This window comes from Ranitomeya imitator, chromosome 2 (assembly GCF_032444005.1).
Source record: "Ranitomeya imitator isolate aRanImi1 chromosome 2, aRanImi1.pri, whole genome shotgun sequence".
Classification (NCBI taxonomy): Eukaryota; Metazoa; Chordata; class Amphibia; order Anura; family Dendrobatidae; genus Ranitomeya; species Ranitomeya imitator.
In genome coordinates this window covers 510,221,597-510,347,565 of record NC_091283.1, presented here as the reverse complement: position 1 = coordinate 510,347,565, position 125,969 = coordinate 510,221,597, and the positions used below count along the sequence as shown (strand labels likewise).

Below are 125,969 nucleotides of genomic sequence, written 5' to 3'. Positions count from 1 at the left end.
TCAGTAAAATACGGCAGATAGGAGCTGGGGCATAGAGAATCATTGTACCGTATGCAATCCGTATTTTCTGCACCGCTCATACGTCCGCTAGTGTGATGCCGGCCTAAGGCAAAAATTTTCGATAAAGATCTACTTAGGGATTCACTGTTTATTTGAAATGTAAAGTTATTATATAGGAATGTATGAATTAACATTGTTGAAAACAGAATTACATTTTTAAGCTCTGTTTTTCTTGCTGGAAAAAGTTCATATTAATGACAAACTTATTTTCAAAGTTTCATCAAGATCTTCTTCGGGATTCAGTGTTTATTTCAAATGTAAAGTTACTATATAGAAATGTATGGGTTTGCCTTGTTGAAAACGCAATTAAAGTTTAACCTCCGCTAATTTATTTTTAAATAGAGTGAAGTGGAAAGGAAAAATAGATTCAAAAAATTCAACTTTAGAAAAAAAAACTACTATAGGCATAGGTATGGCAGATTATGGCGCATAAAGACTGAATCCCTAAAAAGATCCTAATGAAACTTGGAAGATAACGTTGTTGTACTAATATGAACATATTCCAATAAAAAAAACGGAGCTCAAAACCGTTTTTCCGTTTCCAACCGTGATAACACACTAGGCATAGGTATGGAAGAATATGGCGCATAAAGACTGAATCCCTAAAAAGATCCTAATGAAACTTGGAAGATAACGTTGTTGTACTAATATGAACTTATCCCAATAAAAAAACGGAGCTCAAAACCGTTTTTCCGTTTCCAACCGTGATAACACACTAGGCATAGGTATGGAAGAATATGGTGCATAAAGACTGAATCTCTAAAAGGATCCTAATGAAACTTGGAAGATAACATTGTTGTACTAATATGAACATATTCCAATAAAAAAAACGGAGCTCAAAACCTTTATTCCGTTTCCAAAAAATGTAACCCCTACATTCATGTATTGCAACTTTATGTAAATAAATTTGTTACTCTGCTTCAAATGGAGTGAAGTGGAAAGGAAAACTAAATTAAGAAAATGATACTGTAAAAAAAAATCTAAAATAGGCAGAGGTATAGATGAATACGACTAAAATATCTACCATAGGTATAGGTTAATTTGGCACATAGGGTTTTAGTATGCACCCTATCAGCTGCCGTTCCCTGTCCTCTGCTGCCTGGTGTGTGGCTGAATCTCTAGGATCGCTAGAGAGTCTGAAGTGCTGGGGTCTGATGTCCTCTTATCTGGAGCTGCAGAGAGGTAACAGAGGGGGATGGGGGAGAATCTCTGTGCTGCTCCGACCTCACTGCAGCTCCTCACAGGACATCAGACCCTGCATCTATCACTATACTGTGCTGAGCCAAGTATCTAATCCTCTCCTGTGTGATAGTGTCTGCTGAGCCGTGTATCTAATCCTCTCCTGTGTGATACTGTCTGGTGAGCCGTGTATCTAATCCTCTCCTGTGTGATAGTGTCTGCTGAGCCGTGTATCTAATCCTGTCCTGTGTGATACTGTCTGGTGAGCCGTGTATCTAATCCTCTCCTGTGTGATACTGTCTGCTGAGCCGTGTATCTAATCCTCTCCTGTGTGATAGTGTCTGCTGAGCCGTGTATCTAATCCTATCCTGTGCTGACCTGTGTATCTAATCCTCCTGTGGAATACTGACTGCTGAGCCGTGTATCTAATCCTCTCCTGTGTGATACTGTCTGGTGAGCCGTGTATCTAATCCTCTCCTGTGTGATAGTGTCTGCTGAGCCGTGTATCTAATCCTCTCCTGTGTGATACTGTCTGCTGAGCCGTGTATCTAATCCTATCCTGTGCTGACCTGTGTATCTAATCCTCCTGTGGAATACTGACTGCTGAGCCGTGTATCTAATCCTATCCTGTGCTGACCTGTGTATCTAATCCTCCTGTGGAATACTGACTGCTGAGCCGTGTATCTAATCCTCTCCTGTGTGATACTGTCTGCTGAGCTGTGTATCTAATCCTCTCCTGTGTGATACTGACTGCTGAGCCGTGTATCTAATACTCTCCTGTGTGATACTGTCTGGTGAACCGTGTATCTAATCCTATCCTGTGCTGACCTGTGTATCTAATCCTCCTGTGGAATACTGACTGCTGAGCCGTGTATCTAATCCTCTCCTGTGTGATACTGTCTGGTGAACCGTGTATCTAATCCTATCCTGTGCTGACCTGTGTATCTAAGGCTATGTGCACACGTCCGGATTTTTAGCGTTTTTTTTGCGGAATTTCGCCATAAAAACGCTATAAATCCGCTAAAAAAACACATACCGCAAAAAATCCGGACATGCTCTATCTTTTTGCGGATTTTTTGCAGATTTCCTATCAAAAAGGACATTCCGGAAAATAAAAAAATAAAAAACGCAAAAAAACGCGCAAATTCCGCGAGAAATCCGCGCGAAAAAAGCACGTGGATTTCTGGCAGAATTCTCAGGATTATGTCAGGAAAAAATCCTGACGTGTGCACATAGCCTAATCCTGTGAAATACTGACTGCTGAGCCGTGTATCTAATCCTCTCCTGTGTGATACTGTCTGCTGAGCCGTGCATCTAATCCTATACTGTGTGATATTATGCTGAGCCGTGTATCTAATCCTCTCCTATGCACTCCTCTCCCCCCTGCATATCTTTCCCCATTGCACACACAACTCAATGCGTGCGATAACAGGAGCTGCGGGCGTCATGCTGTATTATGGCATTATGTGAGATCTATATGACGGTATTATGTGATCTGTATGGTGGTATTATGGTTGATCAGTATTGTGAGAATTATATGGTGGTATTGTGTGTGATCTATATGGCGGTATTATGTGAGAACACTGGCAGCATTGTGTGAGATCTATATGGCGGTATGTGAGAACACTATGGCAGTATTGTGTGATCTATATGGCGGTATTACATGAGAACACTATGGCAGTATTATGTGTGATCTATATGGCGGTATTATGTGAGAACACTATGGCAGTATTATGTGTGATCTATATGGTGGTATGTGAGAACACTGGCGGTATTATGTGTGATCTATATGGTGGTATGTGAGAACACTGGCGGTATTATGTGTGATCTATATGGCGGTATTATGTGAGAACACTATGGCAGTATTATGTGTGATCTATATGGCGGTATGTGAGAACACTGGCGGTATTATGTGTGATCTATATGGTGGTATGTGAGAACACTGGCGGTATTATGTGTGATCTATATGGCGGTATTATGTGAGAACACTATGGCAGTATTATCTTCAGAAAGCGGACCCATTCTATGGTGGTTCTGGCTGAGCACCTGCACGCGGGTCTGGGGTAATAGAGGGGGCAGCATGACCTCCAGTTAGGTGCAGTCAGGGCTGGTGAGGCAGCTGAAGAGAGGCGTCTCATTTTTATCGTTACTATATGGCTACATTTCCTTCCCAGCGTCACCCCGACTGCGCCTGTCGCCTCGCTTTCACATATTGCCAGGACAGGATGGGGAAGACAGGATCTGAGGAGGGGAATGGGGTCTGCATGCAAAGTCTGGATCAGAACAGGCCATCAATCCGCAGAAATGTTTCCAGGATTTCTGTGGAGCAAACAAGCAGACGGTCCATCCATGTGTATAAAAGACAGCGCTCTATGTACAATCCCTGGCTGCTCCGCACACCGAACAGGGGGCCCCCATAGACCAGCACACTGCTCTCCTGAAATACTCTGTGCTGCTGTCACCCTGCTCCCTCCACCACATATCTCCCAGAATCCTTGCTGCCTGCCATCCTCGGTGACCGTAGACTTGTCAGTATAAGGGCTGCTTTCACACTAGCATCGGTACGGGCCCGTCGCAGTGCGTCGTACCGACGCATGCTGTGAAAGAAATGCCCGACGTGGGCAGCGGAAGCAGTCTTACGACGCTTCCGCTGCCCCATTGTAAGGTCTGGGGAGGATGGGGCGGAGTTTCTGCCGTGCATGTGCGGTTGAAAATGGCGGACTCGACGGACAAACGTTACATGTAACTTTTTTTGTGGCGGCGGTCCACCAAAACATGACGCAACCGTCGCACAGCAGTTACGACGTGTGGCAATACGTCGCAATGCGTCGGTAATGTTAGTCTATGGGGAAAAAACGCATCCTGCAGACAACTTTGCAGGATGCGTTTTTTCTCCTGAATGACTCATTGCAACGTACAGCCAACAACGCTAGTGTGAAAGTAGCCTTAGGCTGCCTTCACACTATCAGTATTTGGTCAGTATTTTACCTCAGTATTTGTAAGCCAAAACCAGGAGTGAGTGATAAATGCAGAAGTGGTGACATGTTTCTATTATACTTTTCCTCTAATTGTTCCTCTCCTGGTTTTGACTTACAAATACTGAGGTAAAATACTGACCAAATACTGATAGTGTGACGGCAGCCATACTCTGCAGTCACCAACAAAATGGCTGCTCACTGGGTTCCTGAATATCATCCTCTCTAATCCCTTAGCAAACACCCAGAAGGGGAGGAGAGGAGACATCACACATGTCAGCAGACTCCGCCCATAATTACTGCAGTGCTGTAATGTGAGCTAGTTGTACACTAGGTTTTTCTGAAATTTCAGCAGCTGCTCCCCCTAGTGTTGAAAAGTGGAAATTCCAAAACTTTTCAAATTATTTTTCATATTTTACTAAATTATAAACAAATGATAATATTTTTTAAGAAAATGTAATCATTAATTCTTTACATTTTTACAATTTCTGAAAAAAAAAAAAATTTTGATGGCACCTTCCCTTTAAGTATCATAATGCCAAGTATGCTTAGCTCGCTGCTTTTCCCCTATGTAGGTTCATCAGGAGACATACTTATATCGTAATTAGGTATAAAAATACAAAAACTTATCTGAGGAGGAGTGCTGCCACACTTCAACCACATGAGGCCTAGCATTGTCATGCATTAGAAGGAACCCAGGACCCACTGCACCTGCATATTGTCTCACAATGGGTTTGAGGATCTCATCCCAGTACCTAATGGCAGTAAGGGTACCTCTGGCTAGCACATGGAAGGCTATGCGGCCCTGCAATGAAATGCCTTTCCACACCATTACAGACCCACTGCCAAACCGGTCATGCTGGAGAATGGTGCACGCAGCAGGACTTTCTCGAAGGCATCTCCAGACTTCTATCACATGTTCTCAGTATGAACCTGCTCTCATCCGTGAAGAGCACAGGGTGCCAATGTTAAATCTGCCAATCTTGGTGTTTCTGGCAAATGCCAATCGCCCTGCTCAGTGTTGGGCTGTAAGCACAGCATCTACTTGTGGACGTCGGGACCTTATGCCACCCTCTTGGAGTCTGTTTCTGACAGTTTGAGCAGACACATGGATGTTAGTGGCCTGCTGAAGATCATTTTGTAAGGCTCCGGCACTGCTCCACCTGTTACTCCTTGCACTAAGAAGTAGGTAGCACTCCTGCTACCGAGTTGTTGCCCTCCTTTGGCCCTCTCCACGTTTCCTGGTGTACTGGCCTGTCTCCTGGTATCTGCTCCATGCTCTGTGTAGCGCTGGCGTCTCTGCCTTATGCCCCTCTTCTCCAGCAAAGAAGCTGATTTACTCATCGATGCCCCTCTCCTTTTGCGAGCTTGAAAAAGAGGGGGCGTAAAGGGTGAGGTTCTGTAGTACATGTAGTGCGGTGAGTAGGTTGGCGTCTCTGTCTTCTGCCCCTCTTCCCTGGCAGAGACGCCAACCTACTCACAGCCGACTTGCTCACCACCGCAGCCTCTCTCCCATACTTCTTGCTTTGGCCGCTGATGCCCGGGGTGCGCACACAGCGCACAGATCCCCGAACACTGTGCTTAGGACGTGTTCGCGTTCCTGTCCTCTTAATAGAACAGCGTGCGCCATCCTAAAATGTCCCCATCCAATGGCTGGAACACACTCATTATGTAGCATAGTAAGTTTGTTCCTAAATGCTCTTGTCAGTTCTTTGGTCCCATGCTCATATTCTTGTATACCTGCCTATCAGCCCGGGGAGAACTTTGATGCCTCTCTCCTCCTGGAGAGATTTCTTGCTTACTTGAAAAAGAGGGAGCGTAAATGGTGGGGTACTGTGGTGTGGTGAGCAAGTCAGCGCCTCTGCCAAAGAAGAAGGGCAGAAGGCAGAAACGTTGACTTACCGCCGCGGCCTCTCTCCGGTACCTCCTGCTTTAGCTGGGAATGCCTGGGGTGTGCACACAGCTCACAGATCCCCAGGCACTGTGATTAGTGTCCATGCACATTTCTGTCCTATTAAAAGGACTGCATGCGCGGTCCTAAAGTGTCCCCAGCCAATGGCTGGGAGACACTCTTTATTTAAGGCAGCTCCACTTGAAGGGAGGTGCATCTGTAACTTAGTAAGTTTGTTCCTTAACACTCTTGTCAGTTCTCAGCTCCCAGTGCTTGTATTCTTATATACCTGCATGTCCAACTGCCTGTCTTTCTACCTGCCTGATGGGCAGCCAGCCTATCTGTACATCAGCCGATCCAGTCCACACCTGCCAGTTCTCATCTCTACATCAGCTGGACCAGTCTGTACCTGCCAGTGTGCATTTGTACATCAGCCAGTCCAGTCTGTATCTGCAGTTCCAGTCTTCCTACAGTGTCTACCTGCATCAACTTTTCGTTCTTCTTGGCCGTCCTTGCTCCCTGTCCCTAGGAGGTCAACTGCAATCTACCTAAGGTGAGTCTTGGTGTAGCCCCTGGTTCCACCTACTTTGTCTCTCCTCAGATCATGGTCGCGCTGCCGCTGTGTATCTGAGTTTGGATTTGATGAGGCACCTAGTTACGCTCCTCCGGGCTTTTTTGGTCCTTGACACAGTGCTTCCACCACCCAGCCCATTACACTCTGGACACTGTGCTGATAGACACAGCTACCCTTAATGCAACAGGTTGCATTGATGTCGCACCCTGGCTGAGCTGCACTTCCTGAGCAACTTCTGTGGCTTTTAGACACCGCCTCATGCTACTATACAGTACCTCTAGGGGTGAGAGCAATGACAAAACGCAAAAGTTTTCACATCCCTTTTGACGGTTGCTTTTGTTAGAGAAATGGTCTATGGTTACCCCTCCTGAACCACTCCTTTATGGAGGTTGTCTTGCTAATTGCCTATCATTTCTACTTGTCTGTTTTGTTTGGGGTTACATTGTGTTTGTTTAAGTGTTCCCTTTTAGTATTTTGACCAGTGTATATAACAAAAAATAATCAGGACTAGCAATAGAAATTGTTTAATTACAATAAAACATGGCCATGCTCTATCTGAAAATCTGACCAGCAGGTAAATTTGAAGTGTTAATGCATGCCATAGGACAAGACTGCAGTGTTTTCCCAGGTACAAAGAACAATAACATTCAGAAACATTGAAACAGGAAAAAATATATAATATAACCTTAAATGGGACCTGTCACTAAGGTCAGAGGTTTGCAGTTTTTACTCTTATTTTATTCCCGCTGCTTTCTTTCTTTTTTTTATTTAATGTGCCTTACAATTTCAGAGATTTGGGCCTTTTTATTTGGTGCTAATTTTTATAGCCATTCCCAAGTGGATTGTGGTCACAGGGTAATAATGCTTAGTAGCCTGAAGACATCCCCCTCATTCCTCGAGAATCCTGTGAGCCACACCCACTTGGTAAGGGCCATAAAATGTAGCACTTACAAAAAAAGTGCCATATCTCTGGAACTGTATGGTGGATGTGAAAAAATAAAAAAGCGGACTTAGGGGAGCGGCATAAATAAAATTAGATGAAAAATTGCCCACTTATGACCCAGTGTGAGGTCCTCTTTAAATACCGACTTTCTAAACTCTTTATGAAAAATAACGTGTGCTTAGTTTGCAGCGGAGAAGGTAGCAAGACTGGTAGCAAGGGGTGGTGAATGTAGATTGCTGGAGATAATAACTTATAATTAAGCTAACTAAAAACTGCAGTCCAGGACATGTACCCTGAGATTTATGTATGTGCCTACACGTCAGCTTTCCTGTGATGTCTAATGTGCTAGCAGCTAAGCATTGTAAGTATGATATTTAACAAAAAAGCATGTAGGGAAGGTACACTAATAATGATTGATGAGCAGTGGGGTTTCTGAAAAGGTAATTATAAGCAAAGAAGGGTATATTAATCTTCTGTTTTCAGTAGATTAAACGCTGCACTAGTTTAATGTATCATATCGGCAGAGATAAAAAAATTGTGAACAGAAAAGATTTACACCATTGGGACAGAAGGGATCAACATCTCTTGGCCCATCCAGCATGCCTGTATTATAAGAGGATAAGACAGTCTGGATGCCCATTAGCCCTCTGTTTGCTTTCAAGGCATGATTTTAGAGAAAGTAAAGACACATGATTGTCAGAGGGGGTGTTTGGACAACCTTGGACCTCATAGCAGCTCGAAGGGCAGACTGTGATAAGTAGATATGTGTAGGCCATTGGTTGGATGAGATGTTCTTCATGCGTTCATGAATGCAATATTGCAATATTTGTATTTATAATTTTTAGTATTTTACAGGACAGCTGTGTGATCCGGTCTGTTTACAGCAATACAAAATAATTATGTTTAGGAAGATTGTCTTGTCAGAAACTTAAAGTGAACCTTGACATAAGATTAATTCTGCCCAAAGCATGGGTTGTATAATTCGGAATCTGGCTGTGTTATTGTGTTATATTTTCTTGCTGCACGTTTCAGAGAAAAAATACTTTGGAATAACAACTTGGGACCATACGGCTCAGATGACTAGTCCAAGAGACTGGTCTCCAGCAGCGTCTTTCTGCTATATTCACACATAGGGAGAGTCCTTTCAGTTTAGGAAAGTGGTACAGAGAAAAGCCCACAGTGACTTACCTCAGACGAGTCATCTGAAAAGCATATTCCCAAGTTGGCTTTTTAAAGACTCAACACTTCCAAGTATAGCACACACATCAGCAATAATGTAGCCAGTGACTCGACTCATAAATGTATTGATCTTTTTGGTTGCAATTTATCCTTGCTCTGTAGCAGAATAGCAGATATAAGGTAATTAATTGTCCTAAGTCGGCGTTTGATCTGATTTTGTTAGGCAAATCTATAAAGATGAACTAACAACCATGTGCTCTCTCTGTATACAATGTTGTATTTCCTAGCACATTACTTGGCCTTCCAGTCAGAGTACGGATATAACAACTATACTGGGAACTTTCTGAGAATCAAGTAAATTGTACAGAGTTTTGCAGTCCAGAGGCAGGTATCAGACTGTGTGTACATTTTTCCAGATGAGATGCATTTCTTCCCAGTTGTCAGATAACCAGGAATAATATTCTAATATTCTGGTGATGGCAAACGGTGCAACTTTTCAGTTCACATCGCTTGTAAATAATGCATTATAATTTCTTCTTTTACTGGAAACTGAGATGTCTTGCTGTGCAGGGATAATGTAAAATATTCTGAAGTTAATAATACAGGTCAATAGTGATTTCTTCTTCATCTATAGTCTTTCAGGGTGTAGTTAGCAATCATTTCTGTGGGGATGTAATGAGCATGTTGGGAGGTTCCAGCCCTTCCATCTCCCTTACATAAAAGGATTCAAGGGCTCTTATTGTTCTGTTTCCATGAAGCCATCTTTATCAAGTCCTGGTGTTGGGTCCACCACAGTGTACACGCCAGGGCTTCCATGATTGTTGAACTTCGTAACTGCCCAGTGGTGAGGATGATACTGCAAACCGTAAAAAACTCATTTTAATGATGCGATATAGAGAAAACCTGTTTTAGAATAAATACACACTAATTTGACATTTTTATACTTTTTAGGTTTGATCCTATTGACATCAGCAGGATGCAAGACAAAAACAAGGACTCTAATATTAAGGAAGATGTTACTGTAGCTGGGAATTAGTGTCCTGTGCAGCTTAGAGGTTGTATGCTCAGGCCATGTATACATGTGTTTATATACAGGTAAAAAGTAATGAATTTTTGAAAGTCTTTTATCAAATGTATAACATTTTATGTGATCAAAGCTTATTTTTGCTTGTTTTACAAGTTCATTTTACAAACCATTATGGATTTATTTCCCAGCACTCCAGCATAAGATGCTTTAACTAAATTATGAATGTATTCCCTCTAGAAAGTTAACCCAATGTTAATTAATACTATTAAAGCACCACAGCAGCATTTGTTTTTATTTTACCGCTAGAGTGGTGCGACTTAACTAAGTTCCCTGACCCCAGTCTCATACTTACCAGGCGCTAATTGAGCTCTTCCGGGTGACGCTTCGGTCTTGCTTTGTCATCTTCCGACCACAACTTCTGACTAACCCGGAAGTCAGGGGTGACAGTCACAAGTTCTCACTGTAAGTCCATGAGAGCCTCGTTCTGGCTCTCGTAGACATTCATTGAGTTGTGACTTCTGGGTTGTGCAGCAAACACTGGAGCAATCCAGCAGGTTATAACCTGCAGAAGATCGACCAGAGTGGCATGGAGAACAGATGAAGAAAGTGGCCGGTAAGTATGAGACTAGGTAGGGGCTTAATTTAGATTAGTAGTAACACTCCAGCAGGAAAATAAACTAATAAAATAATGTCACACAGCCTTTAGGGCCCCCCCAGGATGTATTTCCAGTGACTTTACACAGTATGGTAATTTTAAACTACACCGCCGGTGTCATCCAAACAGGTGACTGCGGATGAAAAGGGGAAGGATTATAAAGACAGATGGTATCCAAGCAGCGGTCATGTGAGCGCAACTTCTATTCTTATCATATGACCTTATGATGCTTGCCCAAGTGACGCAATATGACGTGGCGGTCATGTGAGCTTAGCACATGATGCTTCAGAAAGGCGATTTCCTGGCACTCTTGAACACTATCATGTGACACTGTCACAACATGTTATGATGCGCCACTTCTGGGTCACGGGGATAGGAGTGGACGCTATATATAATTCCTCCCCGTTTTATCCACAGTCACCTGATTCGATGACATGGGCGGTGTACTTTAAAATTACTGGATGACGCCGGTGGTGTAATTTTAAATTTCCTTGCGGCGTAAAGTATACAACCTGGGGTGCCCCAAATACCGTGTGAGTGCGATCTATGTAGGTATGCAATCATGTACACAAGGTACTCTTTAGTTGATGGACAATGTAGACTTTGCTAATAAATATTCTCATGAGGACTTTATTATTATTTTTCGGAACTCTTGCCATTCTGGTTTGATCAACACTCCATTTCCTTTTGGATACAGCATATGTATGTGTGTATATATTAGTGTACATTATTTGATGATTAGATGGCTGTCATGACAATCAGAATGGACCCTGAGATGAAGGAAGAGGTGGAGCCCAATTCCCCAGATATATAAAAAGGCCTCAATCTTCCACTTTATAGCTGCATTTTTAACTTTTTCTGGCTCGACAAAGGCCTTTTTGGCCGAAACATTGCCCTGTCTACCTCAATTTTCTATTTCTGCTATGTGTTTTTAAAGATGTCATAAAAGGGTTTATGTGTGTGCTTTTAAACATAATTTTTTTCTGGTGCCTTGCATTTACTATTCTGTTAGGTCGCTGCTAATAACTATTGCCATACTGAAAGTTACCAAACTGCATCTGTTTCTCAGTTACTCCTGTTTTAAACCATTGCTTTGCTTGAAGACACTTCACGACATGATACCAGTTTTCTATACATTTACTGTTCCCATGTTTGTCCGCACGCCTGGCTCTGCTTCATCAATGCTACCTGCTCCACTTTATTGTCTGTCATCCTGCATATCCTGCTGTCCTGGTCCTCACTAATTAATTTGTTGTCCATCAAGCCCTGCTCAACTGCACCATTGCCCATTGCGTCTGGCCCGGGCTCCTTAATCAGACCTGCGGCTTAATGAATTCACCTCATCTATTGAGCCCACGCTGTACACCAGGGGTAGATGACCTAATCTGCGGCCCCCGGGTAGATTCCTGGTGACCACAGTGCTTGGGCTGACAGTCACATTTTGACGACTGCTGTCCCTTTAAACCCTCACTTGCACTGCGCACACTGAAGCACATGTATTGAAGGATTACATCTTCATGCTGGAGCAGTGTGATGTCTATGCCCCCCCAGCCCTCTCCAGTGATGTCTAGCCCCCCCAGCCCTCCCAGTGATGTCTATGCCCCCCCAGCCCTCTCCAGTGATGTCTATGCCCCCCAGCCCTCCCAGTGATGTCTATATGTTTATTACCCCAGTGTCTCCTGTGATATATATACTGCAGTCCCAGCGTCTCCTATTTGATGTATATACAGCAGTCCCAGCATCCTATGTGATTCATATACAGCCTTCCCAGCATCTCTTATGTGATGTATATACAGCAGTCCCAGCATTTCCTAGGTGATGTATTTGCTTTACAAAACTTATTATCACAAAGAGTTGACTGCGCTCCAGACCGATGCAAACCCGGAAAAGCAGTTTTGAGGAGCAACTTGCTCAATATCACATCAACACCAAAGAGAAGCAGCATCAGTCATCACATTAGGGCAAATTAATTAATGGTTTGAACAAATATAGTAAGGTCATTTTCAAGTTGGTAATATTGTGCGGCCCCTGATAGATGGTAGAAATCCTCACCTTTATGCAACAGTGTCTCCCTTGTTTTCCTTTATGATGGTTTATATAGATGACAGTCATGATTATGACAGTGATAAGCAACACAGCCAGTATTATACCCACGATTGTGCCAGAATGCACATGGGATGCACTTTTCTTTGGAACCTCCTCAAGTGGTTCTGAAAGAGTAAAATATATACATTTAGTTAAAAGGAATCTGTTAGCAGGTTTTTGCTACCTCATCTAAGAGCAGCCTGATGTAGACAAAAATAAGCTAAATGATACATTGTTGGATTCAGATTACTGCGTGCATTCGTTCTGAAACAATCAGAGTTTTTAGATTTTGCTTGAAACAGAGCTGAGGAAGCTAACCCTGGTGTATAAAGTTCATAGACAGTGAGCTGCCTATCACAGGAGGGGGGATGTGTGGGATCAGGTCTCACATGACCAGCTAGTTACAGCAATTATAAGCTACTAATGCTAAAACAATCATTGTAAGCAAGAAAAACCTCAAGCTTGATAGGAGAGACATAGCTGAAATCTGTGTTTTAACCCCTACGTTATGCTGTCTTCAGATTACGGTACATAGCGAAACCAGCTCACAGATTCCCTTTAAAAGAGTTTAACACTACTGTTATGTTGACCTATCTTTCGGGTAGGTCATCAATACTGTAGATCAACTCCTATTCAAGAGAGCAGGAATTGATGTACAGTATGTGGCAGCAGGCACTAAACAGTGTATGGGGTGTTGTTTTCTGCTCCATCCACAGTTTACACCTGGATCCTGCTGAAGCTAGTGACAGCTGATGGGTGTAAGTGTCCGTCACCACTGACTTTACATGGATGCCTAACCTATTTAAGTCATCAATATAGTGGACGTCTCCTTTAGTGTTATGCATTTAATAATAACAGATGAACCATCCACATGTCCATTTACTTACCATCTCCCTCATGCTCCTTTTTTGTGTCATCTACATGAAAACAAAATAGCATATTAAAGAATAGGGTAAAAATGTTCTGGTCTTGTTTTTGATTATTAAAATTTCAAAATAAAACTTATTTTATGACATACTATTACATCATATGTCAGGTATCAATCATCAAATAAGGACTGTGACACACTGTCAAGGATATAACCCCTAACAAGAAATGTGGGCGAACGGGTAATGTGACAGGAAAATAGAAAATAAAAGAATAGAATTGGCACTGTGCCACTGGAAGAAACATCTAAAATGTTTTGCATTGTTTTGCTTAATTTTGCTACAACTATACTTATGTTTATGATGTTATTTGAATGAGAAAAAGGAAAATTTTTCAAAAATAAACAGTTTAAAAAAAAAAAAAGACTAGAATTGGACATTTAGTTGACACTGCCCTTTTTAAGAAATGTACAAGTTAAAACAAATGAATAAGTAACATGTAAGGTATGGTGTCAGATAGGAATATCTATCCTTCTTCGCTGGCCACCGTAGGCAGGGCTCTGGGCTGTGCTGCACTGTTTCTGTAACTCCAGTAGAAGTTAAAGGGAACCTATCAGTTGATTCATGCTGCCCAAACCATAGGCAGCATGAATTAGGTCCTGACTGTCCGATTTGCAGCCAGGTATGTTTTCTTCTGACACTCGCTGGTGTTACAGGGAACACATAGTTTAATGATCCAGCCAGGGGTCATAACAAGAGACTAGTCTGCCACTGCCACCAGCCGGATTCTCCTTGCACTTCTCCAGTTGAATGACAGCTCTTTCTCGATGTCCACTCATGGGATAAACCTGTCATTCAACTACAGCGGTATGAGCAAAAACTGACTGAGAAAAAAGCACAACTGGCTGCAATCGGGCAGCTAGGCTCTAATTCATGCTCCTCATGATTTGGGCAGCATGAAGTGAATGACCGGTTCCCTTTAATCAAATCTAATTGCAACGTTCCTCAACTCTGTTTATACACTCAGTGATGATCCCATAAATGTAATAAAATCAATACTTTTTCTTATGCCTTGTAACATGTAATAATTGTGCAGTATTCACCTCATAAACCAGCTCGAATAGATACTAATTAATTTGTTACCTTCTGTAGTGAGGTCTATGGAGGCTGTCGGTGTGGATAAGTTCATTGTAAGGGAGGTGGTTTGGATTGTGGTGTCAGCTGGCGTGTAAAAATCCATATAATCCTCACATGACGTACGTGGTACCTTCAGGGTATGGTAATAGGGAGAAAAAATACTCAATTAGGTTTGTATAATAGATTATTTCAATTACTCTGATACTAAATAATACGGACCTCTTTCTCACATCCATATGTCATCCAGTCCTGTCGATAACGGTCAATGCCACTGGAACATCTACGTGTCATTATACAGAAAATAATCAGCATTAAATACTGTAACTGTATATATGCCTATAGTGCCTGTGCTGTTATGTCTCCACTTTCAAATTTTTGCTGTTGTTTGACAGCAGTTTCCCTTGATGCCCCCATACATACATGTGCGCTCAAGTATGTATGCTTTATAGGAGAAGGGGATTAAGGATTTGCCCAACACCTCTGGCAGCTGCTTAACTCCTTCAAAAACATTGAAATCCAGAAGCCTGATCATTATTTCCCTTACATCTATTGTTGGGGAAGATTTGGGACACCCTCATATATATATATATTAGATGAGTGGCCTAAATTGGCAGCATCTAACGTGTATGGGTATCTTAAAAGGGTTCTCAAAGAATGTAATAACATGACCCCGTCATGTAATTAAAATGGCAGACAATTCTAGTCACTTCTCAGGACAGTAGGATACAGCAAATAGTTATAACCTATTTATTCTACTGGAATTTAGCGTATTGGAGTAAAAAAATACTTTTAATAGATAGGTTTTAAAATACAATACATAGCGTAAAGCGCAAGGTGCAAGGACAAACAGACAAATATAGTGGTACACATGAAAAATTCACATTGGCCTGTTAGGAGACCCGGAGGACCCTCGGTCCTCTCTGATAGCAAGACAACGTTGCTGGTATCCTAGGACAGCAAATACCCTTGACGTTGCTGTGCCAGTACGCACTAATTGTATTCAACAAAAGTGAGTGAGGATGTTGCATAGTTGCAATCTGTGCTAGTCAACCTAACTTGCAATATTACAGATCTTATGTATGTACTGATGTGGATCCAACACATGGTTTTGCTAGTTAGGTTGACTAGCACAGATTACAGCTATGCAACATCCTCACTCACTTTTGTTGAATACAATTAGTTTGTACTGGCACAGCAATGTCAAGGGTATTGCTGTGCTAGGATACAACCAACTGTTGTCTCGTTATCTGAGAGAGGACTGAGGGTCCTCCGGGTCTCCTAAAAGGCTAATGTGTATTTTTCGTGTGTAGCACTACAGTTGTGGCCAAAAGTATTGACACCCCTGCAATTCTGTCAGATAATACTCAGTTTCTTCCTGAAAATTATTGCAATCACAAATTCTTTGGTATTATGATCTTCATTTAATTTGTATTAAATGAAAAAACAGAAAGAGAATGAAGCAAAAAGCAAAACATTGATCATTTCAAACAAAACTCCAAAAATGGGCCAGACAAAAGTATTGGCACCCTCTGCCTAAGGGTAAGTTCACACAGGACTTTTTTGCTGTGTTTTTTATGCTAATTTAGGTGCGTTTTTTGTGCGTATTTGGGGCGTTTTTTTTGTGCGTTTTTTTCCAGGCTAATGTCCTTGGATTTTCAGCAGCAAAAACACAGCAAATAATGATACCTGCGTTTTTGCTTCGTTTTTGCTGCGTTGTTTTCAACACCCATTCAAGTCAATGGGTGAATAAACGCAGCAAAAACTCTGAAAGAAGTGACATGCTCTATGTCAAAAAAACGCAGCAAAGCACAAAATACTGATCAAACAAAAAAACAATGTGTGTACATGAGATTTCTGAAATCTCATAGGCTTTGCTGGTACTGTAAAAAGCAGCTGAAAATTAGCATAAAAAAGCGCAGCAAAAATACGCAGCAAAAAAGTCCTGTGTGAACTTACCCTAATACTTGGTTGCACAACCTTTAGCCAAAATAACTACGACCAACCGCTTCCGGTAACCATCAATGAGTTTCTTAGCATGCTCTGCTGCAATTTTAGACCATTCTTCTTTGGCAAACTGCCCCAGGTCCCTGATATTTGAAGGGTGCCTTCTCCAAACTGCCATTTTTAGATCTCTCCACAGGTGTTCTATGGGATTCAGGTCTGGACTCCTTGCTGGCCACCTTAGAAGTCTCCAGTGCTTTCTCTAAACTATTTTCAAGTGTGTTTTGGGTCATTGTCCTGCTGGAAGACCCATGACCTCTGAGGGAGACCCAGCTTTCTCACACTGGGCCCTACATTATGCTGCAAAATTTGTTGGTAGTCCAGCCTGGCTTTTTTATGTCTCGGGGTAAGAAATTGGGTCTTCCTGGGTCTCCTACCATACAGATCCTTTTCATTCAGACGCCGACGTATAGTACGGGTTGACACTGTTGTACCCTCGGACTGCAGAACAGCTTGAACTTGTTTGGATGTTAGTCGAGGTTCTTAATCCAACATCCGCACAATCTTGCGTTGAAATCTCTTGTCAATTTTTCTTTTCCGTCCACATCTAGGGAGGTTAGCCACTAAGTATTATCTGACAGAATTGCAGGGGTGTCAATACTTTTGGCCACAACTGTATATTTGTCTGTGTGTCCTTGCACCTTGCACTTTAGCTTTAAAAATAAAATACATAGCTTTAAAAATAGAATACATAACCTATCTATTAAAACTTCTCAGGGCAGGCTGCGGGCTGAAGGAACACAACTTCTGAGACATGCGTCTCACCTGATAGAGGAGCTACATAGGAAGTCGAGAAGGGCTGTGACGGACAAGAAAAAAAATCTCTTTACCTGACTCAGCATGGCGGACTGAGGCTAGGGAAAAAAGTCCTTTGTGCTCAGTCTGCCGGGGAAGAGACTTTTTTCTGTTCCAAAAGCTCTGACTCTTCAGACTGCAGCCTTTCGTGACACATCACTGGACTGGTTGTCATTTGAATTATGTGACGAGGCCAGAGTATTACATTCTTGGAGAACTCTTTAAACAAATGTAATAATGAGTCTATTTTATTAAACATAAAAGGATTGTCTACCACTTTAAAATATTTTCAAAATGAGCAAAATGTGTGGAGAAAAAAAAAAAAAAAATGATATTCATTTATTACAAGGGCAGCACTCCTCCACACTAGCTCCTGTGCTTTAGTCTTAAGCATTCACATCTGGTGGGGGTGTCGTGTGACCACTGCTACCTCTTGGAAACTGATGATTGACTGCAGCGTTCACATTGCCTACTAGTGAAAGAAGCCCGCTTAGACACAATGTGAAGGCTGCAGCTCTTATGCAGTTATTACTGACTCTGACTGGACAGATGTCGATACCAGGAGAAAATATAATCGTGCCTGACAATTCCTTTAACCTAAACTCTTTTCTGATCCTAGCACTGTTGGTAGCATATAATTACCGTATATAGGTTTACCTTTGTAGCACATGACACCAGCTGCAGTTGAGGCTAGAAGCAGAGGTCAGACACTGGTCACAGGTTGTGTGCTGCAGGCATGCTGTATTCAAGGAGAGCATAGTTGTTTACTGTCATAAAACTACACTATTAGTCCTAAATCACCTGTTTGTTTCCTGCATGGTCATTAATTTTTATAGAAACAATACCATGTACTTCATGTTTTGTGTTTTGCATTGAAATTTTATGATAAAGGCAGGAAATTTACAGAAACGGAGGGAAATGCCAACAACATACATTATAATACATACCAGCAGTATCTAATAGTTTTGAAATTCTATTGTAATTCTCTCCTACAGCCATGTAAGGAAATTTCCTGAGCGGCTTAAACCCCAAGTATGAGAATGATTTCAAGATGATGTATGAGTCTGTTCACTATACGTTTGATCTGGTGTTGTATGACGCTGAGCACTGCCCTCACACCTAATGTAACCTACTAAACCTGATATATGAGGCAAAAGAATCAGTGATGACTGGGAAAAGCCTATACTAATTGCTCTGTATATTTAATCTCCTGCTGAAGATTATTTCAACCATAAAAGCAACAACTTTGGCCCCGATTTATTTAGACTGGTGTTTTGCACTCCAGCTTTGAAGAGTGTGCTAGTATAGGATGCATCAAAATCATTAAGGGTATGTGCAGACAATCAGTAAACGCTGTGGGTTGGTGCTCGTGCAGTGTCCAACCCGCACTGGCCAGAAGTTACAGCATAGTGGATGGGATTTCAAGAAATAGGCGCCTGTGGTTCACCCGCAGAGGCGGATATGCGGCGTGTCTCTCCACCAAATTTCTCCAATAGAATGTAATTGTTCGTGGTGAATCCGTTTGATTCAGTGAATAGATGTGGATTCACCTGCGTGCAATAGATGGCAGCGCTTTCGACACGGGGAACATGCGCTGCGTCTAAAGCGCTGCATCCAAAGCGCTGCATCCAAAGCGCTGCTACTTTCGTATCATTTGCACATACCTTAAGAGGTGTACTACACCTACTGAATTCGGCACATCTTTCAGATGCTGTGCGCGACTGTGCGTAAAGTAATCTTGTCAGGGACTGCAGTACATTTCTCTTGTAATATCCACATTTCAGGCATAAATTATGATGAATTAGTTGACCATGTTTGTCCCTGCCTCTTCCTGGCTAAGTTGTGCTCACTATTCAAAAAGTGGAGATTGACCAGCAATGAGGTAAAAATGGCAAAAGTCTACGATTTGCAGAAACATTTTGTAATGCTGGTGATATTTTCACCGATTCACGGCTGTACTGCTGGGTGGTCATTCGGATTTTCATAAATTAAATACAGTTTAATGAAGAACTGAATGAAGAGGATGGCTAGAATGGGATTCATTCTGTGCTGGCATTTTGTTGTGTCTTTGATTACTTGGTAGAGGAGTGAATTCCACAACTGTTTGACTCTTAATCCTATCGAGGTCCACCTGTACCCGATGATACTCGTAGATAGATCGCCTCCGGGATTCTGCATGGTAGGAGAAAAACATAAATGTCTTTCAGAAGTGATTTTCAAAAAGTCATTAAGGGGAATGTGTTACCAGGTTTTTGCTATGTAATTTGAGAGCAGCCTAATGTAGTGGCTGAGGCTCTGATTCCAAGAATGTGTCCTTTTCTGGTCTGCTTGCTGTCAGTTTGATACCATCACTGTTTTCTCTGCTGCAGATCTAGCAGTGCTCAAATGCTGAGCTGCGTGCAACCCTACTCACACCACTGATTGAAAGTTTTCTGTGTACTCTGTACATTGATAGATAGCTGCTAATTAGTGATGGATTTAGGGTTATCCAGAGCAGTTGACTACGAGGGACAAGACAATTAGTCCTGTAGTAATAATCTGCAGATAAAATACTGCTTTTATTGAAACAGTTTAGTAAATTATCACTGGAATCGGGGTCTCAGGCGCTATATTATGCTGCTCTCAGATTACACAGCAAAAACCTTTTGACAAATTACCTTAATTATGTTTACTAAAATTACTATTCCCTTGATGCTATGGTCTAACTTGAAACCTTATTTATTTAATGACTATTTTTACATTTACCAGCATAGGTATAGGGGTATGTTTCCACGTTCAGGAAACGCTGCGTGTTTGACGCTGCATAGAGACGCAGCATCAAACAAGCAGTGTCCACATGTTACAGCATAGTGGAGGTGATTTCATGAAATCCTGTCTCCACTATGCGTGGTAACACACATCCGGCGGCCCTGCGATTCCGGACATGCGGCGCGTCTTTTTAGTTCGCAGCATGTCCGTTTACCTTGCGGCGACGCTGCGCCACCGCAAGGTATAACACAGGGCCCTATGTGTGGGGTGCGATGATTCCTGATGTGCAATGAACACATCCGGCATCATCGCGTCTCCAGAAGGGGGCGGAGCGAGTTCCCCGCTCCGTCAAAACCACCGGCTATCCTGAACGTGAACACGTACCCTAGGGATGTTGTTTTTTGGGGGACCAGGATGCTGGGGGAGCTAGGCTGCTGTATGGACGCAATACTTCCATTTAATTCTTCCTATGTTGAATTTCAATTGAAATAAACACCAAATCTTAAATCTCTAGGCGAAGTCAAAATTAAACAAATACAACCATAAGAAGGAAATTACTTTTATTTATCTAAAAGCATACAGGCACATAGCCCACAGAACATATATTTACAGACTGCACCAGGGTGTATTTTGTCGTGACCAGGATCACCGGAATATTTCTAGGAGGTAGGTATGTAGACCTAGTAGATCCCTACCTCTCCCTAAGGATATCTCCCTTCCTTACAGTGGAGGTTGGCACCCTAATTTGTACTCCATGGCACCCCCACTCATCGTCAGTATCCCTAATCATCTTATTCACAAATAGAAAGTGGGACACAAATATATATAATATATAGCAAGAGTGCACCAAGGTCCCTAAGTAGGTCTTTTAGATATCCTTGTGAAGACTGACTGGTCTTCCCTGGTTACAGGGAGTCTCCAAAATATAGTCATATATTATACATGTATGGAGTTGTCTAAGAAGTGCTTAGTTTTGTGTGGTAGACGATCTAAAAGGGTCTCCAGTAATGGAGTACCAGATGGTTACTAATGTGTGTTTCCCATTACATGGGGTACTAAGCCTAGAATGCACATAAGTACGAGGGGCGTTCATTAAAGATTATCCCTGACCCACTTCTATTTATTACAGGACGCTGAAACTGCACAAGTGTAATGATAAAAGTCTCTATAGGTTATGTGCCAATTTGCAACTCAGAACTGATAAGTCTTGATTTTACAGGTGTTGAAGTGGTGTGAGGTTTGATAATCGATCCTGTGGAATACATTGCAGTCATCAAATTCCTTTACTTGAAAGGCCACATGCCAAAGGAGACGTTCGATGAGATGAAAGAGGTTTATGATGATGATTCCCCATCATATAATGTAGTCAAAAACTGTCATCATCAATTCAAATGTGGTTAGACTTCAGTGCAAACAGCTCCAATTCCAGGGAGATCCCACTCTGCTATTGATGATCACACATCCAGCAAGTGGAGGTTGCCATTTTGGAAAATCACTGCGTAACCATTCGCCACTTAGCCCAAAATATCAAGATTAGTGTGGGGATCCGTGGAAAAAATCATCCAAGACCATCTTCACATGCATAAGGTATCTGCTCGCTGGGTTTCCCTGCTGCTCACACCTTTCCTGAAGCAGGAACGAGTCGAATGCTCTCAGGCTCTGTTGACGATGTGCCATGGAAACCAGGAGAACTTTTTCAACAGACTGATCACACAGGATGAAAGCTGGGTCCATCACTATGATCCTGCAACTAAAGTCTAGTCGATGCAATGGAAGTATCATGACTCACCACCTCCAAAGAAGCACGTGCCCAATCCTCGGTATGCAAGGTCATGCTCACAGTATTTTGGGACCAGCATGGAGTAGTATTAATGGATTTCTGAGCAAAGAGTACCATGATCACTGGGGCATATTATGCTTCACTGCTGCGGATATTGCGGGAGGCCATAGAAACCAAGAGACATGGCATACTCCACAAAGATTTCTGCCTTCTGTAAGACAATGCACCAGTTCACAACTGACATGTTGCCCAAATAGAAGCATGCTCCTGTGGCTTTGAAATTCTACCACATCCCCCTTATTCACCTGACCTCGCACCATCAGACTTCCACCTCTTTCCAATAATGAAGTTATTTTTGAAGGACAAGCATTTTCCAGATGATGAGACTCTGGTTTCCGAAGTCACAACGTGGCTTTTGGAACAACCTGTCGACTTCTACAAGAATGGTGTTTACAGTTGCTTAAAGAGATGAAAGATATGTGTGTCCCTAGATGGCACCTATGTAGAGAAGGACTAATTACTGTGCCAAGTTCCATTGCTCTCAGTCCACAGGAAGTGGGTCAGGGGAAATCTTTAATGAATGCCCTTCGTATTTATTCCCATATAATGTACCACCATTCAAAAAGCTCTCAAAGTCACAGCATAACACTGGAAAATAGAGCATCAGATGTCCCAAATACATATATGCCGCAAAGCACCATCCCTATGCAGCAGCACGGCATCAAAAAGAAGGAGCACAATATGATGCAAGTCAGCAATATAGTGGTCCTAATTTAGGAGTTTCACCATCCATTAAGATCTCAGATGTTACCAGCAAACCATATGGCCTCAAACATATCCACCAGACAGTCTGGTACCACAAGTAACACCATATTTAGTAGTGTCATATAGCTCCCCCATCCACAGTGGCAACAGGCTGAGGAGTAAATATTGCCAGGTATAATATCAAAACAAAATTCCAACAATCTAGTCAAATATAAAAAAAAAATCCCCATCATAGATAAGGGATATAAAGTAGAGACACTTATTGTTTCAGGAGTCCCTTGTACATAGTCCCGACGCGTTTCTCCCTTTAGTGTCAGGGTTCATAAGGGGATCTTAATCTATCTCCATGCAAACAGACAGTGCTGTGTATGGGTGCCAGACCCACTCATAAATACAAATGCCTCAGGTGCCCCAAATGAATTACCATTGATTATCCCCTGGTGATGGCGTCATCCTTTTATTCATATGTAGCTCTCATCCTGAAGCCCCACGACCGGAAGTGACAGTGGTGGAACGCAGGGAAGTGACATCAGTGGACCGCATTCCCACTGCGACCGGAAGTGATGTAATTAGAACACAGGGAAGTGGCATCGGAGGAATGCATGGCTGGCCACGGCCATGCCACTCCCCTTATGTCTACATAATTAGGATGCATAACAGGTAGCGGTGTCAAATGGTGGTAAGCAATACTGCAGTCAAAAACCGCTCATGAATATGTATGAAGTATGCCTATGTACCTAACCACCTTACTGTATCGTCCTATATTCATATAGGGAATATACATATATAGTACTTAGGGCACCTGGAGCCTCTGATAGACAGAGATGATGGAGGAGATATATGGATGGTGCAGAACTGTAGAGAGCTTTGTGGTTGAGAGTGATAAGTTTAAGACTCTGTAGCGGATGGGCAACCAGTGCAATGGCTGGCACAGGGTAAAGGCATCAGTATAACGGTTGAAAATGAATATGATCCTGGCTGTTGGAGAGCGGAGAGTTTAGTTAGAGGGAGACCGATTAGTAGAGAGTTGCAGTCATCCAGACGAGAATAAATAAGCGCAACAGTTAAGAGTTATTGCAGAGTCAAAGGTAAGAAAAGGTCTAATTTTATAGATGTTTTTGAGGTGTAGGTGACATGAGTAAGCAAGTGATGTGGGGAGTGAAGGAAAGAGCTGAGTCAAATATCACCCCAAACAGCGGGCATGTTGCTGGAAAGTAATGTAAAACTACACATGTAAATGGCAATGTTAGGTTTGGGAAGGGAAGTAGAGGGAGGAAATACAAGGAGTTCAGTTTTTGACCAATTCAGTTTGAGATAGTGGGAGGACATGATGTTAGAGACAGCAGAAAGACAATCACTGATATTTTGCATTAATGCAGGGTGATGTCAGGAGATGATGTGTATAATTGAGTGTGATCAGAATAGAGATGAGCCAGAGATGAGCCAGCGAAAGATAGTAAAGAAATGGTCAGAGATGCAGGAGGAAAACCAAGAGAGAGCTGTATCCTTGAGTCCAATAGGGTAACGTATTCTTTTGTGATTGCAGGAGGAAAAAGAATGCATGATATTAGGGGATTTGGAAAAATGTGGTCAGTTTTTTCTTCAAAATAAATGGCCAGAGGTCAGCGCTGAGGTTGATTTTTGGGGCCTGAACTCTTCAACTGAGGAGGGACTGAAAATTGTCAGAGTTATTTAGGATTGATGGATTGTGGTGAGTCTTTGGACAGTTACTCTTGCTATTGCTGCAGGTTATGATATGCAGGGCACTTATAGTCTTGTAATATTGTGATTGGCTACAAGTTGTTCTTAGATTTGTACATTTTCTAAACTTATTTGGGGTTTTTATTTCCAGAAATAGTGAATATTTAGTGCATCAACTTCATATCTATATTTTATCTCCATAGTATAATGTTAGCATTTTGCAACTAACCTGGAACTTCTAAGAAAGGGTCAAGAACCATAAAAGCATCAGAGAGCCCGGATTTCACAGGATGCTGCTCAGAACTGATGTTTTGTACTGGTAGGGGAATCTGCAGAACCGATATAATTGTACATCAGTGTTTAAACATAGCACATCTGTAATCTTTAGGATTACTAATAGAAAAGTAACACATTTTGTCAACCATTTATGTGCCCCATACACAGTTGTCAGCCAAGCCATCGTTTTGCTGACAGATGTCTCTCCTGTGTCCCCCATACACAGGAACACCCGACTTGGCTGAGTGTTTCCATGTTTTTTATGAGAGAGCCGCTGCCACACTTTTCTGCTGGGGCCTTATCACCAGGGAGAACAAAAGGATCGGCCTCTGAAATCCAACAGGCTGGGTATCAATGGACAGGTATGTTTTAAGCTAGAGTCCCATGATGAGTATTTAGTGCATTTTAGATGTTGCATATTTTCAGCACCATTTTTGCACCTATTAAGTAAATTGGCTTACTTGCGGTTTTTTGTTTTTTTTTCATTGCGCTTTTGAATGCGTTTTCTTATATATATGTTTTTATTGCATTTTTGGTGCTACCTTTTTATTTCTTGTTGGTATGTAATCTTTTAAATAAAGCTGTTTTTGATACTTCCTGGTAAGGCTACGTTCACACTAGCGTTCGGCTAGTGTGCGTCGCGCTAGCGTCGGGCGACGCAGCGGCGACGCACGCGTCATGCGCCCCTATGTTTAACATGGGGGACGCATGCGTTTTTGCTTGTTGCGTTTTCCGACACGTGCGTCTTTTTTGACGCTAGCGTCGGACCAAGAAAACGCAACAAGTTGCATTTTTCTTGCGTCCGATTTTCGTCAAAAAACGATGCACGCGTCGAAAAACGCAGCGTTTTTGCGTGCGTTTGCACGCGTTTTTCGGTGCGTTGTGCGTCGCGTCGCCGACGCAGCGGCGCACAACGCTAGTGTGAACGTAGCCTAATTGATTGCACAGAACTTTATTGATGCCGTTATGTACAGATCACATTTATTGTTGATGTGTATCTGATGCGGTAACTCATTAAAAATGCATTTGCATTTTTACTTGCGATTTTTCTGCAAATAATGAAAGTTTTTGGGAAAAATCTGTGCATAAAATTCAGCGTACCTACATGAGAAATTAAAATGTTGTGGGTTTGTATCACGCACCACAGGTCAGTTTACACCAAATAAAAAATAAGCACAGTGGGCATGAAATTTCTATAAATCCCATTTAACTTCCTGGAACTGTGTTTTTTTTTTTCGATGCAGAGAAAATACGCAGCTTCAAAAACTCATCATGGGCATACAGCATTGAAGAGGTTGTCCACTCCTTTAGCATTGATGACCTATCCTTAGGATGACTTATTCAAATCAATAGGAGGTGCAGTACCCTGCGGTGGCCACTATCAGAAGACGGCTAGCTCCGCTAGTGAGTAATTCCGGCCGGCAACACTAATAACAGTAGATCGTCAGGCTTCTGTGTGTTGGACCCCTAAGGATAGGTCATCAATGCTAAAGAAGTGAACAACCTCTTTAAGGTTTGCAACCTAAATTATGTTCTTTCAGGCCTAGGAACACATCCAGTAGTCCAGTCGGGTTGCCTTTCATTTTTTGTAAACAAAATTTAGACTTAACTTCTCTGGGTTTGTGAAGTCCTCAAACACCACATATCAAATTCTTGACAGATTATTCGGTAAGAATCAGCATTGAGTTTTAAAATACATAACAAAAAGTTCAGAGCCAGAATAATGATTTCATAGAAGTATATTAGTCTGCTTTGGCCAGCTTCACAGGGGTCCTTTGGCTAAGAAAACTCATATTCAGTTGAGGTTAAAAAGAAAAAAAAAAAGCTGCATATAGAAGAGTGGCTACATAGTGTCTGGGGCTTAAATTTGTACATTGCACAGACACCTGATTGATTTGTAAGGACATTGTGTAATTCAAAGTCTCTCAATGTAATATATATGGATCTGCACAAGGCAGGCTAATGTCACTATTCATCAAATTGGCAAACTATGGCAGAATTTAATGACCTTTGCAGTCTATAGAAATTCATTGAGTTTCATGGATTTGCAACTTTAATTAGATTTTCATGCAATTATCACATGACAAGTTTATAACTAAGAAAGGCATGGAGAGAATGAAGTCTCGTGTCACTGGTGCTCAATTACAATTAGATCATGCAAAAGTAAAAATTGAAGCCGCATTGTGACATATGTCTGTGTGTAGCCACAGCCTGACACTGTGACTCTGGCGTGGTACACTGATATGGAAGTCATTTATTTCAGTTCTCCCAAGAAGATATGGTGTAATAAAATATTTATTATACGTCAGAAGATGGTGACTAATTCTCTTGAACTTCAGGTTTGTACATTACTGATATTTATGGAATATGGGGACTTGCAATTTATGGGATTATGATTAAAAAGCATTGTAGTTTTCCAGCTGTCAGCATGTAAAGGGAGGAAATGTAGATGCCTGCAGTGTATAGTTCACCATTGATGAATGTTATTTTATGCTTAGTAATAAAAGGCAATATGTTCTCTGAAAATGGCACAGACACTTGTTGCTGTCTACATTAAAATTCTTATTTCTCTTCTAAATACTTCTGTATGTCAGAGAGATAATTCTTCCATGGGAACTGAATGACACACATTTGGAGCCTCTTTATTCGAGTACAACTTCTCCTGGTACGAGGGGGCAGGGGCGAAGCATGGCGCCAGTGAGTGAGGGCCAAATGAGTAATGCTCAATACGCTCAGCACAACCCCTCATATTTCATGGCACCAGGAGGGGGCAAAGGAATGCACAGCATTATGACAATTCACTATATCATGACTGCAAATATTTATTGTGCGATTCGTGAACACTTTTGATCTGATCTTAGCATTGCAGACGAGACACATTTACATTTTCCAAATTTTTCTAACAGAAATATATATATATTTTTTACCCAAATACAAATATATTAGTGCAGTAGAATAAAAATAATGATAAGAATAGCAGGAAAGTACCTCTTTGTACCCAAACACAATCCGTCCATCATTATACAAGGCAGCTAGAAAAGTGAAGTTTCCTGCACTTTCTCTCTCATGGAGGCGCACTTTGTTCCACTGAACTACAACACATGTTCCTGTCAAAAAGAAAATTCACAGAAAATCAAATTTTTCTTATATATCATGCCCGGATAATTGTCCCATTCACATTTATGTGTATTCTAGAACAGTGAAATTTCTTGTAAATGACCAGACAATGAGAGAAATTGTCTCCTAGAAAGTCGGGGATCTTAACCCTTTCTCTCCAGAACCTGTTTTCGCCTTCGTGACCAAGCCAATTTTTCTCAATTCTAACCAATGTCACTTTATGACATAATAACTCTGGAAAGCTTCAACATATCCCTGTGATTCTGAGTTTGTTTTTTCGTTACATATTGTACTTCATGCTAGTGGTAAAATCTGTTCGATGTACCTTGCGTTTATTTCTGAAAATATCAGAAAATGGCAAAAATTTTGCGAATTTCAAACTTTTAATATTTATGCCCTTAGACCAGCGTTATGTCACACAAAATAGTTCATAAATAACATTTCCCACATGTCTACTTTACGTCAGCACAATTTTTGAAACATATTATTTTTTTGTTACGAAGTTATGAGGTTTAAAAATTGATCAGCAGTTTCTCATTATTCCATAAAATTTACAAAACCATTTTTTTTCGGGATCACATCACATTTGAAGTGACTTTGAGGGGCCTATATGACAGAAAATACCCAAAAGCGAGACCATTCTAAAAACTGCACCTCTCCAGGTGCTCAAAAAACACATTTAAAAAGTTTATTAACCCTTCAGGTGCTTCACATTTAACTTTTTCCCACAAAAATGTTATTTTAGCCCCAAGTTTTTTATTTTCACAAAGGCAGCAAGAAAAATGGACCATAAAATTAGTTGTGCAATTTCTCTGGAGTACGCCGATACCACATATGTCGAGGAAAACTACTGTTTGGGCGCCGTTTAATTTTTGGAATGCAAAATTGCCTGGAATAGATAGCAGTCGCCATGTCATGTTTGGAGAGCCCCTGAGGTGCCTAAACACTGGAAACTCTCCACAAATGACCCCCATCTTGGAAAATAGACCCCTGCAAGGAATTTATCTAGATGCGTGAAGAGCACCTTGAACCATCAGGGACTTCACAGAGTTTTATATTGTTGAGCCATGAAAATAAAAAAATCACTTTTTCCCACAAAAATGTTGTTTTAACCCCAATTTTTTTATTTTCACAAGGGTAGCAGGAAAAATTGCACAACAAATTTTAGCATCCATTTTCTCTTGAGTACACCAATAAGCCATATTTGTTGGTAAACAACTGCTTAGGCACACGGCAGGGCTCAGAGTGGAATGAGTACTATTTTGGCTTGAATAGGATGCCATGCCACATTTGAAGAGCCCCTTCCAAAACCGCAGAAACCCCCCACAAGTGATCCTATTTTGTAAACTACACCTCAAGGAATTCATCTAGGGGAGTAGTGAATATTTTTAGCCCTCAGGAGATTCACAAACTTGTATAACATTGGGCTGAGTAACTTAAATATTACTATTTTTCCACTAAAATATTGCTTTGACTCCAAGTTTGCAATTTTTTAAAAGGGGTAATAGGAGAAAATGAACAATACAATTTGATACCCCTTATGTGGTCGAAAACTACTTTTGAGGCACAGTGCAAAACTCAGAAGGAAAGGCGCGCCATATTACAGTGCAGATTTTGCTGCATTGGTTTGAGAGTGCCATAGCACATTGGCAGAGCCCCTGAGATGCCAGAACAGGAAAAACCGCTCATTAAATTCATCTTGGGGAGCAATGATCTTATTGACACCACAGGTATGTATCAGAATTTTATAACATTGGGCAGCTAAGAAAAAATAATTACATTTTTACCACAAAAAAATTGTTTTAGTCCCAGATTTTACATTTTCACATGGGTAAATGGGTAAAAATGGTGCCAGAATGTGTCACACAATTTCTGCTGAATGTAGCAATAACCCATATATGGATGTATAATACTGCTTACTCACGCAGCGAAACTTTGGAGGGACAAAGCGGTATTTGACTCTTGGAGAACAAATTATTGTAAATTAGTTTGCGGTCTCCATATTCAGAGCCCCTAAGTGCAAGAAGAGCAGAATCCCCCATCAAGTGAGCCATTCTGGAAATATTACCCCTCTGGGAGTTTACATACAGGTGTATTGATGATTTTGACTCCATGAGTGTTTTCCAGAAACAAGCAGCAGTGGATGTTACGGAGTGAAAATTGGATACTGCTATTGTAGTGACCAGTACATTGTGGTGACCAGTACGTTGCAGTGACCAATACATTGCAGTCCCCAGTACGTTGCAGTGACGAATACAGTACAGACCAAATGTTTGGACACACCTTCTCATTTAAAGATATTTCTGTATTTTCATGACTATGAAAGTTGTAAATTCACACTGAAGGCATCAAAACTATGAAGTAACGCATGTGGAATTATATACTTAATTATACTTAACAAAAAAGTGTGAAACAACTGAAAATATGTCTTATATTCTAGGTTCTTCAAAGTAGCCACCTTTTGCTTTGATGACTGCTTTGCACACTCTTGGCATTCTCTTGAATGAGGTACTACCCTTCAAGAGGTAGTCACCGGAAATGGTTTTCAATTTACAGGTGTGCCCTGTCAGGTTTAATAAGTGGGATTTCTTGCCTTATAAATGGTAGGCTTGAGCGAAACGGATCGGACAAATTCAAAAGTCGCCGACATTTGGCAAAGTCGGGTTTCATGAAACCCGACCCGATCCTAGTGTGGGATCCGCCATGCGGGCGGCGATCTTTACGCCAAAGTCGCGTTTCGTATGACGCATTTGGCACCATTTTTTCAGCCAATGAAGGAGCGTGGGCAGAGTGATGACATAGGTCTTAGGGGCGTGGACGCCTATCGCCATCTTGTTGCTTGTGCGCTGTAGCGATTTGCAATGTGTAACACCAGCTTTTCTGTTCAGAGAGAGAGAGAGAGAGAAAAAAAAAAGAGAAAAAAAGCTAGATTTCCCATTGACTTTGCATTGGGTTTCGTGTTTCGGTTGATCCCCGACTTTTCGCCATAATCGGCCGATTTCACTCGACTCGACTTTTGAGATAGTCGGGTTTCGCGAAACCCGACTCGACCCTAAAAAAGTAATAGTCGCTCAACTCTAATAAATGGGGTTGGGACCATCAGTTGTGTTGTGCAGAAGTCTGGTGGATACACAGCTGATAGTCCTACTGAATAGACTGTTAGAATTTGTATTATGGCAAGAATAAAGCAGCTAAGTAAAGAAAAAGGAGTGGCCATCATTACTTTAAGAAATGAAGGTCAGTCAGTCTGAAAAATTGGGAAAACTTTGAAAGTGTCCCCAAGTGCAGTGGCAAAAACCATCAAGTGCTACAAAGAAACTGGCTCACATGAGGACCACCCCAGGAAAGGAAGACCAAGAGTCACCTCTGCTTCTGAGGATAAGTTTATCCGAGTCACCAGCCTCAGAAATCGTAGGTTAACAGCAGTTCAGATTAGAGACCAAGTCAATGCCACACAAAGTTCTAACAGCAGACACATCTCTACAACAACTGTTAAGAGGAGACTTTGTGCAGCAGGCCTTCATGGTAAAATAGCTGCTAGGAAACCACTGCTAAGGACAGGCAACAAGGAGAGGAGACTTGTTTGGGCTAAAGAACACAAGGAATGGACATTAGACCAGTGGAAATCTGTGCTTTGGTCTGATGAGTCACATTTGAGATCTTTGGTTCCAACCACCATGTCTTTGTGCGACACAGAAAAGCTGAACGGATGGACTCTACATGCCTGGTTCCCACCATGAAGCATAGAGGAGGAGGTGTGATGGTGTGGGGGTGCTTTGCTGATGACACTGTCGGGGATTTTTTTTTTAAATCGAAGACATACTGAACCAGCATGGCAACCACAGCCTCTTGCAGCAGCATGCTATTCCATCCGGTTTGCTTTTAGTTACATAGTTACATAGTTACATAGTTACATAGTTATTAAGGTTGAAGGAAGACTATATGTCCATCTAGTTCAACCCATAGCCTAACCTAACATGTTGATCCAGAGGAAGGCAAAAAAACCCCATGTGCAAAGAGTAAGCTCCACATTGGGGAAAAAAATTCCTTCCCGACTCCACATACGGCAATCAGACTAGTTCCCTGGATCAACGCCCTATCAAGGAATCTAGTGTATATACCCTGTAACATTATACTTTTCCAGAAAGGTATCCAGTCCCCTCTTAAATTTAAGTAATGAATCACTCATTACAACATCATACGGCAGAGAGTTCCATAGTCTCACTGCTCTTACAGTAAAGAATCCGCGTCTGTTATTATGCTTAAACCTTTTTTCCTCCAACCGCAGAGGATGCCCCCTTGTCCCTGTTTCAGGTCTATGATTAAAAAGATCATCAGAAAGGTCTTTGTACTGTCCCCTCATATATTTATACATTAAAATAAGATCACCCCTTAGTCTTCGTTTTTCCAAACTAAATAGCCCCAAGTGTAATAACCTATCTTGGTATTGCAGACCCCCCAGTCCTCTAATAACCTTGGTCGCTCTTCTCTGCACCCGCTCCAGTTCAGCTATGTCTTTCTTAAACACCGGAGACCAGAACTGTGCACAGTATTCTAAGTGTGGTCGAACTAGTGACTTGTATAGAGGTAAAATTATGTTCTCCTCATGAGCATCTATGCCTCTTTTAATGCATCCCATTATTTTATTTGCCTTTGTAGCAGCTGCCTGACACTGGCCACTGAATTTAAGTTTGTCATCCACCCATACACCCAGGTCTTTTTCATTGACGGTTTTGCCCAGAGTTTTAGAATTAAGCACATAATTATACATCTTATTACTTCTACCCAAGTGCATGACCTTACATTTATCCCCATTAAAGCTCATTTGCCATTTATCAGCCCAAGCTTCTAGTTTACATAAATCATCCTGTAATATAAAATTGTCCTCCTCTGTATTGATTACCCTGCAGAGTTTAGTGTCATCTGCAAATATTGAAATTCTACTCTGAATGCCCCCTACAAGGTCATTAATAAATATGTTAAAAAGAAGAGGGCCCAATACTGACCCCTGTGGTACCCCACTGCTAACCGCTACCCAGTCCGAGTGTGCTCCATTAATAACCACCCTTTGTTTCCTATCCCTGAGCCAGCTCTCAACCCACTTGCACATATTTTCCCCTATCCCCATTATTCTCATTTTATGTATCAACCTTTTGTGTGGCACCGTATCAAAAGCTTTTGAAAAGTCCATATACACTACATCCACTGGGTTCCCTTGGTCCAATCTGGAACTTACCTCTTCATAGAAACTGATCAAATTAGTCTGACATGAACGGTCCCTAGTAAACCCGTGCTGATACTGGGTCATGAGGTTATTCCTCTTCAGATACTCCAGTATAGCATCCCTTAGAATGCCCTCCAGTATTTTACCCACAGTAGAGGTTAAGCTTACTGGCCTATAATTTCCGAGTTCAGTTTTTGTCCCCTTTTTGAATATTGGCACCACATTTGCTATACGCCAGTCCTGTGGCACAGACCCTGTTATTATGGAGTCTTTAAAGATTAAAAATAATGGTCTATCAATGACTGTACTTAATTCCTGCAGTACTCGAGGGTGTATCCCATCCGGGCCCGGAGATTTGTCAATTTTAGTGATTTTTAGACGCCGCCGCACTTCCTGCTGGGTTAAGCAGGTGACATTTAATTGTGAATTTTTATCACTAGACATTTTGTCTGCCATGGGATTTTCTTGTGTAAATACTGATGAAAAAAAGTCATTTAGCATATTGGCTTTTTCCTCATCCTCATCCACCATCTCACCCAGACTATTTTTAAGGGGGCCAACACTATCATTTTTTAGTTTCTTACTATTTATGTAGTTAAAGAATATTTTAGGATTATTTTTACTCTCTCTGGCAATGAGTCTCTCTGTCTCAATCTTTGCTGCCTTGATTTGCTTTTTACAGAATTTATTTAATTTTCTGTATTTATTTAATGCCTCCTCACTACCTACTTCCTTTAATTCCCTAAATGCTTTCTTTTTGTCACTTATTGCGCCCCTTACAGCTCTATTTAGCCATATTGGTTTCCTCCTATTTCTAGTATGTTTATTCCCATACGGTATATACTGTGCACAGGTCCTATCCAGGATGCTAATAAACGTCTCCCATTTTCTTTGTGTATTTTTGTGTCTCAGGATATCGTCCCAGTTAATTGCACCAAGATCCTCTCTCATCCGTTGGAAATTTGCCCTCCTGAAGTTTAGTGTCCTTGTAACCCCTCTACTACACATCTTTTTAAAGGATACTTGAAAACTTATTATTTTGTGATCGCTATTTCCCAAGTGACCCCCAACCCTTATATTTGATATGCGGTCTGGCCTGTTGGTTAATGTTAGGTCTAGCAGTGCCCCCCTTCTTGTTGGGTCCTGAACCAGTTGTGAAAGGTAATTGTCTCTCATAATTGTCAAAAACTGATTACCTTTGCTGGAACTGCAGGTTTCTATTCCCCAATCTATTTCAGGGTAGTTGAAGTCCCCCATAATAATGACTTCTCCTTGAGTCGCAGCTTCATCTATTTGCTTTACGAGGATATTCTCCATTGCTTCCATTATTTTTGGAGATTTATAACAAACCCCTATCAGTAATTTATTATTTTTTCCCCCTCCCCTTATCTCCACCCACAGGGATTCTACATTTTCATTAAATTCACCTATATTATCGCGCAGGATGGGTTTTAAGGATGATTTTACATATAGACACACCCCTCCCCCTCGCTTATCTGTACGGTCATTTCTGAACAGGCTGTAGCCCTGCAAGTTAACAGCCCAGTCATGGCTCTCATCCAGCCACGTTTCAGATATCCCCACCATGTCATAATTATGCTCCAACAACATTAGTTGGACCATCATTTATTTTTCAACAGGACAATGACCTCAAACAGACCTCCAGCCTGTGTAAGGGCTATTTGACCAAGAAGGAGAGTGATGAGGTGCTACACCAGATGACCTGGCCTCCACAGTCACGAGATGGTTTTGGGTGAGCTGGACAGCACAGTGAAGGCAAAAGGGCCAACAAGTGCTAAGCATCTCTTGGAACTCCTTCAAGATTGTTGGAAGACCATTTCCAGTGACTACCTTTTGAAGCTCATCAAGAGAATGCCAAGAGTGTGCAAAGCACTCATCAAAGCAAAAGTGGCTAATTTGAAGAACCTAGAATATAAGACATATTTTCAGTTGTTTCACACTTTTTTGCTAAGTATATAATTCCACATGTGTTAATTCATAGTTTTGATGCCTTCAGTATGAATTTACAATTTTCATAGTCATGAAAATACAGAAAAATCTTTAAATGAGAAGGTGTGTCCAAACTTTTGGTCTGTACTGTATGTTGCAGTGACCAGTACATTGTAGTGACCAATATATTAGGCCCAGCTTATGCTTCTGGAGACACGCCCCCGTAATTTAGGCAGGCTGTCATCACTACAGAAATGCCAAACATGTGGTTTAGGCACACTGTGGGGCTCAGAAGGGAGAAGGGCGTTTGCATTTGGGAGCGCAGAATTCATTGGATTTGTTTTGGGGTTTGAGGAGCTACAATGCTTTTTCAGAGCCTATGTACTACCAGTAACGTGGAAGCCCCCTTTACTTCAGTTAACCGGTGACGGACCTGAGTAGGGTTTTTTTTGTGTGGATTGAGTTTAAGCTTTTATTGGGAACACTAGCTGAAGAGCCCGGCGTTGCCTGGGCATAGTAAATATCTGTGGTTAGTTATAGCACGTCACTTCTCTTATTTTCCCATTACGCCTCTCATTTTCCCAATCACATCTCTCATTTTCTCCCTCACACCTCTCATTTTCTCCCTCACTCCTCTCATTCCCGCCTAACACTTGTCATTTCGACCTCACATCTGTCATTTTCCGATCACTACACTATTTTCCCTCACTCCTCTCATTTTGCACTCACACCTTTTCATTTTCACCTCACACCTCTCATTTTCACCTCAGTATATACATGTTTGTCATCTCCCTTATATATAGTATACACCTGTATGTCATCTCCTGCATATAGTATATACCTGTATGTCATCTCCCCTGTATATAGTATATACCTGCTGTGTGTCATCTCCCCTGTATATAGTATATACCTGTATGTCATCTCCTCCTATATATAGTATATACCTGTATGTCATCTCCTCCTATATATAGTATATACCTGTATGTCATCTCCTCCTATATATAGTATATACCTGTATGTCATCTCCTTCTATATATAGTATATACCTGTATGTCATCTCCTCCTGTATATAGTATATACCTGTGTGTCATCTCCCCTGTATATAGTATATATCTGTGTGTCATCTCCTCCTGTATATAGTTTACACCTGTATGTCATCTTCTATATATAGCATATACCTGTATGTCATCTCCTCCTGTATATAGTATATACCTGTAGGTAATCTGCTCCTGTATATAGTATATACCTGTGTGTCATCTCCTCCTGTATATAGTATATACCTGTATGTCATCTCCTCCTGTATATAGTATGTACCTGTATGTCATCTCCTCCTTTATATAGTATATACCTGTGTGTCATCTCTCCTGTATATAGTATATATCTGTGTGTCATCTCCCCTGTATATAGTATATACCTGTGTGATCTCCTGTATTAGACCTCGTTAACACGTTATTTGCTCAGTATTTTTACCTCAGTATTTGTAAGATAAATTGGCAGCCTGATAAATCCCTAGCCAACAGGAAGCCCTCCCCCTGGCAGTATATATATTAGCTCACACATACACATAATAGACCGGTCATGTGACTGACAGCTGCCGTATTTCCTATATGGTACATTTGTTGCTCTTGTAGTTTGTCTGCTTATTAATCAGAATTTTATTTTTGAAGGCTAATACCAGACTTGTGTGTGTTTTAGGGCGAGTTTCGTTTGTCAAGTTGTGTGTGTTGAGTTGTGTGTGGCGACATGCATGTAGCGACTTTTGTGAGATGAGTTTTGTGTGGTAACATGCGTGTAGCAACTTTTTGTGTGTCGAGTTGCATGTGACAGGTTAGTGTAGCAAGTTGTGTGCAGCAAGTTTTGCGCATGGCGAGTTTTGCGCGTGGTGAGTTTTATGTCTGGTGCCTTTTGAGTATGTGCAAGTTTTGTGTGAGGCAACTTTTGCATGTGTTGCAAATTTTGTGCATATGGCAATTTTTCCGCATGAGCAAGTTTTGCGTGTGGCGAGTTTTCCATGAGGTGAGTTTTGCACTTGTGGCGAGTTTTGCGTGAGCCTATTTTTTGCATGTGGCGAGTTTTGCGCGTGGTGAGTTTTGAGCGGCGACTTTTGTGTTTCGACTTTTATGTGGCGAGGTTGGCGTATGTGTGGTGAAATGTGTGCTGAGGGTGGTATATATGTTCAAGCACGTGGTAGTGTGTGGCGCATTTTGTGTGTGTTCATATCCCCGTGTGTGGTAAGTATCCCATGTCGGGGTCCTACCTTAGCAACTGTACGGTATATACTCTTTGCCGCCATCGCTCTCACTCTTTAAGTCCCCCTTGTTCACATCTGGCAGCTGGCAATTTGCCTCCAACACTTTTCCTTTCACTTTTCCCCATTATGTAGATAGGGGAAAAATAGTTTGGTGAATTGGAAAGCGCGGAGTTAAAATTTCACCTCACAACATAGCCTATGACGCTCTCAGGGTCCAGACGTGTGACTGTGCAAAATTTTGTTTCTGTAGCTGCGACGCCTCCAACACTTTTCCTTTCACTTTTTTCCCCATTATGTAGATGGGGGCAAAATTGTTTGGTGAATTGGAAAGCGCGGGGTTAAAATTTCACCTCACAACGTAGCCTATGACGCTCTCAGGGTCCAGATGTGTGACTGTGCAAAATTTTGTTGCTGTAGCTGCGACGCTTCCAACACTTTTCCTTTCACTTTTTTCCCCATTATGTAGATAGGGGCAAAATTGTTTGGTGAATTGGAACGCGCGGGGTTAAAATTTCACCTCACAACGTAGCGTATGACGCTCTCAGGGTCCAGACGTGTGACTGTGCAAAATTTTGTTGCTGTAGCTGCGACGCCTCCAACACTTTTCCTTTCACTTTTTTCCCCATTATGTAGATAGGGGCAAAATTGTTTGGTGAATTGGAACGCGCGGGGTTAAAATTTCGCCTCACAATATAGCCTATGACGCTCTCGGGGTCCAGACGTGTGACTGTGCAAAATTTTGTGGCTGTAGCTGCGACGGTGCAGATGCCAATCCCGGACATACACACACACATACACACACACACACATTCAGCTTTATATAGTAGATTTTACATGACATTTGGGATCACATTTGTCCTGCACTCTACGCTGAGCACTTACTTTGGGGTTTCCATCTAAATCTCGGAGTGATGTGATTCAGATGAAACCCCAGAGGTATCCATCGTGTGGTATTTAGATTACTTTATTAAGGTCGGTGCGATTACAGCAATACCAGATTTATATCGGGTTTTAATGTTTGGCTACTGTCACACACTAAAAAAAACGCTTTTTTTTACAAAAACAAGTTTTTGCATTGCCATATTTAAGTAGCTTTAATTGTTCCATATTTCGGCCAACAGTCATGTGAGGGCTTGTATTTTGTGGGAGAAGTTGATGTTTTCTTTGTACCATTTTCGGGCACATGACATTTTTTGATCGCTTTCTGTTTAGATTTTTGGGAGTCAGAATTCAGCAATTGTTTTTTTTTCATTACTGTTCCGCATGTGGTAAAATTAATAAGGCAGCTTTATTTTTCGAATCAGTGCGATTACAGCGATACCACATTTATATTTTTTTATGTTTTGCCGCTTTTACACAATAAAAACTATTTTATAGAAAAAATCATTGTTTTTGCATCACTCTATTCTGAGAGCTATAACTTGTTTTTCCACTGATTGAGCTCTAATGGTGGTTTGTTTTTATGGGACAAGGTGACCGTTTTATCTGTACCATTTTGATTTCCATTTGACTTTTTGATTGCGTTTTATTACACTTTTTGTTCGACAGTTTGATGAAAAAGCAACATTTTTTGTTCCCTTTTTTTTTACGGTGGTCACTGAAGGGTTAACTATTGTTCCGGATGTTGCCATACCAAATATGTGGGGTTTTTTTTTATTTTTATTTTTTTTTTTTTATATAAATATAAGTATTGGTTTAGGCTATGTGCACACGTTCAGGATTTCTTGCAGAAATTTCCTGAGAAAAACCTGAAATTTTCTGCAAGAAATCTGCATGCGTTTTTTGTGCATTTTTTGTGCGTTTTTACTGCGTTTTTGGTGTAGTTTTTTTGCAGATTTTTCCAGACATTTCCCATTGCATTATATAGTGGGAAATCCACGAAAAATCCGCAAAATTAATGAACATGCTGCGTTTTTTACCCCGATGCGTATTTTTCATGGAAAAAACGCATCATGTGCACAAAAATTGCGGAATTCATTCTAAATGATGGGATGCATATTGTATGCTTTTTTGCGGTTTTATAGCGTTGTTATAGCGAAAAAATGTAAAAACGCGAAAAATCAGCAACGTGTGTACACAGCCTTAATATGTTTTCTTTTGTGTGTGTTTTTATAGTTTTAATTTTTTTTTTTGTACTTCAGTTTTTATTTTTCTGATCACTGGTATCATGCTTTGCAGTGCATGAGACCTGTCAGTTTTACACTGGCAGATTGCCTGTTAGGGCAGAGACAGACTGCCGCATTTCTCGCGCTAGAATCGCATCGTAAATGTCGTACTGGCTGTCGGCTCTCCTGACCTGAGCTTAATAATAATAATAAAATAATCTTTATTTTATATAGCGCTAACATATTCCGCAGCGCTTTACAGTATTCCACAATTTATCATCACTGTCCCCAATGGGGCTCACAATCTACATTCCCTATCAGTATGTCTTTGGAATGTCTTGACAGCTGCATAGTAATCCATCACACTGTCTTTCTCAGGTCAGGAGAGGTGCCAGGCCAGTCCGTGCCCTGCGATGCAATTCTTGCACGAGAAATACGGCAGTCTGACTCTGCCCTTAGGGTACCATCACACAGTGGCATTTTGATCGCTACGACGGCACGATCCGTGACGTTCCAGCGATATATCCGTGACGTTCCAGCGATCTCGCTGTGTCTGACACGCTCCTGCGATCAGGGACCCTGCTGAGAATTGTACGTCGTAGCAGATCGTTTGAAACTTTCTTTCGTCGTCTAATGTCCCGCTGTGGCGGCATGATCGCATCGTGTAACAAAGGTGTGCACGATATTATATACGATGTGCGCATAGTAACCAACGGCTTCTACATCGCACATACGTCATGAAATTATCGCTCCAGCGTCGTGCATTGTAAAGTGTGACAGCAGTCTACGACGCTGGAGCAATATTGTTACGATGCTGGAGCGTCACGGATCGTGCCGTCGTAGCTATCAAAATGCCACTGTGTGATGGTACCCTTAGGCTAAGCTGCTGGCTGAGTACAACAGGGCACCGTAGTTGGCAGCCCCATAGGTCATCTGACCTCCAGCTGCCATGACCATGACAACGCTCGACTCCCCCATGATGTGATCTAGAAGATAGCAAAGGGTTAACATCATTGGGATCTGATCCAATCAGGCCCTGATGATGTCACCTGTCAGAGCTACTGCTCTGCACTGAAATCACAGCACCTGCAGGACCCTGGGGTACTTGAGCGCTGCGAGACTGCTGTCCGTAGAGAAACGTTGGTGCTGCGCAAGACCCGGCAAGCACCACCGTTTATCTACAATGGACAATCGGGAAGCAGTTAAGAAAGATGTGCATAGGATATAAGGGAATTGCAAAGCGATCACAGAATAATTTGCTCTAGATCAGTAGTGGTCTATTGCAGAAGTCTGCAGCGTTTCTATAATATTGCACTTACCATTGTCTCTGTACCTGATTGTAGATTCCTTGGAGAAACTTGGGTTGAAATTTGCCATGAGAGGTGCTACATACTGTGTTGCCGTTAGCATGCTGTGAAGGATATCACCCATAAAGATAAAACCTGAAAGTAATCCAGATATTGTTTATAACTTACAATACCTGATGCGTATATAATTAAATTATAAAACAAACAGTATTTAATTACTTTTACCTCCAGTAGCTATTGTTATGTGCCTCAATGGATGCCCATAAAAAGGGAAATCAAAGGAAAGAAGAACTCTCTGTGGACAAGTGAATAGAAAAACAAACAGATAATATATAGACTTCAGCTTGAAAATGTGTAATTTACAAAAATATACATTTTATGCATCGTTGCCTTTAGCTTTTTAAGGATATGTTCACACACAGTTTTGCTGTGTTTTTTTTTTTTTTTTTTTTTTTAGGAAAAATATAAATATAATCGAAGGAAAAATGCAGTTGCAATCCCACATTAAAATGTGCCAAGCCAAGACCCCGGAGAACATGATTTGGGTCGGTTTTTACCATCCCCAGTCTTGTGATTGCCGTTATTCACCGAATAATGGTGATCGCAAAAAAAAAAGGGGGTCCGATTTCTCCCAACCCAACCCCGGTCCCTTCGCCTTCTCCAGACTCTCTAGCTCCGTTCCCCTGCCTTCCACGGCATCTTCCCAGAAGAAAATGGAGGGCGTATGCGCGGTGCGCCGCCGAGATCTGCCGACCAGCACCCGGCAACAATAGGAGATTTTTCCTATTAGTTCATTTTGATCACTGTAATTGACACTACCACAGTTATCAAAATAAAAAAAAATAGTAAATCAAACCACCCTTATCACCCCCTTAGTTAGGTAAAAATAATAAAATAAAAACATGTATTTTTTCCATTAGGGTTAGGCTTGGATTAGGGTTAGAGCTAGAGTTGGGCTAGGATTTGGGTTAGGGTTAGAGCTGGGGTTAGAATTAGCTATGGTTAGGGTTGTGTTGGGGTTAGGGTTACGGTTGTGTTGGGGTTATGGTTGTGGGGTTGGGGTTACGGTTGTGTTGAGGTTAAGGTGGTGTTGAGTTAGGATTGAGATTAAGGTAAGGGTTGGGATTAGGGTCAGGGCTGTGTTAGGTCTGGAGTTAGAATTGGGGGTTTCCAGTATTTAGGTACATCAGGGGGTCTCCAAACGCGATATGGCGGCCGCCATTGATTCCAGCCAATTTTACGGTGCTCCCTCCCTTCTGAGCACTGCCATGCACCCAAACAGTGGATTTCCTCTACATACGAGGCATCGGCGTACTCTGGAGAAATTGCACAACAAATTTTGTTGTTCATTTTCTCCTGGTACCCTTGTGAAAATAAAAAAGTTTGGGTGTAAAGTAAACTTTTTGTGAAAAAAATTAAAATGATCATTTTTTCTTACCACATTGCTTTAGTTCTTGTGAAGCACCTGAAGGGATAATAATAAACTTCTTGAATGTGGTTTTGAGCACCTTGAATGGTGCAGTTTTTAGAATGGTGTCACTTTTGGGTATTTTCTGTTATATTGACCCCCCAAACTCACTTCAAATGAAGTGAGAAATGGTTTTGTAAATTTTGTAGTAAAAAATGAGAACTCGCTGGTCAACTTTTAACCCTTATAACTTCCTAACAAAAGTTCTGAAGTTGTGCTGATGTAAAGTAGACATGTGGGAAATGTTATTTATTAACTATTTTATGTGAAATAACTGTCTAATTTAAGGGCACAACAATTAAGGGCACAACAATTAAAAGTTTGAAAATTGCAACATTTAAACATTTTTTTTGCCATATTTCCGTATTTTCAGAAATAAATGCAAGTGAAAGAAATTTTACCACTAACTTGAAGGACAGTATGTCACGAAAAAACATTCTCAGAATCAGTGGGAACCGTTGAAGTTTTCCAGAGCTATAACCTCATAAAGTTACAGTGGTCAGAATTGTAAAAATTGGCTTGGTCATTAAGGACAAAATTGGCTGTCACTAAGGGGTTAAAACACTTATATTCACCTCCCATGCCGGCGCCATTCCAGTGGTATCGGCACTTGTGTTCCCAGGGTACATATGCAGTTGTTATGTCATGTGTAACAAATCAGCACTGGCGTCACTGTCCTCGTCTTCGGACATTTAAGTAATCAAAGAGGGAATGAGAACTCCGGCTGGCTGCTCACTCCCTCTGGACTACTTATACGTCCAAAGGAGGAGACACTGAAGCCAGCGCTAATCAGATGCAAAGCTCACTTGACATAACCTCACGTGAGCCTCGGAAACAGGAGTGCCGACACCACTGAAATAGCGGTGACATGGCACTTGAGTAAAAGTTAGTGATGAATATACTCGTTACTTGCGGGTCCTCCGAGTAATTTTTAGTGCTCAGAGATTTAGTTTTCTGCGCCGCAGCTGAATGATTTACATCTGTTAGCCACATAAGTGCATGTGGGGGTTGCCTGGTTGCTAGGGAATCCCCACATGTAATCAAGCTGGCTAAGAGATGTAAATCATTCAGCTGAGATGAGGAAAACTAAATCTCCGAGCACTAAAAAATACTTGGAGGCCCCCGAGCATGCTCAGGAAATCTCGAGTAACGAGTACCGTATATTCGCTCATCATCACTAGTAAAAATGTTTTTATGTTAACGGGGGCAAACATTCAGATTGAGAAGGGGTTGTCTTAGTAGTGGACAAGAAACCTCACATATACAGTGATAAAAGGTTGTGTGCATGGAAACTATAAGGTGACACATTATTCCTGCTTCTTCGCACTACAAAGCCGTGGGCCTGTGTGTGCTTTGCAGGAAATTACTTTTTTCCCCAGAAGAAATATGGCTTAAAATGTGGACCTGTGGATATACAGTAAGGGTATGTGCACACGTCAGGTTTTCTTGCAGAAATTTCCTGAAGAAAACTGGAAATTTTCTGCAAGAAATCCGCTTTTTTTTTTGCGTTTTTTTCGCGTGTTTTTTTTAGCATTTTGCAAGCGAAATTAGCTTGCAGAAAGCTAAAGTTTTCCAAGCAATCTGTAGCATCGCTTGGAAAACTGACTGACAGGTTGGTCACACTTGTCAAACATAGTGTTTGACAAGTGTGACCAACTTTTTACTATAGATGCTGCCTATGCAGCATCAATAGTAAAAGATAGAATGTTTAAAAATAATAAAAAAAATGGTTATACTCACCTGCAGACAGCCGATCTCCTCAGCGGTGTCCGTTCCTATAGATGGTGTGTGTGCAGGACCTTCAATGACGTCGCGGTCACGTGAGCGGTCACATGAGCAGTCACGCGACCAATCACAAGACGGCGACGTTATCGCAGGTCCTTCACACACACCATCTATAAGAACGGAAGCGGCAGCATGCACCGCTGAGTGGCGGGAAGACTCCGGGGCCATCGAAGGTGAGTATATCACTGTTTTTTATTTTAATTCTTCTTTTTTTTTACCAATTATATGGTGCCCAGTCCGTGGAGGAGAGTCTCCTCTCCTCCACCCTGGGTACCAACCGCACATAATCTGCTTACTTCCCGCATGGTGTGCACAGCCCCATGCGGAAAGTAAGCAGATCAATGCATTCCTAGGTGTGCAGAATCCCCGCAATTCCACAAATTTAATGAACATGTTGCTTTTTTTTCCGCAATGCGATTTTTTTTTTCGCGGAAAAAAATGCAACATTTGCACAAGAAATGCGGAATACACTGAATACACTGTAAATAATAGGAGGCATATGTAAGCGTTTTTTTCGCGGTACTGAACATGTGCACATGGCCTAAGGCTGCCACGCACATTAGACTAGGGTCGGTTGACTAATGTGTATCGGAGCCTTCCTGCTCTCCTGCAACAGATGATGTCAGCTGAGAGAAGTGTTGGAAGGATGAAATGTAAATGTTCAGTGCTTTTGTTTTCAGGAGAGATAAGTCGCAGCCAGAGATTTCAGGCATTTTTTTTTTCACTTTTCTCCCAATTGAATACAAATAATTGTTTGGCCAACTTTCGTATATTTACTTATTGTGTCTTTTGGTGTGATATCTCAGCTCTCTACAACTTGGAGCTTGCGTGTAGCAGTAATATATCCTAGTACATCAACCTTTTCACTTTGATTTTGCATTTAAACGCCTGGAAACAAGCTGCCATGCAACACATAGAAAAATCTCAGACCCTCTGCACTACTGTGGCTAAATGTGTAAATAGGATTGTCGGCAAATTTTTCCGTGTACAGCAACAGTTTCTTTGAATTCTGGGTAGTATGAGCTCAAATGTACTGTTTGTCGAGGCTAAGACTCGGCACAGGGGAGGTCTCACCGAGGCTTGCCTGTGTGCACTGGATAGGATGGTAAGTACTATGGCTTTTTTGGTGTCCTCTTGCAGTAGATCCACCAACATGTTTTCACCTTGCAACTCCGAAGGTCCCAGCACTTTGGAGGAATAGTATCTGTGACTGTTCTCCTGCAAAGAAAAAAAACAAATATTTGACTAACATAAAAACAGATAAACAATTCCTTGGCTTCTGATTGCAGTGGTGACTGATGTCTTATTTCAGTTAAAAGGGTTCTTACAAAATAGTAAATTATCCGCTACATCTTATTGATAGCTGAGGTCTGGACCGCAGGGACCCAAAGGATTCTGAGAATAGGGCTCTGAAACCTGCAGAACCCTGTCTTGAATGGAGCGATGGTGCATATTCTCGACCTCCACTTCATTTATTGTCTATTTATTATCTATGGGACTCCTAAAAATAGTTTGCCTTTCTTTAGAAAATAGGTGTAATCATCAACTTATATTTTCATTAGAAATCAAATCAGTTGGCGATAAATATTTTACAACTAATGTTCTGTTTGCAGATAGTAAAAAAAAAAGAGATGGAGTGCTAAAATTAAATGTAGGATACTATAAAATCAAAATCGCATAGGTCAGGTTTGTCCAATAGCTCCACAGCAAGCATAAGAAAGCTGTCGATCCACAACATCAGTGCCAGACAAACTACCGTACATTCTTTTCTTTCCTCCAGTGCCAGGCAATGTATTACATACACCATGGAATCAGCAGTGCTTTGTTCTAAGTTAAAATGACGAAACCAGCTGGACACCAACTGTGACCTTTCCAATGTTATTTGATATGCCTTTATAACTTTATTTAATCCTGCTAGTATAATAAAGTACAAGCAGAATCCACTTAGAGCAATGCTGCATGGAATAAGATTAAACTAGGTTATTTGTGATATTTAGATTTTAGCAGGAGCTCAAGCAGAGGTAAATCTACTGTAGAAATATACAGCATGCCCTGGTTTAGAGATGAGGTGCTCAACTAGGGTTCCAACCCGTCTACAAGCAAGTAAGGGACATCCTAACGGTTAAGGTACCGTTACACTAAACTATTTACCAACGATCACGATCAGCGATACGACCTGGCCGTGACCGTTGGTAAGTCGTTGTGTGGTCGCTGGTACCTTTAATGTTTCGGTCCTAATTATTGGACCTTCATCAGAACAAATTGCCATGCGGTATCCTCGTATGTTCTGCCAAATTGCAACATGCGTCGCTGTGGAATGGCGCTATTCACTGCAATTTGAGTTAAATTGCTCAAGCAGAGATAAAACATCTGAAGATGCTGGGACTGTGAAGGAAGTTTGATCAGATCTCTTAATGCACTTATAGGTGCATTGTCAAGGAGATTCAGTGTCAGAGAATAGGACACTAAAGGTATCTTCACACATAACGAGATCGTTAACGATATCGTTGCAACGTCACGCTTTTTGTGACGTAGCAACGATCCCGCTAACGATCTCGTTATGTGTGACAGCGACCAACGATCAGGCCCCTGCTGGGAGATCGTTGGTCGCTGGGGAATGATCAGGACCTTTTTTTTCACCCGCTGTCATCGCTGGATCGGCGTGTGTGACGCCGATCCAGCGATGTGTTCACTTGTAACCAGGGTAAATATCAGGTTACTAAGCGCAGGGCCGCGCTTAGTAACCCGATATTTACCCTGGTTACCACTGTAAAAGGTAAAAAAAAAAAAAAACAGTAGATACTCACATTTCGATGTCTGTCACGTCCCCCGCCGTCAGCTTCCCTGCACTGACTGTCAGCGCCGGCCGTAAAGCAGAGCACAGCGGTGACGTCAGTGCGGGAAGCTGACGGCGGGGGACGTGACAGACATCGGAATGTGAGTATGTAGTGTTTTTTTTTTTTTTTTTACTTTTACAATGGTAACCAGGATAAATATCGGGTTACTAAGCGCGGCCCTGCACTTAGTAACCCGATGTTTACCCTTGTTACCCGGGGACTTCGGCATCGTTGAAGACCGTTTCATTGATGCCGAAGTCGTTCCCCGGATCGTTGGTCGCTGGAGAGAGCTGTCTGTGTGACAGCTCCCCAGCGACCACACAACGACTTACCAACGATCACAGCCAGGTCGTATCGCTGGTCGTGATCTTTGGTAAATCGTTTAGTGTAACGGTACCTTAAGATGGAAGATGGGAGTAATGTTAAGGTACCGTTATTTACACTAAACAACTTACCAACGATCACGACCAGTGATACGACCTGGCCGTGATCGTTGGTAAGTCGTTGTGTGGTCGCTGGGGAGCTGTCACACAGACAGCTCTCTCCAGCGACCAACGATCCGGGGAACGACTTCGGCATCGTTGAAACTGTCTTCAACGATGCCAAAGTCCCTGGGTAACCAGGGTAAACATCCGATGTCTGTTGCGTCACACACGCCGATCCAGCGATGACAGCGGGTGATCAGCGACCAAAAAAAGGTCCTGATCATTCCCCAACAACCAACGATCTCCCAGCAGGGGCCTGATCGTTGGTCGCTGTCACACATAACGAGATCGTTAGCGGGATCGTTGCTACGTCACCAAAAGCGTGACGTTGCAATGATATCGTTAACGAAATCGTTATGTGTGAAGGTACCTTTACACAAACTGCGGAGGTGACCTACCATTTCTGGAGTTGTGAGTGAGTTCCATGATTTTGTGTTCATGTATTGAGGTGTAAGGAGGTGGCGGAGAACCCTGTTGCTTCCCCTCTCTCCTATGAGCACTTCACTGTATTAGGCTATGTGCACACGTTGCAGATTGTATGCGTTTTTGCCGCGTTGTTTTCGTACATGTAGGAATGCATTGATCCGCTTACCTCCCGCATGGGGCTGTGCCCACCATGCGGGAAGTAAACGGATCATGTGCAGATGGTACCCATGGTGGAGGAGAGGACTCTCCTCCAGGCCCTGGGAACCATATACCTGTAAAAAAAAGAATTAAAATAAGAAATAGTTATATTCTCACCTTCCGGGGGCCCCCCCAGCCTTCCCGCTCCTCGTGATGCTCCCATTCCCAGTGATGTTTTGCGACAATAACCTGTGATGACGTAGCGGTCTCGCGTGATGCTATATCATCTGTGGTCATTGTCGCGAGGCATCACTGGGAATGGGAGCATCACGAGGAGCAGGAAGGCTACTGGGGCCGCCGGAAGGCGAGAATATCATGATTTTTTTTTTTATTATTATTTTTAACATTATATCTTTTTACTATTGATGTTGCATAGGCAGTATCAATAGTAAAAAGTTGGTCACACTTGTCAAACACTATGTTTGACAAGTGTGATCAACCTGTCAATCATTTTTCCAAGCAATGCTACAGATCGCTTGGAAAACGCTAGCATTCTGCAAGCTAATTACGCTTAAAAAACGCTAGTGTTTAGTGGGAATACGCATGCCAATTCTGCATGCGTTATACCTGCGGCAGGCAGTTGCAGAATTGCTGCAGAATTTTCCGCAGCAATTCTGCAACGTGTGCACATAGCCTTAATGTTATGTTACTGTATACTAGATATTATTGTGCTGTGTTTTCAATGATATGTGTATTGTTCTTGTATTCCCCCATGGTGTGTGCTGTTGTAGAGTAAAGGTACCGTCACATTTAGCGACACTCCAGCGATATAGACAACGATCTGACCTAAACTAGATCGCTGGAGCGTCGCTGTTAGGTCGCTGTAGAGATGTCAAACACAGCAACTCCAGAACGATGCAGGAGCGATCCAGTGACGTACTTATCGTTCTCGCTGGTTGTTAGCTCTGTGAAAAAACATTGCTAGCATCGTTGCTTTTGCTGTCAAACATGACAAATCACGCCGACCTGACGACCAAATAAAGTTCTGGACTTTCAGCTACGACCAGCGATGTCACAGCGGGATCAAGATTGCTGCTGCGTGTCAAACACAACGAGATCGCTATCCAGGACGTTGCAACGTCACGGATCGTTGTCGTTCTCGTTGTAAAGTTGCTCAGTGTGAAGGTACCTTTAGGGATATCAGGGGTTAACTTTGTGGGCTGAGCCAGCAGCCTCTAGGGAGTAGGAAGCTCCTGCTTCCTGCTCAGAGCCCAGGTAGCATGCCCTGAGGCAAGATGCCTGTCCCTATCTGGGACAGCAAGGACCCCGGCTGGGGAAAATCTAAGCTGGCAAAACCCCAGGAGGGGGTAGAGTCTGCTGCCCAGGACCACAAGCAGTGAAGCAGGCATCGGGACTGTGTGGTGCTCCGCCGAAGGGACTTTAAGCGTCCAGATTCTGGCATATGGAGAAATGAGGTGGGCACAGGACTGTGCGAGTACCCCGCCGAAGGGACTTCTAGCGTACAGATTCCGACGAGTGAAGTTTCACTATCTTTGCTTGTGAATGGTGACCGCTGCTGTGGCTGCCTGTTGTGGCAGTGAATAAAAGTAGGGAAAAAGCAGGAAATCTCTATTGCATTTTCTTCCAATCACTTCTTTCTACGCTGTTTGTCCTTCAAAAATGAAAGTTATCCCTGTTGGATTACTCCTGTCACCCTGGATTGTGATTGCCTGCACTGCAGTGACTGGGGAAAAGCGGTAATTCGTGAAGGGAGCTGTGTTCGTCCTTGTCTATTTTATGTACAAAGGGCTGGGGGTGCTTACTGACAGTATGGTCAGTGGACTTTGTCTGTGAACTGTGCCTTTAAGAAATTTGGCCATAACTACCGGTGCTGCCCATTGTGTTGAATTGTCTATGCAACCCTCTTCTCCCACTTTTGACACACTGATAGCAACACTGCAGAAGAAATGTTAGCACACGCTTCCAGTATCCGTTGTTTCAGATGCTGCACATCTCGAATCTTCACAGCATAGACAATTGCCTTCAGATGACCCCAGCATCTGAAACAATGGATACTGAAGCCTGTGCTAGCATTTCTTCTGTGGTGTTGCTATCAGTGTGTCAAGAGTGGGAGAAGATGGTTGCATTGACAATCTAAAACAATGGGCAGCACTTTGAACACATTTTATAAGTGATCATAAACTTGTAAATAACTCATGAAAGAATAAAGTTACATTAAAACCAAGCACACCATTGTTTTTATTGGGAAATTCTCAACAGGTTTGATGTGTTACTCTACCCTCTTCCCATTGAAAAAAATAAAGTTGCATCCAAAATGGCCAACATCAAAATGGCCGCCATGGTCACCACCCATCTTGAAAAGTTTTCCCCCTCCCATATACTAATGTGCCACAAACAGGAAGTTGATATCACCAACCATTCCCATTTTATTTAGGTGTATCCATATAAATGGCCCACCCTGTACTTCATGTTAGTGGTAAAATTTATTTTTTTTATGAAAAAAAGGAAATTTGGCAAAAATTTTGAAGATTTTGCAATCTTGAAACCTTTAAAATTTTTGCTCCCTTAAACCAGAGCGTTATGTCACACAAAATTGTTAATAAATAGCAAATTTCCCACATGTCAACTTTACATCAGCACAATTTTGGAAACATAATTTTTTTTGTTAGGGCTTTATATGGGTTAAAAGTTGACCATCGATTTCTCATTTTTACAAGAAAAATTACAAAACCATTTTTTTTAGAGACCACCTCACATTTGAAGTGACTTTGGGGGGTCAATATGACAGAAAACACCCAAAAGTGACGCCATTCTAAAAGCTGCACCCCTCAAGGTACTCAAAACCACATTTAAGAAGTTTATTAACCCTTCAGGTGCTTCACAAGAACTAAAGTAATGTGGAAGGAATAAATTAACATTTAACTATTTTCACAAGGATATCAGGAGAAAATGGACCACAAAATTTGTTGAGCAATTTCTCCTGAGTATGTCGATACCCCGAGCGTGGGGGAAAGCCACTGTTTGGGCACATGACAGGGCTCAGAAGGGAGGGAGCACCATTTGACTTTTTGAACGCAAAATTGGCTGGAATCGATGATGGACACCATGTCTCATTTGGAGACCCCTGATGGGTCTAAACAGTGGAAAACCCCCAATTCTAACTTCAACCCTAACACAGCCCTGACCCCAACCCTAACCCCAACATACCCCAAGCCACAACCTTAAACCCAACACAACCCTAACCACAACATCACAACCGTAACCCCAACCTAACCCTAGCCCCAACTCTAACCTAAGCTCTAATCACAAGCCCAACTCTAACACTAGTCCCAACCTTAGCCCTAACTGCAAAGAATGGAGAAAAATAAAAACAAATGTTATTATTTTTACCGAACTAGGAATATGTTATTATTTTTACCTAATTAGGAATATGTTATTATTTTTATCTAACTAAGGGGGTGACAAAGGGGTGTTTGGTTTACTATTTTTTTTTTATTTTGAGCACTGTGATAGGCTCTATCACGGTGATCAAAATGAAACAATAGGAAAAATCTATTGTTGCCAGGTACCAGCCAGCAGATCTTGGCGCCCGCACTGCGCATGCGCCTGACATTTTCTTCCAGGAAGATGATGTGGTGAGTTGGGGTATGGAGCAGGAAGGTCTGGGAATGGCAGAGATGCCAGGGTGGGTCGGGGAACCCCATTTCTCTTTCCTCTGGTATGCTAGATCATATCAAAGGAGAGATAAATGATTTGAAAATCAGACGTTTTATTTGCGATTGCTGAATGACGGCGATCACGAGACTGGGGATGGTAAAAACTGTCCCAAATCATGTTCTCCGGGGTCTCAGCTACCCCCGGTAGCCGAGACCCCGGATATATATACATAAGTGTATAGCGCTGGGGGGCGCTATACACTTATTTCTCAGCGCCGTTAAAAAGTGGCGCTAAGGAATAAGGCACCTAACTGCTGCCCTTAAAATGCATATCGGCGGTCGTTAAGGGGTTAAAATTGCTGTTGAGAGAAGGCATCCGTCAAATATGAGAGACCTGGAGCAATTTACAAAAGAAGAATGGTTCAAAATTCCAATTGTGAGGTGTAAGAAGTTTTTTGATGGTTATAGGAAGCGATTGATTGCAGTTAATTATTTCAAAGGGTGTGCAACTAAATATTAACGTTAGGGTGCCAACAATTTAGTCCGGTCAGTTTGGGGGGTTTTGTGCAAAATTATGTCCAGTTTGCCTTTTTTTTCTCTTTTTTTTGTGTTGTTCCAATACACACAAAGGAAATAAACATGTAGAACAAAACATGTATAATTGCAATAATTGCCTGGGAGAAATACTTTATTTTCTGGAACAATTTCAAGGGTGTCAACACTTTTGGCTATAACTGTAGTATTTTTTTTAGTGCTGGTGTCAATTTATGCTTCCTTTACGTAACACTATATCTTTAAAGAAGTCTTTCCTGTTATGTCACTGTCATGAGCTGATAATTGACACAGTTTACTCTTTAATAATTACTAAATTATTTTGTCAAACATTTTCTATCAATTCATTAAGTTTTTTAATATGTACATTGTTACAAGCTGTAGTAGGTAAAATATTTCACTTGTTGGTACATTACACTATTATAAAAACAGAAGATTTTCTCTGAATGTATGTTTCTTTAACACTTATCTGCCTGTTTAGAAAAGACTGAATGGCTCCATTTTTATTTTTGTCAGCTGCTTGCGGTTTTAAGCACCAGATTATTGAGCAGATGTTACATGTAAGTGAATAATATTGCACAAATTCCCATCACTATGTGGCAGAGAACCACATGTTTTTAGGGAATATCATAATGACTGCAGCTCTGTAGTTGACTCTTTGGTACTGATTCATCAAACAGTTTATTCCAGAGTTCTAATGCAAAACTGTCTGAAATGGCTCAAAACTTTTAGAGTCTTTACACCAGTCCTGGACAGCTTTGCCAACTCCTTGTTTTAAATGGGCAGAGCTTAGCAGGAACGTGCGTGACTGAACACAGGCAACACATTCGTCATAATTTACACCATAAATGTGACATAAATTATGACAGAAAAATAATCTACTCGCTGACTGGAGTACATTTCTCGCAGTGGCACACAGCGGCTAAAAGATGCGCCAAATTAATGAAAACGGCACATGCCTCTTAGGCCGGTTTCACACGTCAGTGGCTCCGGTACGTGAGGTGACAGTTTCCTCACGTACCGGAGCCACTGACACACGTAGACGCATTAAAATCAATGCATCTGTTCAGATGTCATTGATTTTTTGCGGACCGTGTCTCCGTGTGCCAAACACGGAGACATGTCAGTGTTCGTGGGAGCGCACGTATTACACGGACCCATTAAAGACAATGGGTCCGTGTAAAACACGTACCGCACATGGACGTTGTCCGTGTGCAGTCCGTGTGCCGTGCAGGAGACAGCGCTACATTAAGCGCTGTCCCCCCCACTGGTGCTGAAGCCGCGATTCATATCTTCCCTGCAGCAGCGTTTGCTGTAGAGAAGATATGAATAATTGTGTTTAAAATAAAGATCTATGTGACCCCCGCCCTCCCACCCCCGTGCGCCTCCCCGCTGTTCTGAAAATACTCACCCGGCTCTCTCGCTGGCGCTGCTTCCTGTTCTGGCCGCATCTTCTACTGTATCAGCGGTCACGTGGTGCCGCCGATTACAGTCATGAATATGCGGCTCCACCTCCCATAGGGGTGGAGCCGCATATTCATTACTGTAAATGAGCGGCCCCACGTGACTGCATACAGGAGAAGATGCGGCCAGAACTGGAAGCAGCGCCGGCGAGGGAGCGAGCCGGGTGAGTATTTTCAGAACAGCGAATGGGGGGGGAGGGGCGCACAGGGGGTGGGAGGGTGTGGGGCACATAGATATTTATTTTAAACACAATTATTCATATCTTCTCTACAGCAAACGCTGCTGCAGGGAAGATATGAATGGGGCTTCAGCACCAGATGCTGGTACGTGTGGTACCCAACATGGTGCGTGTGGTACCCAGTGGGCACACAGGCGGCACACGTGTGCCACAGAAACGTAGGGGCACACGGACATGGATAATTCCGGTACCGATTTTTTTTCTGGTACCGGAATTATCTGGACATGTGAGACTGGCCTTAATGAGTTAAGTGCATTTTACTCCTGTGACTTTTTTTTCCAAAACTGGCATGTTTAGTGTAGAATATCTCTCTGATATGCCATTTGATGAAGCAAGCCATGGTTTTAAGGCATACTGCATTACAGTAAGGCACCACACTCTTTAACAGTTGAGCTGCATGAACTGTTCAGGCCCAGAGATTCAAGAGGTACTTCATACAAGTTACAATAGTGAGCTAGTGAAAAAAATCATAATTGTCAAGTACTCACTAGGATTTGTGTCTGGTTATCCGGTAGAGTGTCAATAGATAGGCTGTCACCTCCTAGGCCGTGGATGACACGTGTAGCGATCTTGTTCTGCCCATTGCTAGTATCGCGCTGAAGTCTCACTAAGTGATTGTCCCTTCGTTTAAACCTTAAAAGGCTGAGACCTGAAAAATATTGATGTAGACGTGATTTTGTAGAATGAGACTTATTTTACAAAGCCTCAAACATACCCTATGGAAAAAGATCTGATTTTTTTCCCAAATCTGCAATGTGCCTCACAGATTTGTTTTACCAATAGCATGCAACTGCATACTAAAATTTCAACCATTCTTGTGCAACCATTTTCCAAAATCTAATTTATTCTTATGCAAAGGGTAAAATAAGTGGTAAAATCGACATCATAATCCATGGCCAAAATCACTATAAAGAGTTATAAATAGAAACAAGGAACATCCAGACAGCTCTACTAATTCATGATTTTCATGGAGGACAACTTACAGAACAAATTTTTTTTCTTAGATTGTGGGAGAAAACTTTGAGTGCCTAGAGGAAAGCCACTGAAACAAGAGGAATTATATACAAATAACATGCAGATGTTAGCTTGGTAGGAAACCAAACCCAGAGCATATTGTCACTGCCACTATGTAAAAGAGTTTAAAAATGAACCATAACTTTTACTCCTTCTGAAATCCATTCTTACGTCACATGAACGCCACTCTCACCTTCAGCTTTGTGTTTCAATTGATTGCATTGAGAAATTCTACCTGGCTACCTAAATTGTGTTATTACTATCTACGAGGGTGAGTTAAAAATTAAACGCATTCTGGCAGTAGAATTAATTTTAATCCTCTTTCTGAAAATATATTATTTACGTTACATTACTTTGACATAGTCTCCCTGCTTTTCAATACACTTTGTCCATGTGTCAACAAGCTTTCGTATTCCCTCATTAAAAATTATTTTAGGCTGAACTGCTAGATATAACTACACCTCTTCATCAGAAGTGAGTCATTACAAATTATTTGGCACATAATCTTCTGTCACTTGTCTATACAACAAAAAATGAACGCTCAATGTTGTATTTAGTTATGGATGGCGTCCGTCTCCTTCTTCATGGCTGACTTTTCTGCGACCTTCCTTGAAATTCAATCATACACAATTCTTTTTGATAAAACACTTTATCCGTATTGTGAACAAAGTCTTTGATAAATATCAGCACCAAACAATCCCTCAGACTACAAAAAAACACGAATCACTGCACGCTTCTTTTCTTTTATACAACGTGGGACCGCAGTGACAAATAAACTGATTAAATATGTTCAAGCCTGAAGAGACAGCAACCTCGTAAGGAAAGCGCTGATAGGACAGTGCGGCCATTGGAAGATTTAATACAAATGATGTGCAGAAATTTTTTGACTCACCCTTGTATATGTCATTTTGCTGATGCCATCTAATGTTATCCTATGCTTTTTTTGTGCTTCGTATTGCTAGCAAATACTGTTGCTAGGTAGTATTTTGTCATTACCTTTGGATATGTTACAGCAATCTGCAAAATAAGCTAATGTAATTTGTATTATTTTGTGATGGGACAGATGTCTGACTCACGTTCAACCTTATGGAGAGACAGAATAGTTAGACATTCGCGCTGGGTCAAGTATCATCTCATAAAGTGTATCTCTAGGTTACAGGTCAAGATTCTGTATACCCAGAAATGGGTGAGGGTTTTGCACTGTATCTCTTTCTGTGCTCTGTGAGTTATAAATCAGCCAGGGTTCAGCATGGCATGGTGGTTAAAGAAGGGGACTTTCCTGCCAGAAGAAATAAGACACTGGACACCAATAGGCACAGGAAGAGTCTGGGATAAGAATCACCAGCTCCCAGCTAAAGGGAATGTAACATCAGAAAATGATAAATCATATAAATCAAGTTTTAGTATTAAATTTGTTATTTTATTTTTCTTTACATTTATTTTCATTACAATCTTTAAAAAAAACATATAATTCATAGAAAATAACTTTATCCCAGTTTTCTGCAGTCTAATCCCTATAAGTATTGCAAAGTTATTTTGTCTGATGAAGCCCCCTTCGGACTGTTTGGGACATCTTGAAAAATGATTGTCCGGAGAAGATAAGGTGAGAACTACCATGTGTCGTGTGTCATGACAACAGTAGAGCATCCTAACAATAATCATGTGTGTGGTTGTGTTTCATCTAAGGTAGTGAGCTTACTTACGATTTTGCCTATAAACATTGCCATGAATAAAAGATGATAACGAAGTAGTTCAGGAAGCAGAATTAAATTTTGAGTCCATGGCTAGGAAACTTTCCAAATTTCAATCCTATTGAGAACCTTTCGTGAATCCTCAAAAAGTGGATGGACAAGCAAAACATAAATTGTGATCAACTCCAAGTACTGATTAGGCAAAAATGAGTTGTCATCAGTCAGGACATTGCCCAGAAGCTGACATACAGCTGCCAGAGGGAATTCTTGAATAATAAGGGTATGTGCAGACAATCAGTAAACGCTGCAAGTTGGACACTGTGTACTTGTGCAGTGTCCAACCCACCGTGGCCAGATGTTACAGCATAGTGGATGGGATTTCAAGAAATCCCTTGTCCACTATGCGTCCACAGATGCCCATGGCTCACTCACGGAGACGGACATGCGGTGCATCTCTCCAGACCGCAGCATGTCTATTCATCTTGCGGAGACTCTAGTCTCCGCAAGAGAAATTTCACACAGACTGTATTGGATGCGGTGAATCCTCAATGTTCAGTGAATACATGCAGATTCACCTGCGTCGTTCAATAGATGGCAGCGCTTTGGACGCAACGAAAATGTGCTGCGTCCAAAGCCCTGCCACTTCCGGATCGTCTACACATAGCCTTAGTCTTTGCCTAAACTTAATATATTTGTCAATAAAAGTGTAATGCTTATAATTGTATTTCAGTAACCATAGAAACATCTGACTGAAAGATCTAGAAACACTGAAGCTAAAAAATTTGTGTCAGTCACAAAAGGTTTGGCTACAACTGTACACAGCTGATAACACAGGATCCACCATTCGCATCACAATACAAAAGATAGAGTCTAAAGGTACCGTCACACATAACAATATCGTTAATGATATTGTTGCTTTTTGTGACGTAGCAACGATATCGTTAACGAAATCGTTATGCGTGACAGCGACCAACGATCAGGCCCCTGCTGGGAGATCGTTGGTCGCCGGGGAAAGTCCAGGACTTTATTTCGTCGCTGGATCACCCGCTGACATCGCTGAATCGGTGTGTGTGATGCCGATTCAGCGATGTCTTCACTGGTAACCAGGGTAAACATCGGGTTACTAAGCGCAGGGCCGCGCTTAGTAACCCGATGTTTACCCTGGTTACCATTGTAAATGTGAAAAAAAAAAAAACAGTACATGCCCACATTCCTGTGTCTGTCCCCCGGCCTCAGCTTCCCGCACTGACTGTGAGCGCCGGCCGGCCGTAAAGCACAGCGGTGACGTCACCGCTCTGCTTTACGGCCGTCCGGCGCTGACACAGTGCAGGGAAGCTGACGGCGCTGCATACTTGCATTCCGGTGTCTGGTCACGTCCCTCGCCTTCAGCTTCCCGCACTGACTGTGAGCGCCGGCCGGCTGTAAAGCAAAGCACAGCGGTGACGTCACCGTTCTGCTTTACGGCCGGCGCTCACAGTCAGTGCGGGAAGCTGAAGGCGAGGGACGTGACCGGACACTGGAATGTAAGTATATAGAGTTTTGTTTTTTTTTTTTACATTTACAATGGTAACCAGGGTAAACATCGGGTTACTAAGCGTGGCCCTGCGCTTAGTAACCCGATGTTTACCCTGGTTACCCGGGGACTTCGGCATCGTTGGTCGCTGGAGAGCTGTCTGTGTGACAGCTCTCCAGCGACCAAACAGCGACGCTGCAGCGATCGACATCGTTGTCTAGATCGCTGCAGCGTCGCTTAATTTGACAGTACCTTAAGTCTGTGGCTGCTTATGTACATGTGAATTTCCTGAACAACAGGTAGTAGGAGTCTAGAATAATAGCCCCAGTGACCAATGTAAAAATTGCAAGCAGTCTAAAGAAATTAAGGCTGATCATGATATGAAGAAAAAATGATTACCCAATTTTCTTTCTAAAATAAATTAACATAAAAACCAGATTTAAACAGTAGGTCAATTTATGATGACACATTCCTAATAAAGTGCTCCACTTTAGGTCTTAAAGCCACTAAGGGCTCAAGGTACCGTCACACTGGACGATATCGCTAGCGATCCGTGACGTTGCAGCGTCCTGGCTAGCGATATCGTCCAGTGTGACACGCAGCAACGATCAGGCCCCTGCTGTGATATCGCTGGTCGGGGCAGAAAGGCCAGGACTTTATTTCGTCGCTGGCTCTCCCGCTGACATCGCTGAATCGGCGTGTGTGACGCCGATTCAGCGATGTCTTTGCTGGTAACCAGGGTAAACATCGGGTTACTAAGCGCAGGGCCGCACTTAGTAACCCGATGTATACCCTGGTTACCATCATTAAAGTAAAAAAAACAACCACTACATACTTACCTACCGCTGTCTGTCCCCGGCGCTCTGCTTCTCTGCTCTGGCTGTGAGCGCCGGTCAGCCGGAAAGCAGAGCGGTGACGTCACCGCTCTGCTTTCCGGCCGCTGTGCTCAGTCAGTGCAGGAAGCAGAGTGCCGGGGACAGACAGCGGTAGGTAAGTATGAAGCGTTTGTTTTTTTTACTTTTAGGATGGTAACCAGGGTAAACATCGGGTTACTAAGCGCAGCCCTGCGCTTAGTAACCCGATGTTTACCCTGGTTACCGGCATCGTTGGTCGCTGGAGAGCTGTCTGTGTGACAGCTCTCCAGTGACCAAACAGCGACGCTGCAGCGATCCGGATCGTTGTCGGTATCGCTGCAGCGTCGCTTAGTGTGACGGTACCTTTAGACCTTAAAACCACTGAATAACAATGAAGCTTCATCCTAAGCTACAGTTGTGTGAAGTTTGTACCAGATGGATAATTGTGAAGAGGAGTGTCACATCAAAGTGGCTACCGGAATGAAGCCTGTGTGTGAGTTATCTTGAAGCAATCACTGGGAAGGGTAAAGGTACCTTCACACTGAGCGACTTAACAACGATATCGCTAGCGATCCGTGACGTTGCAGCGTCCTGGATAGCGATATCGTTGTGTTTGACACGCAGCAGCGATCTGGATCCTGCTGTGACATCGCTGGTCGGAGCAGAAAGGCCAGAACTTTATTTCGTCGCTGGATCTCCCGCAGACATCGCTGAATCGGCGTGTGTGATGCCGATTCAGCGATGTCTTCACTGGTAACCAGGGTAAACATCGGGTTACTAAGCGCAGGGCCGCGCTTAGTAACCCGGTGTTTACCCTGGTTACCATTGTAAATGTAAAAAAAAACAAACACTACATACCTACATTCCGGTGTCTGTCCCCTCGCCGTCAGCTTCCCGCACTGACTGTGAGCGCCGGCCGGCCGTAAAGCACAGCGGTGATGTCACTGCTCTGCTTTACAGCCGGCCGGCGCTGAGACAGTGCAGGGAAGCTGAGGCCGGGGGACAGACACCAGAATGTAAGTATGTACTGTTTGGTTTTTTTTACATTTACAATGGTAACCAGGTTAAACATCGGGTTACTAAGCGCGGCCCTGCGCTTAGTAACCCGATGTTTACCCAGGTTACCCGGGGACTTCGGCATCGTTGGTCGCTGGAGAGCTGTCTGTGTGACAGCTCTCCAGCGACCACACAACGACGAAACAGCGACACTGCAGCGATGTCTGCGGGAGATCCAGCGACGAAATAAAGTTCTGGCCTTTCTGCTCCGACCAACGATGTCACAGCAGGATCCAGATCGCTGCTGCGTGTCAAACACAACGATATCGCTATCCAGGACGCTGCAACGTCACGGATCGCTAGCGATATCGTTGTTAAGTCGCTCAGTGTGAAGGTACCTTAATTAACTCTCTTTGAGTTAGGCTACTTTCACACTAGTGTCGTGTGACGGACGTCGCAATGCGTCGTTTTGGAGAAAAAACGCATCCTGCAAAGTTGCCCGCAGGATGCTGTTTTTCTCCATAGACTTGCATTAGCGACGCATTGCGACATGTCGCATCCGTCGTGCGACGAATGCGTCGTGTTTTTGGCGGCAGCAACGCACAAAAAACGTTCATTGTAACTTTTTTTGTGCATCGGGTCCGCCATTTTCGACCACGCATGCGCGGCCGAAACTCCGCCCCCTCCCCCGGAACTCACAATGGGCAGTGGATGCGTTGTAAAACTGCATCCGCTGCCCACATTGTGCTAATCAATCACATTGTCCGTCGGTACGTCGGGCCAACGGTTTGCGATGGCCCGTACCGACGGACTAGTGTGAAAGTAGCCTTACTTGTTGCCATGCATTGTTATAACTGTGAATGTAGTTGATTCCATGTGAGTAAAATATCTTTAGTGACCTTTGTGTAAGCCTGGCTCCGTATACATCCCCGAGTGGGAAATTATTCTTCTATCAAGGATCACTACATCTTGATTACATTTAGAGGGACATTCTATCCTATATCCCTATTTTCTAAAGTGCTCCTGCCCCCTTGCAAGCCAACCAACCTACATAGCTCATGCTCAGTTTATACAGTTAGGTCCATATATATTTGGACAGAGACAACATTTTTCTAATTTTGGTTATAGACATTACCACAATGAATTTTAAACAAAACAATTCAGATGCAGTTGAAGTTCAGACTTTCAGCTGCCACTGGCAGCCATGCATGTCCAAGTCATCACACTGCCTCCGCCGTGTTTTACAGATGATGTGGTATACTTTGGACCATGAGCTGTACCACGCCTTTGCCATACTTTTCTCTTTCCATCATTCTGGTAGAGGTTGATCTTGGTTTCATCTGTCCAAAGAATGTTCTTCCAGAACTATGCTGTCTTTTTTAGAAGTTTTTTTTAACAAAGTCCAGTCTAGCCTTTTTATTCTTGATGCTTATGAGTGGCTTGCACCGTGCAGTGAATCCTCTATTTACTTTCATGCAGTCTTCTCTTTATGGTAGATTTGGATATTGATACGCCTACCTCCTGGAGAGTGTTGTTCATTTGGTTGGCTGTTGTGAAGGGGTTTCTCTTCATCATGGAGATTATTCTGCGATCATCCACCACTGTTGTCTTCCGTGAGCGCCCAGGTCTTTTTGCACTGATGAGTTCACCTGTGCTTTCTTTCTTTCTCAGGATGTACCAAACTGTAGATTTTGCCACTCTTAATATTTTAGCAATTTCTCGGATGGGTTTTTTCTGTTTTCGCAGCTTAAGGATGGCTTGTTTCACCTGCATGGAGAGCTCCTTTGAGTGCATGTTTACTTCACAGCAAAACCTTCCAAATGCAAGTACCACATCTCAAATCAACTCCAGGCCTTTTATCTGCTTAATTGAGAATGACATAATGAAGGGATTGCCCACACCTGTCCATGAAATAGTCTTGGAGTCAATTGTCCAATTACTTTTTGTCTCTTTAAAAACAGGGTGGCACATGTTAAGGAGCTGAAACTCCTAAACCCTTCATCCAATTTTAATGTGGATACCCTCAAATGAAAGCTGAAAGTCTGAACTTCAACTGCATCTGAATTGTTTTGTTTAAAATTCATTGTGGTAATGTCTATAACCAAAATTAGAAAATGTTGTCCCTATCCAAATATATATGGACCTAACTGTATATTTCCTTTTCAATGTATAGTAACTTTCTCTCTGTTGTATTGATCTATGTATTAAATACTACCTATACAAATATATAATATTGCTGGCATTTACTTGTTTCTTTCTGTTGGATGGGCATATTATCTGCTTGCTACAGTGGCATGTAAAAGTGTAGTCATTCCTGATAAAAATTACTATTATTGTGAACAGGTAAGCAAGCTGAAGATGAAATGATCTCTAAAAGGGCTAACGTTAAAGATAACACATTTCCTTTGTATTTTAGGCAAAAACAAAAAATATATATTCATCTTTTAAATTTTAAAAATTGCATAAAGGAAAATAATCTATTTGATTATTTGAGTAATATTTTTGTACAAGCAAAAGACTAATGCTGTGTGGATAAAATGCAAATTAGCACTCAGTAAATTGTAGTGAATACCTTTTATAGGATATCACATACAAACATGTTTAAATTTCGAACAATAAAAATTTCAGACTGAAAGCAGCCGTGAATGTACATATATTGATGCAAGAAGTAAATAAACACATTTGAAATGAACCAGAATATGCGTTAAACCTTAGGCTGCCGTCACACTAGCAGTATTTGGTCAGTATTTTACCTCAGTATTTGTAAGCCAAAACCAGGAGTGGAACAAATAGAGGAAAAGTATAATAGAAACATATGCACCACTTCTGCATTGATCACCCACTCCTGGTCTTGGCTTACAAATACTGATGTAAAATACTGACTAAATACTGCTAGTGTGATACTGCCTTAGACTCCTCAAGTACCCCTATTTACTTTGATGTCTTGTCTTTTCACAAGCAGCTTCATTACATAGTCACCAGGAATGGCTTTCAACAAAGAAGTGCCTAGAGGTGCTGAGCATTTGTTGGCTGCTTTGCCTTCACTCTGCAGTTCAACTTGTCCCAAACCATCTCAATAGGGTTGAGATTTGTTGATTGTGAAGGCCATGTCATCTAACACATCAATACATCCCTCTCCTTGGTCACATAACGAGGAGTTATGTTTTGGGTCATTGTTGTGTTGCAGTACAAATAATGGTCACACTAACTGCAAACCAGATGGGATGGCATGTCATGCAGAATGCATCAGTAGCCATGCTGGGTAAATGTGCCTTGAATTTTGAGTAAATCATCAACATTGTCACCAGCAAAGTACCATCACACCTTCCCTTCCCCTCCTCAAAAAGTTATGACGGTTGGTGCCAAAACTCTCAAACTTTGACTCATCAGACCACAGTACAGATTTCCACTGATATAATGTCCAATCCTTGTGTTGCTTTGTCCAAGCAAGTCAATTTTTCTTGTTTGCGATCCTCAGAACGGAATTCTTTGCTGCAATTACGTGATAAAGCTTTGCTTCTGGGCAGTTGATGTTGACATGTGTCTGCTACTTGGTATCTCTGCATCATTTATAAAAGCTGTTATCTGAGCTGTTGTCAATTTTTAATTTCTGAGGGTAGCAACTCTGATGAACTTATCCTCTGCAGCACATGTAATTCTTGGTCTTCCTTTCCTGGGGTTCATTAGTTTCATCATAGCTATTTACGGTTTTCATGAATACACTTGAAGATACCTTCATGGATCTAGTCATTTTAAAAATTGATTGGCCTTCATATCATATCATATCTTAAGTAATGATGAACTCTCATTTATCTTAACTTAGCTGAGTGGTTATTGATGTATTCTGGCTTAAAATAGTAATGGAATAGGGCTCTGTGTGTACGAACACTGCCTTTGCAAACTAGCTGATGGTCGCAAATGCTTTCTGAAGTCTGGTGATTCCACAAATTATCTCTTGACAAGGCTTATAAAATAGGAAAGGGATACAAAAAGATATCCACAGAATTGATAATTCCAGTCAGCAGTGTCCAAACTGTGATTAACATATGGAAAATCAGGGGCTCTGTAAAAACCCACGGAACCACTGTCAGATAGACCAACAAAAATGTCATCCACAACTGCCAGGAAAATTGTTTGGGATGCAAAGAAAAACACACAAATAACATCAGCTGAAATAGAGGACTCTCTGAAAACTAGCGGTGTGGCTGTTTCAAGATGCACAATAAGGAGGCACTTGAAGAAATATGGGCTGCATGGTTGAGTCGCTAGAAGAAAGCCATTACTGTGCAAATGCCACAAAGTATCTCGCCTAAAATACGCAAAACAACACAGAGACAAGCCTCAAAACTTCTGGAACAAGGTGATTTGGAGTGATGAGACCAAAATTGAACTTTTTGGCCACAACCATAAACGTTACATCTGGAGAGAGGTCAACAAGGCCTATGATGAAAGGAACACCATTCCTACTGTAAAGCACGGAGGCGGATCGCTGATTTTTTTTTGGGATGTGTGAGCTACAAAGGCACAGGAAACTTGGTCAGAGTTGAAGGAAAGATGAATGCAGCATGTTATCATGAAATACTGGAGGCAAATTTGCACTCATCAGTCTGGAAGCTGTGCAAATGTGGACATTCCAACATGACAACAATCCAAAACACAAGGCCAAGTCGACCTGTCATTGGCAACAGCAGAACAAAGTGAAGGTCTTTCCTGGAAAGCTCCCAGGCTCGAGTTCATTTGAGGACAACCAGCAGAGGGCGCATCACCGCGAATGAAGGTAACTATAGGTCATTGACCTACATTACCTTCATTCCCCGGGGTTTTACAGGCACGAGCACAGCTGCATTATAGCAGAGCTCCTGCCTGTAAAACATTTTAACCCCTTCAGATGGATTTACATCGTGTGACGTTACAGATCAACGGGAGGTATGTATATTGTTGGTTTATTATTTTCCTTTGTTACAGAGCGAGGGTCTTCAGGTGGATTGAGAGAGCAATAAAATATTAAAACAACCTGTGTGTTTATTTCATTAAAATACTTTTTAATAATGTGTGTTTTTTTAACCCTTTCATACAATTGGATTAATAATGGATAGGTGTCAGAATTGACGCCTCTCCATTATTAATCTGGCTTAATGTCACCTTACAATAGCAAGGTGACATTAACCCTTCATTACCCCATATCCCACTGCTACACGGGAATGGGAAGAGAGTGGCCAAGTGCCAAAATAGGCGCATCTTCCAGATGTGCCTTTTCTGGGGTGGCTGGGGACAGATGTTTTTAGCCAGGGGGGCCAATAACCATGGACCCTCTCCAGGCTATTAATTTCTGCCCTCAGTCACTGGCTTTACCACTCTGGCGGAGAAAATTGCGCGGGAGCCCACGCCAATTTTTTCCGCGATTTAACCCTTAAATATAATAGCTCGAGCACCCAAATTTTGCACATACACACTACTAACATTAGTAGTGTGGAATATGCAAAAAAAAAGGGATATGAGATGGTTTACTGTATGTAAACCATGTCTCGTATCATGTCGGGTTTGTGAAGGAGATCGCAAAAGCCGGCAATTGAATTGCCGGCTTTTAAGCTATCTAGCTCTGCATTAAATATATATATAGGTGTCTCCCTGACATATATATGTATATATACCTGTTCTATGTGTTTATATCTACGCTAATCTAAGCTGTCAGTGTGATTTTACTGTACTCTTCGCTGAATTGCCGGCTTTTCTAAGGACACGGGTGCGTAAAAATCGGACAGCACTCGCATGGTGCGAGTGCTGTGCTTTTTTTTTCTCGCACCCATTGACTTGCATTGGCGAGTCTCATCCGAGAATTGCAGCAATACGCAGCAAGATGCGATTTTTTTTCTCAGTCCGATTTCGGCTGAGAAAAAAATTGCAAATGGAATGTTACATATTGAATAACATTGGTCCGAGTGCAATCCGATTTTTTTTATTGGATTGCACTCGTCCGTTTTCCTCGCAAGTGGAAAGGGGCCCTAATTGTAAAGCAGGAGGTCTGTTTTGGCTAGGTTAGAGGCCTCTGACATGGGATTTAAGGGGAAACGTTTCTCCTTGTGGCGAGTGCCAAGCTGATGTAAGGAGACTTATAGGCCATGCAATGTTTCTATGGGAATGTAAATATGCAAATATCTTTTCTGAGAGGAAGGGAACTTGATCTCTAGTGCCACCTATTGGGGATATGATTGCTATAACTTAGCTTCCATGTTCCCCAGATTTTATTCTGATCATACATCTGGATTTTGCTGGAAAATAAATTCTGTGCACTGTGAGGCAGAAGCTTTTACTTTTATGGCTGAATGGTGCTCATGGCCAGAATGTGATTTTACATCATTCTTAAGTTTGCCTAATTCTTCTATGTGTGATGCTCCTTTTATGTTTCATAGATTTTCCCTCATCTAGTAGTAATTGTTTATTCATGACATTTTTTTAATAATTGAATCAGAGTTTGTGTTCTGGGTTCAACCCAGTGAAATACCAAATACACAGCATCTGGTCTGTCGGCATATGACATAGATTTGATTTATAAAAATACCACATCCCACAGGCCTGCGGTCTCATCTGAGCTCCAGAGTGTAATTAGGTGTGCTGAGATACTATCAATCATCTCACACTAATTATTGTTGCTATAAATATTACACTGGATGAAAATCGTTGTACTAGCAGATCTCCCAGATGTCTTCATTCCTTCTGCCTCTAGTTCAAGTCTGGTATAGGAGAGGTCATGCCATTTGAGTACATTAAATTACACTCAGAACATGTCATTTTCTTAAGCCATGTCTGCGGCATTTTTCTTTGTGCAGAAAAGACGTTGTGCTTAACAGTTCAAGCAAAATAGATGTGATTTCATGAAAACTCATGCCCACTGCACATGTAAAGATGGTTTTGAACAGTTCATTTTTTGGTGAACTTTTTTCCGTATAGGCTTCTATTGGGAGCCCGAAAATATGCATTTTAAAAAAAATGCAGTGGTAAAAAAAAGCAAAAAAAACATTGTTTCAAATCTGCACTGAAAAGCCATTAAAAAGGAGGAAAATGTAACAAATGAAAAGCAGAAAAAAACACATTAACCAGAGCACATTTCTATTGCGTATTTTGGTGCTGAAAAAAAAGCTGCTTTTTTGTGTTTGGAAACCTGACCTTGCATAGTCTTTTCCTATATAAATGCACATGCACTTTACATTTGTTTTCTGGTAACACAATAAAGGGGATGTCTGGTTTATAAAACTCATTTTGAGAGTTCGCTCTGTGCCGTCTAAAGGTACCATCACATTAAGCGACGCTGCAGCGATATAGGCAACGATGCCGAACGCTGCAGCGTCGCTGTTTCGTCGCTGTGTGGTCGCTGGAGAGCTGTCACACAGACAGCTCTCCAGCGACCAACGATGCCGAAGAAAAAAAAAAACAGTACATACTTACATTCCAGTGCGTGTCCTGCGCCGTCAGCTTCCCTGCACTGTGTCAGCGCCGGACGGCCGTAAAGCAGAGCGGTGACGTCACGGCTGTGCTTTACGGCCGGCCGGCGCTAAGAGTCAGTGCGGGAAGCTGAGGCCGGGGGACAGACACAGGAATGTGAGTATGTACTGTTTGTTTGTTTTTTACATTTACAATGGTAACCAGGGTAAACATCGGGTTACTAAGCGCGGCCCTGCGCTTAGTAACCCGAAGTTTACCCTGGTTACCAGTGAAGACATCGCTGAATCGGCGTCACACACGCCGATTCAGCGATGTCTGCGGGAGATCCAGCGACGAAATAAAGTTCTGGACTTTCCCCAGCGACCAACGATCTCCCAGCAGGGGCCTGATCGTTGGTCGCTGTCACGCATAACGATTTCGTTAACGATATCGTTGCTATGTCACAAAAAGCAACGATATCGTTAACGATATCATTATGTGTGACGGTACCTTAACACGGACAAGTGTTATCTTTTATCGAATAGCACTTGGCCCAATGTTATACTATGGGGAAGTGCAGATCTGTGATTATTTTGTCATGCCGATGCAGCATAAGAAAACAATGGCAACATGTTGTGAGTGCAACCGATAACCGGATCACGCGCAGCCAACAAGTTTATCAGTGCATGTGAAACATCGGACTGCATTCGGATGTCATCCGAGTGTAATCCGATCTCAAGTAAAATAAAAAAAACAACAATATATCATACCTGTCCATCCTTCTGTCCCACGCCATAATCCATGTCTGGAGGCTAAATAGTTTTCAACCTGGACGGTGCCAAGATGTGACCGTCCAGGCTGAGAACCACTGGTGAATGAGCTGCTGAGAGCACAAGATCATTGACCAACAGTGACATCACTGGCATTTTCCCACGGTCATGAGGTCACCGCAGTTCAATCCAGCCTCGATGTCACTGCTGGTCAATGATGCTGCGCTCGCAGCAGCTCATTCACCAGTGGTAATCAGTCTGAATGGTCACATCTTGGCACCGTCTAGGTTGAAAACTATTTACCCCCCAGACATGGATTATGGCGTGGGACAGAATGATGGACAGGTATGGTATATTGTTGTTTTTTCATTTTACTTTTATTATAAGAGATTGAGGGCTTCGGTGGAATTAGACGAGGTCGTAAGCATGGTTTAATTGAGATTATTAACCCCTTAAGCCCCGAGGGTGGTTTGCACGTTAATGACCGGGCCAATTTTTACAATTCTGACCACTGTCCCTTTATGAGGTTATAACTCTGGAACACTTCAACAGATCCCAGTGATTCTGACATTGTTTTCTCGGGACATATTGTACTTCATGATAGTGGTAAAAATTCTTTGATAGTACCTACGTTTGTTTGTGAAAAAAACGGAAATTTGGCAAAGATTATGAAAATTTCGCAATTTTCCAACTTTGAATTTTTATGCAATTAAATCACAGAGATATGTCACACAAAATACTTAATAAGTAACATTTCCCACATGTTTACTTTACATCAGCACAATTTTGGAACCAACTTTTTTTTTGGTTAGGGAGTTATAAGGGTTAAAAGTTGACCAGCAATTTCTCATTTTTACAACACCATTTTTTTTTAGGGACCACATCTCATTTGAAGTCATTTTGAGGGGTCTATATGATAGAAAATACCCAAGTGTGACACCATTCTAAAAACTGCACCCCTCAAGGTGCTCAAAACCATATTCAAGAAGTTTATTAACCCTTCTGGTGCTTCACAGGAATTTTTGGAATGTTTAAATAAAAATGAACATTTAACTTTTTTTCACAAAAAAATTTACTTCAGCTCCAATTTGTTTTATTTTACCAAGGGTAACAGGAGAAAATGGACCCCAAAAGTTGTTGTACAATTTGTCCTGAGTACGCTGATATTCCATATGTGGGGGTAAACCACTGTTTGGGCGCATGACAGAGCTCGGAAGCGAAGGAGCGCCATTTGACTTTTCAATGCAAAATTGACTGGAATCGAGATGGGACACCATGTTGTGTTTGGAGAGCCCCTGATGTGCCTAAACATTGAAACCCCCCACAGGTGACACCATTTTGGAAAGTAGACCCCCTAAGGAACTTATCTAGAGGTGTGGTGAGCACTTTGACCCACCAAGTGCTTCACAGAAGTTTATAATGCAGAACCGTAAAAATAAAATATCATATTTTTTCACAAAAATTATCTTTTCCCCCCAAATTTTTTATTTTCCCAAGGGTAAGAGAAGAAATTGGACCCCAAAAGTTGTTGTACAATTTGTCCTGAGTACGCTGATACCCCATATGTGGGGGTAAACCACTGTTTGGGCGAATGGGAGAGCTCGGAAGGGAAGGAGCGCCATTTGACTTTTCAATGCAAAATTGACAGGAATTGCGTTTGGAGAGCCATTGATGTGCCTAAACATTGAAACCCCCCACAAGTGACACCATTTTGGAAAGTAGACCCCCTAAGGAATTTATCCAGATGTGTTTTGAGCGCTGTGACCCACCAAGGGCTTCACAGAAGTTTATAATGGAGAGCCGTAAAAATAAAACAAAAATTTTTTCCCACAAAAATTATTTTTTAGCCCCCAGTTTTGCATTTTCCCGAGGGTAAGAAGAGAAATTCGAGGGCTCGGAAGGGAAAGAGCGCCATTTGGAATGCAGACTTAGATGGAATGGTCTGCAGGTGTCACATTGCGTTTGCAGAGCCCCTAATGTACCTAAACAGTAGAAACCCCCCACAAGTGACACCATTTTGGAAAGTAGACCTCCTAAGGAACTCATCTAGATGTGTTGTGAGAGCTTTGAACCCCCAAGTATTTCACTACAGTTTATAACGCAGAGCCTTGAAAATAAAAAATCTTTTTTTTCCCCACAAAAAATATTTTTTAGCCCCCAGTTTTGTATTTTCCCAAGGGTAACAGGAGAAATTGGACCCCAAAAGTTGTTCTATTTGTCCTGAGTACGCTGATACCCAATATGTTAGGGTAAACCCCTGTTTGGGCACACAGGAGAGCTTGGAAGGGAAGGAGCACTGTTTTACTTTTTCAACGTAGAATTGGCTGGAATTGAGATTGGACGCCATGTCGCGTTTGGAGAGCCCCTGATGTGCCTAAACAGTGGAAACCCCTCAATTATAACTGAAACCCTGATCCAAACACACCCCTAACCCTAATCCCAACAGTAACCCTAACCACACCCCTAACCCTGACACACCCCTAACCCTAATCCCAACCCTATTCCCAACTGTAAATGTAATCTAAACCCTAACCGTAACTTTAGCCCCAACCCTAACTTTAGCCCCAACTCTAACTGTGGCCCCAACCCTAACCCTAGCCCTAACCCTAGCCCTAACCCCAGCCCTAACCCTAGCCCTAACCCTAGCCCTAACCCTAGCCCTAACCCTAGCCCTAGCCCTAACCCTAATGGGAAAATGGAAATAAATACATTTTTTTAATTTTTCCCTAACTAAGGGGTTGATGAAGGGGGGTTTGATTTACTTTTATAGCGGGTTTTTTAGCGGATTTTTATGATTGGCAGCCGTCACAAACTGAAAGACGATTTTTATTGCAAAAAATATGAGAGCTATAATTTTTCCATATTTTGGTCCACCGAGTCATGTGAGGTCTTGTTTTTAGCGGGACAAGTTGATGTTTTTATTGGTAACATTTTCGGGCACGTGACATTTTTAGATTGCTTTTTATTACGATTTTTGTGAGGCAGAATGACCAAAAACCAGCTATTCATGAATTTCTTTTGGGGGAGGCGTTTATACCGTTCCGCGTTTGGTAAAATTGATAAAGCAGTTTTATTCTTCGGGTCAGTACGATTACAGCGATACCTCATTTAAATCATTTTTTTAAGATTTGGCGCTTTTATACGATAAAAACTATTTTATAGAAAAAATAATTATTTTTGCATCGCTTTATTCTCAGGACTATAACTTTTTTATTTTTTCGCTGATGATGCTGTATGGCGGCTCGTTTTTTGCGGGACAAGATGTCGCTTTCAGCGGTACCATGGTTATTTACATCTGTCTTTTTGATCGCGTGTTATTCCACTTTTTGTTCGGCGGTATGATAATAAAGCGTTGGTTTTTTTTTTTCTTACGGTGTTTACTGAAGGGGTTAACTAGTGGGACAGTTTTATAGGTCGGGTCGTTACGGACGCGGCGATACTAAATATGTGTACTTTTATAGTTTTTTTTATTATTTAGATAAAGAAATGTATTTATGGGAATATTTTTTTTTTTTTCATTATTTAGGAATATTTTTTTTTTATTTTTTTACACATTTGGAAATTTTTTTTTAAACTTTTTTACTTTGTCCCAGGGGGGGACATCACAGATCGATGATCTGACAGATTGCACAGCACTCTGTCAGATCACCGATCTGACATGCAGCACTGCAGGCTTCACAGTGCCTGCTCTGAGCAGGCTCTGTGAAGCCACCTCCCTCCCTGCAGGACCCGGATGCCACGGCCATCTTGGATCTGGGTCCAGCAAGGAGGTAGGAGACCCTCGCAGCAACGCGATCACATCGCGGGGGGCCTTGCGCGATGCTTCCCTATACCGCCGGCACATCGCGATCATGTTTGATCGCGGTGTGCCGGGGGTTAATGTGCCGGGGGCGGTCCGAGACCGCTCCTGGCACATAGTGCCGGATGTCAGCTGCGATAGTCAGCTGACACCCGGCCGCGATCGGCCACGCTCCCCCCGTGCGCGCGGCCTCTCGCCTATGACCTACTATCCCGTCGGTGGGAATTAAAGCCCACCCCACCTCGACGGGATAGTACGTCATATGGGATTAAGCGGTTAAAGGAGTGTGTCATTTTTTCAATTAAAGGATTTTATTCTGGCTGTGTCTTTATTTAACATATAATTATAGGATTAGTAATGGAGAGGTGTCTTATAGACACCTCTCCATTACTAAGCCATGGGCTTGCTCTCACCTGACAATACAAAGGTGACATCAACCCCACAAATATTAACCCCATTTGCCACCACTACAGGGCAAGTGGGAAGAGCTGGGCAAAACGCCAGAATTGGCGCATCTAATAGCTAATTTGGGCAGCTGAGGGTTGCTGTTTTTAGGCTGGGAGGCCTATATCAGTGGCCCTGTACCAGCCTGAGAATTCCAGCCCCCAGCTGTGAGCTTTAGCAAGACTGGTTGTCAAAATTGGGAGGGAACCTACACCATTTTTTTAAATTATTTTTTTATTTTTACTTTATTATTATTATTCTTGATAACCAACCTTGCTGAGGGTTGCATCCCCAGCTGTGAGTTTTGCCTGGTTGGTTCAAGAAAATAGGGGGAAACCCACGCCGGGTTTTCCATTCATTTATTTTGTTAGATCGCAGGTGGCGGCTGAGGAATACCCCGATCATCCGCTCCTGCTGTCACTGTTATTAGCGGCAGCAGGTGTCGGATGATGGGAGTAAGAGTCCCAAAAAACCCCAACTGCTGTCATCATTCTGACTTTAATATAACTATCATCATTCTTCTCTGCTCATGACGATAGCCTGTAGAGCAGGGGAGAATGATGAGAGCCGGCTAAAGCACCTGCCGCTGGGGAACAGCGCTTACTGTAACGCTTCTTCCCCAGCGACTGTCCGTGTGGTACTGATGCGGCAGACGTGTGCCCCAAGTATTACACACACAGACACAGGGATACAGATGTCTCTGGTACCAGAAATATCAGGACGTGTGAAACCAGCCTAAGACTATATTGACATCATAATTTATTCTGTTATTTTGTTCTGTCAGACAAGCAGAATAACAACATTTAGGACACTGATGGATCTGACTCACTGCGGACATAATTGGCGCTCAATGGACCCCATTTACTACACTACAGTCTGTTAAGTATGCATCATGGCGTCTGGATTTTTACAGCATGCTCCAATATTTTTCCAGTATTTTTGACAGAATCTCCAATGGAGGCTCCCAACAGAACTTCCAACACAGATGTGACTCAGACTTCACATTGCTTGTTTTTCTATGGAATTCTCCTTTCACAATCCAAGGAATTATTGGCAGATCAATGTTGCTGCGGTTGCCCTGATATGTTCATGATGTTGGGAAATTACATTGTGGCGTTGTAGTTTTACAAATGATTTCATTCTTATCAGTTTTGGGGACATATCAGGTTTTTGTGTATATGTTCCAAAGCGTCGTACTAAATATGTATGTATCATATAAATAAGTAATAATGTAAAATTAATAAAGCAACAAAATAAAAATCATCTAACAAGTTGTTAAGATATAGTTATATTAGTTCTCAGGATAGCTGGGCAAAGAAATTGCCATTTAAGCTCCTGCATGTAGTGTCACCAAGTTTTTTTTGGTATGTAGTAATACCTTCCCTGTTCCTCTAAAGGTACCGTCTAAGCGACGCTGCAGCGATACCGACAACGATCCGGATCGCTGCAGCGTCGCTGTTTGGTCGCTGGAGAGCTGTCACACAGACAGCTCTCCAGCGACCAACGATGCCGGTAACCAGGGTAATCATCGGGTTACTAAGCGCAGGGCCGCGCTTAGTAACCCGATGTTTACCATCGTTAAAGTAAAAAAAACAACCACTACATACTTACCTACCGCTGTCTGTCCCCGGCGCTGTGCTTTCCTGCACTGACTGTGAGCACAGCGGCCGGAAAGCAGAGCGGTGATGTCACCGCTCTGCTTTCCGGCTGCCCGGCGCTCACAGCCAGAGCAGAGAAGCACAGCGCCGAGGACAGACAGCGGAAGGTAAGTATGTAGTGGTTGTTTTTTTTACTTTAACGATGGTAACCAGGGTAAACATCGGGTTACTAAGCGCGGCCCTGCGCTTAGTAACCCGATGTTTACCCTGGTTACCAGCGAAGACATCGCTGAATCGGCGTCACACACGCCGATTCAGCGATGTCTGCGGGTGATCCAGCGACGAAACAAAGTTCTGGACTTTCTTCCCCGACCAGCGATATCACAGCAGGGGCCTGATCGCTTCTGCGTGTCACACTGGACGATATCGCTAGCCAGGACGCTGCAACGTCACGGATCGCTAGCGATATCGTCCAGTGTGACGGTACCTTTAGGCTGCGTCACACTAGCAGTATTTGGTCAGTATTTTACATCAGTATTTGTAAGCCAAAACCAGGAGTGGAATTAATAGAGGAAAAGTATAATAGAATAGAAACATATGCCCCACTTCTGCATTTATCACCCACTCCTGGTTTTGGCTTACAAATACTGATGTTTTACACCTATTCCTTAATAAGAAAATGCAGGTGTAAAAGCGCAGGTGAAATCCGCACAAAACCTGCACTAAATCCGCAGTGAAACTGCAGGTAAAACGCAGGGAGTTATAAGGGTTAAAAGTTGACCAGCCATTTCTCATTTTTACAACACCATTTTTCTTTTTTTCTTTAAGGACCACATCACATTTGAAGTCACTTTGAGGGGTCTATATGATAGAAAATACCCAAAAGTGACACCATTCTAAAAACTGCACCCCTCAAGGTGCTCAAAACCACATTCAAGAAGTTTATTAACCCTTCAGGTGCTTCACAGGAATTTTTGGAATGTTTAACAAAAATGAACATTTAACTTTTTTCTCAAAAAATTTACTTGAGATCCAATTTGTTTTATTTTACCAAGGGTAACAGGAGAAATTGTACCCAAAAGTTGTTGTGCAATTTGTCATGAGTACGATGATACCCCATATGTGGGGGTCAACCACTCTTTGGGCGCATGGCAGAGCTTGGAAGGGAAGGAGCATCGTTTGACTTTTCAATGCAAAATTGGCTGGACTTGAGATCGGACGCCATGTCGCGTTTGGAGAGCCCCTGAGGTGCCTAAACAGTGGAAACCCCCACAAGTGACACCATTTTGGAAAGTAGACCCCCAAAGGAACTTATCTAGATGTGTGATGAGGACTTTGAACCCACAAATGCTTCACAGGAGTTTATAATGTAGAGACGTAAAAATAAAAAATCATATTTTTTTCACAAAAATGATTTTCCGCCCCAATTTTTTATTTTCCCAAGGGTAACAGGAGAAATTGGACTACAGAGATTGATGTGCAATTTGTCCTGAGTACGATGATACTCCATATGTGGGGTTAAACCACTGTTTGGGCGCATTGCAGAGCTCGGAAGGGAAGGAGCGCCGTTTGACTTTTCAATGCAAAATTGGCTGAAATTGAGATCGGACACCATGTTGCGTTTGTAGAACTCCTGATGAGCCTAAACAGTGGAAACCCCCCACAAGTGACACCATTTTGGAAAGTAGACCCCTTTAGGAACTTATCTAGGTGTGTGGTGAGCACTTTGAACCCCCAAGTGCTTCATACAGAAAAACGTTTCCTTGAACGTTTTTTTGCAAAAGACGGGCCGTCACATTTCGCAGGATCCAGTGCCCGGCGGACAAAACGTGAGTACATATGTTGCTAATACAAATGTATGGGTCTAATACAAGCCTAATACAAAAATTGACGTATTGCGATGGCAGAGGAAAGACGGAAATGTGAAAGTAGCCTAAACAGTGGAAATCCCCATTCTAACTCCAACCCTAACCCCAACACACCCCTAATCCCAACCCTAACCATAACCCTAACCACACCCCTAACCCGAACACACCCCTAACCCTAATCACAACCCTAACCACCTAAGCCCAACACACTCCTAACCCCAACACACCCCTAATCCCAACCATAACCCTAAGCACTCCCCTGACACTCTCCTAATCCCAACCGTAAACGTAATCCCAACCCTAATCTAAACCCTAACTTTAGCCCCGACCCTAACCCTAACTTTAGCCCCAACCCTAACTTTAGCCCTAACCCTAATGGGAAAATGGAAATAAATACATTTTTTTATTTTATTATTTTCCCTAACTAAGGGAGTGATAAAGTGGGGTTTGATTTACTATTTATAGCAGGTTTTTTTATCTGGTTTTTATGTTTGGCAGCTGTCACACTCAGTACATTTTGAGAGCTATAATTTTTCCATATTTTGGCCCACAGAGTCATGTAAGGTTTTTTGGTGGACAAGATGACATTTTTATTGGTACCATTTTAGGGCACATGACATTTTTGATTGGTTGTTGTTACGATTTTTGGGAGGCAGAATGAACAAAAAACAGCAATTTATGAATTTCTTTTGTGGGTGGGGCGTTTATACCGTTCCGCGTGTGGTAAACTTGATAAGACAGTTTTATTCTTCTGGTCAGTACGATGACAGAGATACATTGTTTATATTTTTTTATGTTTTGGCGCTTTTATACAATAAAAACTATTTTATATAAAAATTGTTTTTACATCGCTTTATTCTGAGAGCTATAACTTTTTTAATTTTTTGCTAATGACGCTGTATCATGGCTCGTTTTTTGCGGGACAAGATGACGTTTTCAGCGGTACCATGTTTATTTATATCCGTCTTTTTGATCGCATGCTATTCCACTTTTTGTTCAGCGGTATGATGATAAAGCATTGTTTTTTGCCTCGTTTTTTTATTACGGTGTTGACTGAAGGGGTTAAGTAGTGGGACAGTTTTATAGGTCAGGTTACAGACGCAGCGATACTAAAACTAAATATGTGTATTTATTTTTTTATTTACATGAAGAAATGTATTTATTGGAACGATATTTATTTTTCTTTATTTATTTAGGAATTTTTAAAAAATATTTATTTTTAGTAAAATATATTTTTTTAAAACTTTTTTACATTGTCCCAGGGTGGGACATCACTGTATAAAGTCAGATCGCTGATCTGACACTATGTATAGCACTGTGTCAAATCAGCGATCTGACAGGCAGTGAAGGCAGCTTGCCGGTGCCTGCTCTCAGCAGGCACTGAGAAGTCACCTCCCTGCAGGACCCGGAAGGACCCCGTGGCCATCTCGGATCCGGGGATCTGCAGGCAGGGAGAACCTCAGAACATTTCATTGTTCTGAGGGTCTGAGGGAAGCACGCAGGGAGCCCCTCCCTACTCAATGCTTGGCCGATCGGCTTCTACGTACTATCCCATCCATGGCCATACGGGCCCAGCCCACATGGAAGGGGTAGTACGTCGGATGTCAGAAAGGGGTTAATATATTTGTCTGGTATGACTATCTGGATTAAAGGGATAATCATTCAAAGTTTGAAAATTGCTATTTTTTTACATTTTTGTCAAATTTCTGATATGTTTTGTGTTTATTTATAAAAAAAATCAACCTCAATTTACCATTATCATAAACTATAATGTGCTATGAAAAAACACTGGATTATTTGAAGCGTTCCAGAGTTGTTACTACATAAAGTGACCCTGGTCAGATTTTAGAAATTTGGCCCTGTCACTAAGGGGTTAAACTCATCTGTGGGGCTGTCCATTCTGATGGGTGTCGCTGGTCTTTGTCCAGCGCCTCCCATCTTCTTATGATCGCCACCCTCCTGCTTGCTTCTTGTAGATGACGTGTTGCTGCATCATCCACACAGGCTCCCTGGCATTGCGCTGCTGCGCAGGCATACTCCACTGCCCTGTTGAGGGCAGAGCAAAGTACTGCAGGGCGCAGCTGTTGGGGCTCTTTGACCTTTTCCGGCACTCTGCAGTACTTCACTCTGCCCTCAACAGAGCAGAGAGGTATGCTTGGCAGGATTGCGATGTCGGGGAGCCTGTTTGGATGATGCAGCGACGCTTCATCCACAAGCAGAAAGCAGTAGGGTGGCGACCATAAGAAGATGGGAGGTGCCGGACCAAGACCAACAACACCCATCGGACCAGACCGCCCCACAGCGGAGTATAATAAAACTTATTTTTCTTCTCTTCCAGGTCAGGTTGGGGCTTATATACAGCATTATAGAATACTGTATATAAGCCCTGAAAGGTGATGGCCGTATCTTATATCGGCCAAACTGCTGACAGGTTTACTTTAATCCTATATATTTGGTAAATGGGTTATCAATAAGTATTATTTTGTTTACCCTTGAAGGGAACCTGTCAGGTCATTTTTTGTGAGTAAACTCACCTCAGCCTGTCACAGTTCTTGAAAAGTTGTTTCAGTACATTCATAAATTACTCCTTTATTCACACCCTAGTGCCCCATTAAAGCCTCTGAAGTTAGTATGCAGGTGGAAAAAGTCTCATTATCTGGTGCATGCCTCCTAGTTCTCCATATGTCAATGTACAGAGTCCACGCACATTACGGGTCCAGTGTGAGATTACAGAGTTAGGCTGTGTGCACATGTTGCTGTTATTTCGCTTTTTTTCGGGTTTTTACCGGATAAAAACGCTATAAAACTGCAAAAAAACAGCATACAATAAGCATCCCATCATTTAGAATGAATTCCGCATGCTCTGTGCACATGATGCGTTTTTTTCCGCGAAAAAAAACGCATCGCTGTAAAAAACGCAGCATGTTCATTAATTTTGCGGGTTTTTTTGCGGATTTCCCACTACAAAATGCATTGGGAAATGTCCGGAAAAAAACGCAGCAAAAACGCATGCAAATTTCTTGCAGAAAATTTCAGGTTTTTCTCAGGAATTTTCTGCGAGAAATCCTGAACGTGTGCACATAGCCTTAAGGGTACCGTCACACTATACGATTTACCTACGATCACGACCAGCGATATGACCTGGCCGTGATCGTAGGTAAATCGTAGTGTGGTCGCTGGGGAGCTGTCACACAGACAGCTCTCCAGCGACCAACGATGCCGAGGTCCCTGGGTAACCAGGGTAAACATCGGGTAACTAAGCGCAGGTCCGTGCTTAGTAACCCGATGTTTACCCTGGTTACAAGCGTAAAACTAAAAAAAAACAAACAGCACATACTTACATTCTGGTGTCCGTCAGGTCCCTTGCCGTCTGCTTCCCGCACTGTGACTGCCGGCCGTAAAGTGAAAGCAGAGCACAGCGGCTGTGCTTTCACTTTCACTTTACGGCCAGCAGTCACAGTGCGGGAAGCAGACGGCAAGGGACCTGACGGACACCAGAATGTAAGTATGTGCTGTTTGTTTTTTTTTAGTTTTACGCTTGTAACCAGGGTAAACATCGGGTTACTAAGCGCGGTCCTGCGCTTAGTTACCCGATGTTTACCCTGGTTACAAGCGAACGCATCGCTGGATCGCATCGCTAGATCGCTAGATCGGTGTCACACACACCGATCTAGCGATGACAGCGGGAGATCCAGCGATGAAAGAAAGTTCTAAACGATCTGCTACGACGTACGATTCTCAGCAGGATCCCTGATCGCTGCTGCGTGTCAGACACAGCGATATCGTAACGATATCGCTGGAACGTCACGAATCGTACCGTCATAGCGATCGAAATGGTATAGTGTGACGGTACCCTAAGGAGGACAGAAAAAGGAGAATGAGGAAGTGCAGTGTGCAGGCGCAAGATCTCGCTCTGAGATTGCAAGGCATGACAGTGATATCACTATATTCATTACCCATAAGTGAGTACAGCCCAGGAATGGGCAGCCTGACACTTTGATTGAGAGCATCTGATGAAGCTCTCTTTAGGCGCTTTACAAAGGACAGCAGGTGATTTGCGATAAATGAAACACATGACAAAAAATGTGATCACCTGAAATATTATCAACTATATGCGTTATATGGTTTTGTGTACCTAAAAGTTTCCCTTGAAATATCCTGAAGACCTAATTGGTAGAATTTAGTTTTAAGGGTAGCCAAATGTGGGGCGTCTTAGTTCACTAAGCCACATAAGAGGACATTTGCCATTGCTTAAATATTTGGTGGGGACCTTGTTAGAGATTTTGCAAAGCAACCTACCACATTGTACACAGAACCATTGTTATATCCCTTGGTTATGATAATCAAATAGCTAAGACTGCAGTAAAGACTGACACCTATAAGACTGAGCAGCAACAGGGAGAAGTACTCTAGGAGTATAACTTCCGAATTAGACAAATTTTATTTATTTTTATTTATTTTACTCATTTAAATAGCGCCATTAATTCAACAGTGCTTTACATACATTACCATTGTTGTCCCCAATGGGGCTCACAATCTAGAATCCCCATCAGTATGTATTTGGAGTGTATGAGGAAACGGGAGAACCCAGAGGAAACCCACGCAAACACAGGGGGTGGGGGGGACATACAAACTGCATGCAGATGTTGTCCTTGGTTGCTACGTTGTTAGTGATTGTGGGTAATATAATGGCTGCCAGTAGTGGTTGTCTCTGAGTTTTGCTTCCAATTTAGTAGTGCATAATTCACATCTAGACTTCACATGAGATTACAAATTTGGGAAAATGCTGTATTATAAAGTTTACAACATGTATATAAAGAGTTAAGTCTGTATTTTCATGACTTCTCATTCTTACCTTTTGCTAACTTTTTTCCCCAGAGAGGATCTTCTGTGTATTATTCAACTTCCTACACTTTGCATGTTTGTCTTTTTGTTCTTTGCAGTTTTTTTTTGTTCCTTTATATAGTAATATCTATTTTACTTAATGCACTGAAAATAAGGTAAGACTGGGAAATATAACATTGTCATCTGCCTAGATGGAGAATTATGAGATATAGAATAGGCACACGTACAGACAGAATTAAAGTGCAATACTCTTTAGTGCATACATGTTCTTTCCGTACACACGATACCTATACGGTTAGTGTTCCGCCCGAATATGTCAGAGATTATGGCACTAACAGTCCTTGCTGCTTGGTTGACAATGGGAACATATCATTTTAACTTTACAGAAGAGAAACAAAACTAGTGTAGATATGAAAACTTACCTGATAGAGTTGAGTAGTCCCAGGTCTTAATAATCCCCTCTGTGGTAACTAGCAGGGTCAGGAAGATGAAAGGGATCCAAAGCATCCTCGCACACCAGAGGTGGAACCCTGCCCCAACTCCTCAGTGCTTCACTGTTCTTACCTTTTTGCTGCTACCTCCTCTGAACATACCCAGTACTAAGGTAGACCTTCCGTTATAATATATGATCCCCTCCCTGAGCATCAGAAGGAGATGGAGACAGCTAAGTGTAGGATGTTCTGTTTGTTAAAACCATCTGGAGACATAGATTGGACGTGTTACTTCACCCCATCTAGTGGCCAGCTCAATCTACACACTCGGCTTCATTCCTAAATAACATTCAGTTTAACCAGTGCACCACATGCGATTGTTAGGCCAACAGCTGTATTTGCTTGTTCAGCTCAGCCAAGCAGACATATGGTTTCAGTAAAGGCTAGATTAAGGGACTTCCAGAAATATTATGTGCCGCTTATCTTCAAAAGATTGGATCATTACAAAAAAACCTACCTGACTGTTACATCTCTTGAAGGAAGCTGTCATGGTAATGTCAGAATACCGTCAAGATGTGAAGAGCTGACGCCAGATATCTGATGTGACCATGATCAGATCATAGCTAAAACACCATTGAGAATGCCAAGCACTTCATTTATATTCTGTGTCCTAATAGGGCAGGAACATATAAGCCATTGACATATAAGCCATTGAACATATAAGCCATTGATTCATATGCCTCATAGACATAAGAGTAAATAACGGCCATAGTCATCTTGTGTTTATCACATATATATTTGGGAAAGCTGAGTGACAGCCATTATGGCTACCATTAATGTATCAAGATTTGTGCTCAAGGGCTTATGTGCCATGGAAGAAAACCTTTCAACTGCTGTTAATTTGAGGAGAGAAATGGGCCCAGCAATAATGTAACTTGAATTTTGTGGGCCCCGTTGCAAAATCTTCAGTGTCTCTAACTATATAGATCTGTAGTAGTATTGGTCTTCTGATATGGAGTAAAGGGAACTATTTGTGCTCCTTAGGCTCCAGGGCCCAGATGTGATTTCAACCCCTGCACCTATTGTAGTTACACACCTGGGGCCCAGCCATGATTGGTTATATTCTCTTCAGGTTGATGAGAAACTATAGAAGGCTCCCATCTACATAGGAACTCTGCAACTAAGGGGTGAGAAAAGGGCCCAAGAGTCATGAAAAAGGCATAAAGAGGGGACTATGTACCAGACTACACTCTCCTGAGTGGCAAAGCCAGGCACCTAAACTGAGGCCTATTTTAGATTCATATAGGGCCCAATATCTTGTATGTAGACCACAGGCCAGCCTAATATACACAAATCATAAGTCTAAGAGATAGCAGTTTGCCCTATGCCACATTAAAAGACACCACTGTTAAAACTGGTACATGATGGGGACATTTCCAAATTTTGCATTGACACTTTAAGGCCTACAATACCCTAATTTTCCAGTATTTACCGCAATATCTGGTGGTCATCTATCCTTCTCACATGTACGCATGGATGTACATTTTTATTAGGCAGATGAGACCGCTGTACTGTTAGACATCCTGTGTGTATGGATGGCATTGGTACCATGAAAACTCATTTATGCAACGAGGATGTGAGTTTAACAACTAAAGATTATCATAAGTGCTTCTTACGTTACCTCATGTGTCATCCAGCTTAGAAATGTATACATCTGTCTGCTAATATCATCAATGCAGCGATTCCTTATATCACAGAGAAAATTATTCTGCAAGAGTTCACTGTGCAGAGGATTATTTTCACCGAAACTTTATCCACTGACCTCCTCCGCTTACCATTCAGAGAAGTGGATTGTTGCTATGTAATTAAAAGTAACATCTTTACTTTAGCAGACAGAGATAATTACAGAAGATTTCAGAATTGCATGGGTGGTTATATCACAAACACCCAGAATACACCCTAAGCGGCTTAGAAATTGGGCACTAGTTGTTCATAATTTGAGGAGTTCCTTACATAAACTTTCTGTTGTAGAGACAGGCATCTGTAACAGCAGGTCATCAACCAATTCTGTTTATATTGTATGGTTTTTTTTGTTTTTTACTTTCTGCTTAGTGTGATTATTAAAAGGAAACAGTCTAAAAATGAATAGAGAAAATGAAGAAAGAAAACTTTCTTTAGCTTCCTCTCCTGGTCTCCTCCAGCTTTGCTTGTGGACTAGCTGAGGGGGGAGAAATTGGCTAACTAGATCTATTCTTTTTTTGTCGAGCTTTCATTTCATATCACTGGCAGATGGTATTTTTACAGCAAAGCCAAAATATGTACATCTGATGCGTACCGGAAAACCTGCTAATGTCATGAACTGTCAGTGATTTCACCGTATTGGTCTGAGTGCTGCTGGAACACGTGGATTAGTTATGATGTAGCTTAAAGTGTAGCATGTTTACACTGCAGTTTTTGGGGTCATATTTTTTGCACGCGTATTGTTATGTGAGGTATAGTCTTATTTTATTTGCTGACGTTAAGAATGTGACAACTTGGCACCCTGAAAATAATGAATGCTTTAGTCAAACGTTACATCATTAGGATCTGCATCAATTGCACAATCACAACCCACAACCTAGAGAATCACCTACTATATGCTGAAATTTCACACTATTGTAATATACAGGGAAATTGTGTTTCTTCAATGCAGTGCACAGGAGGACCATGATGGCAGTTACGGGGGCCTTCAGCAGACCCTTGGCTGCCATGGTAACCCAATGGTTCCTCACAATCACATTGCAGGGCCGATGGGAACTGATGCACACTCGCAGTGGCGGGATTTGAATGCCTCTGTCAGAGATTAACAGCGTATTTTAAATAGTTAAGCTGCAACGATTGGAAAAATTAATGTAACTATAATCAGTTCCATTAAAGTGGGAGTTGCAGAAGTCCATGTAATTTTCGACCAAGCAAACCCAGATTGATTTTCGGCCACAAATCTGTGCAATAAATCTGCTATATATGATATATACCCTTGCAGCTCCCACAGCCGTTCTTAATTACCCAACTTTCATTTTTTACTGAATCTGCCAGCAATATCTGAGTTTAGGACATCATGTTGCATCCAATTAAAGGGAACCTGTCACCCCGAAAATCGCGAAGTACTGCAGTGTGCAGGCGCTGGGCCTCTCTGACCTTTCCGGCGCCTGCGCACTGCAGTACTTTGTTCTGCCCTCAACAGGGCAGACAAAGTATGCCTGCGCCGGAGCCGTGGCTGAAGATCAGAAGAGGACATCTTGGAATGAAGATGGGAGGTGCCGCAGCGGACCAGAGACGACCATCCGACCGGACCAGCAGCGGGACCGCCCCTGGGTGAGTATAATCTACCGTCTTTTTCTCCTCTTTCAGGTAACATCGGGGGCTTATCTACAGCATTAGAGAATGCTGTAGATAAGCCCCTGATGCCGGTGGGCTTACCTCACCTGCGATTTTCGGGGTGACAGGTTGCCTTAGTGGCTATAATGGTTGGAAGGCATTGAGTCAAATTTTAAAACAACTTGACAACATTAGCAAGATATGGACTTATTTTTCTATGTATGAAGGGGTACCTATCAACAGATTTTTTTTTTGCTTAAAGCTTTGTAGAGGAGTTTTTTATGCCATTTGCTTCCTAAATGCAAAGTTAACCAATATTCTAAATCCGCTGCAAGAAAAAAGAAAAAAAAATCTACCATTTTGCTGCTGCAGAGGTGCTTTATTGAGCGGAGAGTAGTCTGAAAAATGTTGCAAAGAGTAGTCTGAAAAATGTTGCAAATGAGTTCTGCTATTTCAGCTCTCTACTCTCTTTGTCCCTTCTCTCAGTATCAAGCCATTTTCACACATCCTTGTTTCATAGTCCGGATGCACTAGCCACGGGTATCCTGACCCGAATATGGCAACATAAAAGTATGGCTATGAGGAGGTTGAATTTGTATCAGGAGACCAGCAACAAGTCTGTGCATCATGGAAATAGAAATAAATGTAAAAAAAAGAAAATAAAGCTGAAACCTGGACTAGGACAAGACTCAAACTGCATATCAGGGGAATAAAAATTGCAGCATGAAACCATTTAGATGAGCAACTGTTTGGGGAATGAGCATTGCCAACTATTGGCCAGTTTAAACAGGCAGGCAATCTCCCAATGACTAAGCTGTAGCCACGTTGGCAAGCTTAGAGATTATCATTCTCCGACAACACATTGTACTGTAAACAGAACATGATCGACAAGTGTAAATGTGGCCTTAGTGCAATTTTATTAAATGGGGTTGTCAGCTACTGGGCAACCCATGCTTAATCACTTCAGGAAATAAAAACTATCTATACTCCCCTCCCACAATGGCCCCATTCCAGCAGTGTTGATGCTGCTATTCCTGACAGGTCACAGATGGACTCTCTGATGGAATATTGATGAGTAACAACCAATCAGCAGCCGCACAATAATGTCACATGACCAGAAACAATATGAAAAATTAGTTCGAATTCAGAGCAATTATACAAAATGTACTCAGAAACAACAATCTCCAAATAACAGGAAGGAAAACTCCCATGCATATATGAAAAATTTGAAATATTGGAGTTATAGAGTCTGTCATAAGGTAGATTTAAAAAAATCATTTTATTTGTACAAAAACATGAAACAAAACCACAAACTAGTCAATAAAATCAGTCATTACAAAAATATTATAGGTAAATTTCAGCAAAGGACACAGGACAAAATAGAGAGTCAGGAGAACGTCACTCATTCCCAGTAAATGACAGATAGGATCAAGTTCATAAGGCAACAAAGCCCTGCTGTACAATGTAATGTGCCTGTAGGAGGCAGACAATATAGTATAAAGTCACAGACTGATCCTTACCCATGTCGGTCACCGTGATGTCTCCTGCAATATTTTTGAAATTACTGATTTTATTGACTAGTTTGTGGTTTATTTCATGTGTTTGTACTAATAAAATTATTTTTTTTATCTACTTTATGACAGACTCTATGACTCCAATATTTCAAATTTTTCATATGACCAGAAACAATGCAGCTTCAGGAGGTTAGTATAATTTCATCTTATGTTTTATAGGGCCCAGAAATGATTAACCCCTTTACCCCCAAGGGTGGTTTGCACGTCAATGACCAGGCCAATTTTTACAATTCTGACCACTGTCCCTTTATGAGGTTATAACTCCGAAACGCTTCAACGGATCCTGGTGATTCTGACATTGTTTTCTCGAGACATATTGTACTTCATGATAGTGGTAAAATTTCTTTGATAGTACCTGCGTTTATTTGTGAAAAAAACGGAAATTTGGCGAAAATTTTGAAAATTTCGCAATTTTCAAACTTTGAATTTTTATGCAATTAAATCACAGAGATATGTCACACAAAATACTTAATAAGTAACATTTCCCACATGTCTCCTTTACATCAGCATAATTTTGGAACCAATTTTTTTTTTTGTTAGGGAGTTATAAGGGTTAAAAGTTGACCAGCAATTTCTCATTTTTACAACACCATTTTTTTTAGGGACCACGTCTCATTTGAAGTCATTTTGAGGGGTCTATGATAGAAAATGCCCAAGTGTGACACCATTCTAAAAACTGCACCCCTCAAGGTGCTCAAAACCACATTCAAGAAGTTTATTAACCCTTCAGGTGTTTAATAGGAATTTTTGGAATGTTTAAATAAAAATGAACATTTAACTTTTTTACACAAAAAATTTACTTCAGCTCCAATTTGTTTTATTTTACCAAGGGTAACAGGAGAAATTGGACGCAAAAAGTTGTTGTCCAATTTGTCCTGAGTACGCTGATACCCCATATGTGGCAGTAAACCACTGTTTGGGCGGATGGGAGAGCTCGGAAGGGAAGGAGCGCTATTTGACTTTTCAATGCAAAATTGACAGGAATTGAGATGGGACGCCATGTTGCGTTTGGAGAGCCACTGATGTGCCTAAACATTGAAACCCCCCACAAGTGACACCATTTTGGAAAGTAGACCCCCTAAGGAACTTATCTGGATGTGTGGTGAGCACTTTGACCCACCAAGTGCTTCACAGAAGTTTATAATGCAGAACCGTAAAAATAAAAAATCATATTTTTTCACAAAAATTATATTTTTGCCCCCAATGTTTTATTTTTCCAAGGGTAAGAGAAGAAATTGGACCTCAAAAGTTGTTGTCCAATTTGTCCTGAGTACGCTAATACCCCATATGTGGGGGGGAACCACCGTTTGGGCGCATGGGAGGGCTCGGAAGGGAAGGAGCGCCATTTGGAATGCAGACTTAGATGGAATGGTCTGCAGGCGTCACATTGCGTTTGCAGAGCCCCTAATGTACCTAAACAGTAGAAACCCCCCACAAGTGACACCATTTTGGAAAGTAGACCCCCTAAGGAACTCATCTTGATGTGTTGTGAGAGCTTTGAACCCCCAAGTATTTCACTACAGTTTATAACGCAGAGCCATGCAAATAAAAAATATTTTTTTTTCCACAAAAATTATATTTTAGCCCCCAGTTTTGTATTTTCCCAAGGGTAACAGGAGAAATTGGTCCACAAAAGTTGTTGTCCAATTTGTCCTGAGTACGCTGATACCCCATATGTTGGGGTAAACCCCTGTTTGGGCACACAGGAGAGCTCGGAAGGGAAGGAGCACTGTTTTACTTTTTCAACGCAGAATTGGCTGGAATTGAGATCGGACGCCATGTCGTGTTTGGAGAGCCCCTGATGTGCCGAAACAGTGGAAACCCCCCAATTATAACTGAAACCCTAATCTAAACACACCCCTAACCTTAATTCCAACGGTAACCCTAACCACACCTCTAACCCTGACACACCCCTAACCCTAATCCCAACCCTATTCCCAACTGTAAATGTAATCTAAACCCTAACCCTAACCCTAGCCCTAACCCTAGCCCTAACCCTAGCCCTAACCCTAGCCCTAACCCTAACCCTAACCCTAGCCCTAACCCTAGCCCTAACCGTAGCCCTAGCCCTAACCCTAGCCCTAGCCCTAACCCTAGCCCTAACCCTAGCCCTAGCCCTAACCCTAGCCCTAACCCTAGCCCTAATGGGAAAATGGAAATAAATACATTTTTTTTTATTTTTCCCTAACTAAGGGGGTGATGAAGGGGGGTTTGATTTACTTTTATAGCGAGTTTTTTAGCAGATTTTTATGATTGGCAGCCGTCACACACTGAAAGACCCTTTTTATTGCAAAAAATATTTTTTGCAATACCACATTTTGAGAGCTATAATTTTTCCATATTTTGGTCCACAGAGTCATGTGAGGTCTTGTTTTTTGCGGGACGAGTTGACGTTTTTATTGAAAACATTTTTGGGCACGTGACATTTTTTGATCGCTTTTTATTCCGATTTTTGTGAGGAAGAATGACCAAAAGCCAGCTATTCATGAATTTCTATTGGGGGAGGCGTTTATACCGTTCCGCGTTTGGTAAAATTGATAAATCAGTTTTATTCTTCGGGTCAGTACGATTACAGTGATACCTCATTTATATCATTTTTTTATGGTTTGGCGCTTTTATACGATAAAAACTATTTTACAGAAAAAATAATTATTTTTGCATCGCTTTATTCTCAGGACTATAACTTTTTTATTTTTTTGCTGATGATGCTGTATGGTGGCTCTTTTTTTGCGGGACAATATGGCGCTTTCAGCGGTACCATGGTTATTTATATCTGTCCTTTTGATCGCGTGTTATTCCACTTTTTGTTCGGCGGTATGATAATAAAGCGTTGTTTTTTGCCTCGTTTTTTTTTTTTTTTTCTTACGGTGTTTACTGAAGGGGTTAACTAATGGGACAGTTTTATAGGTCGGGTCGTTACGGACGCGGCGATACTAAATATGTGTACTTTTATTGTTTTTTTTTTATTATTTAGATGAAGAAATGTATTTATGGGAATAATATTTTTTTTTTTTTCATTATTTTGGAATATTTTTTTTTATTTTTTTTACACATTTTTTACTTTTTTACTTTGTCCCAGGGGGGGACATCACAGATCAGTGATCTGACAGTTTGCACAGCACTCTGTCAGATCACTGATCTGACATGCAGCGCTGCAGGCTTCACAGTGCCTGCTCTGAGCAGGCTCTGTGAAGCCACCTCCCTCCCTGCAGGACCCGGATCCGCGGCCATCTTGGATCCGGGGCTGGAGGGAGCAGGGAGGGAGGTGAGACCCTCGCAGCAACGCGATCACATCGCGTTGCTCCGGGGGTCTCAGGGAAGCCCGCAGGGAGCCCCCTCCCTGCGCGGTGCTTCCCTGCACCGCCGGCACATCGCGATCATCTTTGATCGCGGTGTGCCAGGGGTTAATGTGCCGGGGGCGGTCCGTGACCGCTCCTGGCACATAGTGCCGGATGTCAGCTGCGATAAGCAGCTGACACCCGGCCGCGATCGGCCGCGCTCCCCCCGTGAGCGCGGCCGATCGGCTATGACGTACTATCCCGTCCAGGGTCAGATAAGCCCAGGGCACCTCGACGGGATAGTATGTCTAAGGTCACAGAGGGGTTAAAGTACCGTATATACTCGAGTATAAGCCGACCCGAGTATAAGCCAACCCCCCTAATTTTGCCACAAAAAACTGGGAAAACCTATTGACTCAAGTATAAGCCTAGGGTGGAAATGCAGCATTTACCGGTGAATTTCAAAAACAAAAATAGATCATTATTTCCCCATAGCTGTGCCATATAGTGCTCTGCACTGTTCATATTGCCCCATAGCTGTGCCATACTGTGCTCTGCAGCGTTCATGTCTCCCATAGCTCTGCCCCATACTGTGCTCTGCAGCGTTCATGTCTCCCATAGCTCTGCCTATATAGTGCTCTGCTGCGTTCATGTCTCTCATAGCTCTGCCCCATACTGTGCTCTGCAGCGTTCATGTCTCCCATAGCTCTGCCCCATACTGTGCTCTGCAGCGTTCATGTCTCCCATAGCTGTGCCCCATACTGTGCTCTGCACCGTTCATGTCTCCCATAGCTCTGCCCCATATAGTGCTCTGCAGCGTTCATGTCTCCCATAGCTCTGCCCCATATATGCTCTGCAGCGTTCATGTCTCCCATAGCTCTGCCCCATACTGTGCTCTGCAGCGTTCATGTCTCCCATAGCTCTGCCCCATACTGTGCTCTGCAGCGTTCATGTCTCCCATAGCTCTGCCCCATATAGTGCTCTGCTGCGTTCATGTCTCCCATAGCTCTGCCCCATACTGTGCTCTGCACCGTTCATGTCTCCCATAGCTCTGCCCCATACTGTGCTCTGCACCGTTCATGTCTCCCATAGCTCTGCCCCATACTGTGCTCTGCAGCGTTCATGTCTCCCATAGCTCTGCCCCATACTGTGCTCTGCAGCGTTCATGTCTCCCATAGCTCTGCCCCATATAGTGCTCTGCTGCGTTCATGTCTCCCATAGCTCTGCCCCATACTGTGCTCTGCACCGTTCATGTCTCCCATAGCTCTGCCCCATACTGTGCTCTGCACCGTTCATGTCTCCCATAGCTCTGCCCCATATAGTGCTCTGCAGCGTTCATGTCTCCCATAGCTCTGCCCCATATAGTGCTCTGCAGCGTTCATGTCTCCCATAGCTCTGCCCCATACTGTGCTCTGCACCGTTCATGTCTCCCCATAGAGCTCCACATAAATCTGTGCCATGGCCGCTGCTGCTGCAATAAAAAAAAACACACATACTCACCTCTCTTGATTGCAGCTCCCAGCACACTATATGCGTCATCGCGCCCTCTGACCTGAACAGTCAGAGCGCAGACGCCGGGAAGATGGAGCGACGCCCGGCGGCTGGAACGTGGACAGGTGAATATAACATACTCACCTAGTCCTGGCGATCCTCACGCTGTCCCCGCCTGTCACAGCTGTCTTCGGTGCCGCAGCTTCTTTCTCTATCAGCGGTCACCGGCACCGCTGATTAGAGAAATGAATAGGCGGCTCCGCCCCTATGGGAGGTGGAGCAGCCTATTCATTTTTCTAATGAGCGATCCCACGTGACCGCTGAAGAGAGGAAGAAGCTGCAGCACAGAAGCCCGTGGGACGGCAGGGACAGCGCGAGGATCGCTGGGACTAGGTAAGTATTCCTCAGCGCCCTCTCCCCCTCACCCGCCGACCACATCGCTACCGTGACTCGAGTATAAGCCGAGAGGGGCACTTTCAGCCCAAAAATTTGGGCTGAAAATCTCGGCTTATACTCGAGTATATACGGTAGTTGTCCACTACTTGGAAAACTTCTCATACCCCTTGCTTGGCCCCCATAAAATAATAAAACTTGTTCTCACCTGGTGCCGTTCCCGTGGTGTCGGCACTCGCGGTCCCGGGGCTCCAGTGCAAGTGTTGTGACGCCGGCGCCCAATCAGTGATGTTGTCACGGTCCTCGCCTCCTGTCAAGTTGAGCATGAAGAGGAAGTCAGAGATCAGCTGCAGCCCGGACTTCCTCTTTATGTTCAATTTGTCTGAAGGCAGGGACAGTGACGCCAGCGCTGATTGAGCGCCTGCGTCACCTGTCACTACAACAGCATGGGAGCCATAGGACCACGAATGCTGACACTGCGGAAACGGCACAGGAGCTGAGTATAAGCTTTATTATTTTATGGGGGCCAAACATTTTAATCGAGAAGGGGATTGTCTTCGTAGCCTTTAAGCAGGGCTTGGTTTTCTAGTAGTAAACAACACTTTTCAGTAAAGGTAATAAAGTCATGGTAAAAAAAAATGTCAAATGTGACCATAGCTTTTACCACATATCCTTGTTTTCCAATGATGTAGCTATAATCACTGCATTAACACAAACAATCATGTTTTTTCCTAGTTAATTCTTTGCTGGATTGTCCTGTGAATGACGCTGCAATTGTTTAGGACTTGTTCACAGTTGCAGAAAAAGTACGACTGCAAAATTTTGGCATTAACTAGGAAACTACGGTAAGTTGCATTTTGAAGCTTTAGTCTAGAACCTCTTGGTTTGGCTTGATCTTTACAGCGTAAGTGACTATGCATACATTGCCATTTAAAGAGTATTATAAAACCTAATTTGTTTATTTTTTGCTTTTTTTTAGAACATAATATATTGAATACAAAATCAGTAAAAAACGGAAAGGTTCCTGCTGACAAATGCCACTTAAAGGTGTTGATAACTTGCTAATTGGTGGGGGTCCAACTGCTGGGACCCGCACCAAACGACAAATTGATGTACTTTAATTACTGCTAGAATGTAGCAGCAGTGCACACCCTCTATTAATTTTCTATAGGGATGCTGAGCACTATGCATAGCTCTTTCCGGAACCCCATAGAGAATGAATGATGCAATGGTCTGGCAACCGATCTTCCCCTCCATTTTGTAATGAGGATGAAAATTCCATGTTGGGGGATAAAAGTTGCCCGCTTTGTCAATTCATCTGGATAGGTGATAACTCGTTTTCATTGGACAAGTACGTATCATTATATCAAAGTCAACGTGATATCATGTCCGGATAATTCAGTCAAGTATTTTATTTGAAACAGCTTCATCTTGCACTTGCTGTGGCACTGATAGAGGGTTAACATCTGGGATTATTTAGAGAAATCTTTTTCCATTACAGACTTGGATTCCTACTATTTTAGATAAACACGTCAAAAGCTTGATTTATGAAGGCTTAAAAAAGTGCAGCTATTTTGCTGTAGATACTTGTGTTGGTGTAATGGTAGCTTCAGTTTATCCCTTTACGACTAAAGATGGACACATCACGTCATGAGCAGGTGTCAGTTTCCGCATCATGACATGCTATGTCCATCATGAGTCACTGCGTGTAGACATGCAGTGACAGTTCCCTGTCGAAATCTGTCACTGACAGCTGAGAGGCAGGGGAAGATGTGCGGGGACCCTTGTAATTGATCTTCACGCTCATAGGGCTGTGATTGGTCAATCAATCTGACTGACAGATTACATTATGATCTCGCAGGAGATGCTGAAATATACGCCCTTCCCGCCTGATCACAGCAGGAGCTCAGCAGAAATATAGGGGGTTTCCACTTTACTGGTAGTACAAAGGCTCTGGAAAAGCGCTATGCACCCTCAAAGGAAATCCAGCAAATTCTGCACTCCCAAATTCAAATGCCTCCCTCACTTCAGAGACCCATAGTGTGTCAAAAGCCATTTTGCTTCCATGTTTGGCAGTTGTATAATTTCCAAAATGGGGTCACTTGAGGGGTGATTCTGCTCTTCTAGCACTTAGGGGCTCTGTATATGGAGACTGTAAACTATTGTAGGAAAATCTGCACACCAGGAGGCAAATATCGTTCTGTCCCTCCAGACTCTAGCCATGTGACTAGGCAGTACTGTACAGCCACATATGGAGTATTGCCACGTTAAGCAGAAATTGTGTGACAAATTTTGATGCAATTTTCACCCATTTCCCACAAGAGAATGTAAAATCTGGGGCGAAAACAAAATTGGGCAGTTGGTGGAGGAATGGCTCCAGCCTGAGACTTTGAACCCGACCCAGATGGCAGAGAGGGTGGTGGTTGACCGGCTTTTTTTGGGGGAAAAAAGTGCATCTTATAGTCCGAAAATTACAGTAGCTCTTTGAATTAAGGGCAATTAAAGTTTGAAAATCGTGACATTTTCTCCAAATTTCTGATATTTTCCACAAATAATCGTAAGTTATATTGAACAAATTTTATCACTATCAAGAAGTACAATAATTCTCTGAATTACTTTAATCCGTTGAAGCGTTCCAGAGTTATTCATAAAATTACACTGGTCAGAATTTAAAAATGAGACCCTGTCATTAGCCTACAAAGTGGCTTGGTCCTAAAGTGGTTAATAGATAAAAGAAGTATAACAGACACAGGATTTTAATGTTGGTGTTCTGGAAACTGAGATGAAGAAAAAATTCCAGCTCAACGAGGCGTGAAAAGTAAAAACTAAATACTTTATTCACTTCAATCAGAAGCAGAGGATGAAACATCAGCACAATACAATAAAAACACTATCTACGCGTTTCAGGTGACAGGGCACCCTTAATCATCAGTTCTGGAAACTGATATCCAGTTACACAATGTGATTATTGCTTCAATGATCAGTTTCTTATACTTTTTCTTGCATGTGTGCAATTTCATCAGTACCACGTCGCACCTGTACCTGAGCCTCCTGCCACTGCTGTCTAGTGAGAGCTCTATCCATATTACCCTGACCCCCGACCACACCCGTGGCCGATGCTAGCGGGTTCCTCGTGCGTACAACCCATGTTGCCTCTGTGACCACACATTCTCGGTTTCTCCAGTCTTTCTTTATATACGTGCATTTCTGCGTGGCTCCCTGGAACAGGGGTAAGTCTCTTCCCAACACAGTCCCATATGGAAGGGTCTTCACCACTACCACCAGATATTTAATGTCCCCACATGATGTAGAAAAATTAACCTCCGCGGTCGGGTACTCCCGGATCTCCCAATGGATACCCATCATCTCCGCTCTCCGTCCTTTGGGGTTGTCCCCGGCAACAAGGGACCCATGGACCAAAGTCACTCTGCTCCCCGTGTCCAGGAGAGCCTCTGTTTTGTACCCGTTCACGAGTACCTAAAACAGCTTGGTCTCGCTGTTGGCAGAACAGACTGACTAGGCATACATAGACACACGGTGGGTATACCTGCAGTCCTTGGGCTCAGATATCAGGGGGCAGTTGACAGCTACATGTCCGAGCCCTAGACACCACCAACACTTAATCGTTGTGGTATGACTACACCTTGGAGCCGCTTTAGGGGAAATGGAACTTTTGTCACCCTACCTTCGGGCTTCGCCTTTATCATGGGCTCGATCCTGGTTAGCCCCAACAGTGGTTTGTGAACTGTTCCCATGCACCTGTACAAAGTCCTGAGCAGCTGTATAATGCTCAATCCATCCTACTAGCTGGTCCAGAGGGCACAAGTCCCCTTGCCCCACCCAATGCTGCATGGCGGCCGACAGATCCCTCACCAGCCGGTCGACCACCACCTTCTCTGCCATCTGGGCCGGGTTCAAAGTCTCAGGCTGGAGCCATTCCTCCACCAACTGCAATAAGTAATACGCCACTTACCTTAGGGGTCTCTTCTTGACACCACTGATCGCCCCTCACCTTAGGGGTCTCCTCTTTACACCGCTGATCGTTCCTCACCTTAGGGGTCTCCTTTTTACACTGCTGGTCGCCCCTCACCTTAGGGTTATCCTCTTTACACCGCTGGTTGTCCCTCACCTTAGGGGCCTCCTCTTTACACTGCTGATTGCCCCTCTCCTTAGGGGTCTCCTCTTTACACCGCTGATCGCCCCTCTTCTTAGGGGTCAACTATTTGCACCGCTGATACTCTGGTTGCTGCAACTGCAACGCCTCTTGCTGCAGCCACTGTATCTGCAGCACCTCTTGCTGCTGCTGCCACTGCATCTCCTGCTACTGCAACTGCTGCACCTCTTGCTGCTGCCACAGGAACAGCAGCACCTCTTGCTGCTGCTTGTCTAGTAGCTCCTGCTGCTGCTGCTGGGACTGCAGTGCCTCTTGCTCCTGCTGCTGCTGAATGAGGACCAACTGCTTCAAAAGCTCCTCCATTTTTCCAGCAGACTTGCTCACCGACATGCAGCACACTTTGGGGTATGCCTCAGTTCACACTGCTCCGCATTCTCCAGCCATATGTAGTGCAGCGGTAGCACCCTATGCAGTGATGAGGAAGTGACCCAGCAAAGTTCCAAACAAAAGTCTCTTTAATGCGTTTACTTCACAGCATTAATGTCCAACTCACAGCATTAATGTCCAACTCACAACATTAATGTTCACGATATCCTCCGGATCGCTCCCAGGAACCATATCCTCAAGTTTGCAGCCAATAAACATGCCAGTCCACCTCCATGACCAGTTGCTGTGGACGATTGCACTACTGTGTTTGCTGTGGGTGCCAGGCATCTCAGCTCCCCTGGCTGTTTGGCTCCACTTGCCTGTGTTGGCTCACACAGGTGGAGCTCTGCAGAGCCAACTGCTCTGCACTCTAGCAAACACCAGACTGACTCTGACCCTGACACACCCAATCCTTTTACTACAAACCAAAGAACCTGTGGCCTCCATTCACATGGAAAACCCGGCCTGGAAGGAAACAGACAGCCACACTACCATCCTGTAGTCTGTTTGAAAAACAAAAGCCCAGCAGGTTTTCTCAAATCTGCCCTGGACAAATAGCTTGTCCAAGACTAACACTTACTTTTATTCTGCATTGCAATCACAGCTACACCTGTGACTGCAATGCATTCCCATAGCCTCAATACGCCTCTGTACGCATCTTGGGGGGGAACGTACAGTGACCATCACATGTACACTGTGAGGCAGTGACCGGTGTTACAACTATGAGGCAATATGTATTTTTCACAATTAATTTTATTATTGATCAACTACAGTGCTGTCTGTCAATCCAAAAGGTTAATAAACCTGATTCCTGAATATTGAAGAAAGTAAAAGTGAGGTTTTGTCTTTCTTAGGAGAATATCTATGTGCAGAATTATTATGCAACTAAATGAAAAACATACATTTTACCATCTCAAATGTTTATTTTCATATGCTAAGTGAGAATAATAATAACCAAACAACTCAAAAGGTACAAAAATACATTTCTGACATATAAAATGTCAGTGACCAATATACACTGATGAGCAAAAGGGTAACAATGTTTTGAGCTTTTGAATTTCACGCTCCATATCTCACCATCCACTACTGCTTCAAAAATGAGACTGCCATCATTTTTATAGACAATCATCTTGGCTATCTCCTACATAAATTTAACTTGCAACTATTTAGCATATGATTAGTTATGGAGATTCTTGTCATGTCACTACATTTTTACTGTTTTGCTCCTAAAAATCTAAATTTAAATTTGTATTATTTTGTTAGTATTTTGTAAATCCGCCTCTGGCTTTCAACACTGCCTGAATCCTTCTGGGCATGCTCTCAATCAGATTAAGGCATGTCTCGACCAAAATCTGATCCCAGGTCTCTTGTACACTTTCTCAAAGTTGGTTACATACTGGTCCACTCACTTGGGTATGTATACACCTTTTTCTTCAACTCTACCCACAAGTGTTTGATTGGGTTGAAGTCTGGGGACTATGGGGTCCAATCCAGCACCTCTACTTCATTGTTATTGAACCATTTTTTCACCAATCTCAACGTATGCTTTGGGTCATTGTCTTGCTGAAACACTATGTTCTCCTTTTCATACCTATAGTACTCAAGTGTATGAAGTAACCTCCACCTTGCTGGCATCTTAAGTCAAAGTGGAGGTCTATTCCAATTACTGCACACATATTTTGTGACTTGTTTGTCAAGGTTGCAGCATAACCCTATTCATCCTGCAATGCAGCAACAGTATAGAGTGAATTTTGTTCGTACAACCTGTTGGCTAAAATCACTCTGTAGGCCCAGCCTAAATGTAAGCAACATTTATCATCTGTCCATACAATAGATGTCAAATGTAGGATTGGTGGTGATCTGGCTGCTGAGATCCTGAGAATATGGGGCCAAATTTGCATGTTTATGTACTGTAGTGAGCATGGAAGACCACCACGCCTAAGTGAATATACACAAGACTTGTATTCTCATGATCGGGGGTCCCAGTTATGTCCCCTGTAATTATATATCCATCATGACTTTTTTAAGTACAAAATGTGTTACCGTACAGATATCTAGGCATGTTACTGTATTGTCCATGTAAAGAAGATCACCCTTTTCAATTTTCAGACCTGCTCTGGAAAACAAAAGTGCCAATCTGATTTAGTTTCTGTGGGCAACCAATGACATTTATTCTAAGAAGAGTTATTATGGATAAAGTCCCATTCTCTGACCTATACCAATAAACATACAAACATCTTGTACTAATTTATTGTGTAGTAGTTAGTATGGAAAATGTTTTGCTTCAGTAAGTTTACAAATGTCAAGTTTTCTCCGTAGAGGAGCTTAGACTGGGTTCACATCTGTACTGTGGATTCAATTTATAACAGAAGTCCCGACTGCCAGAATAATTGTAAAATGGATCTACATAGCACCCGACAGACCATATCGACCTAAATTCATATTAGGTTAATTTTTGTTCAGAATTCTGCGCTTTTCCTGCAGTGAAAGGGTTGAAAACATTGATGTATTCTCTGAACAGAACATCAACAATCAATGCGAACAAAGATGTAGCCACTATTTTTTAATCTCCTTTAAACAAAGATAGAAACTTGCCTGTTGAACTACAACATGCTTCTATATGAACTAGTTATACATTTATGTATCACTAAACGTCTATCCAGGTACCAGAAGACTTTCAAGCTTCTACTGGCTTCACCAAACCACAGTAGAATATTCTTTCTGCACCACAGGCCTGACCACGGGCAATATCCAAAATATGATGTTAACACCTTTTGGAAGTCAAAATTGTGGTTTGCATACATAAGAATAGTGGCTAGTTCTGGATCAAAGTTTCCAAATGTGTAATTTCTGCATCTAAAAGCAAACCTCCTGTTCTCATTAAATGCGACTATAGATTTCCAATATATGGTCACTGTGCTTATGGCCTCAGCTCAGCTGATGCTCTTTCTGTCTTGGAGGGCCTCAATACTTTAGTCCAGAATGGCTGCTGCAAGGTGAGCGTTGTAGTAAGGCTGAACCATGTCACATCTGATTTTATCACCTTGTGATGAACACACTACTAATGTCATCAGCACTGTTCCATCTTACACCAATGTAAAGGTAGGGGAAGCAAGGTTCAGCCTAATTACAGAGCTCCCCACACCTCTTCAGCCATCTTGCAAATAAAGAGAATAGAGTCACATCAAAGCTTAATAGGTTCCTAAAAAAGTAAGTTTTGTAAATTTCCTTGAAAAAATGAGGTATAAGGGGTAACGTTTCTCCTTATGGAGAGTGACATACCAGCTGGCTTGTCAAGGTAAGGAGGCTTATTTGCCGTGCAATGATCCTCTGGGAAATTAAATATGCAAATTGCCTCTTCTGAGAAAAAGAGGACTTAACTCTATAGCGCCACCTGTTGGAAGTAGCGATCCTACAAGTCACAATCAACCCTTTAACGAGTCATGCAATATGACTTAGGATAATAAGCCTCCTTACCTTGACAAGCCAGCTGGTATGTCACTCTCCATAAGGAGAAACGTTACCCCTTAGACCCCAGTCCACAGCCTCTCACCTAGCCAAATCAGTTCTCATGCTTCTCACTGACGAGGGCCAACAGCCGAATTGAGATACTGATTTGGCTTTTATCCTAAGTCATATTGCATGACTCGTTAAAGGGTTGATTGTGACTTGTAGGATCGCTACTTCCAACAGGTGGCTCTATAGAGTTAAGGTACCGTCACACTGAACGATATCGCTAGCGATGCGTGACGTTGCAGCGTCCTGGCTAGCGATATTGTTCAGTTTGACACACAGCAGCGATCAGAATCCTGCTGTGATGTCGTTGGTCGCTGCAGAAAGTCCAGAACTTTATTTCGTCACTGGACTTCCTGCTGACATCGCTGAATCGGCGTGTGTGACGCCGATTCAGCGATGTCTTTGCTGGTAACCAGGGTAAACATTGGGTTACTAAGCGCAGGGCCGCGCTTAGTAACCCGATGTTTACCCTGGTTACCAGCGTAAAAGTAAAAAAAAAAAAAAAACACTACATACTTACCTTCCGCTGTCTGTCCCTCGGCGCTCTACTTCTCTGCCCTGTGTAAGCACAGCGGCCGAAAAGCAGAGCGGTGACATCACCGCTCTGCTTTCCGGCCGCTGTGCTTACACAGGGCAGAGAAGCAGAGCGCCGGAGGACAGATAGCGGAAGGTAAGTATGTAGTGTGTTTTTTTTTTACTTTTACGCTGGTAACCAGGGTAAACATCGGGTTACTAAGCGCAGCCCTGCGCTTAGTAACCCGATGTTTACCCTGGTTACCGGCATAGTTGGTCGCTGGAGAGCTGTCTGTGTGACAGCTCTCCAGCGACCAAACAGCGACGCTGCAGCGATCCGGATCGTTGTCGGTATCGCTGCAGCGTCGCTTAGTGTGACGGTACCTTTAAGTCCTCTTTTTCTCAGAAGAGGCAATTTGCATATTTAATTTCCCAGAGGAGCATTGCACGGTGAATAAGCCTCCTTACCTTGACAAGCCAGAGGAGAAACGTTACCCCTTAGATCCCAGTCCACAGCCTCTCACCTAGCCAAATCAGTTCTCATGCTTCGCACTGACTAGGGCCAACAGCCCGAAACACCGAATTGAGATACTGATTTGGCTTTTATCCCAAGTCATATTGCACGACTCGTTAAAGGGTTGATTGTGACTTGTAGGATCGCTACTTCCAACAGGTGGCGCTATAGTGTTTAAGTCCTATTTTTCTCAGAAGAGGCAACTTGAAAAAATGAAAAATTATTGCTACAGTTTTCAATCTTCTAACATCCTAACAAAACAAAAGGGTAAACATGGTGCTGATGTAAAGCAGACACGAGAAAAATATTATTTAATGACTATTTTATGTGGTATGACTGTCTGTATTTACTCCTTAACGACTGCCGATATGCCTTTTAATGGCAGCAGTTAAGGGTATTTATTCCTCAGCTCCACTTTTTTAACAGCGTGGAGAAATAAGGTTATAGCGCCCCCCAGTATTGGAAATTCTCCAGGGTCTCAGCTATCAAGGGTACTAAGACCCCGGAGAACATGATTCGAGTCGTTTTTTACCGTCCCTAGTGTTGTGATCACCGTTATTCACGGAATAACAGCGACCACAAAAAAAGTCTGATATCCTATTTATTTCTCTCTCCTCTGATATGATCTAGCACATCAGAGGAGGGGAAATGGGGTCCCCCGAGCTTCCCCCATTGCATCTGATATTCCTGCATCCACCGGTGATGTCCCCTGGCCCTCGGCGTCGTCTTCCGGGTAGAAAATGGCGGGCACATGCGCAGTGCGTCTGCTGAGATCTGCAACACCCAGCAACAATGGGAGATTTCTCCTATTGATTCATTTTGATCACTGTGATAGACCCTATCACAGTGATCAAAATAATAAAATAGTAAATCAAACCCCCCTTTATCATACCCTTAGTTGGGTAAAAATAAAATAAAAAAAAAGTATTTCCATTAAGGTTGGGGCTAGGGTTAGGGTTGGGGTTAGAGCTAGGGTTAGGATTGGGCTAGGATTAGGGTTGGGGCTAGGGTTAGGGTTGAGGCTAGGGTTAGGGTTGGGCTTGTGTTAGGGTTGGGTTAGGGTTGGGGCTAGGGTTAGGTTTGGGCTAGGTTTAGGGTTGGGCTAGGGTTAGGGTTGTGGTTAGGGTCAGGGGTGTGTTGGGGTTAGGGCTGTATCAAAAAGCTTGGCACTCAATAATGCTTGTAGAAAATAAAGTCATTTATTTTGCATCAGGACAAACAGATCAGCTGTAGCTCGTATCTTGCTAAACGTTTTCAGTCCTTTGTGGACCTTCCTCAGAGCAAGTTTATCTAATGTAATACAGAGATTATACAAAATAGAAAAAAAGAAAAATAAGGATCAAAATAACAATCTGTCAATGTCAAAACACATTACATAACTCAATATAAGACAAAAAACATAAATAGCTGCAATATATGTCAAAATGCTGAAATAACAGTGACTGCAGCTGTTAGACTAGTTTCCGGAGAGACAAGCACAGAGCGTTTCCAGAGTGACAAAACACAAAGCGTGACGTCCATTAAATAGTCATCAGTACCAACTTGAGATCCTAATGGAAAGGATATTGTGGAACGGAGAGACGAACATATGTGCTCCTTATGGATCTAAGTGGGTGACATAGATAAGCTGAGGTATCGTGATGCGTACTAGAGACGTGCCTAAAAGAACAATGCCATAATCGTGCTCTGGTGTAGGGGGTTAGGGCTGTGTTAGGGTTGGAGTTAGAATTGGGGGTTTTCCACTGTTTTGGTACGTCAGGGGGTCGGCAAATGCAACATGGTGCCCGCCATTGATTCAGTCAATTTTTCTTTCAAAAAGTCAAACGGTGCTCCTTCAATTCTGAGCCCTGCCATGCACCCAAACAGTGGAGTTCCCCCACATATGGGGTATCGATGTACTCAGGAGAAATTGCACAACAAATTTTGTTGTCCATTTTCTCCTAATACCCTTGTGAAAATAAAAAGTTTGGTTCCAAAGTAAATTTTTTGTGCCAAAAGTAAAATGTTCATTTTTTCCTTCCACATTGCTTTAGTTCTCGTGAAGCACTTGAAGGGTTAATAAAATTCTTGAATGTGGTTTTGCGAACCTTGAGGGGTGCAGTTTTTAGAATGGTGTCACTTTTGGGTATTTTCTGTCATATTGACCCCCCAAACTCACTTCAAATGTGAGGTGGTCCCTAAAAAAAATGGTTTTGTAAATTTTGTTGGAAAAATGAGAAATCACTGGTCAACTTTTAACCCTTATAAGGTCCTAACAACAAAAAATTGTTTCTAAAATTGTGCAGATGTAAAGTAGTCATGTGTGAAATGTTATTTATTAACTATTTTGTGCAATATGACTCTGATTTAAGGGCACAACAATTAAAAGTTTGAAAATTGCTAAATGTTCAAAATTTTGGCCAAATTTCATTTTTTTCAATAAATAAAAGCAAGTTGTATAGAAGAAATTTTTACCACTAACATGAAGTCTCAGAATCAGTGGGATCCGTTGAAGGGTTCCAGAGCTGTAACCTCATAAAGTGACAGGGGTCAGAATTGTAAAAACTGGCTTGGTCGTTAAGGACAAAATTGATTCTGTCACTAAGGGGTTAAAGGGATAATAATTTAAAGTTTGAAAATTGCTAATTTGGGGAATTTTTGACAAATTTCTGATATTTTTTTTAAATAAACACAGAAAATATCGCTATAAATTTACTGTTAGCATAAACTACAATGTGTCACCGAAAAAGCAATCTCAAACTCCATTAGATCTGTTGGAGCGTTCCAGAGTTATTACCACATAAAGTGACAGTGATCGGATTTTAACAAATTTGGCCTGGTCACTAAGGGGTTAAATTTATTCTGCAGGAGAACAACCACCCCAAACATACAGCTAATGTCACTAAGAAATATATTCTGCAAAAAGAATAACTAGGAGTCCTGGAAGTGATGATATGGCCACTCCTGAGTTTGGATGTCAACATCAAGACTGCCTGTGATTACATGAAAATACAGAAGGATTTGCAGAATCCACAGAAGATCTGTGATTATTTCTCCAAGATTTTAGGAACAACCGCACTGCAGAGTTTCTGCAAAAACTTTAGGTTTATAAAAGGTCAGGCATACTGAACTTGTGGGATCAGCTGACATTTGCCTAATTTGGACGACCATTAATAGATGAGCACATCTATCTGAGGATATGCCATAATTGTAAGAGATGAGAATACCCCTTCAAGTCCCCATTAAAAGAAACGATCACCATAATTCAAATACTAGAGTTTCGCCAAATAGTGCTCAAATCATGTAAAACATAACCTTTAATATATCTCAATAATTTTTTTTTAATATAATCAACACCCCATATTATGATATGGGTCTGCTCATAAATAGGCACATAAAGAAGAGGAATATTTTACCCTAATAGGTTACTATAGTAATAGTTATAGTTAAATATTAGATTCTTGTTGTCTACAAGCCCATCCAATGTTTCCCTTTCCAGTCTAAATTAAAAAAAAGGGATAAAAAGGTGGATTAACTCCGTGCTGCTTGAAAGATAGAAGTTCAAATGGATATATGGGTATATACTTTTGTGGTTTCCTGATGAAGGAGTCACAGTACTCCGAAATGCGATGAATAAAGCCACTTTTTCAACTGAATATGCATTTGGACTTCTATCTTTCAAGCAGCGCGGAGTTAATCCAGCTTTTTATCCCTTTTTTTTTTTTTTTACTCTGGCTGATCACGAGGAGACCGGTGGATCTGCAGCAGCTAATATTTCTATGAGCCTGTGTTTGGGCTCTATCTGGTGAGTAAAATCTGAGTAGAGGTATCTCTTAACCCCTTCCCGACCTTTGACGCCACGTAGGAAAATCATGAAAGTCGGTGCCAATCCGACCCATGACGCCTATGTGGCGTCATGGAAAGATCGCGTTCCTGCAGATCGGGTGAAAGGGTTAACTCCAATTTCACCCGATCTGCAGGGACCAGGGGGGTGGCTTCACCCCCTCGTGGCTACGATCGCTCTGATTGGCAGTTTCACTTTCAACAGCCAATCAGAGCGATTTGTAATATTTCACCTATTAAAACTGGTGAAATATTACATTCCAGCCATGGCCGATGCTGCAATATCATCGGCCATGGCTGGAAACACTCCGCTCCCCTCCGTCCTCCTGTCCACTCCCCCCGTGCTCTTGTCCGCTCCCCCTGTGCTCCAATCCCACCCCCGTGCCCCAATCCAACCCCCCTGCACTCCGATCCACCCCCCCGTGCTCCAATCCACCCCCCCATGCTCCAATCCACCCCCGCGCTCCGATCCACCCCCCCATGCTCCGATCCACCCCCGTGCTCCCCCCCACCCCATCATACTTACCGAGCCTCCCGGGGTCCGTCCATCTTCTCCATGGGCGCCACCATCTTCCAAAATGGCAGGCAGATTCGTTCCAATTTGCATTTTGATCACTGTGATAAAACCTATCACAGTGATCAAAATAAAAAAGATAGTAAATGAACCCCCCCCTCCTTTGTCACCCCCATAGGTAGGGACAATAGTAAAATAAAGATTTTTTTTTCCACTAAGGTTGGGGTTAGAACTAGGATTAGGTTTAGGGTTAGGATTTCGGTATGTGCACACGTATTTTGGTCCTCTGCGGATTTTTCCGCAGCGGATTTGATAAATCAGCAGTGCTAAACCGCTGCGGATTTATGGCGGATTTACCGCGGTTTTTATGCGCATTTCACTGCGGTTTTACAACTGCGATTTTCTATTGGAGCAGTTGTAAAACCGCTGCGGAATCCGCAGAAAGAAGTGACATGCTGCGGAATGTAAACCGCTGCGTTTCCGTGCAGTTTTTCTGCAGCATGTGTACAGCGATTTTTGTTTCCAATAGGTTTACATTGAACTGTAAACTCATGGGAAACTGCTGCGGATCCACAGCGTTATCCGCAGCGTGTGCACATAACTTTAGAAAAAGGCTATGTGCACATGGTGCGGATTTGGCTGCGGATCCGCAGCGGATTGGCCGCTGCGGATTCGCAGCAGTGTTCCATCAGGTTTACAGTTCCATGTAAACCTATGGAAAACCAAATCCGCTGTGCCCATGGTGCGCAAAATACCGCGCGGAAACGCTGCGTTGTATTTTCCGCAGCATGTCAATTCTTTGTGCGGATTCTGCAGCGTTTTACACCTGTTCCTTAATAGGAATCCGCAGGTGAAATCCGCACAAAAAAACACTGGAAATCCGCGGTAAATCCGCAGGTAAAACGCAGTGCCTTTTACCCGCCGATTTTTCAAAAATGGTGCTGAAAAATCTCACATGAATCCGCAACGTGGGCACATAGCCTTAGGTGTTATGACCTGGTGGTCAGGACAATAATGGACCTGGTGGTTAAGAGCACACGGAATGACCTGATAGTTACTGATAATAAGGACGAGCTCTGGGACGTGGGAACTCTGCTGACCGCAATCCCTAATCCTATCACACACACTAGAAATAGCCGTGGATTGCTCCTAACGCTCCCTATGCAACTCGACACAGCCTAAGGAACTAGCTAGCCCTGAAGATAGAAAAATAAAGCCTACCTTGCCTCAGAGAAATTCCCCAAAGGAAAAGGCAGCCCCCCACATATAATGACTGTGAGTAAAGATGAAAATACAAACACAGAGATTAAATAGATTTAGCAAAGTGAGGCCCGACTTACTGAACAGACTAAGGATAGGAAAGGTTGCTTTGCGGTCAGCACAAAAACCTACAAAAAGACCACGCAGAGGGCGCAAAAAGACCCTCCGCACCGACTCATGGTGCGGAGGCACTCCCTCTGCGTCCCAGAACTTCCAGCAAGCAAGAAAACAATAAAAATAGCAAGCTGGACAGAAAAATAGCAAACCAAAGAAATACAAGCAGGAACTTAGCTTCTGCTGGGAAGACAGGTCACAAGAACGATCCAGGAGTGAACTAGACCAATACTGGAACATTGACAGGTGGCATGGAGCAAAGATCTAAGTGGAGTTAAATAGAGCAGCCAGCTAACGAATTAACCTTGTCACCTGTGGAAGGAAACTCAGAAACACCCACCAGAGGAAGTCCATGGACAGAACCAGCCGAAGTACCATTCATGACCACAGGAGGGAGCCCGACAACAGAATTCACAACAGTACCCCCCCCCCCTTGAGGAGGGGTCACCGAACCCTCACCAGAGCCCCCAGGCCGACCAGGATGAGCCAAATGAAAGGCACGAACCAGATCGGCAGCATGAACATCAGAGGCAAAAACCCAGGAATTATCTTTTTGACCATAACCCTTCCACTTGACCAGGTACTGGAGTTTCCGTCTCGAAATACGAGAATCCAAAATCTTCTCCACCACATGCTCCAACACCCCCTCAACCAACATCGGGGCAGGAGGATCAACGGATGGAACCACAGGCGCCACGTATCTCCGCAATAACGACCTATGGAACACATTATGGATGGCAAAAGAAGCAGGAAGGGCCAAACAAAATGACACAGGATTGATAACCTCAGAAATCTTATACGGACCAATGAAACGAGGCTTAAACTTAGGAGAGGAAACCTTCATAGGAACATAACGAGACGACAACCAAACCAAATCCCCAACACGAAGTCGGGGACCCACACAGCGCCGGCGGTTAGCGAAACGTTGAACCTTCTCCTGGGACAATGTCAAATTGTCCACCACATGAGTCCAAATCTGCTGCAACCTATCCACCACAGTATCTACACCAGGACAGTCCGAAGACTCAACCTGCCCTGAAGAGAAACGAGGATGGAAACCAGAATTGCAGAAAAACGGCGAAACCAAAGTAGCCGAGCTGGCCCGATTATTAAGGGCGAACTCAGCCAACGGCAAAAAGGACACCCAATCATCCTGATCAGCAGAAACAAAGCATCTCAGATATGTTTCCAAAGTTTGATTAGTTCGTTCGGTTTGGCCATTTGTCTGAGGATGGAAAGCCGAGGAAAAAGACAAATCAATGCCCATCCTAGCACAAAAGGATCGCCAAAACCTCGAAACAAACTGGGAAGCTCTGTCAGAAATGATGTTCTCCAAGATACCATGTAAATGAACCACATGCTGGAAAAATAATGGCACCAAATCAGAGGAGGAAGGCAATTTAGACAAAGGTACCAAATGGACCAGCTTAGAAAAGCGATCACAAACCACCCAAATGACCGACATCTTTTGAGAGACGGGGAGATCCGAAATAAAATCCATAGAAATATGCGTCCAGGGCCTCTTCGGGACCGGCAAGGGCAAAAGCAACCCACTGGCACGAGAACAGCAGGGCTTAGCCCGAGCACAAGTCCCACAGGACTGCACAAAAGAACGCACATCCCGTGACAAAGACGGCCACCAAAAGGATCTAGCCACCAAATCTCTGGTACCAAAGATTCCAGGATGCCCAGCCAACACTGAACAATGAATCTCAGAGATAACTCTACTAGTCCATCTATCAGGGACAAACAGTTTCTCCGCTGGGCAACGGTCAGGTCTATCAGCCTGAAATTTTTGCAGCACCCGCCGCAAATCAGTGGAGATGGCAGACAAAATTACCCCCTCTTTGAGAATACCCGCCGGCTCAGGAACACCCGGAGAGTCAGGCACAAAACTCCTTGACAGGGCATCAGCCTTCACATTCTTAGAGCCCGGAAGGTACGAAACCACAAAATCAAAACGGGAGAAAAATAACGACCATCGAGCCTGTCTCGGATTCAACCGTTTGGCAGACTCAAGATAAGTCAAATTCTTGTGATCTGTCAAGACCACCACGCGATGCTTGGCTCCTTCAAGCCAATGACGCCACTCCTCGAATGCCCACTTCATGGCCAACAACTCACGATTACCAACATCATAATTACGTTCAGCAGGCGAAAACTTTCTAGAAAAGAAAGCACATGGCTTCATCACCGAGCCATCAGAACTTCTTTGCGACAAAACAGCCCCTGCTCCAATCTCAGAAGCATCAACCTCAACCTGAAACGGGAGCGAAACATCTGGCTGGCACAACACAGGGGCAGAAGAAAAACGACGCTTCAACTCCTGAAAAGCCTCTACAGCTGCAGAAGACCAATTGACCACATCAGCACCCTTCTTGGTCAAATCAGTCAACGGTTTAGCAACACTAGAAAAATTAGCGATGAAGCGCCGATAAAAATTAGCAAAGCCCAGGAACTTTTGCAGGCTCTTCACAGATGTCGGCTGAGTCCAATCGTAAATGGCCTGGACTTTAACAGGGTCCATCTCGATAGTAGAAGGGAAAAAAATGAACCCCAAAAATGAAACCTTCTGAACTCCAAAGAGACACTTTGACCCCTTCACAAACAAGGAATTCGCACGAAGGACCTGGAACACCATTCTGACCTGCTTCACATGAGACTCCCAATCATCCGAAAAGACCAAAATATCATCCAAATATACAATCAGGAATTTATCCAGGTACTCTCGGAAGATGTCATGCATAAAGGACTGAAATACTGATGGAGCATTGGAAAGACCGAATGGCATAACCAGGTACTCAAAATGGCCCTCGGGCGTGTTAAATGCTGTTTTCCATTCATCGCCTTGATTAATACGCACAAGATTATACGCCCCTCGAAGATCTATCTTGGTGAACCAACTAGCCCCTTTAATACGAGCAAACAAATCAGACAGCAACGGCAAAGGATACTGAAATTTGACTGTAATTTTATTAAGAAGGCGGTAATCAATACAAGGTCTCAAAGAACCATCCTTCTTGGCCACAAAAAAGAACCCTGCTCCTAACGGTGATGACGACGGGCGAATATGGCCTTTCTCCAAGGATTCCTTTATATAACTCCGCATAGCGGCGTGTTCTGGCACAGATAAATTGAACAATCGGCCCTTAGGAAACTTACTACCAGGAATCAAATTAATTGCACAATCGCAATCCCTATGAGGAGGTAGGGTGTTGTGGATTCTGTTTTTGGGCTCCCTCTGGTGGTTACTGATGGTACTGGGTGACTTGTGTTTTCTGCGGTCTCTGGTGTCCACCTGTTCTATCAGGATATGGGAGTTTCCTATTTAACCTGGCTTTCTTGTCATTTCCTCGCCGGCTATCAATGTAATCAGTGTGTCTTGTTACCTCTGCTTCCGCTTCTGTAAATCTTCAGGACAAGCTAAGTTTTTGATTTTCCTGTTCCACGTTTTGCTTAATTTTTGTTTTAGTCCAGCTTGCAGATATGTGATTCCTTTTTGCTGGTTGCTCTAGTGGGCTGATATTACTCCTCATGTTCCATGAGTTGGCACATGAGTTCAAGTAATTTCAGGATGGTTTTTTGTAGGGTTTTTCGCTGACCGCGCAGTTCACTTTTGTATCCTCTGCTATCTAGCTTTAGCGGGCCTCATTTTGCTGAATCTGTTTTCATAACTACGTATGTGCCTTCCTCTCATTTCACCGTCATTACATGTGGGGGGCTGCTTGTTGTGAATTCTGTGGCTGAATTCACTCCTGTGGTCACAAGTGGTACTGCAGCTTCTGAGCTTCCTCCCTCAGGTGTTCTGGTGAGCTCGTTAACTGCTTCATTACTTAACTCTGCCTGATGCTGCTATCCTTGCTCCTTGTCAATGTTTCAGTGTTGGATCTGAGCTTCTCCTGATTGTTCCTGTGACCTGCTGCTCTGTATAGCTAAGTGCTTTTTGTTTTTTTGTTGCTTTTTTTTCTGTCCAGCTTGTCTTTTGTTTTGCTGGAAGCTCTGAGACGCAAAGGGTGTACCGCCGTGCCGTTAGTTCGGCACGGTGGGTTTTTTTTGCCCCCTTTGCGTGGTTTTGCTTTAGGGTTTTTTGTAGACTGCAAAGTTCGCTTTACTGTCCTCGCTCTGTCCTAGAATATCGGGCCCCACTTTGCTGAATCTATTTCATCCCTACGTTTTGTCTTTTCATCTTACTCACAGTCATTATATGTGGGGGGCTGCCTTTTCCTTTGGGGAATTTCTCTGGGGCAAGTCAGGCCTATTTTTCTATCTTCAGGCTAGCTAGTTTCTTAGGCTGTGCCGAGTTGCCTAGGTAGTTGTTAGGCGCAATCCACAGCCGCTTTTAGTTGTGTTTAGGATAGGATCAGGTGTGCAGTCTACAGAGTTTCCACGTCTCAGAGCTCGTTCTTGTATTTTTGGGTATTTGTCAGATCACTGTGTGCGCTCTGATCGCTAAGCACACTGTGTTTCTGGATTGCCTTCATAACACCTGTCATTAGCAAACATAACAGTACAAGGAGCCTAACTAATGATTCTCAATAGAGGGAAAGAAAAAGTTCTGACATCATTTTTTTTTTTTTCTGCTCTGTGTTCACTTTTTTTTTTTCCCCTAGACATTTGGGTGATTCTGGACACAGGTGTGGACATGGATATTCAGGGTCTGTGCTCTTCAATGGATAATCTCGTTATAAATGTACAAAAAATTCAAGATACTATTGATCAGAAATCTATGTTAGAACCAAGAATTCCTATTCCTGATTTGTTTTTTAGAGATAGAACTAAGTTTCTAAGTTTCAAAAATAATTGTAAGCTATCTCTGGCCTTGAAACCTCATTCTTCTGGTAATCCTATTCAACAGGTTTTGATTATTATTTCTTTTTTGCGCGGCGACCCTCAAGACTGGGCATTTTCTCTTGCGCCAGGAGACCCTGCATTGAGTAGTGTCGATGCGTTTTTCCTGGCGCTCGGATTGCTGTACGATGAGCCTAATTCAGTGGATCAGGCTGAGAAAAATTTGCTGGCTTTGTGCCAGGGTCAGGATGATATAGAAGTATATTGTCAGAAATTTAGGAAATGGTCAGTACTCACTCAGTGGAATGAATCTGCGCTGGCAGCTTTGTTCAGAAAGGGTCTCTCTGAGGCTCTTAAGGATGTCATGGTGGGATTTCCTATGCCTGCTGGTTTGAATGAGTCTTTGTCTTTGGCCATTCAGATCGGTCGACGCTTGCGCGAGCGTAAATCTGTGCACCATTAGGCGGTACTGCCTGAGGTTAAACCTGAGCCTATGCAGTGCGATAGGACTATGACTAGAGTTGAACGGCAGGAATACAGACGTCTGAATGGTCTGTGTTTCTACTGTGGTGATTCCACTCATGCTATTTCTGATTGTCCTAAGCGCACTAAGCGGTCCGCTAGGTCTGCCGTCATTGGTACTGTACAGTCCAAATTCCTTCTGTCCATTACCTTGATATGCTCTTTGTCGTCGTTTTCTGTCATGGCGTTTGTGGATTCGGGCGCTGCCCTGAATCTGATGGATTTGGATTATGCTAAACGTTGTGGGTTTTTCTTGGAGCCTTTGCGGTGTCCTATTCCATTGAGAGGAATTGATGCTACACCTTTGGCCAAGAATAAACCTCAATACTGGGCCCAGCTGACCATGTGCATGGCTCCTGCACATCAGGAAGTTATTCGCTTTCTGGTGTTGCATAATCTGCATGATGTGGTCGTGTTGGGGTTGCCATGGCTACAAACCCATAATCCAGTATTGGATTGGAATTCCATGTCGGTATCCAGCTGGGGTTGTCAGGGGGTACATGGTGATGTTCCATTTTTGTCGATTTCGTCATCCACCCCTTCTGAGGTCCCAGAGTTCTTGTCTGATTATCAGGATGTATTTGAAGAGCCCAAGTCCGATGCTCTACCTCCGCATAGGGATTGTGATTGTGCTATCAATTTGATTCCTGGTAGTAAATTCCCTAAAGGTCGATTATTTAATTTATCCGTGCCCGAACACGCCGCTATGCGCAGTTATGTGAAGGAATCCCTGGAGAAGGGACATATTCGCCCATCGTCATCACCACTGGGAGCAGGGTTCTTCTTTGTAGCCAAGAAGGATGGTTCGCTGAGACCGTGTATTGATTACCGCCTTCTTAATAAGATCACTGTTAAATTTCAGTATCCCTTGCCATTGTTATCTGACTTGTTTGCTCGGATTAAGGGGGCTAGTTGGTTCACTAAGATAGATCTTCGTGGTGCGTATAATCTGGTGAGAATCAGGCAAGGAGATGAATGGAAAACTGCATTCAATACGCCCGAGGGTCATTTTGAGTATCTAGTGATGCCGTTCGGACTTGCCAATGCTCCATCTGTGTTTCAGTCCTTTATGCATGACATCTTCCGAGAGTATCTGGATAAATTCCTGATTGTTTACTTGGATGACATTTTGATCTTCTCAGATGATTGGGAGTCTCATGTGAAGCAGGTCAGAATGGTTTTTCAGGTCCTGCGTGCTAACTCTTTGTTTGTGAAGGGATCAAAGTGTCTCTTCGGTGTGCAGAAAGTTTCATTTTTGGGGTTCATCTTTACCCCTTCTACTATCGAGATGGATCCAGTTAAGGTCCAAGCCATCCAGGATTGGATTCAGCCGACATCTCTGAAAAGTCTGCAAAAGTTCCTGGGCTTTGCTAATTTTTATCGTCGCTTCATCTGTAATTTTTCTAGCATTGCCAAACCATTGACCGATTTGACCAAGAAGGGTGCTGATTTGGTTAATTGGTCTTCTGCTACTGTGGAAGCTTTTCAGGAGTTGAAGCGTCGTTTTTGTTCTGCCCCTGTGTTGTGTCAGCCAGATGTTTCTCTTCCGTTCCAGGTCGAGGTTGATGCTTCTGAGATTGGAGCAGGGGCGGTTTTGTCACAGAGAGGTTCTGATTGCTCAGTGATGAAACCATGTGCTTTCTTTTCCAGGAAGTTTTCGCCCGCTGAGCGTAATTATGATGTGGGCAATCGAGAGTTGCTGGCCATGAAGTGGGCATTCAAGGAGTGGCGTCATTGGCTTGAAGGAGCTAAGCATCGCGTGGTGGTATTGACTGATCATAAGAACTTGACTTATCTCGAGTCTGCCAAGCGCTTGAATCCTAGACAGGCCCGTTGGTCGTTATTTTTTGCCCGCTTCGACTTTGTGATTTCGTACCTTCCGGGCTCTAAAAATGTGAAGGCGGATGCTCTGTCTAGGAGTTTTGTGCCCGACTCTCCGGGTTTATCTGAGCCATCGGGTATCCTCAAGGAAGGAGTCATTGTGTCTGCCATCTCCCCTGATTTGCGGCGGGTGCTGCAAAAATTTCAGGCGAATAAACCTGATCGTTGTCCAGCAGAGAAACTGTTCGTCCCTGATAGGTGGACTAATAAACTTATCTCTGAACTTCATTGTTCGGTGTTGGCTGGTCATCCTGGAATCTTTGGTACCAGAGAGTTAGTGGCTAGATCCTTCTGGTGGCCATCTCTGTCACGGGATGTACGTACTTTTGTGCAGTCCTGTGGGATTTGTGCTAGGGCTAAGCCCTGCTGTTCTCGTGCCAGTGGGTTGCTTTTGCCCTTGCCGGTCCCAAAGAGGCCTTGGACACATATTTCGATGGATTTCATTTCTGACCTTCCCGTTTCTCAAAAGATGTCAGTCATTTGGGTGGTCTGTGATCGCTTTTCTAAAATGGTCCATCTGGTGCCCTTGGCTAAATTGCCTTCCTCCTCTGATTTGGTACCTTTGTTCTTTCAGCATGTGGTTCGGTTGCATGGCATTCCTGAGAATATTGTTTCTGACAGAGGTTCCCAGTTTGTTTCAAGGTTTTGGCGAGCCTTTTGTGGTAGGATGGGCATTGACCTATCCTTTTCCTCGGCTTTCCATCCTCAGACTAATGGCCAGACCGAACGAACCAATCAGACCTTGGAAACATATCTGAGATGTTTTGTTTCTGCAGACCAGGATGATTGGGTGTCCTTTTTGCCGTTGGCTGAGTTCGCCCTTAATAATCGGGCCAGCTCGGCTACCTTGGTTTCTCCATTTTTTTGCAATTCTGGGTTCCATCCTCGTTTCTCTTCAGGACAGGTTGAGTCTTCGGACTGTCCTGGTGTGGATTCTGTGGTGGATAGGTTGCAGCAGATCTGGACTCAGGTAGTGGACAATTTGATCTTGTCCCAGGAGAAAGCTCAACTTTTCGCTAATCGCAGACGCCGTGTGGGTCCCCGACTTCGTGTTGGGGATCTGGTTTGGTTATCTTCTCGTCATATTCCTATGAAGGTTTCCTCTCCTAAATTTAAACCTCGTTTTATTGGTCCGTATAGGATTTCTGAGGTTCTCAATCCTGTGTCTTTTCGTTTGACCCTCCCAGACTCCTTTTCCATACATAATGTATTCCATAGGTCGTTGTTGCGGAGATACGTGGCACCTATGGTTCCATCTGTTGAGCCTCCTGCCCCGGTTTTGGTGGAGGGGGAATTGGAGTATATTGTGGAGAAGATTTTGGATTCTCGTGTTTCTAGACGGAAACTCCAGTATCTGGTTAAATGGAAGGGTTATGCTCAGGAAGATAATTCCTGGGTTTTTGCCTCTGATGTTCATGCTTCCGATCTTGTTCGTGCCTTTCATGCGGCTCATCCTGGTCGGCCTGGGGGCTCTGGTGAGGGTTCGGTGATCCCTCCTCAAGGGGGGGGGTACTGTTGTGAATTCTGTGGCTGAATTCACTCCTGTGGTCACAAGTGGTACTGCAGCTTCTGAGCTTCCTCCCTCAGGTGTTCTGGTGAGCTCGTTAACTGCTTCATTACTTAACTCCGCCTGATGCTGCTATCCTTGCTCCTTGTCAATGTTTCAGTGTTGGATCTGAGCTTCTCCTGATTGTTCCTGTGACCTGCTGCTCTGTATAGCTAAGTGCTTTTTGTTTTTTTGTTGCTTTTTTTTTTTCTGTCCAGCTTGTCTTTTGTTTTGCTGGAAGCTCTGAGACACAAAGGGTGTACCGCCGTGCCGTTAGTTCGGCACGGTGGGTTTTTTTTGCCCCCTTTGCGTGGTTTTGCTTTAGGGTTTTTTGTAGACTGCAAAGTTCGCTTTACTGTCCTCGCTCTGTCCTAGAATATCGGGCCCCACTTTGCTGAATCTATTTCATCCCTACGTTTTGTCTTTTCATCTTACTCACAGTCATTATATGTGGGGGGCTGCCTTTTCCTTTGGGGAATTTCTCTGGGGCAAGTCAGGCCTATTTTTCTATCTTCAGGCTAGCTAGTTTCTTAGGCTGTGCCGAGTTGCCTAGGTAGTTGTTAGGCGCAATCCACAGCCGCTTTTAGTTGTGTTTAGGATAGGATCAGGTGTGCAGTCTACAGAGTTTCCACGTCTCAGAGCTCGTTCTTGTATTTTTGGGTATTTGTCAGATCACTGTGTGCGCTCTGATCGCTAAGCACACTGTGTTTCTGGATTGCCTTCATAACACCTGTCATTAGCAAACATAACAGCTGCTATTTCTGTGGGGTGTTCTCTGGAGGCAAGAGAGGTCTGTGTTTCTTCTAATAGGGGAAGTTAGTCCTTCGGCTGGAGCGAGACGTCTAGGATCATCGTAGGCACGTTCCCCGGCTACAGCTAGTTGTGTGTTTAGGTTCAGGATCACAGTCAGCTCAGTTTCCATCACCCTAGAGCTTGTTTTGTTTTTTGTGCTTGTCCTTTTGTGATCCCCTGCCATTGGGATCATGACAGTAGGGCACTGGCTTTGGGCTCATCAAATACATCCCGATAATCCGACAAAAACTCTGGAACTTCAGAAGGAGTGGAAGACGAAATAGACAAAAATGGAACATCACCATGTACCCCCTGGCAACCCCAGCTGGACACAGACATAGATTTCCAGTCCAATACTGGATTATGAACCTGTAGCCATGGCAACCCCAAAACGACCACATCATGCAGATTATGCAATACCAGAAAGCGGATATCCTCCTGATGTGCAGGAGCCATGCACATGGTCAATTGGGTCCAGTACTGAGGCTTATTCTTGGCCAATGGCGTAGCATCAATTCCTCTCAATGGAATAGGATACTGCAAGGGCTCCAAGAAAAAACCACAGCGCCTAGCATACTCCAAGTCCATCAAATTCAGGGCAGCGCCTTAATCCACAAATGCCATAACAGAATAGGATGACAAAGAGCAAATCAGAGTAACGGACAATAGAAATTTAGACTGTACCGTACCAATGGTGGCAGACCTAGCGAACCGCTTAGTGCGCTTAGGACAATCGGAGATAGCATGAGTGGAATCACCACAGTAAAAACATAGCCCATTCCGACGTCTGTGTTCTTGCCGTTCAGCTCTGGTCAAAGTCCTATCACATTGCATAGGCTCAGGCCCATACTCAGATAGTACCGCCAAATGGTGCACAGCTTTACGCTCACGCAAGCGTCGATCGATCTGAATGGCCAAAGACATAGACTCATTCAGACCAGCAGGCATGGGAAATCCCACCATGACATCCTTAAGGGCTTCAGAGAGACCCTTTCTGAAGATTGCTGCCAAGGCACATTCATTCCACTGAGTGAGCACAGACCACTTTCTAAACTTCTGACAATATATCTCCGCTTCATCCTGACCCTGACACAAAGCCAGCAAGATTTTCTCTGCCTGATCCACTGAATTAGGTTTGTCATAAAGCAATCCAAGCGCCAGGAAAAACCCATCAACATCACGCAATGCCGGATCTCCTGGCGCAAGGGAAAATTCCCAGTCTTGAGGGTCACCACGTAACAAAGAAATAATGATCTTTACTTGTTGAACAGGGTCACCTGAGGAGCGAGGTCTCAAGGCAAGAAACAATTTACAATTATTTTTTAAATTCAAGAACTTAGATCTATCACCAAAAAACAAATCAGGAATTGGAATCCTAGGCTCTGACATCGGATTCTGAACCACAAAATCTTGAATGTTTTGTACATTTGTAGTGAGATTATCCATCCAAGAGGACAGACCTTGAATGTCCATGTTTACACCTGTGTCCTGAACCACCCAGAGGTAAAGGGGAAAAGAGAGACAAAACACACTGCAAAGAAAAAAAAATGGTCTCAGAACTTCTCTTATCCCTCTATTGAGATGCATTAGTACTTTGGGTCACCTGTACTGTTATGACCTGGTGGTAAGGACAATAATGGACCTGGTGGTTAAGAGCACACGGAATTACCTGATAGTTACTGATAATAAGGACGAGCTCTGGGACGTGGGAACTCTGCTGACCGCAATCCCTAATCCTATCACACACACTAGAAATAGCCGTGGATTGCTCCCAACGCTCCCTATGCAACTCGGCACAGCCTAAGGAACTAGCTAGCCCTGAAGATAGAAAAATAAAGCCTACCTTGCCTCAGAGAAATTCCCCAAAGGAAAAGGCAGCCCCCCACATATAATGACTGTGAGTAAAGATGAAAATACAAACACAGAGATGAAATAGATTTAGCAAAGTGAGGCCCGACTTACTGAACAGACTGAGGATAGGAAAGGTTGCTTTGCGGTCAGCACAAAAACCTACAAAAAGACCACGCAGAGGGCGCAAAAAGACCCTCCGCACCGACTCACGGTGCGGAGGCGCTCCCTCTGCGTCCCAGAGCTTCCAGCAAGCAAGAAAACAATAAAAATAGCAAGCTGGACAGAAAAATAGCAAACCAAAGAAATACAAGCAGGAACTTAGCTTCTGCTGGGAAGACAGGTCACAAGAACGATCCAGGAGTGAACTAGACCAATACTGGAACATTGACAGGTGGCATGGAGCAAAGATCTAAGTGGAGTTAAATAGAGCAGCCAGCTAACGAATTAACCTCGTCACCTGTGGAAGGAAACTCAGAAACACCCACCAGAGGAAGTCCATGGACAGAACCAGCCGAAGTACCATTCATGACCACAGGAGGGAGCCCGACAACAAAATTCACAACACTTAGGGTTAGGGTTGGAATTAGGGTTGTGGTTAGGGTTGTGATTAAGGTTATGGCTACAGTTGGGATTAGGGTTAGGGGTGTGTTGGGGTTAGTGTTGGAGGTAGAATTGAGGGGTTTCCACTGTTTAGGCACATCAGGGGTCTCCAAACGCAACATGGCGCCACCATTGATTCCAGCCAATCTTGTATTCAAAAAGTCAAATGGTGCTACCTCACTTCCGAGCCCCGACGTGTGGCCAAACAGTGGTTTACCCCCACATATGGGGTACCAGCATACTCAGGACAAACTGCGCAACAATTACTGGGGTCCAATTTCTCCTGTTACCCTTGTGAAAATAAAAAATTGCTTGCTAAAACATCATTTTTGAGGAAAGAAAAATTATTTTTTATTTTCACGGCTCTGCCTTGTAAACGTCTGTGAAGCACTTGGGGGTTCAAAGTGCTCACCACATATCTAGATAAGTTCCTTGGGGGTCTAGTTTCCAAAATGGGGTCACTTGTGGGGGGTTTCTACTGTTTAGGCACACCAGGGGCTCTGCAAACGCAACGTGACGCCCGCAGACCATTCCATCAAAGTCTGCATTTCAAAAGTCACTACTTCCCTTCTGAGCCCCGACGTGTGCCCAAACAGTAGTTTACCCCCACATATTGGGTATCACCGTACTCAGGAGAAACTGGACAACAACTTTTGGGGTCAAATTTCTCCTGTTACCCTTGGGAAAATAAAAAATTGCGGGCTAAAAAATCATTTTTGAGAAAAGAAATTTTATTTTTTAATTTTCATGGCTCTGCGTTATAAACTTCTGTGAAGCACTTGGGGGTTCAAAGTGCTCACCACACATCTAGATTAGTTCCTTTGGGGGTCTAGTTTCCAAAATGGGGTCACTTGTGGGGGATCTCCAATGTTTAGGCACACAGGGGCTCTCCAAACGAGACATGGTGTCCGCTAATGATTGGAGCTAATTTTCCATTTAAAAAGCCAAATGGCGTGCCTTCCCTTCCGAGCCCTGCCGTACGCCCAGTGGTTTACCCCCACATATGAGGTATCAGCGTACTCAGGACAAATTGGACAACAACTTTTGTGGTTCAGTTTCTCCTTTTACCATTGGGAAAATAAAAAAATTGTTGCTAAAAGATCATTTTTGTGACTAAAAAGTTAAATGTTCATTTTTTCCTTATAAATATATGTTGCTTCTGCTGCTGTGAAGCACCTGAAGGGTTAATACATTTCTTGAATGTGGTTTTGTGCACCTTGAGGGGTGCAGATTTTAGAATGGTGTCACTTTTGGGTATTTTCAGCCATATAGACCCCTCAAACTGACTTCAAATGTGAGGTGGTCCCTAAAAAAATGGTTTTGTAAATTCCGTTGTAAAAATGAGAAATCGCTGGTCAAATTTTAACCCTTATAACTTCCTAGCCAAAAAAAAATGTTGTTTCCAAAATTGTGCTGATGTAAAGTATACATGTGGGAAATGTTGTTTATTAACTATTTTGTGTCACATAACTCTCTGGTTTAACAGAATAAAAATTCAAAATGTGAAAATTGCGAAATTTTCTAAATTTTCGCCAAATTTCCGTTTTTATCACAAATAAATGCAGAATTTATTGACCTAAATTTACCACTAACATGAAACCCAATATGTCACGAAAAAACAATCTCAGAACCGCTAGGATCCGTTGAAGCGTTCCTGAGTTATTACCTCATAAAGGGACACTGGTCTGAATTGCAATAAACGGCCAGGTCATTAAGGTCAAAATAGGCTGGGTCATGAAGGGGTTAATACCCAGATAAGACTGTATTGCGTTTTTACTTTCCTTCCAGCTTTTTATCCTTTCCAGTCTACACATATTTGAATAATTTCGTGTAGGAGCCTCACTAACCAATCTTAATTCTTTGGTTACCAATTTAATAAACATATCGATATTATTATATTCCATACATGGAGGCATCCTAGTACTTTTCACCCTTAAATCTGTAAAAGGTCCCAGTCCTGGCTCTCTTTCAACCTCCCCAAATAATTCCATAAGTGCCCCTACACTCGGAATATCCTCCTTCACAATTCCCTGGGACTCACACTCAGCATGGTCATGTGTCCTAAAAAAACTTTTTTAACTTACGGGCGAAAAGTTTAATATCTTTTACCCATCCAAATTCATCAAAATGATTCATAGTCACAAAGGATAATCCTTTGGACAAAACAGACTCTTCCAGAGGGGACAATGGGTGATTAGAAATATTGATGATTTTATTCTCATTTACTTTTTTACGATATTATGGTCCCCATTTTCTCCCCCAATGAATCCGGTCCTACTCCCCTCCCCTTCTCTAAAAAAAGATACTGAGGATGAGGACGATGCTGTAGAAGGTAATACTCGGGAAGGGTCTCTTCAATAACTGCCTCTAGTGGGCATGTATGTTCTCCTCTCCTGTCTTTCCCGTTTTGTTCCAAGTTTTTTTCTCCTAGCCCCACTTCTACCGCCCCTTCCTCCTGAAGTAGTATTGGCTCCCCGATCTGTATCAGACAAATCAGTATCTGATGATGAAATATCTACTGTATTTTCCACTCTCCTTTCTTCCCGGAGAAAGTAGACTCTTTTTTTCTTTAAATTCCAGTAAGTCCTTAGTAAATTGTTTACGTTTCCTATTTTTTATCTCCCCTGAAATTGATCTATGATGCATATACTAGGGTACCACTGATTTCTGCACTAATATATAGATGAGAATTGGGAATGTATATAATTATGATATCTACCTACTCCCAAACTTTTTATGATATATGATTTTGGTGTCTGCCTTTGGGTTTCAATATACCCCCTCTCTGATATATTGCACGTACCATATGGTATAACAGAAGCAGGGTGCGATGTATGTCTGATTATATCACATATGGTACAATACTGTTGTGTTTCTGTGCACCCTACTTTGCATAGGGCCTTCTAGGGAAAGGGAGACAAAGTCGACGTGGAGCGGGGGCACCAATGCGCAGGTGATAGGGTGCCAACCTCCACTTGTAGGAAGGGAAACTATAGTAACCTATTAGAGTGAAATATTCCTCTTCTTTATGTGCCCATTTATGAGCAGACCCATATCATAATATGGGGTGTTGATTGTATTAAAAAAAATTTTATTGAGATATATTAACCACCGATAGACCAAACCGCTGCACGACCAGCTCTACACTCGCCGACTGTATTCTCACCCATTCCTTATAGATTGTGAGCCTCGCGGGCAGGGTCCTCTCTCCTTATGTACCAGTCGTGACGTGTATTGATTAAGATTATTGTACATGTCTTTTATTACATATACCCCTCCTCACATGAAAAGCGCTATGGAATAAATGGCGCTATAATAATAATAATATGATTTGAGCACTATTCGGTGAAACTCCCAATTAAAAGAAACCTACAGCATATAGACACCAAATCCACTGTTGGATCTCGTGGACAGCTATTTACAGTATTTTTTCAGTGGTTCTACAACACATACATCACATATGGGGCCATTATACTCTATGGAGCCCTATGTAAGGCCATTATACTGTATGCAGCTCTGGGTGGGGCCATTATACTATATGGAGGACTATGTAGGGCCATTATACTGTATTGAGCACCTTTTGTAGCTATGTATGTATGTTCACACTGGGCGTTTTTGCTGCTTTTTTTTTGCAGCAAAACCTGATTTCTTGACAGGAAAGAAGCTGTGGCAAAAACGCATGTTTTAGTGCGTTTTGGTGCATTTTTGTTTGCATTTTTGTTGCGGTTCTTTTGTGCGGTTTTTTCATGTGTTTTTGGGGCTAGCTTGGGTCTCTTTGTGCATGGTGATAAAGTTGAGTGCCCCCAAAGAAAAAAATAATTCCTGTAGAATCTTACCTCCTTTCAAATGCTGGCAATTCAAGTGTCGCTACAGTAAAATCACACTGACAAGTTAGAATAGAATAGATACAGTACAGACCAAAAGTTTGGACACACCTTCTCATTTAAAGATTTTCTGTATTTTCATGAATATGAAAATTGTACATTCACACTGAAGGCATCAAAACTATGAATTAACACATATGAATTATATACTTAACAAAAAAGTGTGAAACAACTGAAATTATGTCTTATATTCTAGATTCTTCAAAGTAGCCACCTTTTGCTTTGATGACTGCTTTGCACACTCTTGGCATTCTCTTGATGAGCTTCAAGAGGTAGTCACTGGGAATGGTTTTCAATTCACAGTTGTGCCCTGTCAGGTTTAATAAGTGGGATTTATTTCCTTATAAATGGGGTTAGGACCATGAGTTGTGTTGTGCAGAAGTCTGGTGGATACTGTGGCATAGCGACTGGTCATGTGATTGATGGACGGTATGTATCGCAGAGGTGGGTGGCCCTGTGATGGAAGCCTGGGTATGTTTTGCTCAAGCAGATCTACTGCTGAGGGATTTGTTTACATTGGGAAGGCTTCCAGGTGATTGGAGAGATAAGTGGGTTCAGTCACCTACAAACCCACCCAAAGAGGTGTGTCTGAACACCTAGAATGGTTTTGTGTTTAAGGACCTGTGGTGATGTCACGCTCACCTGACTGGCCATGTGATAGGTACCTTGGTGTGGTTACACCTATGTAAAGGAGGTGTGTTTAGCACATGGAGTGAGTGTTTGGGAGTCTCAGTGTGGACAGATTTCCATGTGTCCAGGCTGGACACTACAGAGTGGTCTGTGTATTGAGAGGGAGAAGCCCTTCTGTGTCTGTGGCTTCAGATAGAGCCTGAGTGCTGGACATTGCACAGCCTGTGTGCCCACAGGCCTGAGAAGAGCAGAGCTCTACTATGGACTTTTATGCTATGTCGGCCTGATGTACGGACTGTTTTCCTTTTTGTTGCTGCCTTGCTGGTTTATGGAGCAAATAAACCCACATGGACATTAAAGAGAATGTGCCTCCTGTTTCCTCCTACGCATCTGAGCGGGTACAAACCTTACAATACACAGCTGATAGTCCAACTGCATAGACTGTTAGAATTTGTATTATGGCAAGAAAAGCAGCTAAGTAAAGAAAAACGAGTGACTTTAAGAAATGAAGGTCAGTCAGTCTGAAAAATTGGGAAAACTTTGAAAGTGTCCCCAAGTGCAGTGGAAAAAACCTTCAAGCGCTACAAAGAAACTGGCTCACATGAGGACCTCCCCAGGAAAGGAAGACCAAGAGTCACCTCTGCTTCTGAGGATAAGTTTATCCGAGTCACCAGCCTGAGAAATCGCATGATAAAAGAAGCTCAGATTAGAGACCAGGTCAATGCCACACAGAGTTCTAGCAGCAAACACATCTCTACAACAACTGTTAAGAGGAGACTTTGTGCAGCAGGCCTTCATGGTAAAATATCTGCTAGGAAACCACTGCTAAGGACAGGCACCAAGAAGAAGAGACTTGATTGGGCTAAAGAACACAAGGAATGGACATTAGACCAGTGGAAATCTGTGCTTTGGTCTGATGAGTCCAAATTTGGACTCCAAATTGAAATTCGGTTCCAACCACCGAGTCTTTGTGCGACGCAGAAAAGGTGAGCGGATGGACTCTACACGCCTGGTTCCCACAGTGAAGCATGGGGGAGGAGGTGTCATGGTGTGGGGTGCTTTGCTGGTGACACTGTTGGGGATTTATTCAAAACCGAAGGCATACTGAACCAGCATGGCTACCACAGCATCTTGCAGTGGTATGCTAGTCCATCCGGTTTGCGTTTAGTTGGACCATCATTTATTTTTCAACAGGACAATGACCCCAAACACACCTCCAGGCTGTGTAAGGGCTATTTGACCAGGAAGGAGAGTGATGGGGTGCTACGCCAGATGACCTGGCCTCCACAGTCACCAGACCTGAACCCAATCGAGATGGTTTGGGGTGAGCTGGACCACAGAGTGAAGGCAAAAGGGCCAACAAGTGCTAAGCATCTCTGGGAACTCCTTCAAGATTGTTGGATGACCATTCCCGGTGACTCCCTCTTGAAGCTCATCAAGAGAATGCCAAGAGTGTGCAAAGCAGTCATCAAAGCAAAAGGTGGCTGATTTGAAGAAGCTAGAATATAAGACATTATTTCCGTTGTTTCACACTTTTTTTGTTAAGTATATAATTCCACATGTGTTAATTCATAGTTTTGATGCCTTCAGTGTGAATGTACAATTTTCATAGTCATGAAAATACAGAAAAATCTTTAAATGAGAAGGTGTGTCCAAACTATTGGTCTGTACTGTAGAATCGATATATACACATAGAATACATACGGTGTATATATATATATATATATATATATATATATATATAACCTCTGGACCATGAGAAAATGACAGTGCATTTTCCTACAGTCCATAGTTCACCGCAGTTCAGGCTTTGAGGGAGCACAGCTTCAGTGATGTCACCAGTAGTCACTGAAGCTCTGCTCCCAGCATCTCATTCACCAGGGGTTTTCAGCCGGGACGGTCGCATCTTAGCACCGTCCAGGTTGAAAACTGTATATCCCCCAGATATGGGTTACTGCGTGGGACACAACGATGGACAGGTATGGGTATATTGTTGGTTTGTTATTTTACTTTTCTTACAGAAGATTAAGGGCTTTGCTGGGATTAGGCATTTAATAAAAATGAAAAAACTGAGTTTAGTCTTATTTCTAATAAAGGACTTTATTCTTCCTGTGTCTTTATTTACAAACATTAGAACTATAGGATTAGTAATGGATAGGTATCTTATAGACACCTCTCCATTAGTAATCCGTGGGCTTCATGTCACCTGAAAGGTGACATCAACCCCACAAATATTACCCTACTTGCCACTGCTACAGGGCAAGTGGGAAGGGCCGTGCAAAGTGCCAGAATTGGCACATCTAATAGATATGCCTTTTCTGGGCAGCTGTGGGCTGCTATTTTAGGCTGGGAGGGTCAATATCCATGGCCCCTTACCAGCCTGAGAATACCAGCCCCCAGCTGTGAGCTTTAGCAAGGCTGGTTGTAAAAATTGGGGGGGACCCCAAGGCGTTTTTTTAATTTTTCATTTAATTTTAAAAAAGCATGAGTACCCCTCTATTCTTGATAATCAACCTTGCTGACAGCTGAGGGTTGCCCCCAGCTGAGGGTTTTGTCTGGCTGTTTATCAAAAATAGGGGGGAACTCACGTCGTTTTTTTTAATTATTTTATAGTGCAGGAGCCACAGATGAATACTCCCATTCGCTGCTCCTGCTCTCACTGTAATTAGCGGAAGCAGGTGTCAGAGGATTGGATCAGTTCCATCAGCTGACACCAGTGACCGGAGGTAAACTTCATACCTCCGATCACAGCTGAGCACTCCCACCATCTTCTGACAGTGTGGGATCCGCGGCTCTCTGACCAGCGGGGATGATTTCTCCGTCGATCAGAAGCGGTGTTTGACACGCTGTCATGCATATGACAGCGTGTCAAACACTGTATTGCCATTATACTGTATGGAGCACTATGTGGGGCCATTATACTGTATGGAGCACTATGTGGGGCCATTGTACTATATTAAGCACTAAGTGTGGCCATTATACTATATGGAAGGCAATAGAGGGCCCTGTTATACTGTATGGAGGACTGTTATGATGCGGTGGTTTAGGAGCGACATGGAACAAGCTCTGAAGGAAGTAATATCTGTACTGACCGCAGTCCCTAAGCTCGACACAACACTAGAAGTAGCCGTGGGATGCTCCTAACTCTCCCTATGCACCTCGTCACAGCCTAAGAGCTAACTACCCCTAAAGATAGAAGCAGGAAAACTATCTTGCCTCAGAGAAAATCCCCAAAGGATAGATTAGCCCCCCACAAATAATGACTGTGAGTGGAGAGGGAAAAGACATACACAGAATGAAACCAGGATGAGCACAGGAGGCCAGTCTAGCTAAATAGATAGGACAGGATGGAATACTGTGCAGTCAGTATAAAACACTACAAAAATCCACGCAGCGTTTACAAAAATCTCCACACCTGACTAAAGGTGTGGAGGGTAAATCTGCTTCCCAGAGCTTCCAGCAAGACAGAATAATTCATACTGATAAGTTGGACAAACATAAAAAGCACAGAACGGATAAGTCCACAATCTGTGGCCAGAAAAGAGCAAGCAAGAACTTAGCTTTGCTGAGCTGGTCAGGATAACAGGGAAATCCAAAGAGATGTGAATCCAACCAGGAACCATTTACAAGTGGCACTGGCTGAAGGATAGAGCCAGGCATAAATAGCCGAGCAGAAAAGATGATCA

The 125,969-nt window shown here is 42.8% G+C and overlaps 1 protein-coding gene across 2 annotated transcripts; it reads right to left on the bottom strand.

The window, feature by feature from the left end:
* Positions 1–7,187: 7,187 nt before the first annotated feature.
* Positions 7,188–81,177, bottom strand: PLXDC1 (plexin domain containing 1). Of its 2 annotated transcripts, XM_069751681.1 has the most exons (14): positions 80,895–81,177; positions 54,150–54,310; positions 44,919–45,062; positions 40,817–40,886; positions 40,604–40,726; positions 27,626–27,744; positions 24,591–24,690; positions 19,444–19,539; positions 18,025–18,106; positions 14,791–14,851; positions 14,578–14,701; positions 13,456–13,485; positions 12,536–12,693; positions 7,188–9,657 (listed from the first exon to the last, which is right to left on the bottom strand). In XM_069751681.1, the coding sequence occupies exons 1-14, from the start codon at positions 80,977–80,979 to the stop codon at positions 9,538–9,540; spliced, it is 1,473 nt and encodes a 490-aa protein (XP_069607782.1). In that variant the 5' UTR covers positions 80,980–81,177; the 3' UTR covers positions 7,188–9,537. The 2 variants fall into 2 exon arrangements, with proteins under 2 accessions (XP_069607782.1, XP_069607783.1); XM_069751682.1 differs by lacking the exon at positions 13,456–13,485 and having other exon boundaries at positions 80,895–81,167.
* Between the last annotated feature and the right edge of the window lie 44,792 nt (positions 81,178–125,969).

Bases quoted from the DNA above. Each gene is read 5' to 3' on its own strand.
- PLXDC1 (XM_069751681.1), bottom strand. From the start codon at position 80,979: ATGCTTTGGATCCCTTTCATCTTCCTGACCCTGCTAGTTACCACAGAG. The intron at 54,311-80,894 runs GTAAGTTTTCAT...AATATTTTTCAG, and splicing joins GGACTACTCAACTCTATCAG to GTCTCAGCCTTTTAAGGTTT. The intron at 12,694-13,455 runs GTAAGTAAATGG...TTACTCTTTCAG, and splicing joins AAAGGAGCATGAGGGAGATG to AACCACTTGAGGAGGTTCCA.